Source organism: Tamandua tetradactyla, chromosome 4, assembly GCF_023851605.1.
Source record: "Tamandua tetradactyla isolate mTamTet1 chromosome 4, mTamTet1.pri, whole genome shotgun sequence".
In the NCBI taxonomy this organism is placed as follows: domain Eukaryota; kingdom Metazoa; phylum Chordata; class Mammalia; order Pilosa; family Myrmecophagidae; genus Tamandua; species Tamandua tetradactyla.
This window is the reverse complement of record NC_135330.1, coordinates 61431196-61569832: the sequence shown is the minus strand read 5'-3', so window position 1 is coordinate 61569832 and position 138637 is coordinate 61431196. Positions and strand designations below refer to the sequence as shown.

General features: G+C 48.3%; 3 protein-coding genes and 2 long non-coding RNA genes across 19 annotated transcripts; 3 read left to right on the top strand and 2 right to left on the bottom strand.

Annotated features, from left to right (window-relative positions):
* Positions 1 to 507: 507 nt before the first annotated feature.
* REN (renin) lies at positions 508 to 11203 on the top strand. Its single transcript, XM_077155782.1, has 9 exons — positions 508 to 587; positions 3712 to 3862; positions 4435 to 4558; positions 5166 to 5284; positions 6918 to 7114; positions 9432 to 9551; positions 9952 to 10096; positions 10341 to 10439; positions 11042 to 11203. Exons 1-9 carry the CDS (start codon positions 508 to 510, stop codon positions 11201 to 11203), a joined length of 1197 nt encoding a protein of 398 aa, XP_077011897.1.
* On the bottom strand, positions 7266 to 13834 carry LOC143679001 (uncharacterized). The gene is made up of 4 exons (XR_013173515.1): positions 13496 to 13834; positions 12207 to 12320; positions 8722 to 8771; positions 7266 to 7849 (listed from the first exon to the last, which is right to left on the bottom strand). It is a non-coding gene; the product is annotated as an uncharacterized LOC143679001 (long non-coding RNA).
* A 212-nt stretch (positions 13835 to 14046) lies between these two features.
* On the top strand, positions 14047 to 33424 carry ETNK2 (ethanolamine kinase 2). 4 transcript variants are annotated; one of them, XM_077157491.1, is made up of 9 exons: positions 14364 to 14477; positions 15787 to 15933; positions 16377 to 16636; positions 19454 to 19576; positions 26101 to 26243; positions 26856 to 26939; positions 29398 to 29543; positions 31472 to 31545; positions 32211 to 33424. In XM_077157491.1, the coding sequence occupies exons 2-9, from the start codon at positions 15904 to 15906 to the stop codon at positions 32281 to 32283; spliced, it is 933 nt and encodes a 310-aa protein (XP_077013606.1). In that variant the 5' UTR covers positions 14364 to 14477; positions 15787 to 15903; the 3' UTR covers positions 32284 to 33424. The 4 variants fall into 4 exon arrangements, with proteins under 4 accessions (XP_077013605.1, XP_077013606.1, XP_077013608.1 ...); XM_077157490.1 differs by lacking the exon at positions 15787 to 15933 and having other exon boundaries at positions 14047 to 14477; XM_077157493.1 differs by lacking the exons at positions 14364 to 14477; positions 15787 to 15933; positions 16377 to 16636 and adding an exon at positions 16936 to 17066.
* Positions 33425 to 36797: 3373 nt separating this feature from the next.
* Positions 36798 to 88243, bottom strand: SOX13 (SRY-box transcription factor 13). Of its 9 annotated transcripts, none has more exons than XM_077157487.1 (16): positions 88125 to 88241; positions 87731 to 87978; positions 58449 to 61105; positions 49292 to 49490; positions 47992 to 48103; positions 47823 to 47909; positions 47102 to 47274; positions 46582 to 46650; positions 46032 to 46146; positions 42290 to 42375; positions 41872 to 42034; positions 41349 to 41458; positions 41111 to 41207; positions 40530 to 40673; positions 39494 to 39710; positions 36798 to 38699 (listed from the first exon to the last, which is right to left on the bottom strand). In XM_077157487.1, exons 4-16 carry the CDS (start codon positions 49487 to 49489, stop codon positions 38423 to 38425), a joined length of 1848 nt encoding a protein of 615 aa, XP_077013602.1. In that variant the 5' UTR covers position 49490; positions 58449 to 61105; positions 87731 to 87978; positions 88125 to 88241; the 3' UTR covers positions 36798 to 38422. The 9 variants fall into 9 exon arrangements, with proteins under 9 accessions (XP_077013602.1, XP_077013603.1, XP_077013600.1 ...); XM_077157488.1 differs by having other exon boundaries at positions 58455 to 61105; XM_077157485.1 differs by lacking the exon at positions 58449 to 61105 and having other exon boundaries at positions 88134 to 88243.
* On the top strand, positions 86747 to 116338 carry LOC143680910 (uncharacterized). 4 transcript variants are annotated; one of them, XR_013174233.1, is made up of 6 exons: positions 86869 to 87025; positions 87152 to 87268; positions 89987 to 90110; positions 93667 to 93737; positions 115540 to 115615; positions 115925 to 116338. It is a non-coding gene; the product is annotated as an uncharacterized LOC143680910 (long non-coding RNA). The 4 variants fall into 4 exon arrangements; XR_013174234.1 differs by lacking the exons at positions 115540 to 115615; positions 115925 to 116338 and adding an exon at positions 94649 to 95898; XR_013174235.1 differs by lacking the exons at positions 93667 to 93737; positions 115540 to 115615; positions 115925 to 116338 and having other exon boundaries at positions 86747 to 86872; positions 89987 to 90235.
* The last annotated feature ends 22299 nt before the right edge of the window (positions 116339 to 138637 follow it).

Genomic DNA, 138637 nt, shown 5'->3' with positions numbered 1-138637 from the left:
CCAAGAGGATTCACCCATGTTCAGACGGGAAAACTGAGATGTACACTGGAAGATGCCAGGCAGGGCCAAAGCCCAGCTTAATACAGGGGATGGAGCTTTGAGGGCATAGGGGATGGAACTAGGCTGAGGGTCTGGAAAGCTAGCTCTATGCCTGTCCCAATCCTGACCTCGTTCCCAGGCAGCAATGTTTCTCTTCGCCCTCTGCCCTCTCTGGGGGTCCCAGGGCCAGGCCGAGACAGGGGTCTGCTGGCGTCACTGGGCACAGCATTCCTTTCCCATAGCCTCCAGCCCCCTGCTCTGTGTCCAGAAACTTCGTCACACTTCACACTTCACGGGGTGGGATTTATTACTGGCTCCCCTACCACCTGCCCCTGGGTAATAAATCAGGGCAGAATTGCAGGCATCTCCTGTGCGGAGCATATAAAAGCCGGGCTCTGGGAACCACCAGGCTTCAGAAAATTCCAGAGAGCCCTGGTCGGAGGAGAGGCGTGAACAGAACGGAGCAGGATGCCTCGCTGGGGACTCCTGCTGGCGCTCTGGGGCTCCTGCGCCTTCAGCCTCCCCACGGACACCTGCACCTTTACACGGTAACTCAGGCAGAGGGGGTGAGTGGCGGGGGTGCAGGGCTTCCCACCCTCCTAACAGCCCTGGCTTTCAGATACGCGATATTGTCCAATCTTCTCGACTGGCTGGGCTGGGAGGTACGGTCCTGTTCCGAGAGGTGGGGCGAGTTGCCCAAAGTCACACAGCCAAACAATAAGCGGCACTAGTCAGGCCTGAAAGCCGAATCTCTTGATCACTGCTCAGGGCTCCTGGGCACCATGCTAATCTCCGAGGGCAATGCAGAGATGGTCAAGAAGTATCCCTTGCCCTCCAGGAGCTCACAGCCTCGTTAAGTCAGGTATGGGCGCAGCTGCACCAGCGGTGCAGCATAATGCAGTGGTTAAAGGTGAGGCTTCTGGAGTTAGATCGTCTTGGTTGAAATTCTGCTCCACTGGCAGAACTAACTCTGGCAAAGTTAACTTCTCCAAGACTCAGTTTACTCACTTTAAAAACAGAGATAGTAACTGTACCTACTTCAGAGGACTGCTTTGGAGATGTAATGAGATAATGCACCGAAAGCCTTTAGCATGGTGCCAGGTGCTTTGTAAGAACTCAACTGTTACTAGATCCAGGGCACGTGATCATATATATTAAGAGATAGGATTAAGGCAGCCCAAAGGAAGGGCTTGGTTACAAGCAGTTCATTATGGCTGGAGAAGAGGAAGAGGAAAGGTTAGGCATTGTGGGTTCATAGAGGTTTTCAGTTTGGGAATGGTAGATGGGACTGGAACACCTGGAGGTGAGGGGGGCAGATAACAGCAATAGTTACAAACCTATAAAATGCTTGGAATTTCATAGGATCTCATCTGAAATCATCTTCCCCACAATCCAACATTCCCATTTTAAAGGTGAGGACACTGGGTGGGCCACGGTGGCTCAGCAGGTAAGAATGCTTGACTGCCAAGCCTGAGGATCCGGGTTCGATTCCTGGTGCCTGCCCATGTAAACAAACAAACAAAAACGATGAGGACACTGAGGTTCAGGGAGGTCACAAGTAAGAGGCAGAGCCTGGACACACAGGTCATCCTTTTGTTCGCAAAACCTCTTTTTGCTGCCCCAAGACTCCCAGAGAATAATTGCTGGATTGAGGGTGCTGGTAAGGGGTGCTTCCCAGCAGTGTCCGCCTGAGTGTAAGCCTAGAGTAGCCCCTACCCCCAGTGTAAAGGCAGAGGGAGTTAACATCTTTCCTTGCAACTGGGCAAGGGGTGGGAGGGCTCAGGCTTTTGAAATGCAGTTATAAGGATTTTACCACCTGCTCTGTGCTCTGTATAAGGAGCTCTGGGAGATCTGAACCCATGACCCCCATTCTCAAGGTGCTTCCATTGCCTCACTCACACAGCATTTACATCTTCTGAGCAGTGGGCAGCTTGTTTAACCTGCACAGCAACCTTCTGACGTGAGCCCACTTTCATAGGGGAACTTAGTGGGGGCTCAGAAGAAGCCCAGAGGTGAGGGGTAAGGAGAGGCATGGACTCAGACATAGCTCCACCACCACCGCGTCCTCACCCCCACACAGCACCGCCTCCCTAATCACTACGCTGGGTAGGGCTGGTTGTGCGCACTCAGGGCAAAAAGGAGCAGACACTTAAGGAAAGGAAAGGCCATGGTGGGCTAGAATCACTGGGGCAAGCTTCCTGGAGGAGCTGGTGCATGCTGGGTTTTAAAGAATTAAAGAGCTGGCGGGGGGGGGGGGCGGGGGGGGGGGAAGGATGGGGAGAAGGAGGGGGTTTTCTGAAAGGGGAATAGCAAAAGCAAAGGTCCAGAGTAGAAGGCTCTTCAGAGTAAATACTGGGAAATGCAGCCTCGTAGGATAAAACCTCCAGACCTTCCATTTTCCCATCTGTAAAATGGAAATAATAAAACTACCCACCTTATGGGATGGCTGGGAATCAAATAAAATCATCAATGTGAAAGTGCTTTGTGAACAGTAAATTGCAATATAAACATGACAAGTCATCTCCATTATAATATTAGGAGGATGGGTGCAATGGGGAACAATAAGGAGAATGCATGTATGGAGGGTGGGAGGGAAGAGAGAGTGGAAGGAAAGGAGGACCAGCAGCTGAAAAGAAAGAGGGAAACTTCCATTGTATGAGGAAGGTCTATTTTAAAGTTAAGATGAGCTGTGATGCTGGGACACTGGCCGGCTGCTGGCGGCATCTTCCTGCAGGCTTCTGCAAGCAGCTATGGTGTTGGAGCCCAGAAAATAGGGAAAATAGGGTCAGACACTGCTTTGAATTCCTGTTTGTCACTTCTGAGTGATCTCCATCCCTCAGAGCCTTCGTTTCCTCATTTATAAAATGGGGTTAATAACAAGACATTGGGCAGAGCTGTTACGAGGATTGCACGGGGGGCGGGTGTGTGTGTGTGTGTGCATGCAGTTTGGCACTCACCCCAGTAGCAGCTCATGCAGTGAATTTCCCCAGGTTTCTTTTTATTTCTGCCTCCCAAAGGTGATGGGAAGGCATCTGGACAAGAAGCTAAGGGACCAGGTCTAGGCCCAAGGCTCGTCTTTCCAAGGAGGTGGGGAGTACTCGGGAGATGATGACTTCTCCCCCTTCCCATCCCAGTTCATTGGTCCTCTCCACGCCCAGCCCTGAGGCGCCGCAGGCTGCTGCGGGCGTCTGCTGCCACCTACAGGTCCCGAATGGCATTGCCCCCTTCTGTCCTGCATAGTGGAGGGCACTCCCCATCCCTCCTCTCCTTAGAGGAGATGCCATTGAGTATTTCCTCATCTGTCTCCCTATCTGCTGGAGTTCCTTAAAAGCAGCGTCCGCCTTCTTCATTTTTGCATTCCCGGTATCCAGCACAGTCAGGCACAGAGCAGGTGCTGAACCCAGGAGTATGGAATGAATGGAGAAATGGCCTTGCCGTGGTGGGAATCAAAGCCAAGAGGAGGAAGTCAGGCGAGGGTCACTAACACCAGTGCAACTGACTCATCAAGGCTTGTAAATTCTCCTTCAGAGACCTTGGGGAACAAGAATGATTCTCAGGTGTCTGGGCTAAGGCTAGGGGTAGTCATTCTAGAAGCAGGCAGAGACCTCAGGGACTCTGCCACTGGGGAAGAGTCCAGGCCTCCTCTACTTTTTTCTTTCTCCACCTGGACAGGATCTTCCTCAAGAAAATGCCCTCCATCCGGGAAAGCCTGAAGGAGCGAGGTGTGGGTGTGGCCAAGCTCGGAGCTCAGTGGAGCCAGTTCACCAAGAGGCTCTCCTCTGGCAACGCCACCTTGCCCGTGGTCCTCACCAATTACCTGGACGTGAGTGTCTGATGCAGCCTCTCGCGCCTCCTGGCTCCTTACTCTCCAGGCTTTCTTTTCCTGCAGGCCCACTCTTTCCATGCTGTCTTTGACTGGGGAGCATGGAAGCATCCTACAAGATTCCCAGTTCACAGCTGGAAAGCCTGAGGCACAGAGGGCAGGAAGGAGTTCAGGGACCAGTCAGAGGCAGGGTTAGGTTGGGATGCAGGAGCCCAGGGTCCTGGCCCCAAGCCCAGATGTCACTGGCAGGTGGGGAGGTGTGTGGCCCCAGGTAGGGTACCAAGAAGGTGCCCAGCACAGCTGGTCTACTTACTGTGCCAGTGGTTCCTTGAGGTTCTCGACACCTTCCTTGGTTAATTTTCAGTGTTTATTTTGCCCCCTTGTCTCACTGAGGCATCCCTTCCTGGGAAGTCATAGGACTTCCCTGCTGATCCCTGCTAGAAAATGGAAGCCCAGAGAGGCTGTATAATCTGCCTAGTCTCACCCCGAGAGCCAAGAGTGGAGCCAGGCAAGACCCCAAGGCCCAAGGCTCCCCAACCTCACAAGCAGCCTCTTTTCTTTCACTCCTGCAGACCCAGTACTATGGCGAGATTGGCATTGGCACCCCACCCCAGACTTTCCGAGTCGTCTTTGACACAGGTTCGGCCAACCTCTGGGTGCCCTCCAGCAAGTGTGACCCTCTCTACACCGCCTGTGGTGAGTCCAGGACCTTTGGCACTGTTCCCAAGCCTCCGCCCTACCCCTGACCTGCCTGGGCAGTCCTGACTGATGTCCAGCTAAAATCCCTCTGGCTACCGTTCAGATGCTTCCTCTCTGCTTCTGCTCCCTCTGCACCGAGGGGAGAGAGGAGGACGGCTGCCTTTGTCCAGATATGGCCCCTGAGGTCAAAAAGCAAGCTCCCGGATCCCCCCGCCCACCCACGAGTCCATTTCCCAGTCCTGTGATTGAGAGAGGACTGAATTTGCAAACCCACCCCAGGCCCTTGGGCTCCTCCATCGCCACCCCTTGTTGCGTGTTTATTCTGTACCCAGATTCTTCTTCCCACTCCAGTGTTAGCAACCACGTTAAAATGCTTCATTTGAGATGAATCTTTCAGAGGTATGGGCACGTGATAGCGGCTCAAGAGACACAGCCCTTAATTGATGACACACATTTCCCACACCCCGACCCAAGGCCACCCCCCCCCCCACAACGTGCCAAACTAAGTCCCCAACCGCACCAGCGAGACCCACAACATGGCCTGCTTCCAAGTCCCCCTGCACGGGCCTCTTTGAACAGACCTGAGCCTATGTCCCTCTGCCAGAGACTCACAACCGCTATGACTCCTCGGAATCCTCCAGCTACGTGGAGAACGGGACAGAATTCATCATCCACTACGGATCGGGAAGAGTCAAAGGCTTCCTGAGCCAGGACGTGGTGACTGTAAGTAGGGCCGCCCTAGGACCTTCTTACCCTCCGCCTCTCCTGCCCGTCCGTCCTGGGGGAAGGTGCACTCCAGCTCACCTTGGAGCCTGAAAGGCTGAGGAACCCCCTGCTCTGTTGCTTTTAAGGAGCTGCAAAGGAGCAGAGCCTGTGATGGAGCAAACCTGAGCTGCTAGTTCAGAATTGGGGGATTTATGGAGGCTTTTGCATATAACTTGGAGGTAGATTGCTTAACTCAAGCTACCTGCCTAAGGGTAAACCAGCTTGGACAGGGTCCTCAGCCAGCCCCTAGACGAAATCATGGTCAGAGTTGGGTTCAGGTGTGTTATTGACCCCATAGTCGGGGTTAGTTTTGAGGTCGAGCATAGGTTGTTTACTTTTTTGGTTTTAATTGTTTATTTTGAAACAATTTTAAATATATAGGGCAGTTGCAAAAATAATGAATACAAAACCCAGAGTACTTCAACATACCCCCCACCCAGACATCCAGGTCCAACAACTTTTAACATTTTGCTACATTTTTTATATCATTCTATATCTATTTATTTTCTAAACATTTATGAGTAGGTTGCATATATCATGCTCTTTGAACATTAAATTCTTCCATGTACATTTCCTGAGAACAAAGACATTCACTTATGTAATCACCTTAAGTGCAGTTAAGGGGCAAGTGATTTAACATTGATATAAAGCTCATAGTCTATATATTCCAGTATTTTCTTATGTCCTTTTGGTGCTTTTCTCCACCGTTATTAGTTCCAGTCAAGGCTTATGGATTGCATTTTATTCTCATTGTCTTTTTAGTGTCACAGTCACTTTAATCTCTTTTTTTAAACTGCGGAAACCTGTATATAACATAAACTTTCTCTTCTCCACCACTCGAAGCATACCATTCCCTGGGGGCAATCACACTCACAATATTGTGATACCCTCACCACCACTCATTACCAGAACTCCCCATCATCCCAAATAGAAACCCTACATCCATTAAGCATTACCTCCCCCTCCCCCCTCCCCCAGTATATCTCCTGTAACCTGTACTCCCATTTCATAGCTCTATGAATTTACATATTCTCATTGCTCCATCTAAGTGGAATCACATGCTATCTGACCTTTTGTGTCTCATTTATTTCACTCAATACAATGTCTTTAGGGTTCAATTCATGTTGTTGCCTGTATCCTTTTAACAGTTAAATACGATTCCATTTTTTTTATTTAGCACATTTTGTTTATCCATTCATGTGTTGACTGACACTTCGGTCATTTCCACATTTTGGCTATTGTGAATAATGCTTCTATGAACAGCGGTATACAAATATCTGTTCAAGGCCCTGCTTTCAGTTCTTTCAGGTATATACCTAGAAGTGGGATGGCTGGATCATACGGTAGTTCTGTATTTAACTTTTTGAGGAATCTAGGCATAGGTTTTAAGGTCAGAGCTGAAGTTAGGATTTGGGAGACAGGGAGTGTATGTGGGCTTGATGAAATGGTCTTGCTGACTTGCCTCAACTGCTGAACCCTGGAACATGTGTGTCCCTGGGATGTGTATCCCTGGGGTCCCCAGTGTGGGAGCTCCAAGACCCTGGCAGAGGGATACAGGGGTCTCAGTCTCCTCTGGTCCTTCCTCCTGCAGGTGGGAGGAATCATGGTGATGCAGACGTTTGGAGAGGTCACAGAGCTGCCCGTGATACCTTTTATGCTGGCCAAGTTTGATGGGGTTCTGGGCATGGGCTTCCCTGCACAGGCCGTCGGCGGGGTCACCCCAGTCTTTGACCACATCCTCTCCCAGGGAGTGCTGAAGGAGGACGTCTTCTCTGTCTACTATAGCAGGTAGGGCCTGAGACGCCAGGGGCCAAGGCTTAGGAGGGGAGCAGAACAACTAGGGAGCAGAAGGAGTGCTTGAGCCAGGATTCTGATGTGTTCATGATTAGACAGGATCCAATTAATATCTAGAGCGATGCCATCCAATATGGTAGCCACACTTTTAAAATTAAGCAATCAGTTCCTTGTTTGCATGAGCCATACTGCAAGTGCTCACTGGTGGCTACAGTACTGACAATTCAGGGAGAACATTTCCATCATCACAGAAAGTTATATGGGACAGCGCTGAGCTAGAACTACTGGAGAATGCAAGGAAGGGGTGATGGGAAGTAAGGCACAAGATTGGGGACCCACCCTGTGAGGACCATGGGATCTTCTCACACAGAGACAGTCAACGTCATTCATTCAGGAACTCCTTCCTTTGTTTATTTGCTCACTTGCTGATTCGATAAATATTGGGTGCTGTGTGCTAAGCATGGTACTGGGTTCTGGGGCTACAGCAGTGAGCATGGTGAACAAAAAAGTGTCCCCACCCTTGCGGAGCTTACGGTCTCACAGAGAAGACACAGAGCATCATGAGGAAAGACAGAGGCAGCCAGGGAGCACAGCGCTAAACACCGTAGATGCTTTTCAATTCTCGGCTGAGCTTTTGTGCAGTTCAGCAGGCCGTGGGGAGGTGTTGTCAGCTTATGAGAAGGGTTGTGATTTATTCCAAGCTGCTGGGTTTAGAAAGATGGTAACGAGCTGGAGACAAGGCATCATAAAGTTAAGATCATGAGGCCAGTGGCAGCAAGGAAGGGAGAGAAGTAGAGAGAAATCTCAGAGGTAAAATGGGAAAGAGTCTTTGGTTTGGCAAGAGAAAAGGAGGCACTGAGAAAAGGCCACCCATTGGCTCTGCCGTCCGGGGTGATCTTGGGAAAAGCAGGAGGTTTTTTGGGGGGAGGGGTAAAGGGGCCTGGACCAGATGGTTGGCAGTTAAGAGGTGGATGTGGGTGTCAGGAAGTGGAGGCTGCAGATGCAGGCTGCCCTGAGAAATTCAACAGGAAAGGGGATGTGGAGGGGGTGGGTGTGGGGAGAGATCCGGAGAGAAGCCGAGTAAGGAAGGGTGGGTGTTTTAAATGTTAGAGGAGGCCGAAGCAAGCTTGTAGGTGGAGGAAGAAGTCTTTGGAAAGTAGAGAGATTGAAAACGTGGGAAAAAAAAAAAAAGAGGAGATAATGTAGGGCACAGGAGCCTGGAGGCCATGTGAGGAGCAAGGACGAGGGCCTGCCCCTGCCTTTAAAGAGAAGGAGGAACCCTTGAGAGAAATCTGGAGGTGTCAGGAGAGGGGCAGGAGGGATTTGTGCTGACACATTTAAATAGGTACGGAATCTGCAAACGTGCAATTACACTTGCACAAAATACCAGGGCATACCTACACGCACACGTATACAAATGCATGTACACATCATGAATGTCAGAAAACCACATCACACACATTCACACTCTGGAAGTCAAGCCTCAGGTAGCCATGAGCTGCAAAAGGCATCAGGCAGTGTGGAGGGGAGGAATGCAAGGGGACTCAGCTTTGGACTGGGTACTTGGAGCCCTGGCTATCGTCCCCCACTTGTCCACTCACCACCTGCATGACTTCAGGGTACTGACTTCTCTTCCTGGTGACTCCACTCCCTGGAGGGGAAATGAGAGTGAATAATACCCACCCTGGCAAACCACAGAGCTGGTGAGCCTCTTCTGAAACAAAGGCACCCTTTCTTGCTAACTTTCTTTCTCTGCAGAAATTCCAAGTAAGGAGGCAATCCACCCACAGGGCCCCGACCCACCAGTCCTCCCTGAGCACCTGACCCAGAGGCACACCCCCCACCTGCCCCAAATTCACCGTGGCAGGCCCAGGCTCTGCTGGATGCCCAAGCTCTCTGCCCCTCCTTCCCGTTCTCTTCAAGCCCTCTCCCCACCCACTGCTCCCACAGCCTGCCCAGGTGCCCATCCCCAGGCACCTGCTCAACTAGCAGCCACCCCAACCCAAGCGAGAGTGGGGACAGTTTGCATTTTGTTTGCATTTTATTCACTGCCCTTGTACCTGTTCCTTTTCTGTCACCTCTCTGGGGATGCTTTATTGGGTGGGGCTAGAGTACCCTGGGGAGTCCTCTGGTTGGGGCTGAGGAGTGGGGAGGAAGTAGGGACGCAGGATGTTCTGCACACTTCTAAGCCTTGCCATCTGCCCCACCTTCCTCCACCCTCAATCTTGCACCTTTGCCCAGATTTCACTTGTGGCTGGGGTTGCTGGGTTTCAGGGGTTATGTCTCCAAGAGCTTCTGATCTTTCCTTTAGGAATTCCCACCTGCTGGGAGGAGAGATTGTGCTGGGCGGCAGCGACCCCCAGTATTACCGAGGAAATTTCCACTATGTGAGCCTCAGCAAGAACGGCTTCTGGCAGATCAAAATGAAGGGGTCAGGAATCCTCTAACCACCCACCCTCCAAAAAATGCTGCTGCCACTGGGGTTGGGGGTATGCCGGGGAAAGGCCTGTGTTACCATCCTGCCCTCTCCCCCACAGTAGCTGCTTCTTAAGTCCCAGCCAATATTTGCTCTGCTCTGCCTGTCCAGGGATGGGGAAGAGAGGGGCAGGGAGGTAGTGTGAGGAGGGGGAGGGTCACCAGGCTACATGCTAAGGGCACAGGGTGGGAGGGGCTCACCTTCCCTTCTCCTGCTCATCGCCTTACCCCTCCTCCAACCTCCTACGGACCCCAGCATGGCCTCTGATCTCCTAACCTCATTTAAAAATAAAAGTATGCAGCCCAGGGGCACCCCAACTGCCTCTGTCTGTCTATCTGACGGTAGCCTCCTCCAGGGTGTCTGTGGGCTCTGCCGCCTTGCTGTGTGAGGACGGCTGCATGGCAGCAGTGGACACGGGTGCATCCTTCATCACGGGTCCCACCAGCTCCCTGAAGCTGCTCATGGAGACCGTGGGGGCCACGGAGCTGAGCACCAACGAAGTGAGCAGCCCACACCTGGGGAAAGTGAGGGGGTGCACCACCTGGGCCGGGTCCCAAGCTCTCCACAGGCAGCACCGGGTCTCCAAAGAGGCCATTTCGGGCCTCCCCCTCCTCACTCTCACATACCCTTGACCATGTGGCTTGGTCCTGGAGGAGGGCCAGACCCCAAGCATAGGAATCCGCGTCTGCCCAAGGGGACTCCCGCACTCAAAGAGGCTCCCTTTGCTCCCCGACCCCCACCCAGTACGTCGTGGACTGTAACCAGGTGCCCACTCTCCCTGACATCTCCTTCTACTTTGGAGGCAGAGCCTACACCCTCACCAGTGCAGACTATGTGCTACAGGTGAGTCTGTCCCTTTGCCTGCTCCTCAAAGAGAGAAAAGTTGTTATGGACAGATTACGTACTAGATCAGTGGTTTTCAAACTTGGCTACACAATAATCACTGGGGAGCTTTTAAAAGTCCCAATGTCCAGGCCACATCCTACATCCACTAAATCAGAACCTCTGCAGGTGAGACCTGGACCTCAGTGGGTCTTTAAACTCCCCTGGTGATTCCAATGTGCAGCCGAGTTTGCAAATCACTGTGCCTGCCCCTTGATCTCCATTTTCTCATCAAATGTTCCCAGTAATCCTATGCTGGGGATATTCTTATCCTCTTTTTTATATTCAATAGGCTTAGGGAAGTTAAATAACTCAGCTAAAACCAGAAGCTGTGCTAGGCTGTAAACTCTTGAAGGTACCACGGTGCCTGCTGATTGTTTTCCCAGTGCCTCACCCCGGGGGGCGCTGCAGTCCACGATGGGGCTTTTGACTGAAATGGACAATGTGATGGAGGCCCACTGTGGAGCGGGGAGAGGGAAGGCATGCTGCCAAAGACAGCTGCTGGGGTCCGGCAAGGTGAAGGGAGAATTGTGATGTGCTGAGCCCCTCCTGCTTCTTGCCAGGACCTTGACAATAACGATGACCTGTGCACACTGGCCTTCCATGGCCTGGATGTCCCACCACCCACTGGGCCTCTTTGGGTCCTGGGTGCCAGCTTCATCCGCAAGTTCTACACAGAGTTTGATCGGCGTAACCACCGCATTGGCTTTGCCTCGGCCCTCTGAAGCCCATGCAGGTCCTGCTCTCAGCCCTAGCCAGAGCCAGGGAGCACCCTCAGGGGAGCAGCCTTCGCCGGGGCACGTGCCTGCACACAGGGGCACGGAGCATGGGCCTTGCCCTACCTCCAGCGCCCTGCCCCCAACACTGGTCCTTCCCTACTTGGAAGACAAACAATAAAGACTTCGTGTTCACAAACCTGTTGCATCTGAGTTCACTGGGGTTTGGAACAGAGGAGGGACAGCCAGGTGGCACGTGCACACAGGAATGTGATGCAGATTGACAAACGGTACACACTCGCCTGCCTACAAAGACTCCGATGTGCAGGAATGATGCATCCCTTTGTTATCAGCAGCATCCAGGTGGGGATGATTACAGGGAGCCAGCTCTAGGCCTCTGCCAGCCCTTCGGGGACCAAGGCCAATGCTGCTGCAGTGGGTTGCACACCAGGAAGATGCTCCTAGCTCGTGCAGCTCCCACCCCTACACAAGCTCAGGCTCCAGGTTGCTGAACTAACTGGCCCAGCTTCTCATGAACTGTGAAACTCCCCTTTGTCCTCCCCTTCTGATCCATTGAGATTTCTGCCGTCCCATCCCTCACAGCCAAATACACAGGCAGCCTAGGCACCACTACCTAAAAACATAAACTATCAGAGATCCGACCCCTAGAAAATGGAAGGCATTTACCCTAGATTGCTTGGTGAAGTAGTGAAGAATCAAGACCCTGGGGCCTTTCCACACCACAGGTAGTTGGTAGTGTCATGTGTACAGAGCTTCACACACCCTGGAACAGGGTCACGTGCCTGGGTCCACAGACACACACACACCTGCTAGCCTCCACCTCACAGACTCGGGACTCCTCAAGCTGAAGACTCTTCTCCCACTCTTACCCCTTGGGATGTTTTGTGTAGTTTGGGACTTTAGAAGGCAGCATCCACCTAAAAGCACCTCTTTTGACCAAAAAGAGCAAGTTACTGAGCTGAGCCCAACCTGACCCAGGCAAACCTCATACCTCTAGAATTGCAGCCTCTTAGATTGGATGGGACATCAGGGCTCCTCCTGGGTAGTATTCCCAGGAGCCATGTGCAGTGGCTAGAGCCTTGTTTCTACCACCGACTCTTTCTCACTGCAAAAGGAAGGGTTGGAGTCAGTGTCCTTTCCAGCTCCAATCTTGGGGCTCTATGACCACATATAGGCAGCCCCCTCCCCATCATACCCTATGCTAGCTAATACGGTAGCCACCAGTTAGTTATTTACATTTAAATTTAATTAAAATAAAATTGAACATGTTGCATAAGCCACATTTCAAGTGCTCAGTGGCCACACGTGGCTAGCAGCCACTGCGCTGGACAATACCGATACAGGACATGTCCAGCATCACAGATGTCCCATGGGGCACAGCTGGATTCTAAATCAGAATGAGGTCCATTCTAATGAGACAGAAGTAATGAGGGGGCCTTGTGGTGAGCAATTTCTGAAGAGGCCAAAGGGACAACCCGGAGAAAAAGAAAAGGGTGCTTTCTCTGAAGGCTTTTCTCTGGGTGGGGCAGTGAGAGATCTGGCTTCTTAGATAGAAGGTTCCCAACTACAGGACTGGTGATTTGGGAGGTCCCAGAGGCAGAAGAGCAGAACGCGAAACCCAGGCCTTGCTATGGGAAGCCAACAGAGTCCCTCCTGCTCAAGAGGTGACAGAGGGGCTTTCCTCTAAACTGGCCTGACCTCTCCCCAGGTCTCGTCCATACACCAACTCTGGGGGCTGGAAGAAGAGAGATACCTGTCTCTCCTCTTACACTGCCCTGCCCACCCACCTCCAGCCATCTCCTCCTGCTTTCGCCTATAGCTGTGCCAGGCCTTTAACTCTCCTCCCCAAAGAAAGGTGAGCCCAGGGTCTGCCCCACCTTCCTGCCCTAGGGTCAACCTTTTTTTTTTTTAAAGGAAAGACAGAGAGAAGGAAGGAAGGATAGAAGGAAGAAAGGGAAACATCTTTAAACATTTTCTTGTTTTATTGTATTTTGTTTTTCCGTTTTTTGTTACATGGGCTGGGGCCGGGAATCGAACCGAGGTCCTCCGGCATAGCAGGCAAGCACTTTGCCCGCTGAGCCACCGCGGCCCGCCCTAGGGTCAACCTTTTGCAGGGACAGCTGCTTGTCTACTAACGTGTCTCTGTCAGACTCTAAAGATGGGAGGGAGGTTTAAGGATTAGTTAATGACCAAAGCTCAGTCTTGCTCAAAATCCCAAGCATTCCCTGGAATACTCAGTGGCCTATCAGGAGGCAGTCCATGCCCGTTTGGCTGACTCACACGTCACTCAATGTCCCTTCTTCATCACATGGCGGGGAGAGGGGGGCGGGGTCGCCTGGTGGGCTTCCTGCAGGGAAAGGCCTTTAAGATGCATTAGCGGCTACTCCTTCAGAGCCCTTGCCAGGGGTCCAGGGAGTGGGGCCAGGGAGCAAGGACACAGGTGGGCAAGTCCAAGCTGACTTCTTGGAAGCAGCCGGATCTTCGTGCACCAGGATGGGATGGGGCAGAGTAGACAGCCGCAGTAGCACAGTTACAGGGGAAGAGACCCTCTCCTGCTGCTTCAAAAGCCGAGGCTACGCCAGCCCTCCTCGCCCGGGGACGGGGCCCTGGTGGGGGCGGAGCCGCCGCCGGCCCCGCCCTCGGCGTCACCGGCCTCCGGGGGGGCGTCACCCCGCCCGGCGCTCCAGGTAGCGGCGACTGCTGCTGCTGGCCTTCGCAGCTGGCGCTCCCCCGCGGCCCGCGGACAGGGGCGGGGGTGGGAAGGGGGCGTGCCCGCGGCCTCCGCCCCCCGCCCCACCGCGGTGATGTCACAATCCCGGCCGGCCGGGGCGTTCCCGGGTCGGCTTCGGGCGCGGGGCCGCGAGCTGGCGATTGAAGCGGGCAGCTCGCTCCTGAGTCATGGACTTCCCCTGGCCCCTCCTCTACCACTCCCACTCCCTCGCCGGGCCCCCCCCGCAGGGGCTAGCGTTCGCGCCGCGGCTCCGAGGGGGTGGGGCTGCTGGGAATGGCTGTTCCCCCTTCTGCTCCTCTGCCGTGCTCGCCCTTTTACCTGAGGAGGCAGACGTCTTGCCCGCAGTGCTCATGGGGCATGGAGGAGAAGGGGGCGGCCAGTGCGAGCTGCCGGGAGCCGCCGGGCCCCCCGAGGGCCGCCGCCGTCCCCTGCTTCGGCATATCAGTAGACCAAGACGACATTCTCCCCGGCGCCCTGCGCCTCATCCAGGAGCTGCGGCCGCATTGGAAGCCCGAGCAAGTTCGGACCAAGGTAGCAGAGCGGGCGCGGAGCCGGGGATGGGGCCCGGCCGGGGCTGGAACGGGGGTAAGGTGGACGTTTGTCCGTGCATCCTTCCGGGCGTGTGTCCCGAGGGTGCACGGCTCCTGCGCAGGAGAGGCTTGGAAGGGTCTATGTATGTATTTATTTCTCCGTCTGTTTGGTCCCTAAGCAAAGCTAGGCTCACACCTCCTTCACCCCTCCGTACACACCCCTTCTCTTGGGGCTCCCTCGGACACGCTGGAGGTCCACCTGCCCACTGTCAGCACGCCGCGCTCGCGGGCCCCACCCCCTGTCGCTGCGTGCTGGTGCCCCTCGCTGCCCAGAAGCGCGTTCCCAGCCAGCTCTGAAACCTGAGGAGGCAGTAACTTTTGGGGTAGCACCCCCGCCCCCTATCCCCCCTCCCACCCCGCACCACACACACACACTCACCCCCCCACACACACACGCACACGCACACGCACGCGCGCGCGCGCGCGCACACACACATACACATTCTCTCTCTCTCACACAAACATTGCTCCCCTTCACCCCATGATGGTATCGAAGCCTCCAGGCCCTGGGCTGCCCCAACTTGGCCCACAAGCCACCCCATTCGGTGGAATCCCGGGGAGCACCGAGCTCCTGCGCTGGGTAGAAACCCTCACCCTCTTCGCTGCAGGCTCAGGCTCAGCAGCCCCCACGCAGGCCTCCTTCCCCACCCCCAGCTGGGCTCATTCTCAGGGACACAGGTGTGGGCAGAGCCTCCCACTAAGGAGCCACAGGCTGTCTCCCTAGCTGACCTGCAATCTCTGAAAAAAAAGCCTTCACCTGCCCACCCATCCCCATCTCCTCTGGGGGCTGCTTTTGGAGAAAGGTGTCCCGGGAGGGGAGAGAATGTTGGGGGAAGGAGGAGGGTAAGGGGAACACGTAAATGCAGCTGGAGCTTGCAACTTGTGCTAGAGAGTGGTAGGTGCTCCATGCTGACGGGCCTTCCAGGTGGAGAAGGACAAGATTCTGGGGAGGTGCAGGACCAGATATGGAGACTGACAGCCCCCTGCTTGGTGGGGGTGGGGTGGGGTGGGATGGGGAGCACTGACAAAATAAAAGCCCAATTTGGTAGTATGACTGTCAAAGCATCAATCAAGCAGGCCAGAGGTTAATTCCAGCGCTGACCTAACATGCCATTTGCTGGTCCCTCCTCTCTTTGAGCCTCAGTTTCCCCACCTAGAATTGGTTCAGATGTCCTCCGAAGCCCTTTTCAGCTCTGTCACACTGTGCTCCATAAATTCCATGGTTTCTTCTTGCTTATCACCCTGTCCAGAGAGCCTCCCCTCCCCGCCCAGTGCCTTCTTTCTGCTCTGGTATGGAACTCTGAGAGGCCCTAAGGACTTCTGACCACCAAAACCCTCCAGGGTGGGTGCCAACTCGGGTACCCTACATGTTCTTCTGCCGCTGGATGGGGCAAGAGGTACAGCAAAGAACCCTCTGTCTGCAGGTGATGAGAGGCAGCTGGGTCAGGATGTACTTATTCCAGGCAACTCCCTGCCCTCCTCTGCCATACTCTAGTCCACGGGGGTTTCTTTCAGAGCTGGGATGGGGGTGAAGGAGGGGAAGGGGGCATCTACCCGCCAAGTAGTGTGGAAATTCCTCCACTGCCAAGTTCCATCCACTAGGGGCAGACCCAGGGGAAGTGAGTATGTCTGGGCTGAATCCAAACCACCATTTTTGCCTTGAACTCTAGTCTCCTCCAGGCATTGGGGACATGGTAGAGCATTAGGGACAGTGCTGAGTTCTTTATTAAGTTGAGGGGCATTAACTGAATATCCCCTCCTGGAGCTAGAGCTGGGGAACCATGGGGACAGACCAGAGAGCCCTGTCCACCACCTATGGGTTGCCCTCTCCCCGTACTAGCGCTTCACTGATGGCATCACCAACAAGCTGGTGGCCTGCTACGTGGAGGAGGACATGCAGGACTGTGTGTTGGTCCGGGTGTACGGGGAGCGGACAGAGCTGCTGGTGGACCGGGAGAATGAAGTCAGGAACTTCCAGCTGCTGCGAGCACATGGCTGTGCCCCCAAACTCTACTGCACGTTCCAGAATGGTCTTTGCTACGAGTATGTGCCAGGCATGGCCCTGGGGCCCGAGCACATCCGTGAGCCCCAGCTCTTCAGGTGAGGAGGATTCATTCCCAGGATATTCTTCACTACTCCTTGGGTTTTGAGATCCCTGACCAGCTTCCTTGGTGTAGAGTATGCTCTGTGGAGGGGAGTCATAAGATTTGTAAAGTCCCTGAAATTGCATGAAAAGTTTGTGTGTTTATGTGCATTGCTTTGCAGAGAGAGACTAGAGCTTTCTGTAGATTTCCACTAGGTTCTGCTAGAAGGGTGAGTTCTGGGGGAGGAAAGTAAGAATTTTGGTGAACATGGGACCAAAGGACCTGGTTCCCTAGGGATTAGCAGCAAGGATTTGCTTCCTGGCATCACACCTCAGCTCTCTATCCATCCCACATATGACTTGGAAACTTCTTGGAGCCTTGAAGATGAAATCTGAGACCAGACCACCGGGCTCCTTGCTTCTTCCATCCTTCTGCTAAGAGCTCAGGTGTGCAAGGAGATGGGCCCAACCTAGGGGGGACATGGGTCTACCAGTGCATGGAGACACCACCCCAATCTCCCTGACAAGGTGGGAGGCCAGGTTTGGGAAGCTGCTGAGTCTTCCTTCCAGAGGCTCGTAGGAACCCAACCCCTGGGGAGCTCCTCCCACTAAATGCCTAGATGTGTAGGGCCCAGGAACTGGACTTAACCTTCAAGCCCTGCAGATGCTGCTGTGGGGCCTTGAAGGTGGAAGACGAAAGAAGAGTCCCTCAACCACTCTGTACTCTGATGGAGGGTAGGGATGTTGGGCAGTATCCTCCTTTCTCCCCACAGTGCTGCACTCCCATGTGGAGGGAGCTCAGACTGGCTAGGCAGGCTGAGGCTTACACCTGACAGCAGGGATGGCACAGTGCAGGACTGCTGGGGTCTGTCCTCCTGACCTCTGCATACTCAGGGAAAATAATAATCCAAGAAGCTTCTTTGCTCCCTCACCTGCCATCGAGTTAACTCCAAGTTCTTGGCCTTATTTGCAAAGCCTGTCCCTTCTGTTTTCCTTGCTCCTGAGCGCTGCTGCTAGGGCTGGTAGGGCCCCAGGATGTTCATGTTGATTAAACAGCTGTGAGTATGTGTGTCTGGAGGAGGGAGGTTATACAAACCTGTGCAAATGTCTTCTCAGGTCCCATTTGAGCAGTTCCTAGTGCACCCAGCTTGGAGATGTGAGGTCAGAGAAGGATAGGGGAGCCCTGTCCTAGCTTCTCCCTCACACTTGTGCAAATAAGCTCTGATATTGGCAGGTCCTCACCACTCCCAGTCTCCCTCCACCTCTGTGTGTCTGATGCTGTCACTCATTCTCTTGTGGAAACATTTACCATTGTCAGGAAGATTGAAGATGGATTTCGGGTGGATAATAAGAAAAACTTTGCGTTTGGGGGAGGGCCAGAAATTGGGATAGATGTAGGAGGTAGGCCCTTCCTTGCTGATTTTCCCAGGATAGACAGTTACCTCTCTGGGGTGAAGGTGGGTCTCCGAAGTAAAGGCAGGGAGGAGGAGGCCTCAGGGAGTCCCCCTCCCCATGTTCCCCTGAACCCCACCCCTCAGCCTCTTCCAGCTGAGGCTTTGCAGCATAAAAATGCTGAGTGTTGAAGTTATTTTCATTGCTATTCCAGACAACAACCCTATTGATATTCAAGGAAACACTGTTCATGCTATTAGGAATCCTCCTTTAGGAAGGGGAGGCCTGGGTCTCAGATCTGCTTCTCTGCCCTGCTCAAGCCCTGGCCAGTCCCCTCCTGCCCCAGGCCTCGGGCCTCTGACAGCATAGCCTTCATCTCTCACCCGCTTGGTCGCTGCTCTCTCTGTAAGGGGTGGGAGGCTTGGTGGTGGGAGGTGTCTTCTGGAGGAGCCCCCAAATTGCCCTCTTATCCTGATGGGGTATGGCCTGCCCCTTCCCAGGGCCTGTTGTCACTGGAACAGTTCAGTAACAAGGTTTCAAACAGCCAGTGCCTTTGTTGTCTTTCCCAGCGATTATTATTGGAGCAACAGGCAGAGGCCTAAGGAAGCTTGAATGTTGGAGGCTTTACAGACTGGTAGGGGGTGGGGCTCAAGAAGGGAGGGCTGGCAGAGGATGTGGAGAGCCCAGCTGGGACATGGGTGTCAGATGATGGGGTCCTTATCAAGGCCCTCCCTCCCTTCCATCCTCCCCCACCCTCTCCCAGCAACCTTCCCCAGCCTTGCTTCCTCTCCCTACCGCCCCCTCCTTCTCTCCCAGGACCTTGGATAATGTCCACCCAAGAACTTGAAAATAGAACGCTGGTTTGTTTTGCGTCCTTGGCAGCCAGCCACCAGCATCAACTCCCAGTGGCCGAGGAAGGGGCTGCCCTGAGCCAGCCTGTCTCCCTCCCCACCTTGGCCAGCCTGATAAGAGGCAGGCATTTCTTCTCTGCCTGGATCACCAACCCCTCATCCCTTACCGGGAGGGGCCTTACGTTCAGCTCTCCAGGAGAGGAAGGAGAGTCCAGAGAGGGAGGGGGAACTGCCCTCGTCCCCAGGTGCCTCCCTCTGTTCCCAGGGGTTGCAGTGGCTACAGGACCTTGGGGTGGGGCAGTGTCACTGACCTGTGGCCAACAGCCCACTGCTTTGCCCTGCTGCTCCCTGAAGCCATTTCAACCATGGTCCTCGAAAGGGAGCTGTTGGGCTAAAGGTCTTATTTCATATTTATGCCTTTGGCTGAGACCTTCCTTCTGCAGGGCCTGGGGCTCCAAAGAGACTAACAGTAGCCCCACATGTGGCCCTCTGACAGGTCCCTTGGTGGACCTGTTAGGGTCCTTTTGGCCGGGAGAGGCTGAGCTGAGAGGGCTGAGCACTGATACTTTCCTCTTCCTCTTTCTGCTGTAGGTTGATCGCCTTAGAGATGGCGAAGATACACACCATCCATGCTAATGGCAGCCTGCCCAAGCCCACACTCTGGCACAAGATGCACAATTATTTCACCCTTGTGAAGAATGAGATCAACCCCAGGTACAAAGATCTGGGAGAGTCCAAGGCTGCCTCTGTCTTTCCTGCCTTAGTAAAATCCTACCCCCCACCCACACCCACTGACCATTCTTTTGGCTCCAGCTCACCACGCAGGAGGCTTAAGGGCTCAGGATCTGGGGCGGGGGCTGAGAATTTCTTCCAACAGACCTTTCTGATGTGATTGTCAAGCCTATATCTCTAGGCAAAGTTGGATTGATTGACTAAATCCCAGGAATGGAGAGCAGTAGTTTCATGCCAGCGTGCTCATTTGTCCTTGGGCCTTCTGACTGCGGCAGGAATGAGGGATGGGGACACCTCCTCATTTTATTTAAAGGGATATGGAGACTCAGAGGCTAAGCTTTGCCCAGTGTCTCAGGGCTAGTCAGAGGCAAGGCTTCTGTTTCCCAGGCCAGGGCAAGGGCAGGGTCCTTTGAACTCAGCCCATCCCCACCCCCTCGTTCTCAAAGTCAGAGAACTCGTCAGCCGATAAGCCCTTGGGACATCAAGGTTCCTGCTACTTGCCTAGACGCCTTTTATGCTGACGTGCCTCTGGGGGCCCTGTTCCTGTGCAGATTGACAACTCACCATTTCCATCACTTTTTCCAGAGAAGGAGGTACTCCACCTATCCTAACAGATGAGATGGGGTTCCCTCAACCTTTCTTTAGGTTCTCTGGGCGGCACTCTGAGAGTCCAGCTGGCCTTGAGATACCTGGATCCCCAACATGCCTTTCAGGATGGAAACTTGGAGAAAAGAGTGAGGATACCCCTTTTCCCCTACAAAATAAAAGGCAGTAGTGAGTCTCTGATCCATAGATTTCCTCCCTGTTCCAAAAGTTTATGGGCGTAGAGTACAGAAGAGGCCTGGGAGCAGGGTTGTCCTCAATTGACAATAATTAACTCTATCCCAATTGTGTATCTCTATCACGCGCATGGGCATGCGTGCCCACACACACATACAACTTTATCTGGTTCCTCCCACTTAATGATTATCAAGCGTTCCTTTGGGACTGTTTGTCCGGGATGGCCCAAGCATGCCCTCTCTTTGATCATGTTCAGAACTTCCATGTCAGAGTGTTTCTGGGACAAGGACTGCCTTCGCTCTCCGGACTAGAGCTGCACATTGAGAACAGTGTCCTCTAGTGCCCGAGCCAGTAGGGCAGTCCACCCCCATCACTGGGCGGACGGAAAACATTAAGCCCAGAGAGGGGATGGCACTTGCCGCACGTCGTTGCTGAGCAGTGGCAGTCCAAAGACTAGAGTTCAGGCCGCCTGATGCTCAGGCATGATTTTTTTTTTTAATTGAGTAATCTTCACACACATACAGTCCAACCATAGTGTACAATCAGTGGCTCACAATATCATCACACAGTTGTGTACTCATCATCACCATGATCATTTTTAGAACATTTGCATCACTGCAGGAAAAGAAAAAGAAGAAAAAATTCGTACATTCCATACTCCCTGTCCTCTCTCTTATACCGCTAGTATTTCAATTTACCCAATTTTTTATCTTTCATACCCTCCTATTATTTATTTGTTTCTATCCTTAATTTTTTAAACTAATCTGTCCATACCCTGGGGCATCAGACACAAAGTTTTCACAGTCACACAGCAACATCGTAAGGACCATATAGTTATACAATCATCTTCAAGAATCAATACTACTGAAATACAGTTCAGCAGCTTCAGGTACTTCCCTCCGACCCCTCCATCATACTCCAATAATTAGTTATTATAAACTAATAAAGGATATCTATGTAATAATGTATAAGAATAACCTCCAGGATAACCTCTTGACCCTGTTTGAAATCTCTCAGCCATGGAGACTTTATTTTATTTCATTTCTTTCTTCTCCCTTCTGGTGAAGAAGGCTTTCTCAATCCCATGATGCTGGGTCCCAGCTCATCTCCAGGAGTCAGGGCCTGTGTTGCCAGGGAGATTTATATCCCTGGGAGTCATGTCCCATGTAAAGGGAAGGGCAATGAGTTCACCCGCTGAGTTGGCATAGAGAGAGAGCCCACATCTGAGCAACAAAAGAGGTTCTCTGGGAGTGACTCTTAGACAAAATTATAAATAGGCTTAGCTTCTCCTTTGCAGGAATAAGCTTCATTTGGGTGAGCCCCAAGATTGGAGTGTTCAGCCTATTGAATTGGTTGTCCCCACTGCTTGAGAGAATAATAGGAATTCCCCAGATAGGGAAGTTGAATATTTCCTCTTTTCTCTCCAGTCCCCCAAGGGGACTTGGCAAATACTTTTTAAATCTCTGCCCAGATTACTCTGGAATATATTGGGGCATCACACTAACCTGTATAAACCAACAAGCTCTCACTCGCTATTCAAGATTCCATGTAATTACAGTGTTCAAGTAAGCTGACTATACAAGTTAAATTAGAGAATATGCTACCCAAAATATAAATTTTGCACCAAATAAAAAACTCTCCCTTTTGTCTCACACAGGAATTGAAGTTTGAAAATATGGACAATATCATCCTTTACCCTGTATTCTGATTTACCTTAGCCCTGACCAGATCATCTTCATTCATACCTCTAGTCAAAGTCTGATCACTTTCTTAGCTTTTTTAACAGTTGCTGAATGGGGTATTGCTGGCTTTTATAACCTCAGTGCTCGAATTCTGAGTTTCAGCTGTCACCCAAAGTTTCAGAGAATGACCAGGTTTTATACAAATAGCTCAGCATCTCAGAATTTAGAGATAACGGTTACAACTCTTGAATATATGTGACTGCTGTAACAGCTTACAATCTAGGACCCTTTATAATAGGCCTCAACCTGATAACCCATGCTCTCGACTTCAGTTCCCTAGTTTGTGTATTATAGTTAGTCCATATGAGTGAGGCATGATAATACTTGTCTTTTTGTCTCTGACATTTCATTCAACATACTGTCCTCAAGGTTCATGCACCTAGTTGCATGCCTCACTTCTTACGGCTGCTCAGTAGTCCTTTGCATGTATACACCATAGTTAACCCTCCCATTCCTTCATTATTGTACCCTTAGGCCACCTCCATCCACTGCTAATGGTGAACACTGCCATCAGACATAATCTTGATATGGTAGCTTCCTTTGACTGTGCTGTCACTGTGAAACCTTAGGGGATAATCTTGTGGGTAGGATAGGGAGTGGTCCCTGGAGAAGAGCAGACCAACTTCTTTTTCTCCTGTCACTCCTTTGACCTTGGGCAAATAAGTCGTTCACTTCAACTCTAACCCATCCAAAAGCAGGACAATGATGAGCAATCACTTAGATTAGATAAATCACCTCAAATTCCAGTCCTTTGTTTATAATCCTGATTTATTAATCCCTTCATTTTACAAAGATTGACTGATTGAGATTTAAAACAATAAAAATCATGAACATGACATTGGCCCTATCTTCAAAAAGCTCAGGACATGTCCACGCATAACTGCGAAGTAAAGCATGGTGGGTAATTTATGCTGGGGGTGGGAGAACTAGGGAATTTCTTCTTGGTGGAGGTGGCATGGCAGAGATGAGAAGGAAGACTGCTCTAGGAGGAAGGTACAGCTGGAGCAAGGCCTGCTCAGGGATAATGAGTAGATGAGGTTGTCTGGGGCTGATCTTTCTGAGGGCCAGGAAACGTCATGGGAGTGAGACCCCAGAAGTGAGTTGGAGCCAGATTCCAAAACCTTAAATGCCTGGTTAAGGAGCCAAGATTTAGCTTAGCAGGCACTGGACACTGGATGAAGGTGTTGAGTCAGTGAGTAACCTGATCAGGCCTGTGGTTTAGGGTGAAGGACAGATTGGTGAGAGAAAAGATTTGAGGTAGGGAGATCAACTGGTAGGGAGATCAACTGGGGGGTGTTATACTTGAATGGGCAAGAATTAGAACTAACATTTCCAAACTTTGAGCATAAGATCCCTGTGGGGTACTTGCTAAGTGCAGATTCCCAGGCCTGACCCTGGAGATTGAGTGGGAGGTCTTGCATTAGACCACAAGAATCTGCATTTGGACAAGCTCCCCGGGCGATTCTCAGACGGGGGGTCAAGAGCCCCCATTTTTTCATTGCCTTAGGGCATCTTCATCAGCAGGAACTGTGACCAGGGGAATGGGCCAGAGAAACCTTGGGAAATAGGTTTGGTGGCCTTGGGGTTTGGTTGGATGTGGGGGGGTGGCATGGAAATGTCCAGAGTGGCTGGGAGAATGAGAGGCTGGTGACTGATCGGGGGCACCAAGAGGGGATAAGGCTTGTTTGTTTGGCGGGAGGGCAAAGGTGATGAGCTAATAGGTGGAATGCTCAGAAAGTCCACTGTGAGGAGAAAGTAGTTTTGCCCTGCCCAGATCTGGAGGGGACCCTGAGAGCTGAGTGGGAGACATGCCAGGTAGCAGTCCCTTCATCTGGGAAACTCTGAAACCACCTGGGTAGGTTCCCCAGCCCCTTCAAGCCTGTCCTGCCTTCTAGGGGGGACAGAGAAGAAGGAAAAACAGTTGCACCTGCAGTGTGACTGTTCCTGTGAAAGGGTGGGGATTTCTTTTCTGCCACCCTCACAGCCTTGGAAGAGTCTGGTGGGGTCAGGACTGAAGGGAGCAAGGCTGGCGATGTTTGCAGCACTCAGGGGAGGCAGGCAGGGCCGCTGAGTGAGGCTGCGCAGGGAGGCCAAAGGCTTAGGTGGTTCCCACACTAACCATCTGTACGGCCTTGGGGTGGCATAGTGTGGGGTCAGATGGAGGTCAGGGACTGGGCAGCTGGCATCTTAGATGTCAAAGGCATGTTTTCCAGGCTGGGACCTGGGCACACTGAAGGAAGCCTCTAATTCTTATCTTTTTGATGGTCTCAGTCCAAGGGATAAAAAAAAAAATCTTAAAAAAAAAGTGTAAGTTCTTAAAAAGCACCAAGATTGACCTTTCAACACAATAAATGAGTGAGAGTGAGGGAAGGCCTCCCCACTGAGAGTGCCCCCAGGTTAACCCCCCCCCCCCCCGACTCCCTGGACTCAGGCCTTTGCAGAGCTTTGAGGTACACAAGGCTTTCAGGAGGGTTTGCCACCTTTACAGCAGGAGGTTCCCGGGGCAGGCCGAGGGCTGCTTTCCTTGGATGAGGAAGTGGAGCGTCCAGCTGGGTGAGAGACATCTGGAGTCTGGGAGGAAGCCTCTCCCCTTTCCCTGAGCCTCAGTTTCCCCATGGGGTTGGACTGGATGATCGAAGTGCTTCTTGAGCTCTTATCTGTGAGCCTGTGACTTTGGAACATGGATTCAGTGCCCAGGAAGGAGCCTCCCACTGTTCTTTCCTAGGTGGTCACTTGGGGACACCTCAGTCACTCAGTCCCACCTCTGGGCTGGGGCATTTAGGTAGCTGGTTTGTCCTGTGGAAGGTCAGAGAGGGGACATGCCTTTCTCTGGACATGTGTTCTCCCTGCCCTGGACAAAGAGATGCAGACAGGAAGCACATGAGTAGAGATAGAACCCAGGTCTCCTCCTCTCCACCCATTGGTGGTTGTGGGATTTTAAAGGCCGTGCTATTTGGCTTTGTCTGTGTACACAGACTTGGGGACCAAAGTTCAGAGCATCTGAGCACAGCATGCCCTCACTAAACATCCATGTGGCCTTTGGTAATTCCATTGATTGGCTGATTCATTCATTCCTCAACAAATATTTCTTTCAGCCAAAATGCCTTCTGTGTGCTGTGGGATGGGGGTGGGGTGAAGGAGGGCATCTTTGTTCCTGCCCTCAAGTTACCCTAGCACGGTTGGGGCAGGAGTCTGGGACAGAGACACCTACACCATAATTCCAGGTAGGAAGAATGGGTTTTTGTGGACCTGAAGAGCAAGTGCTCTTATATTTAAACGCCCCGATATTCCTTGTAGGGGTGAGCTCAAGAAGCAATTTGTTTACTTTCTATGTGGGCCTGAGTGGCCTGTTTGTGAGAGGAGAGGTTAGACCAGGTGACTTCTCAGGTCCTTTCCACCTTTGACACGCCAGGACATACCTCTGCCTCCTGAAAAGAGCTCCGTTGTACCAGCCCTTTTCCCAGGATTCTGTTACTCCTTCACTGAAGGAACTCTGAAGAGAGAGTCTTGTTTTAGAGAGCTGTACCTTTTCCTAGGAATTTTTCTTCGCATTCTAAGATAACCTAAGACAGGTCTGTTTCACATCTTTCCCCAGTGGTCATGGTGCCTTGTTTTTTCTTAGCCTGGAATGATTGGGTTTGGATGCTCATTCCCCCTATCCCCCATCCTGGGTCCTTTCCCCATGCCTCTGTCCTTACCTCTTCATCCTTTCACATAGTAGTAGGGATGCCTTTCAGTCTTTGACTTTTATACTTCTCAGAATGCCTGTGTTTTAATCAGCTTCTTATGGTTGCCATAGGAAGTCAGAAGCCTTAGTGCCACCTTAAAGATGAAAGTGAGGGTCTGAGAGGTTGGTCATTTGTCCACAATCCCTGTGCACTGAGAGGTAGGGATGAGGCGAGAGCCCAGGGCTCTTGAGGCCAAGAACCTGCTTGTCTGCTGCCTGCCCTTCCTCCCCCAGCCATCCTTCTTGCCATTGTCCAGCTTTTCTGCAGATGTCCCCAAGGTAGAGGTGTTGGAGCGGGAGCTGGCTTGGCTGAAGGAGCACCTGTCCCAGTTGGACTCCCCCGTGGTGTTTTGCCACAATGACCTGCTCTGCAAGAACATCATCTATGACAGCACCAAAGGTATGGGTTTTGTGGCCCTGGCTGGGCAGCAGCAGGGCTTGGGCCTCTTGGTCAGCTGGCTCCAGGACCCTGCAAAAGGAGGTCTTAAGTTAATTTGTATCTCAAAGGAGAGAAAGGGAGGAAAGAAAACAAATTCCTACTTAAAAAAGAGCTATGCCTAGAAAGAACTCAAAGTCATGGTTTGTGGAAGTCCACAATGTTAGAGCACCCAAGCCCTTCATCTTCCACATGCACTGGGCTTCCAGAGAGGAGGCCTTCCTAAGGCCCTCATGGACAGAACCTCCCTGTGTTCCTGACGAGGGCTTCCCCTACAGGGAATTCTTAGCTTTATTTCAGACCCTCTGCCGTACTGAGGACAGATATCTTTAGAGCCTGAGGATCTAGCTGTGTGATACCTGCAGATACCTCACGCTGGAGGAAGGACAGGTGGACAGATAGACAGATGGAAAGATGCAGCTTAGAAGATTGTTACAGAGGAGGTCAGGTTAGGCCAGAAAGCTGGAGAGGCCAGTGAGAGTCAGTGGGTTCATTCCAGAAGTCTGGGGAAGCTTGGCCAGGCCCTACTCCAGAGGTCTTGAGAACAACCCTCACTGCTCCTCCTCTACCCCGTAGGTCACGTGCGGTTCATTGACTATGAATATGCTGGCTACAACTACCAAGCTTTTGACATTGGCAACCATTTCAATGAGTTTGCAGGTGAGAGGGACATTTCTTGTTTGACCAGATCCAGGGGGAGCATGAGAAGGGTGTTATAATTGGTGAGTGGAGGGTCAACAGCCCCTGTCCTCAGGGATATCGCAGCTGGAGAGGGGAAGACACAGCACACCTCTAGACAACTTCACATACACAGACCAGACCTCTGTTAACCCAACTGGCAATTGAGTATAAATTTGGAAAATGTAGCCTCTCTAGGATCTCTGAGGGGACTTGGCTTGGCAGGTGAATAGGAAGAAAACCCTTTCCTCTGAGCAGACCCAGCCCCCAGCAGCCCGGCCAGCACAGCCCAGGACAGCTTCAGCTGCTACTCATCCCCTGGTCCACACTCCTTCATACTGAGCACAACCTGAACAGTCAAACATAAGGGCCATTCATGGAGATAAGGAGCAGAACAAACTCAAAGTAGTTATTTGCCTGATGGCCTGATAAGGGACTCCACAGTTGAAATCCTGCCTTTGCTGCTTAGTAGCTGTGACCCTTTGTCAGGTTTCTTGCCCTCTCTGTGTCTCTGTAATATGGAGATGATAATACTAACTACTTTCATAGTGCTAATATGAGTTGTATATATATATACACACGTACAAATACATAAACATATACATTCATATACATATACCAATGCACTTAGAATGGTATGATGCATGCGCTAAGCATCATATAAGTATATGCTGCTATTATTCGGTAGGGAAGCTCTCCTGCAGTTGGGAGAAATGGAGAAGAATGGAAGTGGTTGGATGAGGGGAATGTTTTCTAGGGGTCACAATTGTTCTGTAAAGGCCTGGTATGTACAAAGGAATTGCTTGTGTAAAAGGAGCAGAGCAGGATTCTCCAGATTACAGGTTTCTTCATTGTTGAAAACAATTAGATGGGACCAAGGAGGCAACTCACGATTGTAGCTGGCCACTGGAGCTGCAGGAATGTTCCCAGTCTGGTAGTGTTAGGTCCTCAGCATGGCAAGGCCAGCCACTGTGGCTTAGGATAGTGAGCTCGGCCCAGGCCAGTTGGAGGGTTGCCCCTAGCCCAGCCTCAACCACTCTCCAGCCTGAGCCAGGCCATTTGTTTCCCTCCTGGGATCCCAGACAACCCTGTTAAGCAATGATTGTTCCTGAAGGTGTGACTCCCGGCGGCAGCCACCAGCTGCACCTGGCAACCCCAGGGGACAACCAGGTCTCAGCTGGGCAGAGCAGCTAAGCTTTGGGTTATGAAGCAGAGGCTGGCACTGGTAGAGCAATTGGGCATTCTCCTCCCAGAAGGGATCATTCTTAAGCATTTTAAGTCCTTCTCACCCACTGTACAGAGCAAAGTCCAGCTGGAATTTTTCCAAAGGGGCAGATTGCATCCTGCTCCCAAGCCACGGACGGAGAAGGAAGAGCTCAGCATGGGAGAAGGAGGAGGGCAAGAGAGAATAGGAGCTGAGGAGAGGGATCTCTGGGGTTCTCTGAAGCAGGGAAGACACTGGCCTTGGAGGTGGGAGATGAGAGTTCCAACCCTGCTCCTGCCTCTAACTGGCCATATGACTTTGAGCAATTCCTTTCTTCTCTCTGAGCCTTAGTTTCTTCAACTGCACAGGGGGATTTTTTTCCATCTTGAAGCCCCAGGAAACTAAGTGTGTTCCTCCAGGGATACAGGAGAAACTTGAGAAAGACAAGGAGGGAAAAAGAGGGAAGAGACGACCCAGTCCTGGGCCTGTCCTAAACAAACTGCTTCTTTCTGGACCAGCTCTTTGCTCCTCCTGAAGCCAGGGCCTCTGCCCCCAGACCCAGGATACAACTAGTACGCACCAAGCTGGCAGCTTTAAGACTCCTAGAATGTTGGGGCTAGAAGGAATCAGAGCCATTTAGTCCAGGGACCCCAAGCCTGGCTGCATATGAGTGTCATCTGGTGAAGTGGATGGAGGTGGGGGTTCCTGAGAATCTATTTTTACCAAGCTGTCCAGGTGATGTTTTAAGTAGCCATCTCAACAAGCTAAGAAGCAATGTTTCAGATCCATCCCAGTCTAATTCCTAAATGAAAGCATTTAGGCCAGTGAGAGGAAAGGCTAACCAAGGGTTGGCATCAGACCTAAGCTAGGACCCCTGACTGTAACTGAATGCCCCCTGCATGCCCAGCTTTGTAAAGGACAAAGGGGGTTCTAAGGTGCTGGCTGAGACTGCCCATCCCCTACCTTGGGAGGCTCCCATCATTTCCAGGACAGTGCCTTTCCCCTCCACTAGTCTGCCTCTCACTGTGCTTTCCTCAGCCTCACCAGAAGCAGTGCCTCCCAGCTGGGATGGGGGCAGGCCCCCAGAGATCAGATGGGTTTGGTGGTCAAAGCAGCTGCATTCCCAGGGCTGCCTCCGTGGGCACGGCCCTGCTGGAGGATGCAGGGCAAAGACGATGGGGGTTTTGAGGGGAGAAGGAGACAGCATCCTTCTGCCTGTCCTGCCCCTCCCTTCAGGTGTGAATGAGGTCGATTACTGCCGGTACCCAGCCCGGGAGACACAGCTGCGGTGGCTGCGCTACTACCTGCAGGCACAGAAAGGGATGGCGGTGACCCCCGGGGAGGTGGAGAAGCTCTACGTGCAAGTCAACAAGTTTGCCCTGGTGAGTGCTGGTCCCTGGGTGGGGGCAGGGAAAGGAGGAGCCAGAAGGAGAGGCCGGCAACCCACCTGCTAGCCTCCTACCCTCTTGCAGCCTTAAGGTGGAGGAGGAGGCAGAGTCCAAGGTCAGGCATGAGGTCCTGAGGCATGCACCGTGCTGCTCCTGAGCCCCACGCTAGAGGCGAGACCACGGAAGTCATTCTAGGCAGTCCCTTATTTCTAAGTTGCCCTGTTCCCGTTCTCCTGTCTTCCTCACCTCATCGAGCCTAGGTTCTCTCCTTCCTGGAGGAGTATTTCCAAGAAAGACTCTGCTGCCTTTTCCAGTTTCCTATTTTGGCAATTCTCTCGTTTGGACAAATAGTTCTTTCTACTGTCTAACCTCAGTCTTTCATGCTCCAGTTAAACTCATCTCTTCTTTCTTTCTTTTTCCCCCTCCACCTTCAGGGGAGATAGAGGATGCTAGGCTTTTATCTTCCTTGTTAACTACCTCCATTAACTCAGAACTTTGTAAGACTTTCCCATCAGGTCCCTTCTGCTCAGATTTCTGTGCTATCAGTTCCCTATTGAGTGCTGCTTGTCCAAGATACATGGTTCATGCCAGGTCTCCACTAGTATGTGCTCAGGGGATTCCTAACTAGTCTTATTAATGTCAGCCATGCATAAGCAAGACAAGTCAGCTGCCCTGAAATGAATAACAGACAATACATAATAGAGCTAAATAAAATCTTTCCTTGTTTGTGACTTTGGATTGCCTATTCTATTTTCTTTGTTGGCACAAAACTGATTCTACATCAGGTACTATCCAAGTGTTCCACTCATGCCGCCTCTTGCTTAACTTTTTAATAGCCCATTACACTTGCTAATTGAACTATGCCCCTTATAAGTTGTGAAAAGAGAAGAAAGGAGGGAGGCACTTTATAACCCAGCCCCTGAGTGAGTAGGATTTGGGGATGGGGTGTGGGGTGGGGTAGGAGAACAGCAGGGGTGGGAGACCTTTGCCTGGGAAAGTAATAGTGTCACTGCTGTTTGTTCAGGGACAAAGGGAAGCCACATTTTCTCTGCCTTCTTGAGCCTGGGGCAATCTGGGGCCCTCTGGGCACCTCTGGCTACAGGGAAAGCAGAGTTTAGTGCTCAGTCAATGCTCAGACCTGGGTTTACACCCGTTCCCCAGCCCCAACCCTGGGTGGGGAAACAGGTGGAGGTGGCCAGTTTCCAGAGTCTTCTAGCGGACCAGAAACCTGGGGACTTGGTGGAGTTAGAGGCCAAGACCTCCAGTGCCCATCACTCTCATTGCACCCCTGTTTTCTAGTGACGAGTACTAGCTGCTCCACTGGCCACCTGGCCTGAGCTCATCCTGGACACCTTGGCCTTGAAGATTTGAGGAGGTCCCCCTGGGTGGTGGGGGAGGCCAGTGATAGAATCTGCTTAGGCTGGAGGAACAAGGTGCAAAGCTAGTAAAGGGTTAGGGGTTCCAGTAGGACCATATTTGATAACTTCAGCTTGTTTGAGGATTTTTGTGTTGTCTCCTTTAACTGAAAGAAACCTAGTTACAGGAAGGTGGTTAATCACTGGGGAATTAATAAAGTCTTCTCCACCTTAAAAAAAAACACAGACTTCAGCTGAGTCCCCTACCCCAGCACGCCCAGGAGACTTCAGCTGAGTCCCCTACCCCAGCACGCCCAGGAGGCAGATGCCCGCCTGGGGACCTAGGCAGAACTGGCTCTGCTTGCCTCCAGTGGGGGTGCAAACCCAAAATGCTGTCCAGTAACTTGGCCTCAAGAAATTCCCCAACCTGTGCTGGGGAGACCCCCCCCCCCCCATAACAGATCCCTGCCAGTTGCCCAGCTCTGTGTCCCCCAGAGTGACTGTCACTCCAGCTGTGTAAGGCCCCTGGGGAGATGGCCACGCTGACCCTCTCTGGTCTGTCTCCAGGCATCCCATTTCTTCTGGGCCCTCTGGGCACTCATCCAGAACCAGTACTCCACCATCGACTTTGATTTCCTCAGGTGAGTGCAGGGGACAGTGGGGGCGTGGGGGCAGGTTTTGGGGACAATGCTGAGTCCCCCCAAAGCACAGCCCAGAGACAATGCTGAGTCCATTCGTGTTCATCCGCCGTTGTACAGCAGAGGGGTCAGTCAGGTAGTTTCGTGGTTACTGTGTTGCCTCCCAGCACGGGGTTTTAGACCCAGCTACTGCTTCAGTGACTCCTAGTGTTACACTTGGGATGACAAGTGATGATATGCTTGAATATTGACAACTTGGGATTGAGGTTTCATCATGCAAAGTGCACGTGTGCTAAGGGCTGAGAATCATTTCTTCCTCCTGCTGACCTAGTCCCTCACCTCGCTCCTCACCCACCCTCAGCTGAAAGGAACCACCGATCCTGGCTCCAAAATTTTCACAACCAAGTCTCTGAGGACTGTCTAAAAGATAGATTGGCTCTTGCAGGGACACTAGGAACGGGTGGCTTGCTAGTTTCCAAAGTTCTAGAAAACTTTCTCAAGCTGCCATCTGTCTTAAATCAGCCCAGTCTGGAGTTGATTTCCCAGACTTGTCCGGGTCTCCCTCGGCCCGATGGGCTTAGAGCTGGGGAGAAGCTTTCCTCAGGATGTGAACATCCCTGGCTGGGACCACCTGCCCTCCTTTCTCACACCCAGCTTCCTTCTGGCAGGTACGCGGTGATCCGATTCAACCAGTACTTCAAGGTGAAGCCTCAAGTGTCGGCCTTGGAAATGCCAAAGTGACCAGCTTCCCCCATCCTTCCCCTACCCATATGCCTGGTCGACCTGTTCTCCAGGGCTCAGTTCTGCTCTAGGACTCATACCCTTGGACAAGGTGGGAGAGGGGATAGGTGGGTGTCCAGGGAGAAGGCCTCATCCCTGCCACCAGCCCCCCAGTCAATGCCACTGTAGACCTCATTCTTCTGTTTGGAGGGGCTGATAGGACCTGACTCTGGGGGTCCCGTTCACCTCCTCAGGCTTGGGGAGAAGTGCCTGCAGACAGCTAGGGGCCACCAGCACCAGAGACCAGACCACCACCATCCCTGGGAACCACAGCTTTCCCAGCCCCAGACTGTGCTGGGATCTGGGCTGCCTTAGATGTGTCCTTGACCCTTCCTGGCTGGGGAGGAGGGGAAGGTGGGAAAGCTCCTTTCTACCTCCAGTGCCCCGAGCCTCCAGCCCGTCTCCCCCTGTATGCCCCATGTGGGAGGTGCTGAGCTTCAATCCAGCATCATGCTGACTCTGACAGATGGATGTACATAACTTGGGGGGAGGGAGGCTGGTCTAGAACTGGGCATGTCGGCACCCCCGGAGCCACCTCACTCGAGACCCCTCTCTCCAAGCCAAACCCCATCAAACTGCCCCTCTCCAAACCTCAGCCTAAGGAGACATGCATCGCTTCCAGTGCCCTTTCTGCCTCTGTGCTTGTGTCTGTCTCTCTCCAGCCTGCTGGGAGGGAAGGAAGGAAAGGGGGCAGTGAGGTTCTCGGCCTCCAGAGCCCAGTTCTGTGCAGCGCTGTGGCTGGGCTGAAGGAGTCGAAACCAAGAGTGGAGCAGCCGGAACAGGAGCCGGCAGCCTCTCTGCTTTGTCGACAGCAGCAGGCCCTCACTTCCAACTGTCTCTCTCTCCATCTCCAACTTCTGTCCTGAAGCTGATGCACCATCTTCCCTCGTGGGAATGACGAGTGGGAGTCAGGGCCCAGGGGCCAGCATGCCAGAGCCCAGGTGGGGTCAGGATCATGAAGGTGCTGAGCCTGTGCCCTACTGCCAAGGACCTCCACTTCCTTTCTGCCCTCACAGCTTCTAGGGCCCTCCTGCTCTGGGTCATAGAATGATTCATTTGTAAATTATCATGGTTTTCTGCATTAAAATGGCCATTTCCGGAACTGCTGTGTCTGAACAACAGTATGGATTTGGAGGTGATTGGTGCACCTGCGGTGGGGGCTGATGCCTCCCTAGACCAGGGGAGCTGAACTGGGGGTCCCCTTGCGCTTTGCTCTATGCGAAGTCCAGGCAGCAGCCCGTGCCTCCGAGGTGGAGCCGGGGCCTCCTGCCATGCCACCTCAGGCACCCAGCTCGGAGATTCCTAGCTCAGGATAGGCCTGGGCAGGCCTGGTGGTTTCACAGCTTCTCTGCCTTTCACCATCTTCCTAGAATAACTTAAACCAGGTGGAGTGCTCTTAGGAGACTAGTCTGTGGGTAAGGAGAATTCTGGCCTAGCCAGGTGATGAAGCTCTGAAATCCTGAACAAATGTGCTCAGAACTTGGTCATTTCTGGCTCCTAGATACCGCAGGTGGAAACAGGCAAGTGTGATTTCTGAAGTCAACCTGTCACTTTCTCAGAAGGCCAGCGGGAAGGGTGACAAGGGGTGCCCTGGTGGCTGCCACTGCCTCCAGGAAGCCCTGGGACTTGCCCAGCACCCCAAGGGGCAGCAGTGTGACAGCAGCGGTGCCTGCCAGGTGGAGTCTGGCTGTTTGACTTTGGCCTGCAAAAGTCCCAGGGTGCCATGGTAACTAGAGCTGGCACCCGCAGCAGGGGCCTTCTTAAAGGTCATGGTGACCCAGCAGATAGCAGTACAGATCCTGGGAGGATTGTGGTGGTGGTGGGGGATGGGGATGATCTGGGCAGGCAGGGACCACCTTTGGTCTTCTAGGGGGCCTTTCTCTGGATGAAAAAGCAGTGCCTACCGTCCTTGTTCCTCTCAGATCCACTTCTGCAGTTGGGGGGTCAGAAATAACCACTGTGAAGTCAGCTTCATTTCCAGCCTCCTGGGGCCTCAATGTCCTGGCGCTGGAGTGGGCATATCGCAGTGGTGACCAGGGAATGGCTGGGGCAGCATCCCCCTCTTCTTCCAGGCATTGTCCTGTGCCCCCAAGGCCCAGCTACCACCTGTACCCATTAAGTTATCCAGCAGGTACCACACCACTGCCTTCCTTGAGAAAATATTCCCCCAACCCTTCGAGGGTAGTGGGCATGTAGCCATAGGGGTGAAGAGGGGGTCTGGAGTGCCCACCTTCTCGTTTCATTGCTACCCAGCGTCCCTGCCCTCCCCATGTGGCACCTGGCCTTGGGGACTCCAGGGTGTCATCTGAGGCTCCAGCCCTCAGGCCCATTCTAGACCCTCAGCAGATGCTGAAGACAGTACTCCTGAGCAGAGGTCCATATTCCCCATGGGCTCTGACCCTTGGCTTCTGGCTTCTGCTGCTCATCACTCAGCAGGAGACACGAGGAAGAGGGCAGAGAGCAAGCACCGCCTGCCCCCCACCCTGCCACCCCGCCTTCCAGGGCCTTCTGTTCCCGGCCTCTGCAACCTGCCTGACCCTACCCTGCCCCGTGGGGCAGGAGGGTGGGGCTGCAGAGCACCAACCACCAGCTCCGGTAGGGACCTTTTCCCATCCCAAGGGGACACAGGGTATGTGATGTCTGTCTCAGTAGGACAAGGATCTTGAGATTGGGAGATGGCAAGATTGGCCCCAGTCTCAGGATGTGGGACTAGGAAAGCAGGAAGAACGTAGGGCTGGCAGGCCTGTAAACGTGAGCCAGACTGGGAGAGTCCTGAGGTCCCTGTCGAGATTTGGGTTGGAACAGTGGGGGCAGAGTGGAGGGAGTGATGGACAGCAGGACTTGATATGAGCAACTTCCTAAAGTGACCACTAGAGGGCAGGCGCACAGGCAGCCATGCTCCTCTTTCATCTGCATCTTTTCTATAAGGGCCTGGAAACTGGGTTCAACTGCTTGTTGTATGCCCAAGGGTGGCTCAGGGACAAAGGGTGGGCAGGGCAAAGGAGAGGAGACACAAAGTTCCTGGGGGGCCAGGCTGGGAAAAACCAGGCAGCCAAAGGCCAGCAGCCAGGACACTCACCATAAGAAGGCTAGAACCCCACTTCTTGGGGCATCTTCTGCCCTATCCCAAGTTTGTGGCCCTGGGACTCAACCACACCTACCTACTCTCACTGTTACCCTCTCCAATTTAGAAATCCCTTTTCCTACATTCAAGAGTCTGCTTGGATACTTCCCAGTGCTGGGAAGTTCACTACACTTTGAACATCTTTGTTGAAAAGTTATTCTTTATGCCAAAATACTGGTCCTGGAGACTTAAAGAGTCTGGATTCTACCTCATGAACTACAGAGAATGTCTACACCTTTGGCCACCTGGAAGCTTTGAAGAAAGCAGTTTGTCACTTGTGCCCTACCCTAATCTCTCTTTTAGACTAAACCTCTGGTCCTTGTGATTGTTCTCCTAAGGACATGTCCACCAGGCTTCTCCCATCCTCTCTGCAGGGTGCCTCCCTCTGGGTCTCTCCAGTTCAACTGTGTGCTTTTCCAGTGAGAGGGCTATGATGCCACCATGACCAGCCCTGAGTGGTGAACACTGCCCCATCACCTCCCTGGTTTTGGACATGAGCCTGTATTCAGTCAGCCCAAGCCAGCTGCATCACTTCTGATAGCAACCCCACCATTTTCTCAAAAAATTACCCTTCAGCTTTGCCAGCTCCCTTCCATACTAGTGGGATTACTTTTTTTTTAACCGAAGAGTTGGTCTTTTTATTGATCCTCATTAATCTGCATTTTGAGTTTCCATCTTTCATCCAGCCCTTTCAGAGCTACTGGATTATAATAATTTCTTCTGGTGTGATGAGGTCTTGGAAATCCTCACTCAAAGCATCGGGTCAAAGACGGAGCCCCGAAGCACATTATTTGAGACCTTGCTTCATCTACCAGCATCCCCTGTATGTGCATATGGGTGGGTGGGGGGACTAAATGGGCTTCAGCAGGGTCGGTGTGAGACTTTCTGTGCGATGAGGGTTACAACCTTTATTGGATTCTCAAAAGGCTCCTTCTCCAAAAGAGGACAAGAACCACAGATGATGCTTGACTCCTGTTTTCATGTGAGGACGCTGAGGCTCAGAGGACAGACCCAACTCAACCAAGGCCTTTCGGCCATGTGGCTAGTGCAGCGGAGAACCCCAGCTTCCTGACCTGTTATAGCACTCTTACCGTTGCCTTCCTTCTCAGGGCCAGGGCGGGCCCTTGTGGTGAGGTCTGGCTCACCTCCTTGAGGCAGGGCCATGCTTAGGGCTCTGGGAATGGAGTTGGTCCCCCACAGGTTTGGCCTGGGCCCCCCTGTCTAAGCAGTCTTCTCCCGGACCCTGTGCCCGCAGCGCCTGCAGTGGCCACCAGGGGGCAGAGGTGTCTGGGATGGCGGCGCAGTCAGGAATTCCGGGCTTTGGCCAGCCCTCCTCTGCATCAAGACCAGATTCTGAAACGGTCTGTCTTTATTATGCCAACAGAAAACGGGTCCCCTGAGTGTAAACAGGAGAAATGTGCTGGTTAAGTTACTCATCATTATCTTATTATTAACAAAATAAAGCACTATCTATTGTTTACAGTCATAAAAAAGAAACAGCCTGGAGAGAGGTGGGGGCTGGGGATGCAGAGGGGGAAGGAGATAGAAAAGATGAGGCACAGACCCCTGTGGGATTTCCCACCCTGACTCCAGGGCTATTCTGGGACTTCGGAGTCAGGCCCCAGTGGGATGTGATTTTCTTAGGGAAATGACTTAGGAAACTGATCAGGAGTTGAGACCCAGTCCCCAGTGTGGAGTGAGAGGAGGAGGAGGAGGGCAGGGGCGAGGCCGGGTGGGAGGAGACAAAGGAGGGAGCCAGAGTCTTTTCTTCACCAACCCCTTCCATGAAGGGGGCGCGCCTCACCCCTAACCCTGGTCACCCCTGGTCAAAAGGGAGGAGCAGACAGCAGCTGCCTCGGGGAGCCCACCCTCTGACGCCTCTGCGCTGCCAGGAAGCGGATCACCATCAATCTTTCAGCTCCCACCCCTGGGACTCCGGCTGGGATCAGGGGTCAGGGCACCGGGACAAAGCCCCCTGGAAGCTGAGCCATGTCCCTGTGCTGCTCAGAGCTACAGACAGCTCTGTGGGGGCCGACTGGCAGAGTCCAGGAGGGAGCGAAGGGGCAGGTAGGAGGAGGTCAGGGGTCCACAGAGAGACCCAGAGATTCCAGAGGGCATCAAAGGGCTGGGAAAGACACCCAGAAAGGGAGAGAGAAACAAAGGAGGCCCTGCACAGAAACAAGGACAGAGAGAGGAATGCACACAAGGACGCAGAGAACCTGAGACACCCAGGACTGACAAAGAGGTAGCATTTGGGGACATGGAGTAGCACAGGAAGAGGCCCCCAGAGAAGCAAGAGAGGCATTTAAGAGACACACCCACAGGAGTTCAGCCACAGCGCCTGGCACATTGTGGGCACTCAATAAATATTTTGTGCAATGAACAAACAGATGAAAACACACACACACGCACATGTGTGTGTGTGTACAAACACAGCAGCAGCCAGAGGCACGATGGGCTTGGCAGAAGATAAGACAGAGGGGGATAGTTAGACCCTTTCGCACAAAGTACAAAGTGATTCCGGTGATAGAGGAGCAGAGCAGTCTCGGGTATGTGGGAAGGGGTGCGGATCCCACAGTGTGGCTGGTTCAGCCAGGATAAGAATGGAGACAAAGCGTGCAGCCCCAGGGGGAAAGGTCTGTAACTGCCAGACCCCCAGGCAGACAGACCCGCAGGAAGGGATGGTCATACAGTGTCTCCTAGCCATGGGCCCCAAGGACGAGGAGCTCAGCCATCTCAGCCCATCACCAGCGTTCAGGCCCAGCCCCTCCAGGCCAGCAGCCTGGCAACTGTGCCCACGGGTATAGGGGAAGGGGCCTCTCCCCTCATGAATGTATCTACAGGTGCACGGTTGTGCCCATTTCTAGGCACACCCATGTCCAAGTACCAACACAGTCCAGGTCGGCCGGCTGTGCCCCCCAGCTTGGAGGCGAGGTCTTTCCCAAGGGAGGGGGGGCCGGGCCCCCCCGGCTGGGCTCAGTCTGTGAGCACCACCAGCTCCCCGTCGCTTTTCTCCTCGCCTTCGGAGTCCTCATCCTCGCTGTACCGGTACAGCTCGCCATCGGCCACTGAGTGCCTGTCCTCCGTGCCCTCGCCCTCCTCCCTGAGGCTGCAGGTGTTGACGATGACAGGCATGTTGGGGTCCAGGCTCGGGGGCGCGTAGTGCTCCACCAAGGGCTGGGTCAGGGGCATGCCTGCTGCCCGCGGGTACAGGACATCCGGGGAGCTCATCTGTACCTGTCCAGCCTGCGGGCTGCAGGGCCGACATGGGGCGAGGTTACAGACCCACCCTCACCTCGGCCCCAGGCTCAGCTCCCCTCCAGGCTTTGGGGCACATACTCCCACCCCACCCACCTTGGCTCTGTGACGCATACCCCCTACCCCCTGGTCAGCCTTCTGATGGCCAAATCCACTGTGACTTACAGTGCCACAAGCACATGCAAATGCACACATGCACAGGCACACATATGTACACACACACACACGGAGTCCCAGGGCCACAGGTGCATTCAATAAATATTGAACAGAATAATCCAGATTATTTTAGACTATTATTCCAAGACAATATTCTTGGAAGATCATGTGAATTCAATTTTGGGAAAGTTTATGATATGGTCAATATCCCAGGGGAGTTCCTGTTTAAAGTCAAGACTCCTTCTGTCTGATGAATGCCTTCGGTTTCAGTACTTCTAAATTTTTATTTTCAAGTTCATCAGAAATGGGATCTATAGGTGCATTTCTCCAGATACACGGGGCCAGTCCTCCGCAATCGCCCATGGCCACATGCCTTTCTCCTCACCTACAAAGCACCCACCACGGTCACACAGAGTCACACACACAGGCCCAGTTACACACAAATTGCCCAGTCACTTACATGAATGACACGTGCATGTATTACACAGTTTTAACGTCTAGCCATTCACATGAGCCACACACACACACACACACACACATATATATATATATATATACACTCCCCCACCCCGCTCCACACACACACACACACACACACACACGTCTCTCGGCTGCCCAGGGAGGGCTGCTCACGGGATCACATAGCTCTGGCGGGCATCCTGGCGCCGGGTCCTCATCAGAGCCTTGTACTCGCCCACCCGAAGTCGCTTGCCCTCCACGATGCAGGTGCGCTTGGGCCGTGGCTTGTACTTGTAGTCAGGGTATTTCTCCAGGTGCTGCCGGCTCAGCCTGGCCTGCTCCTCGTAGTAGGGCTGCTTCTCCTGGTTGGTCATGGCCTTCCAGCGGGAGCCTGGTCCAGCCCCGGGACAGGCAGTCAGCATTGGGCTCTGCCCACCACCCACAACCCACTGTAGACCCTGGAGTCCCCTAGACCTTTCAGTTCCCAGGTGCGTCAACAAGGTAATACCTAGCTAGGGCCTGGCCCATTGTAGGTGCTCCTTGGAGGCCGAGCAAATTAATGAATGCATTTGGCATGCATATGGGTATACAATTTTCAGCTGAAGACTCAAGACCCACAACAACCCAGCAATTTCTGGGAGGCCTCTGGTCTGCATAAACAAAAAAAGCCGCCACCCCAGGCCCCCAGTAGTCTAGACAGGCTCCTTTCCCTACTCAGGACAAGATACAGGGTCTCCCTGGAGAAGAGACCTGCATTGAAAAGGGGAGCCTCAGGCTTGAAAACAACCGCTCTCTTCTCAGCCCACCCACCCTGCCCTACATCCCTCCTGGGATGCCTCCAATCAGGCCACATAAGTTTAAAACCCTTTCTACGGATCTCCCAAGAATACCAGGCTCTCCTGCTTCCTGCCAGAGCCAGCTACAAGAGTCTGGGCAAAGAATGGAAGGGTCAGGGAGAACCAAGTTCGGGGGTGAGGGCAGCAAAGGGTTAAGGGACGTGTGAACACACACCCACACACTCATCTTGGGCTCTGAGGTGCAGGTACTACCAGAAGAGCCCTAAAGCAGTGAGACCCAGCAGCCCCCACATCGCCCTGATTCCCACATGCCCGTCAGACTGCACCGCAGTTCACGCTGGGGTGGAACATCACACACAAGCCCCGGCCCTGCTGGGCTGTGGTCCCAGAAGCCCTCGTTTGCTGGCCCTCACCCAGGATCTTGCTGATGCTGGAGTTGTGCATATCCGGGAAGGCCTGGAGGATCTTGCGCCGTTCGTCCTTTGCCCACACCATGAAGGCGTTCATGGGTCTCTTGATGTGGCTGCTGTTCCGGGACTCAGGGAAGTGGCGGGATCCTGGGGGCAGGAGTGGAGTCAGCTGGGCAGCCTGTCTGGAGTAAGGAGGATGCACCCACCCGGAGAAAGAGGCGGCTCCTGCCTGACCACCAGGGGGCACTAGAGGGGCTCCTATCTCAGGGCCCCACCTAGAAAGGGCTGCAGAGAGGCGCTTGGAGGAGGAAACTGATGCTAGCAGAGTCCCGGAGACAGACCAGGGACAGACCCACAAGGAACCCAGAGCTACGGGGCCTCTCAGAGCAGAGAACGCTGAGGCGCAGCAGTCCAAGAGGGAGGAAAGCAGATACGGGGATGGAGCCAAGAGCGACACCGCAGGACGCTGGAGGCACCCACACCTGGAGGCGGCACAGTGGCCAAAGGGGCGTGCCCCACCCAGGCCCTGGTGTGGAGGGAGGCAGGGACCCCCTGCCCAGCAGCCCAGGGCCCTGAGTCCTCACCATCCATGTCACAGCTCAGCATGGCTTCTTCCAGGGGGTGCACACAGCTCTCCTCCAGCCGCTCCTTGGCTGGGGATGAGTCCAAGTTGATGATATCCTGGAGTGGACAGGGACAGCCTGTATGTTCGTGCCATCTGCACCCCACTCCTGCCCCCACCCCTCCCCTTGGTGGCCTCAGACTCTACCCCGGCCACCACCTTCCTACTGCTCCCAGGTGCCGGGGTGCTGGGGCTCAGACCTTACGAAAAGGGGTGCTGGGAGAGCTTTCCAAGGTGCCACTGTGGCTGTGCAGCAGCTGACGAGCATCCTGGATGGCCTTGGTGACAGCGTCCCCTTCACCAAGGAACCCTAGGAGATGGGGGAGGAAGAAAGGGAAGAGGGGGTTGAGGAGGTCCACTCAATCCGAGCCCAAACTTGCCCCTCCACCTGCCTCTGTGCCATCCACTGCCGTAACCCGGCAGTTTAGCGCCCCCTCCTGCCTCCCTGCCCCAGGCTGCTGCAATGCATGTCTCCCAGAGGCACCATCTACACTGACTGTGGTGCTCATAGAAGTGTGAACCGCACCCCCTGGAGTTGTGCCATTCAGTGGCCTGAACCCATGATATCCAAATAGAATTTTTTTGCGGGGGGAGGCAATAGATAAGGGACCTTATGAAACAATGAATACTGGAACTAAAACACATGTTAAAAAGCAAGTCTAATGCCTTGGGTCTCCCTGGGAAAAGGGCTGATAGAAAAGGTGCAGACAGCAGAAAGCATACCCAGAGGCAGGCTGGGGGGGCTGGACTGCAGGTCCCGGGTGGGGGCCCCCTGGCTGGGGGGACGGGGTCCACAGCTGCTCATCTTCAGGCTGGGGGAGCTGGAGGTGTTGGGTAGCTCAGAGGCCTTGGGCTTGGCTGTGAGGTTCAGGGGCTGTGAAGGCTCCTGAGGGAGACCCAAAAGGCCAGAGGGTTAGAGACCCTGGGAGATGCCCCAGGAGGGTAACATGGTGACACACACACACAGACAAGGAGAGAGGTGAACAGAAAAAAAGAGAGACAGAAGGAGCAGGTGAACAAGAACAAAGAATGCCAGGAGCCCACTGTTCCACCTACCACCCTGCCCAGGGCCCCCCAGGAGGACACCCAGCATATGCTGGGGAGGGAGCCGCTGGGCAGCCAGCTGGACAGGGGACAATACCTGCAGGGGGTGGTGGGCGGCCATGGCCCCAGGCCTCTTCACCACTGGGACAGGGGGGCTGTGGAGCAGCTGCAGCGAATACTCCACTGTGGAAAAGGCGGCAAGGAGAAAAGTCCTGGATGAGCACAGAACAGCAGACATCCTGCTTGAGAGGTCCCAGCACCACAAGATGGCAGAGGCTTGGGGCTGGCCCAGCTTGGCTCCAACCACTGCCCACCTCCCGGCCCCCAAAATGCTGCCTTGTCCCCCATTGGCATCTTCACCCTGTTTCTGCTCTGCCCAAACCACTTGAAAGAGTTTGCCAGACACTGAAGTCCAATCCAATGGCGAGATGAGACGGGTGCACCATCTATTCATTCTATCAGTATTTGTATGTTGTACCTACTATGTACAGGGCCCAAGAGAGGTTATCTATTATACAGCAGTCTCGTAGATTATCTCACAATGATACAGTGTCTGGCAAATAACAGGTATAGGTTATATCATATACTCCAGAAAAGCATGTTCTTAATCTTATTCCATTCCTGTGGATGTGGTGGACCCACTGTAAAGAGGACCCTGGGAAGATGTTCTTTTGAGGTTAAGTGTGGCCCACTGATTCAGGATAGGTCGAGACTATCATCAGAGGCCTTACAGAGAAGGTCAGAGCGAAAAAGCCACCAGGAAGGAGTAGAGGCTGGAAGTCAGCAGAACCCAGAAGAGAAAGAAGAGGCCACCACATATACTACCATGGGACAGAAAAGCCAAGGAACAAGGATCACTGGCAGCCAGTCCCAGAATTCCACAGTCTTCTGGGAGAAAGCATCACCTTGCTGTTGCCTCGTTTTTTGTTTTTTTTAAACATGTTTTATTATGAAATATATATACAAAACAGCAATACACTTCAAAGCACATTTTATCAAATAGTTATGGGACAGATTTCAAAATTTGGTATGGGTTATAGAGCTACAATTTCAAGTTTTTCCTTCTAGCTGCTCCAAGATACCGGACACTAAAAAGAAGTTTCAACATAACGATTCGGCAGTCATACACATTTGTTAAATCCTAACTTCTCTGTTATAACTCCTTCTTCTCCTTTGATCCTTCTTCCAGTCTTTAAGGATATTTGGGTTATGCCCATTCTAACTTTCTTCGTGTTGAAAAGGGGAGTTAACAATATGGGATGGGGTGGAACTGGTTGATGTTCCTGGAGAGATTGGCACCTCTGGGTTTCAGGATTTATCTGGCCTAGGAACCATCTGAAGGTTTTAGGTCTCTGAAAAGCAAACTTAGTGTGTGTAATTTTGTAGGTGCTCAGATAGAGCTCTGGGTATTCTTTAAGGTAAACAGCAATCACATTGGTTGGGGTTTGGAAAACCATTGCAACTAGCAATATCGAGCTGAAGCTTGCATAAGAATAGCCTCCAGAATAGTTTCTCGACTATATTTGTACTCTCTTAGCCACTGATAACTTTTTTTGCTACATTTCTTTTCCCCTTTTTGGTCAGGAAGGCATTATCGATTCCTTGGTGCCGGAGCCAGGCTCATGCCCAGGAGTCACATACACGTTGCCAGGGAGACTCCCACCCCTGGACCTCATGTCCCATGCAGTGGGGAGGGTAATGATGGTTTTACTTGCAGAATTGGGCTTAGAGAGAAAGCGCTGCCTTGATTTTGAACTTCTCCTGCCCTCAAAACCATAAGCCAATAAATCACTGTTGTTAAGCCAACCCATTTTGTGGTATTTGTGACTGCAGCCAGGAAACTTGAGACACGTGTGAAGCATCATTATTCCCACTTTGCAGAAACAAAAACTAAGACCAGGAGATATTAAATAGGTCACCAACATGGTCAATAAATAGCAGCATCCTCTTCCCTTTCAATGGAACATCCTCTCTTCTATCTACCCTACCTCACCCTCAATCAGGCCCAACATCGAGGAGTTGACAGTTCAAGTCAAGAAATAAGGCATGTGTACACACCACTAACCAACTGGCAGGTGGTGATATGGACTGCAAGAGCTGTGTGCCAGAAACCTTGTTCCAGATGGAGTCACTAGAACAGGCTTCCTGGGGGAGTTGTGAGCTAGTGCCTGCAGGATGAGCAAGATTCAGACAGGTGGAGATGAAGCAGTGGTTGTGTGAGTAAGATGTGGGAAATAGGACTGACCATGTGGGCAAGGTCGGGTCAGGGGCCCTTGAATGTCAAGCTCGTGACCGCCAGGACTCAATGCTCTAGGCAATGAGGTACCACTGAAGGCTTGTGAGCTGGGGAGGGACATCATTCATACTTTTCTTTAGAAAGAGGAGTCTGGCTGCCTAGAGGCACCCTGCTTGCTAGGTTTCTGGAACAAAACATGCAAGAGGCCAGCCCATCCACAGTGTATTTTCTGTCTCTCCATCTCCAGAAAGCATCCTGCGGTCCTCTCTCTACCCTCCTGGCCTCCAAAGCTCTGCTGCAGGTACATCAGGAGTTACAGTGGTTTTGTGCCATTGCCCTGTCCTGCACCATCAGCCCGCCTCCCCTTTCCCAGAAACTTCCTTCAACATGTTGAGTCTGACTTCTTCAGTTCTTTGTTTCCCCTGAGCCCCACCCTACAGCGCCTGGCATAGAACCAGGCAGGAGAAAAGAGTCAGTGGTAGTGCTCTCGTGAACACGCACCCAGACCCTGGGTGCGGACCCAAAGGAACTCACTGGATGATTTCCCATTCCTTCTTTTTCACACTTGTGGGAGGATGGATCAGGGAGTGACATTTTGGTCACACTCTTGGGGCAATTACAGGCAGCATCTTTGCCCTGTCCCCACGACCCTTCGCAAGGAATTGATGATAATGGCCTAATAATGAAGTCTCTGTCCCCATTGTCGCTGCCTTCATTTGGGCTGTCATCCCTATTGCTATAATTACTCAAAAGCCCCATACTCAGTCCTGCTCTCAATCAGCTGCCCCTCTTGGGCAAGATCAAATCAGATCACCCCATGGCCAAAATCACAACACATTCTCAATTCAGTTGTTCAAACAGAACAAATTCCAGACTCCATTCTCCGGCCGCAGCTGCCCTCCCTAACCGTGTCCTACTACCCCCAATATACCCTCGACTCAACTCTCTCCCAACACCCCCACAGGTTCCTGCCTCAGAACCCAAAGCCCCTTCCTGGATCACCCCTTCCCTCAGCCTCCAACTCCACCTTCCCAAGTCCCACCCATTTCATCAAGAGGCCTTCTCAAACTCCCCCGGTAGTCCCCTTCTTCTACAAACTGTAAACTCCTTGAGCTCAAAGGCCGTGTTTTGTGACCCCTGTGGCCAACACCCCAACAACAACAGTGTCTGTGCATGGGTGGTGCCCAGTGTGGGCTTGCTGAGGTGGAAGGCAGGAGCGACACAGAGAGGGCAGAATACGAGGGTGAAGGTGGTAGTGATGGCTGTTGGTACTGGTCATGGGACACATCTCAATTAATGTTCAAGATATTAATATTATGGGACAGTTCACATATCAGAACTGGAGAGACAAGCCCTAGAATGACCATCTTATATCTGGAAAGCGCTTTATGATTTTCAAAGTGCTATGTGTTCTCGTTCTCCCAGTAGCAGTGCACCAAGAAGGAATGATTCTTCTTCTTGGACAGATCCAGAAACTGATGCTCAGAAAGGCCATATAGCAAAACGAATGGATGAGAATGGTGCCAGGGTGTCCTCCCTGACCTCACGATCAGCCATCCTTGGGGACCAGGACCTCCCTCTCCCCACCCCACCCCCCACTCACCTGGTTTGCAGGGGATGGGTTGGATGGGCAAAGCCAACTGGGAGTCAGGGGTGACAGGCAGAGGTTGGTGGCTTGGGGGGAAGGCTGGGATCATGACATAAGGCATGTTGACCTGCTGATGGCAAAGAGAGCCTGTGTGAGTTTCAGGGGCCCCAAAGAGCTACCCAGCTGCAGTCAGCCCAGGACACAGGGGACAGACCCAGTGACGAGAGGCAGGGGGCATGGGGCAGGGCCAGTCTTCAAAAGGATCCATCTGACTGCAAGCCGCCTCCGTGGACCCTTGTCTAGCTGTCCGCAATTCCCAGCTGGGGAGTAAAATCCTCTGGGCCCCTCCCTTAAAACAGGGAGAGAAGACTGAGGAGGGGGCAGCTAGAGTAGAAATGAGAGCCCCTCCTCCTTAGGGTGGTACCTGAGTGATCCTGCTCAGGGCCTCAGCTTAGTCCACGTCCCCTGGGCATCCCCTGGGCTTCCCCTGTCCCCAGCCCTCTCCAGGCTGCTGTCAAGCCCATCCAACCCCGCTCCTTCCACCTCCCAGGCCTCCCTTCTCTACCTGTATCTGCTGCTGAAGGAGGTTGATCTTATGCTGCTGCTGGATTAGCTGTTGCTGCTGTTTAGCAATCTGGACGAAGGGAAAAGAGTGGGCAAAGGGGCCTGGCTGTGAGCTTCCACAGAGCTGCCCCTGGCTCTAACCACACCCTGCCTTCCACCCTGGGGCCAACCCACTGAGGAGAGCAGGGCAGGAAGATTCAGAGGTAGGGGCAGGAGCAGAATAGTCAATCCTCAAATCTATTCCTCCTTTGTGGGAGCTCCCCTTCCCTGAGAGGTCCGGGGAGGGGTTGGAAGGGAAGAAGTCAGCCGTTCTTACTGCAGCCCCTTCAGCACCCCCACCCAGCCCAGATGCCCGAGAATCAGCCAGAGGCAGGAGCCCTACAGCCCCTGTTCACAGCACCCCTCACACCGGGCCCCCAGGCCTCAGCCTGCCTGGGTAGGCCTGTTTCCAGGGTGCTCCTCTCTGGGTCCTCACAGACCCCATCCTCTAGAGAGAAAACCAAACACCAAGCCAGGTCGACCTGTTCCTGCTGCTGCCGGGCCAGCTCCATCTGCTGCTGCTGCTTCTCAAAGAGCATGGCAGCCATGTTCTTCTGCTCCGAGTGTGCTGTCAGCAGCTGGTCCCGCAGGGTGGAGAGCTGGTGGATCATGACCAGAAGCTGGAGCTCCTTCTCTGCCAGGCTCTCCTGTGTTCCTGCCCCACAATGAAACAGCCAGCTATTGAGGTCCTCATTTGTTCAACTGTCCATCCATCTACCTAGCCCTCTGACATTTATTGAGCAATTGCTATGTCCCAGGCCCTGTGAGGGCACTCAGCCCTGTGTCTGGTACATGGTTCTCAACCAACTATTAGTCTTTCCCTGCCTTCCAATAGAGCTGGTCATCTCATCAGTGATTTATTCCTAAGTGCCAGGCTGCAGACCACTTGGAGTTGTCAGGATATGCCCAAGGTTACAAGGCCCCTTGGTAGAAGCCGGATTGATACCATGAGACTTGATGCTCACCAGGCCACTCCTGCAAGGGAATGAGCCAGGCCTAATGCTTGGGGCCCCCAAGTAAGGGATGGTGACCCCTAAGACCAGGCTGGAGCCCAAGCGGCACAGGCCAGGTATGAGTACACCCAGAGCCCCAGGGCCTCTTACCAAGAATTGCCTTGCAGACCTAGACTGCACGGCCAGGCTGGACCAGGAAGAAGGAAAGGGGCTTCAAACATCTTCCCTGCCCACCCACATGGGCCTTCACCTTTGACATCTCTGGACTCCACAGAGCTCTTTCCCAGAAACCTCTCCTTCCAGTCACTGGACAGCAGTTTCTCAATGGCCGGTACAACTAGAAGATACCAAGGGGATGAGCAACAGTCTTAAAACCTGCCACCAACCCCGGCCCCCACCTCACGAGGCAGATCTCTCACCTTCTTTTAAATTTTGGTTGAAGTCCAGCTTCTCTTGGCTTCCAGAAGCGGCCTCTACGGCTCCTGGTCTCTTGGGCTCTGGGGACTCACGGCTCTCTGGAGAACTACAGTCCTGCAAGACATCCTGAACTGTCACCTTCACCCCCAAGAGAAGGGGAGACAGACCACAGGGCAGGCCGAGCACCCCAGAGACGCTCACTCTGAGGGAATCTCAGATTCTCTACTCACGCCTCGCTACTCTACCCAGCAGAGCCTCTCTTCCCCTCACCTTCTGAACCTTTGCTTTGAAAAGAATAAAAGATTTGTAGACAAAAGACCTAGGTTTCAGTCCAGGCTCAGTGACTCACAAGGTACCTGATCTCACATGAGTCTCTGAACTTCTCTGAACCTGACTTTCCTCTTCTGAAAATGGAAATACTAATATTTCCCATCCTACGATTTGGGATCCAGAGCATTGATGAATGCCAACAGGATTTGGAAGGCTGAGTCAGCTCTTCTCACTCTCCTACATCTACATGTTGCTCCTGCCGGGCTGATCACTCACGGGGCCCCTACCCCGACCCTCCTTAAGAAACCATCCCTTCTCCCTTCTTCTCATCTTAGTGCTTTCTATCCTTTAAGGCCCAGCTTGAGGTCTGACTCCTCCAGAAGTCATCCTTGGTCAATACCTCACACACTTCTCCATTTGGATCCATCACTGACCTAACACCTTCGTTTTCACTTTTGGCTTGTAATTATATACATTTCCTTTTTATGTTTCCTGCATGGAAGAAGACCTGCAAGAATCTCACTGATCGTGTGATCCAATGCCCTCATGTGAAGGATAAGGAACTGTATTGCCTTTAACAGTGATTTACTTCTTTCTTGGGTGATAAGGCTGATTTTCCCAAGTCATATGAAAGAGCTGGTACATTGTTTTTGAGTCAAACTTTCAGCTAGTCTATCTTGGCTCCCCAGCTAGTCCTCAGCAGTAAGGACTGGGCCACACTCATTAATACGCTCCCCAGTGTCGGGCCTGGCGGTGGTAGCACACAGTGGGTGGTCAGGGCACATCAGATGAGGGAGTACAGGAATTTGTCCATGCCGGCTCTACCAGGTGACCTGGTTTCTAGCCTCACCCTTTCCTTGGCAGCCCCTCCCCTTCCTGCCAATGTTGAACTTCGCTGCCTGCCCCCGCTGCCCAGCTTGAGGAGTTGGTCTGCCGCTGCCCGGCTGGGAACCAGGCTCGGCACATGAGTGTGATGCCACAGAGGCATGGAGGGGGCACCAACCCAGGAGCCCCTGGGAAAGTGCTGGGCACCTGGGCTGGAGCTTGGGGGTCTGCGCCTTCCTGGTGGGGGTGGGCTGGGTCTGCAGTCTGGGGTTCAGCTGCGGTGGCCGACCCCTGGGGGATCTCGTGGCAAGTATCTTTCTTTTCCTCTGACTTGATGGTGCAGTTCACCATGGTGCCAACGCCATCCGGGGCCAGCTGGGCAGAGACAGGGCTCCTCATGGACATCCTGAAAGAGGGGGACATGGTGAGCCGAAAGCATCCAGCACCCAGGCCTAAATTCCCGCCCCCTGAGTCCTACGAAGAAGCAGTTCCACCAGCTATTGTCCCAACCCAGCACCTCCTGACACTCCCCCAAGCAGACACACTCACTCACACGAGACGAAAGCTTACATTTTGGAATGCACAATGAAAAAGCAGAAAAGGCTCCTCCGTCTCTCTTTTTTTAAAAAAATAAAGAGGTCTAGAGAAGAAGATTGGGCCCAACCTTTGGCACTCCCTGCCTGTTGCGATGCTGGGATTAGTGAGCTGATAGGTTCATCTCAGGAGGTCAGAGTTTGTTAATTGGCTGTTACTGAGCCCAACAGAGCCAAAGACTGAGTGTGTGCGAGTGTGTGTTAGTATGCGGTTTGTAACTAATTATCAACATTTAAAAATCAAAAGCTATCACACTCCAGAACATCAGCTCGTTCCATCCCCCACCCCATATTATCGACAGCCCCTCCCAACATGAAAAAGTTAGACTGGGCATAGCTCAAATACCTCTAAAGAGTGGGAGAAAGATCAAAGGAGAAGGTGGAATTATAAAGAGAAGATAGGATTGAACAAATGAGTATGATTGCTGATATTTTAGTCTCCAGTGTCTTGGAGCAGCTAGAAGTAAAAACCTAAAATTGTGGAATTGTAACCATATCAAACTCTGAAATCTGTTTTACAACTAATTGTTGTGGTGTGCTTTGAAAATTATTGCTTTCTGTATCTTTTTGTATATATGTTATTTTTCACAATAAAAAAAATACCAAAAAAAAAGCTATTGCATAGAAATATGAATTTCAACATCTCTTAAAGTTGGTCTTGTGGCATCAATTAGCTGGAATTGACAGCAGCTGCTCCTTATGGATAGGGCAATTTGCCTTAGTCTCCACCACTCTCTAATATCCTCCCATAAGGAAACCAAATACCAACTGCCTTTTAAAAAGAAATGCTTACGCTGGTTTTTTTTTTACCCCTCCTTATAGTAGGATTAAGATCAAAGTGAAATATTTCTTATATCCAGGTATCTAACAAAAGATGGAAAATACAAAATACTTGAGTGGTTTTAAGAAAAATATTACCATATCTAGCTAGGGTCTCTCGTTTAGAGTCTACCTTCGTGATCCCTGATGTAAGTAGATGAGACCCCTGGGAAACTCTTCAGACACTGGCTGGGACATCTGGAATCACCGAGCCGTTGGTAGGTCTTGGGGAACAGTCTCCAGTAGTCATACCAGGCTCAGGGCTGGAGCCACAGATGTTCACAGCTCATCCACTGACTGTCCACAGTCACTGGGCAAGCACCCCAGCATGCAATCGGGGAGGTGCGGGTTCCAGGAGGGACACACAGCAGCTTCCGGGGGCACAGGCGTCTAGCCGGTGCTATTCGACTGTGTGAATGACCCTGGGCAAGTTACCCACCTTCTCCACACCTCGGTTTCCTCATCTGAAAATGAGGACTATGAGTCCCCACCTCCTAGCTGTGGTGAGGATGAGGAGCTAAGTTATAACACGTTCACAACAGCGCATGGCACTAGTAAGCCACGTACAACACCGCTACCTACGCTGCAGGCCACGGGCCCATACGTCCACCTGGGAATCAGAGGCTCTGAGAATAGTGCCCAGAACATGTTTTGTTTTTCTGTTGTGTATGTGTCTGTGTATGGTAATACAGACGTACTATAAAATTTACTATAAATGATATTTAGTAGATTCATAATGTTGTACAAGCATTATCACTGTTCTCATTCCAGAATATTTTCATAATCCCCCAAAGAATCCCCAGACCTGGTGGCAGTCACTCTCACTGCCCCCTCCCCCCAGGCTCTGGCAAACACCCATCTTTTTTCTGTCTCTAAGGATTTACAGACTCGGGATATTTCATCTAAGTAGAATTATACAATAAGTTTTTTGTGTCTGACTTATTTCACTTGGCGTAATATTGTCAAGGTTCATTCATGTTGTAGCGTGCATCAGAACTTCGTTCCTTTTTAGGGCTGAATAATATTCCACTGTATTTTGTTTCTCCACTCATCAGGTGATGGACGCGAGGGTTGTTTCAGGAACCTGAACCCTCAGGTGATGCTGATACAGGCTAACTTCAGAAGCATTGTTAAATAAAGTGTTTTCAAAATTTCTAGACGGAGATTAAATTTTTAAGAGGTGTGTAAGGCAAAAATCAGGTGCAATAAAACATTCCTTAAATTAAATTGTAGGTGCCATATTATATTCATATTATCAACTCTGTTTGGGAAGATGCTTCTTATAACAAACATAGTACATTATTTTAGTACCAGATATAACAGAGTACACATGCAGTACTTTTAATTAGGTAACTAAAATGCATTATAGTTGAATGAGATATATCCGTATTTAGTTTGATTCCATCCTACAGATCGGACCTGAAAAGACTTTCCTGCTCACCGCAAGGTGCAAGGTGCCCTGGGGGCTGGAAAGGGTGAAAAGAGAGGGACACTCACTGACCCAAAGAATCCAAGCCATCCCACCCAGGTGGAGAAAAGAAGAGACCCCAGTCCAGCTCGCCCTGCCCGGGGCTTCAGAGTCCAGCTCCCTGTCCCCTCGCCAGGGCCCGGGGGCCTGGAGGGCGTCCAGGAAGCAGGCGGCTCAGCCCATCCGGGCACAGGGAGGGGCGGGGAGGAATGGGGGAGGGGGAAGTCAGGGAGGGGGTATTATCCTGAAGCTGAGGGCAGCAATTACATAACAAACAAACCCTGGGCTCAAGCTGTGAATTAATCAAACCGCTGAAAATAAAACCTTCCTCTCAGGAACTTCAGACAAAAGAAATGAAAACAACCAGGCTGGCTGGAAAATAAAAGGCAGCAGCGCTGAAAGGGGGACAAAAGGAAACCAGACAATAGGGTGTTGGACAAAAGCAATAAAGCCAAAGGAAGTGTGACAGGCGGACAATGCGGGCCTGTGGGCTTCTGATCCCCAGCCCAGCCCTGCGCCACCACCCCACACCCCCTGCTCTGGCCGTGGGAGGGCCACCAGGTTGCCTCCCTGCTCCAGACCTGGGCCGCGATGGTTTTTCTCCTCCATTCTGTCCAAACTTTGTGGGCTTCCTGATCCTACCCTTCTTTCCCCACGCGGCCCCCGGAGCCGCAGCTGCAGCAGCACGGAGCATGGCTAGCTTAGCTGGGACACGAAGGCTCCAAAGCCTCCCCAGTCCTGACGGGTGGCCGTCCCACCCCCAGGGCTGAAGGTGCAGGCAGAGGAGGTGATTCTTCTAGTTAGCTCTAGGCCTGCGCCATTCAATAAGGCAGCCGCTTGCTTGTGCGGCTACTGAGCACTTGAAATGTGGCCAGTCCAAGAAAAATGCTAGTCAAAAATACACACCGGCTTCCAAAGAAAGACAGAATGTAAAATATTTCATTAATAATTTCTGGTATTGATTACATGTGGAAGTTGTAATATTTTGGACATGACGGGCTAAACAAAAGATATTATTAAAATTAATTTCACCTGGATTTTTTCTTTTGCACTTTTTACTAATTTTAAATTACACTTGTGGTTTGCATCCTACTTCTAATGGACCTCGCTGTACTAGAACATCTTCCTTTGAGCTTCGATGGCTTTTTCGTTCCACACTTAATCCCCAGGAGCACTGCCTCAGGCACAGCGCCTGGTAACAAATGGCCCCTGGACACCAGCCACGTGGGCTTGGAGGTATCAGTCTGCTCACCGGGGCTCGGTGCCCACCAGATAACCCTGCCAGACCTTGCAGACAAGGGTCCTTCTAACCTCACAGGCCTCTGACTCAACTACAGGTATTGGGACTGGCCCAGGGTTGGCCTCCTTTGGCCTATCCCTCAGGCAGAGCACCTCCCTTTGTGAGACAGGCTCCTTTTGCCCCCCCTGTTCCTCCCTGAGCAAGAAGAGCAGCTCCTCTTGTCCTTCACAGCCTTGAGGGACCTAAGGTCCCAGCCTGCCATGACCCGCTTGGGTTGGGGTTCCCCATGAGGAGCAGCCTCTGGACCCTCTCCCAGGGCAAGGAGCAGGAGCCACAGTGACAGGTTAAATAAGGGGAGAAAAGGATAGGAGGTGGAGGTTGAAGGGCGGTGGTGTGGTCCCCGCTCTATCCCTTATCAGCTGAGTATCCCTGCACGAGCTGCTTCACCTCTGCAGGCTTTGCCAATAAATTAAGGGGCATTGTGGGCAGTCGATAGAATGGAGTTGAAAAAACTTGCAGGCTTTCGGGTCCAACAAACCTGGATTCAAATTGCTGCCCTGCCCCAGACTGACTTGTGTGACCTTGGGCAACTAGATTAACCTCTCTGTCTCTTCATTACACAATGGGCCCAATAATCCAGACCTCACAGGTGTTCAAGGAGATTAAATAATACAGGGTGAGCAGCTACTAGGTGGTCACCATGAGGCCTGGGAACTAAAGAACGGCAGACGAAGGCAGGTGCAGGACAGCCAGGGAGCATGTCCTGTGCTGTACTTTGACCTTGGTAAGGACAATGCCCCTGGGCTTCCCAGCATCATAAGAAGCAGGGCTCAGGCTCCCAGGATCATTTCTCCGTTTCACAGTCACCCCCTTCCAGCACCCCCCAAAGCACAGCCTGAGGCCCCACACAAGGAATGTGTGGTTTTCTTTCCCTAGCTTCTCTCTGCCCCAGGGTCAAGTCCAGACCCCAGAAAAAGAGAGGACTCTGAAAGCTCTTCATGTTTCTTTGGATGGGCTCCCAAACATCCTGTGCTTATCCCTTGCATCACAAGCTCCCAGACTGATGTCACAAACACAACACATGCCACCAGCATGGATGTCACTGCATGCTTGAATACAGGGGCACCTTTATGGGTGTGCCGGTTGGCATTTGACTCTCTGCCCACAAAATAATGTCATAAGCACCTGATGGTGGAATGCACACACAGGACCCCTTCACACATGTGCAAACACTCAGGAACACATCATGCCATCCACTCGGCGGGACCAGGACAAAGGCATTGCATACTTGGACAGCTGGCTGACAGTGTTGGCTGGGGCTTCATGTGCAACCTGGTGGGGCCCAAGGAAAGGGCCACATGCTCCAGGCAGGGTGCTGTCATAACAGGATGGGCAGCTGACAGCCTGAGGGAATGCTCACAGGTCCCAGCACCAAGACAGGGCAGAAGTATAGGACTGAGGGCTGGAAGACCTTACAAATCACTCCAAGATCAAACAGATCATCTCATCTTTACCGTAGCCTCCAATCCGGGACCCTCCTAGCATCAGGCAGTTGAAAGAAAAGGCTCAGGGGCTGAACAGATCTGGGAAGACTTGAAACCCAGCTCTGCTCATCAATGACGGTGCAATGTTGGGCAAGTAACTTAATCCCTCTGAGGTCCAGTTTCCTCCTCAGTAAAATGGGCACACTAAAACAGGAAAGGCCATGTCTTCTCACAGCACCTGAACTTGACCTTCAAAGTACTTATCACAGTTTGAAATGATACATTTATATGTTATTTCTCAGTTGACCAGTAGCTTGAGAACCACCTCCTCTTCCCCGCAGGGTGCTATGGAAATTGGCCTTTTCTTGTCACCACTCTCATCGTAGTCCCAGAGTCCAGCACAGTGCCTGGAACATTGCAGGTGCTCAATAAATATTCAGAGAATGCTGAAGGAGTATGCATATAGCTCGGCAGCACAGCACAAGGAAGACCTGGCCGCATAACAGGTGACAGCTGCCATTATCGTCATCTGTACATAGACACTGCTCTCACAAGCGCATTTCCAGCCCCCACGAGCCCCATCCCACACCCAATTATCCTCAGCTGCCTCTTCCTTGGATCTAAGCTCTTTCTATGAGTGACCTAAATCCCCCCAGCAGCAAAGCAAGTCCATTTCCTGTGTTTTTAACTCAGAACAGACAAGAAACATTTTCCCTACTTTTTGGGCTTAAAGACCCTGTTGGAGTCCTTCCTTAAATCTCTTCTCCAGAGCTAAAATAAATCCTCAGATTCCTTTACCCTTTCCTTATAAAGCACACCCCTCGCTCCTTCAATTATCCATGTGATTCCTCAGGAGGTTTTAAGATCAGTAGCTATAACTTTCCCTCCCTCCAGAGGCCCAGAAGCCAAAGGGACCCCCCAGCCCTCAAGAGATGTGAAATACTGGGCTCCCCACATCCCACCCCCAGGCTGGTGGCTCTGGTCCTGCTCCGAGGCCACAAGCCCTTGGCCTGCCTCCCACTCCTGTCCCACCTTTCAGGGTGAGACAGAATCAGACCATCTCAGAGCTGACGAGTCCAACTTCATCCATATTTTATAAAAATGGAGAAACCAAGGCCCAGTGCTGTCAAGTTCTGGTGCCTTGTTTGGGCAGTGCTGCTTCAGGGCCATGGTGTTGGAGGGTCTTCAACCAGCCGGGGAACAGAACAGCATCCCTCCCCTGCAGCCAGCCCCACCTCCCTTCCCTTCTCTGGAACCCAGTTTTATGGGCCCTCTGTTTTTCTCTTTCACCTTGGCCTTTGTGTCCCCTGAGTGTACGTAAGAGGTGGAGGCCCTAGGGGGAGTGGGTTCCAGCCATTGCCACCCTTGGTGTCTGGGTGTGTCCACAAACCTGAGTCTTTGGGCTGGTGCCTTGGGCCCCCCAAATCCATTGCCCAGGGCAGGCATAGAGAGGCACCCGCCTTCCATGGAGGGCCAGTGGCATGGAGCATGGCTCTTATGCAACAGAACAGCCTGCAGGTGCCACTGCTCTCCAGGCCCCTCCCACCCCACCACACACAGGCAGGCACACACCGAGCCTCCTTCTACCCCAATCAATTTACCAGCCACTTCCTCTTCTAATCACCCAACAACTGGATTGAAATCAAGAGTCTTTGCTCTCAGCTCTTCCTTCCTCCACAACAACAGCCCACCCCCATCCCCAAATAAACTAGATGCAGATAAAGAGATAAAATTCCAGTCATTGCAGCATGAGAGGTGACTCAGAACTCAGGGGCTCGGGAAGACAGCCTGAACAGACAGGCAGACCCTCCGAGGAGGGCCGATGACATTTCCCCACTGGATACACATCTCACTCCTTCCACTGCTGCCTCCCGTCCCCATGCTTGCCCTGAATGGGCGGTGCCAGGGGGCATCGCCAGGGAAGGAGAACCACATAGCAGGGGTGGGGCAGGGCCTGAGTCCCAGGGAAATGTCACTTCCTTCTCAAAGCCCCAGAGAGTTGAGAGCCTCAGGCAGCCCTGAACAATAGCCCAAGGCGTGGGTGCCCAGAACGGTGCCCCGGTGCCACATCCTGCCATTCTTCTCCCTGGCCGCACCCTGCCACCCTTCCTGGCTACGCCCGATCCTATCTCTGATGTTTACTCAGAGTTGGGAGCTGGGCTGACTGGAGGCTCAAGACAAAGCTTTCCTGAGAGTCCCCCCTTGCACTCTCCAGCCTCTGTGGGCCCTGGATGAGGAGGTATCAGATCCAAGGTGTGGCCCAATCTGGTCTAGCCCAGCTCACCCCTGATCCTTGGGCTGTTTCCAGGCTGGCCAAGGTTGAAATGTCACCTGGTAATGTGCCAGACTGAGGCTCGGTGAACCCCTGAGCTCCTGTCCTCCAGCCCGCATGAGAGGGAGCCCCCCACCTGCACCCCAGCTCCAGACAGAGCTTCCTCAGCTCCCAGGATTCAGTGGACCCTGGCCCAAGAGCACGGCAAATTGAGGGACTGCTGTGTTCCCCTCCACCTCTCCATCGGTTCAAAGGTCTCTCAGGTACCTCCCAACCCAGGGGACAGAGTCAAGAAAGAGGCTGAGGGAACAGTTTGGAAGTGAGCGCAGTTGAGGCCCCCAGCCTGAGGTGTGCTTGTCAAAACCCCCAAAAGCCTGGGTAAAACTGTGAAGAGGTAAAAGAGAGTGTCCTCAGGATCCCTTCTTTGGGAGGTCTTTCTGAAGGGACTAATACTGTCGCCAGCCCTATTAGCAGCCCACCCACAGTGCCAGGAGGCAGCTGCAGACCCCATCCCTGCTTCCCTGGGGCCAGGTCCGAGCCTGAGTCCTGGGCAGGGCAGGCCGCCCAGCCTACTGCAGGAGCAGCACCCTCCTGCACCTCTGCACACAGCAGGACTGTTAGTGCAGGCTGACCGCCCTTGTCCGCGGCCTCCCTTTAGGGATAGCCCCAAACATGAACCAAAGAGAGCAGAAGAGATCTGGCACTTCCTTGGCTATGAATGCTGTGTGAGGGGCTTTCCGTTCGTTTCCCTGTTTAACACTCACAAAACCCCACGGGGAGGTGAAGAGTGGCACCTGGGAGCAGGACGTCTACCCATGGCCCAGTGGTATCTGCACCCAGGCCACCTGCCCTCTACCTCGGGCTGCAGGATCCAGTCCAGCAATGATAGATCAGCCACTGTCTTCACAGTTTATAGAATTCAAGTTGTTCTGAATTCTTTTGAATTAGCCAAAGGAAAGCAAGCCAGCTTTGGAACATGGGAAAAAAGACTCAGCCTCTCAAAACCTTAGTTTCTTCTTGTGTAAATGGAGATTCCAATGCCTACTTTGGAATTAGAAAGTGATGTATAACTAAAGAATCTGGTACAGGATGTGTCCTCAGGGGAGGAGGGAGAGAGGGAGAAATCTAAAGCAGGAAGGGAAATTTCCCTCCTCTTTCCCTTCTCCCCTCATCTCCAGAGCTCCTGGGTGCAGAGTGCCCACCCTACCCTCCACCCCAACATCCCAGCATGTCCAGTTTCTCCCACCTGGAGGCATCACAGCATGGCTAAAAGAAAAAGGACTTTGTTGTCAAACAGACCTGTGTTCAAAGCCTGGCTCTACCACAAACTACCTACCAAGTGTGTGACCATGGGGAAATCTCTAAAATGGAATGAATAATACCTACCTCATGGGATTATTGAGAGGACTGAATGTGATGTTCGTAAAAAAGCAAAATGTGCTTGCTCCCCAAACCCTTCCCACCTCCCTCTGAGGTGCCTCCACCTACCCCTACCTGGTCAGACGAGCAGAAGACCCACACACAGAGGACAGCTGGGCATGCCTGTCCCCTCTTCCTTCTCCATCTGTCTCTCCTTGGCGCTGTCTCACACTCCACCTTAGGTTGTTTGTTGTCACAATGTTTTATTGATGACCCCAACCAACCCTGGCGGGTGTCTCTCCTTAGTCAGACCCCCAGGCCCTGCACAGAGCAAACAGGTTGGAAGGACTGGCATTGGCCAAGGAAACCCACATGCCCAGGGTCCCTGCTTCTCTGGCCCAGCCACCATGCCTTCCTGGCCTAGTGGCACAAGAGCTCAGCAGCGCTTACAAGCTCCTTCATCTCCTCTGGAGCACAAGAGAGTGAAGTGTTGCTCTGTTGCACTCGCAGGCTCCTGCCAACCCTGGGAGGGTAGCAAAAGTGGGGACAGGAGGGAGAACCACAGGCCAGGAAAGGGTCCAGCGGGAGCAGCCTAGAAGCAGCCCTGTTTGCCTGCCTGGCTGGGAGAAGTCTCGTCCTTCTGTCAGTGCTGGTGTGAGCTGGGCACACTTGCTTCAGCGTGTGACAAATCCAAGCCCTGTGGACTAAGCTTCCATGGCCTGTGGTGGGGTGGAGGCTCTGGAGACAAGTGATGTTGGTACAAATCCCAACCCCCCTCTTTCCTGGCAGCATGGATTAGGCCAATTTATTAACTCCCTGTTGTAGTTAGATTCAGTTGTCAACTTGGCCAGGTGAATGCACCTAGTTTTGTTGCTAAGGACATAAACCAACGGTACGTGAACCTCATCTGTTGCTGATTACATCTGCAGTCGGTTAGGAGGCATGCCTGCTGCAATGAAGGATGTTTGACTTAATTGGCTGGTGTTTAAATGAGAGAGCACAGTGTAGCACAGCCCAAGCCGCTCGGCATTCCTCATCTCAGCACTCAGCTCAGCCCAGGCCTTTGGAGATGCAGAAAGAAGAAACCCTGGGGAAAGTTGTTGGAACCCAGGAGCTTGGAGAGGAGGCCAGCAGAGACCATCCTGTGCCTTCCCACATAAGAAAGAACCTCAGTGGAAAGTTGGCTGCCTTTCCTCTGAAGAACTAACAAAATAATCCCCTTTTATTAAAAGTCAATCGTTTTTGGTGTGTTGCATTCCGGCAGCTAGCAAACCAGAACACTCCCTAAGCCTACTATACTACTCCCTTCACCTATGAAACAGGGCTGGTGATATACACCCAACAGTGTGGTTCTGAGGACTGAAGGAGATGATTCAGGCCAAATGATGCCTGGCCCTCAACAACACCAAATGCTTATAAGGGGTATAATCATCATAACCTAGATCTGTCAGGGGAAGTGTGAAGCAGGGAAGGGGTTAGCTACCCAATGTGAAGTGCTCTAGTTGGGAGCTCAATGAAGACTTGAGACTTAACCATGTGATGCTATAAAGTGGGGCTAGCAATACTTCTCTCTCATGGCTGTTAGAGAGTTAATAAGTTATTGTATATAAAATACTTAGTACAGTGTCTGGCACAAAGCATTGTTGTTGCAGTTGAATGAGGGAATGAATGGCTGAACGAATGAAAGCGTTTCCAGGACACCTCTCTACCAGCCATAGCGCTCAGCCCCAAACCAGGGCATGTTTTGAAGGCCCAGGACTTGGTGCCTAAAATCACTGCAGGGTGCAGAGGTGGTTCGGTGGTAGGATGCTCACCTTTCATGCGGGAGACTTCTCAAAGTGGGCCCCTCCAACTCAGAGGGGGTCTCCCAGGGCTCAGGAAAGGTATTTGATTCTTTCCCTAGTTCTTCTCCATCTTTCTGCTTCGGTCAGGGGCAGGGGAGCTGGGTCAGCGATCAAGATGGGGAGGCAAAAGAAGAAAGACAGAGCAGTTGGTCAACACCAGCCACCAGGAAGGGGTCAGGCAGTGCTGATGGGAGGCCAGGACCCCGCGGGCCGGCATACATAAGCAGCACATACACTTGGACCTTAGCTTCTCCTCCTGTGGTGCGGGTGGTGCGGCTCCCTATGGCTCCCCAGAAGATAGATCTTGAGAGAGGATCTGAGGGCTTCCAGTGGGGTACACTGAGTGGACGAGGAGGAGAAGGGCAGTGAACGGCAGTAAGAGGCTGGACCCCAACTCCACAGGCCTCGTCTTCAGGCACCCTGCTCGGGTCGGCTGCTTCCCCCATAGTCACCCCTCCCTCAACCCCAGGGGTTCTGGGTGGGACGCCGCTGGGCCTGGTGTGAACCTAATCACACCATCTCTCCCAAGATGAGCTCGTGCATCGGAAACCCCAATTTAGCAGTTCTTGCTTGAGTAGCATTCATTCTTCCAGTGAACAAAGTGTTCCGTTCTTTTTCTCGATGAAGGCCGTGTTTCCTCTCTCATTATCTACCCCATCGCAGCCAAGCCTGCCGCAAAAGCAAGATTTCTTCTTTCCTTTTATTTTCATGGTCCCCTTTATTTATGAGTAGTTGTTTTTTCCTCCTTGGGTTGGCTCCTTTTCAGAAGGGCAGGGAAGCAAGGGGAAAAAAGCAGGATCATAGCTGATCAGTGATTTCATCTAAAATACTTATCAACAATCTCCAAAGCAGCCAGCCTTGTTTCGCCTGGACCCCATCTTTCACCACCAGTCTCTTCTGGATACCGAGGCAGGACCACTTATGCCAAGAAAAGAGCCAGTCCTGGGAAAGGAGCAGATTGAGGTATAGTCCTGGGAGCAATCTTGGTAACTGGGGCCCACAATGCTAATAATAAAACTAATAAAGATGGCATTTGAAATGTTTAACCAGTGAGTAATGGTCACAAGCTGATCAGACGGGGCTCTTGGGCCAATCGGATGAGTTGGCAGATATCCACATAAACTAGTTCAGTTGCCTTGATGTATATCAGCCAAAGACCCCCTGTGCTTAGGGCTAACATTTATCAAGCATTTGCCATGTGCTGGGCACTGTTTGAATCACTTCTACTCACATTAATTTAGTCCTCACAATAATCATCCAAGGTAAGTGGTACAATCATCTCCACTTTACAGATGGGGAAACTGAGGCACAGAGGTCCTTTGGGCCTGGGGAAGTCTAGCATTAGACTCTCTCTCTCAACCAGACAGACACCAGATATCAGGCACATGACATGCTCCGAGCGTCATCTGTACGGATGGGGTCTTTTAATTCTTTCAATAGCCCTGTGAAATAGTTACTATTATTATCTTTGCTTCACGGGTGAGGACACAGCGGCTTAAGGAAGCTCAGCAATTGCCCAACAGCTTAGCCAGGAAGTGGTGACCAAGCAACCGAACCCAAAGACTGCTGAGTCCCTCGTCCTAAGCTCTAGGTTAAAGTAGCTTCTCTTCCACTGGTCTGCTGTGCCCAGAACCACGGATGGCCATCTCCCGGGGCCCGCATGCCCTGCCCCCCACCCCTCACCTCAGAGGGCCAGGGCCGCCCCCGAGGTGGAGTGGAGCGAACCAGACCTTTGATGGTAACTTAGCTGATGGTAGAGAAGTCAAGGGCAAGCTGGGGGCGGGAAAAACCCTGGTTTCCCAGGCTACAGGCCTCACTCACTCCTGCCAGCCATGCAGGAGACCAGGTAAGAGCAGACAGTGCACTGGACACAGCCTACCTTTCACTGCTTGAGGGATGGGGTGATTCAAAGCCAAGTTTACCCACAGTACCTTCCAGTGCGAATGAGTGCCCTCATTTTAGAGGGCACAGGGCTGCCCCCACCCCTGAACTCCCTCACACTTATACTTCTTCTTTGCTTTCTGGCCCTTTCTCCGTGCCGTCTATCTCCGCACCTCTTCTCCTTCTCCCTTAGCTCCTCATTCACCCCTGAATTCTCAACAGCATGGAGCAGAGCCGTCTACTTCAAGGGTCCTGGGAAAAACATATACCCAAGCAATGGTTGTGGGCATCCTTATATTCTTAGCAATTATTTAAGTCTTCTTTCTGCGTATAAAAGGAATTGTGTGCGCATTGTAAAAAATAATCTGCCAAATTTAGAATATCATAAATAAAACAAAAATTTTAGATACTCGTTTTCCCAGCAATCCAAAGGTGGTCACTGATAACAGTTTGGTGTAATTCCATTAAATCTTTTTGCTATGCATAGTCGTTTTGTCTTTTCATCACTGAATTTGTGAGCAATATCGTATAGTACTTTTCACCCCACTTAGTATGTCAGGGGGGGTTTTCGTGCTATTCAAACTTGGAAACTATTAAAAATTCTTCATAAAGTCATTTGTAACAGTGGCATATCTTCCACATGAGGGGTGCGCCATAGCTCACTTTATCTCATGGCTGAAACAGTTGATTTAAAGAGTCAAACCATTACTGAAACGTCCTCGCCCGCATTGCCACCTCCCCTCCTGACACTTCTGCTGGGCCTCAGCCACCCTGCCCCTGTGACAGGTAGGAAGGAAGGGGCCCTGCAGAAGGACTTCCAAGCCAAGCTCTCCCTGTTTCTGCCAAGGGGACCGGCTTGGCTCAGCATCTCTTGGGGCCTGCATAGCACCTTTAATCTCACAGACAGGCAGAGACAAAACCATAAAGACAGCCTCTCAGGCTGGTGGTGACCGTCAGATGGGGCGTCAGGAAGAGCAGCAGGGCTGAGTCCGGCCGCCCTCGGAGAACCCCAAGCTCACAAAGCCATAATTAACGTCACTGATTGAAGTGTGTGGAAAAGGCCAGAGCCAGTCAGTGTCAGACCCGCCCCACCGGCGGGAAGGCCCGGCCCTCCAGGCCTCACTCTAGGAATAAAGATTTCCACTCGGCAACCCAGAGACAAGAGGTATTGAGGATTCCTCAGCAGGGAGTCAGAAGGGTCTGGATGGGAGAGGGGGAGGGGGATGGGAGGCAGGAAGCGAGGGATAGAGGAAGAGACTTAGTCTTCCCTTGGTATTCCTTTAGCTTTCCCAGAAATCCATTCCTCAGATGACTTTGGGGTGGCGATTTTGAGTAAAGCGCTGGGCCGACACCTGATTCCCAGAACAGTTCTACAGCTGGCTTGCTGTACAACCTTGGGGAGTGATTCCACTGCTCCCCACTTAAGAGAAAATGGTGACAAATGTCTAGTTTAACTGCAGCTCTCAATCAGAAGGCCTGTGAGTCAAAGCTAATCGAAGGTCTGTGCTAATCAAGGGGCGTGACCGGGGTGGGGGTGGGGTGGGTGCTTGGGGAGAGAAGGAGGGAACTGAGCAGCCCCCCCAGTTTGCAGAGAATCATCCACAAAAAAAACCTAACTTCTGTAGGCCCCAAATACTCCCTTTTCCTCTTCAATGAACAACAGGCTGGTACCAAAGTCCCGTCCACCCTAACGTGCATTTGATGTTTCCATTTTCTATTACTGGTGCCTTTATGGTGAAAATGATCCCAGTTTCCACTAACCAAGATATAGAAGAATACGTCACAGGGTTTCCTGTGTCTACAAGAGCTGCATGTGCTACGTGGCTTGATTACAGCCCAGGCCACGCTGATTGCAGCCACGGCATGGAATCCTTAGGGATTTCCTATGGAAACAGAAAAAAGGCACTGACATCTTTGTCCAAAGAGGGAGAGAGATGAGCCTCCCTCTTCTTCCCTCCCCTCCCTGGGCCTCCTTCTGTCCCCAGTGGGCCATTAGCGCACACTGCTCTGCTCCCTTCCCCCACAGCCTGCCGCCCTGACCCCGGGGGTGGGGGTCAATGATGGGGTCACTGGAGGTGCCCAGCTCAAAACCAGTTCTGTGGCTTAGGAAGAATTTAACCCTCTCCTTCCTGGCTCATGACCATCCATCCTAACCGGCCGACCAGTATAGAGGGAAAAACTCATTGCAGAGAAGGTTTCCATAGACACACATTAGACGCCCGAGTACACAGTGGAATGGCACTTGGTCTGGCGGTACAAGAGTCGAGTTTGAGCCCAAACTTTGCCATGAATTCAGGGTAGAATTCTGAGCAAGTCTCTTAAATTCTCTGAGCCTCAGTTTCTCCATCTATTAGGAGAAATTAGGAGTCAAAATACATGCCACACAGAATGCTAGGAGCCTCGGCACAGATGTTTTCTAGATGTCAAAGTCCTTTATTTATAAAGCCCAATATGCACGGAAGGGGCTTAGACGCCTTTAACTTATGGTGGGGCCCAGGACAAACCACCCAACCTCCCGGGTCTCAGTTTTTCCATTCACACATGGAGTGAATTATTACCACTTCTCTTACGGGTAAAATTATAGCGGGGTGGGGGGGGGGGGAGGGCTCTAAGGCCTTTGATGCTGTGGAAATGAAAGTGCTGCTAAGCTCCTGATTTCCACCTTTGAGATGCAGCCCAAATCAGGGTCACATATTGCAGCGCGTCAACAGAAAGAGAACAGCAGTTCCCGGCATTTTATTGAGTGATCTCGACAAGGTGAGAACGTCAGAGAGATTTTTTGCAGCCACAAAACCCATTTTATAGATGAGGAAACTATAGCTAATGGGTAGAAGTGGAATTCATCTTAAGGTTTGCTGACTCCAAAGCCAGATCACAAGGAGTTATCCCCATCACCACCCCAAGCCCCAAGGAGGCCTCTCCGTCCCGTGGGGGTGGGTGCGGAGCAGGCGGCAGAGGGGGGCAGACGGCCCATCAGTGTGGTCGGAGGGAGAGGCAGCCCCCCACACCCACCCGGGCTTTTCTTCCTGCCAGGCTCCGGCAGGCAACCTCTCTGGGCGGCCAGAGTCCAAAGGTTAGTTAAAGGCTGTTTTCCTATTAAAATTCCCTGGTTTTGCAAATGTGGTGAGTTCATGTCTCAAAGCTCCCTGACTGTGCGTGAATTTCATTGGTTTTACAAAAATAGATCCTACTCGGTGTACAGCTATCCACCCTCAGAGGCAAGAAAGAATAAAAGGCAGCACACTCTGGGCCAGACCACCATTCTGTTATACCTGGCAACGGGGTCTGTGAGAAGCAGTTTCATCCCTTCTCTAACCTGTTACTCCGACTAGAATGGCTGGGTCCACAAACTGGAGACCACGCCTCAGCCACCTCCACCCTACATCCCTACCCTGTCTCCAAGCTCTCAGAACACTTAGGGCAGCAGCTCTCACTCTCCTTTCTTTCAAAGTGGGCCAGGATCACTCCAATGACAGAATAAAATAGCAACAGGTAATAGCAACACTAACACCTGTATGAGATTCCCATGTGGTGACACCGTTTTAAACACTTTCCATGTAGTCCTTTCCATTCAATCCTCTTGACGTGCCACATGGTAGTAACCATCGTCAGTGTCATTTTCCAGGTAAGGAAACCGAAGCACAGAGAGGCTAAGTAACTTGGCCAGGGTCACACAGTGCATCTATGTGTCCCATCTGAAGAAGGAATATTATGGGAAGCTGGGGAAGGTGTCCGAGCCAATAAAGTCCATCCCCAGACCCTGAAGAGGGTTCCTCCTTCTTTCCCAGATCCTACAGAGGTCATGTCCACGGGAGAGTCGCAGTGTCCTCAGCAAGGCCTGATGGCTACCTCCCCCCAACCCCAACCCCCAACATCACAGCAAAGATTTGAAGGTCAGCTCCCACACACTGGGGCCTTCCTCACTCTAGCTCCTACACTCATGGCCATGCAGACATCGCTTCATTGAATCCTTTTAACCACATGAGATAGTTATTATTATTTTCCACATCATAGGGTTAAAAAGTTCTAATATTTGCCAGAAATCACAGAGCTCGGAAGAAGCAGAGCCGGACTCAAACCCGGGTCTGTCCGAGTTCACTGCACGTCCAGCCTCCCAACCTGAGGCTATGGAGACAGGAAGTTTTCCAACGCCCTGGCACCCAGGGCAACCCTGCTGAAAAGATCTTTGTTCCCACAATGCAGCTCTGTTTCCCGTGGTTCGGTTTCACCTCCCCAGACAAATTAGAGCTTCCCTGAGGGCAGGGTCTGGTCTCCTCTCCCCAGCCTCACCCAGGGCCTTTTCCCACAATAAGCGCTTGGTAAAACTTATCCACTCCCCCCAAGCAGCTCATCTGTTCGAAAATATATCAAGCCTTCCTTTTAAAAAGACATCTAGAGATTAATATCCTCAATCCTGTACAATATAAGCTTGCTCATTCATTGGGAAATTGCACATACTGGATTTCCCAGGAAGATGGCTCACACATGCTCACCTTGATCCCAGTGGGACTGATTCGGAGGGTCAGGGCAGACAACGAAAAGGGGCATTTCCCCAGGGCTGCCAGCCACGGCCTCCTCACCCGTGGAGCCCACCTGCCCTGGCGGGTGAGCTATCTGGACTACCAGATGGTTTGGTAATTTGGAGGCAGCAAAAATGTCTTTGAACTGAGAGGAAAAGGGCAGGATTCTGTTGGAATTTTTCTCAGAACAATGAGATTGAACCCTCGGCCTGAATCAATGAGCCACCCATTCTGAAAGCTCACAGAAACATTCTCTGGCCCTCTCTGGTGGACTCTGCCTAACTTTGCCATCTGAACTAACACCGTCGCTTACATGACTGGACCCATGAGCCCATCTAGCAGGGCTCCTCGGCCACCAGGCCAGTGGCTCAGTCATTGCAGAAATGTCCTAGAACCACCTGTCTTAGCAGAACACAGAGGGGCTCTGGGGGAGTCCAGAATCCGGTGCTGGGCCCAGGGTGCATGTTCCATACACATTAAACTTACCCATGCTGAATGTAACCCCATCCTTTCATGAGCTCCCAGCAGGGGCCCTGAGCTACCTGGGGAGGAGGCCGTCATCCCAGAGAACAGAGCACAAGCAACCAGTCTCAGGATTGGGTGGTTGTCAGCTGTGTGGAGGTTAATAATAAAATAATAGCCCAAACCTCGCAGCTGGAACCCAGGCCTGTTCTCTCACAGTCTAACACCCCTCCCTCTCCCCTGCACGGAACACACATTCTCTGCCCTGGCTCTCTCCAGTGTCCCACGAGAGCTCACCCTTCTTATCCTGTCAGTGAATCTGCCCTTCAGCAACCACCCAGCGGCTCCAAGCTTGGGAGATGTGGTGGGGGTACAAGGAATCAACAGCTTGGGTGGTTCACTGTCTCCAAAGCAGCCTGGGCTCCTTCCAGAGGCCCAGCCACGAAATCAAGGCCCAGGGGCTCAAGTACCAACATCCCCTGATCCTGAAAATGTCCTGCAGAGTTCCCTGCCCTTTGGCACTACGGCCCCCTGGGGATGCTGACCCCTTGTAGAGAGGCTGATGTAGCTATTTCTAGTCAAAAGTCAAGCAGCTGGGAGAAGAATGAGGGAAAAACAAAGGAAAAGTAAGACCAACTTACGTGAGGGGTAGATGGAGGAAGGGGACCTGCCTCCAGCAGCAGGGACCGGCGCGGAGCCCAGGCAAGCGGGGAGGCCAGCTCGGTGGAGAGGGTGCCATGGGTGCTGCTCTTGCCCTCTCCATTCTCTTCCGGAACCCCAGACAACAACCGGCACCCATAGCCCGGACGCCCGCAGAGCTCTATCTACCGCCCTGATCTCGCAGCCGCAGACCTAAATTCCACCAGTTCAGCACTTCTGCAGAAAGGGGGCTGTTTTTCTTGTGTGACATTCTTCCTACAGAGGTGGTCATTTTGCCCGCTCCCCTCTTCCGGGGCCTCTCACACCCAGCTGCTCTCTTTTTCCTTCAAGGGGTCTTCCCAGGCCCTGCCATCACGAGAAACGCAACAATTCTGCTCTAAGCTTCATTGCCCTGCCCCATTTCACAGACAGAGATGGAAGCCGGAGGCCCAGTGGGCATAAGAGTGGGTGGGGAGCCCACACACTCCGCTGCCCAGGGTCATTTGGGGATGCACGGCCATCCAGGACAGGGCCCAAACTGGGCTCTGCCCCTGCCAAGAAAGCACCTAGCACAGGCCGTGACACCTCAAAGGCATTCATAAAATTGTTGACCCAGTCCTCCTTCCTGTGCAGCCTCTTGCCATGGCCCCCAAGAGTCTTCCCCCAACACTGGAGGACAGAATGTGCTTGGCCGAGGAGATCCCGGATGTAATAAATTGTTAATAACAGATTCTCGGTATGAAAAATAAAATAATAGAAGGCCTGCTCTTCCCTTTTGCTCCTCTCTACCTCATCGCTATTTCCGGCAGGGCTGAAAAGAGGAGAAATAAATGCTCCCTTGGCCCACAGTCGCTGAGAGGGAAACAGATTCCTTCACCCCGGGACCCCCAGAGGGCCCCTCCTCCTCACCAGCCTCACAGGCCCAGGAGCCTGGCCCTAAAAAGCCTGGATGGTATGTTTTTGCTTCCCCGGACTCCTCCTATCTCTAATTTCTGTTGCTCTTCACCTTTACTGAGTACCTGCTAAGCTCCTGTGTGTGAAGGCACCTGTGTTCCATTCACCGGTGAGGAAGTGGCCATTGGTTGGGGTGGGGGACGTTGGGCCAGTGGTTTTCTGTAAAAGAGCAGCCCCCACCGCAGCAGGTCCAGACCTCTGCACTGACCCCGGGGAGAGTGGATCAATGGCAGGGATGACCCAAGATGACTCTGTTCCCGCCACCTGCCCTCTGTGAGGGATCAGGGGAGAAAACGGGACAGGAGTGAAAAGGCAAGAGCCAAGAACCAGAAGCAGTCACCTTCAAAAAGAACAACAGCAAAAGGCAAACCTGAAGTTGCCCAAAGAAAGATTATAAAATTTTGTTTCGTGGACTGGCTATATGCAAATCACATGTAAACACACATATGGCCCTTGGAAAAAAATCCCAAACTCACCATGGCTCTTCCTGCCTTTTTCTTACTGGGGTGGTTTCCAAGGTTACCTGGGAAGGCTGACCACCGAGCCAGGTGATTCCAGAGTATTGTCTGGGTGCCATCTCCCAGCACTCTCCTTTGTACCGACTCCTTTCAATGCTCTCATCTCACCTCAAGGTCCCCTAGTGACCACCAGAAAAAACACGACTGCAGGAGAGGAGGAGAGAACGGGGCTGTGCCTGCTCTGGGCATGGCCATGGTGGCAAGTGAAGGAGGAGAGAAGGAGAATGGTGGCCTCTGCCAAGGCAGACATCCTTCCACTGATGATTCCCAGATATTCCTCGGTGCCTTCCCATCACCAGTTCCTCAACCCACAGCAAAATGCCAGGGCAGGAGGCCAGGGCTCCACGCAACAACATCCTAACATGGGTTTTCACTTGTTTTGCACAAAGCTCAGATATGCCATGTGGACCAGCCCCAGCCCCGAGCAGATCCGCGGCTGGGAGTAGGGGCCAGTGAGGGACTCAGGAAGCCCACCCCTTGGATGGGCCCACCTCTTTGAATTTCAGTTTCCTCATCCGCAAAATGGGGGATCATATACTCTCTGCCTTCCTAATGCACAAGGCTTTGTGAGGCTCCCCGGGATGCGAGCCCTGGGAAGCACACCGTGGGGGGATCCCACAGGTGCAGGCGTAGGCACTGTGAGGGAGAGTCTCACTCCAGACCTGGATTTTGAAGCCGAAGCAGCAATTGCCAGGGTGGGTGTGCCTCTCATCGTCATCATCTGACTCTCTGCTTCCACAGGGACAGAGCATTCTCATTTTATCCCGGGAGGAGTGGAAAGGGTCCTTCCCAAGTAGCAGATGGGGAAAGTGAGGTCCTAGGGATTAAGTGACAGGCCTGGGAGCACCTGGCCAGTCGGCGGCAGAAGCTAGCCCAAGGTCGTGGGCTCCTGTGGCACCCACTGGTCCTGGCTGCCTGGCAGGTGCCTCAAACACCAGCACAGCAGTCAGGGGAGAATGTCACAGGTTAACTGAAAGGCTTAATCCCAGTGGGAAAGGCAGGACAGGCTGCCCCACCACCTGAGGCCCAGGCAGGCAGGGCTGGGATTGATGGCTACAGCCCAGCAGGGCCCACTGATGCCCCTGGGGAGACTGGTTCTGGCCCTTCTGTGTAAGGTCGGGAGTCCTGGGCCTCCCGGGTCTGGCTTACCAACCCAAGGACAGCCTGGCCCATCACCTCTTTGAAAATCATGGAAAGGAGACAGTCCGGCGTGCATGCCCACATTACAGCTATGGAGACTGAGGGTCAGAGAGGTTTTATGCCGCAGGCAAGATCACAGTTTACTGTGCACCTGCCATACATCAGGCACTTGGGGCCTATTTTCTGTAATCCTCACTATATCTCTGCCATGAAGGAGACACTGAACCATTTTATGGATGAGGAAAATGTAGCTCAAAGAAATCGGGTAAATTGTCCCGAAATCAAGATTTAAAATCCAGAAGATTCAAACCTAGAACTTTCTGACTCTAACACCCCTATCTTCCTATCAAGTGAAGGCTATGCCAGAGATGGTGAGACTGGATTTTCTCAATGTGTTGGGATGGGAAGGAGATGCTGAGGATGCCCAAACATGTCACCCATCTTGGAGTAACTGATGGCCTGCAGGGAAGAGCCCAAAGTTCTTTGCACCCAGGCAGGTCCTTTGCAGCCGGGTCCAGGCCACTTCTCTGGCCATCACCCTCACAAACCTGTACTTTGGGCACAAATATGAACTTCCATACCTCTCTGCCCTGGCAGAATTTAATTAGTTAAATTGCTTGAATTTAATTATTTCTTTATCCAGGCTCTGGCTAGATTTGAACCCCTCATACTCTCTCAGGGTCAGGGATAATACAATGGCCTTCTCTTATATAGCCCTTACTTTATGGTCAGGGGTTGTTTTAATCTACTCACTTGTTTAACCCTCACAGCAGTCCCATGAGGCAGCTACAATTACCACCTTCTGTCTACAGATAAGGAAACTGAGACACAGAGAGGTTAAGTTACTTACCCAAGATCACACCGGCAGTCTGGCCCCAGAGTCTGTCAGTCTGTCCTGCCTAGCCGTGCTGCTACTACATCCTTCTTCATTGCATCCCCAGTCCCTAGAGCTGCGTGTGGCATATGCTAGGGTGTAAGCTTTGCCTTAGAAGTAGGTAAGGAGAGAAGAGGGTGTTTCTATGCCCTAGCCACCTTCAGCCCCAAATCCTACCTAGAATCCCATGCTCCCAAGCCTCCCCACCTTCCATCACTCCAGACAGCTCTCCAGTCATCACTTCTTTCTTCCAAAACGCTCCACGTGCTTTCCCCACTTCCCATCTCTCGGCTGGCTTGAGGGATCTTGCTGTCTGTCCAGTGGGGAACTGAGACCCAAAGAGGCCTCGTGGCTTTCCTATGGATATGTTCAGAGGAGGATCTCCTGCTTCTTGGACCAGCATGTTCGAACCCCAAATGGACTGGTTTTCCCTCTGTCTAAAGCAAGAAAAACAAATACCAAGAGGAAGAGGGAGTCTGAGGCCAGGACAGCCCTTCCCCTCTTCCCAGCACTATAGCTGACCTGGTCACTAGTGTCCGGGCTGGGACTGAGGGGAGGGAGGAGGCGGGCTGCTCCAGGGTGGGGGTGGGGGGCCAGGGAGGAGGGGACAAGAGGTCCTTTGTCTGCAAAGCTCCTGAGACACCTGTTCTCCCCTCCTGCTTGCCTGTGGCCTCCCTCCCGGGCCGAGCCTGTGTGCGGCCTTGTTTATCCTGCAGCCCTGGCAGCCCGGCCCTGCCTGCTCCCAGCATGGGGCTCCGGCGGGCCCCTGCCAGCACCTGCCCGGTCCTGGCAGCCCTGGAGGCTGCCCGCCAAGCACAATCACCCCGCTGTTGACACAGTTGTTGATTTTCAGGAGGGGAGGAGAGAAGCAGCAAAGGCATTTATCAGCAGCCTAGCTAATTTGCAGTTGGCCCGAGCAATTCTGCACCCCCACAGCCACCTGGGGGATGCTTGGGGCTCCAATCCCTCGGCAGCTTGGGCCACACATCGCACTGTGTCCAGGTCCTGCCGGAACTCATGGCGTCACCCCACACGGAGCACCCACATGCCCTGAGTGTGTTAGTGCCCACCGAAACCCATGCTTCCTGGGCTGACACACACAACTCAGACACTCCCACCCTTCAGGCTGACAGAAGCCTCTGGGTGCCAGGATCCCCTGGTCACCCTTCTTTGAATGCCTACCACTTACCCTTCCCCAAAGTCCTAATGCCTCTTATGGCCTTGGGGAGGAATGGAACCCTTTTACATGCCCTTGGAGACCAAAGTGCAGCCCTAGGAGACATGGAGAGATCTGCCCTTATAACCGTCTCTTCTCTCTGACTCGCTCTTTCCAAGCCATCTCCTCTCACCTTCCAGGCCTTCCCTCTTATAGGATGCCTTCCCTGACTGCCCCAGTCTTGTTGGGGTGCCCCCTCCTTGGTGTTCCCAAGCACCCTGCCCTGTACCTTCCAACCCTCACATTTGTCTGTCAACATAGCAATCAATTATTTACTTTCCTTTATCTTCCCCAAAAGTATGAATTCTATAAGGGCAGTCTTGGTTCCACATTTTCACCCCAGCCTGGCTCAGCATGGCCCACACAGGCACTCCTGGAGGAATGGAGCAGGCCCCCACTGGCCCAAAGATCTACTCCACCTCACCCCAAGTTCCCACATTTAGAGTCACCCTATGCTGATTAAAAAGGTAGTAAGTCTCTGGAATTACCTGTTAAATTTGCCACCAAGACATGAACTGAATCTGATTAGCCAGTTATCTCTGCAGAAATCAAAGAGCAGGGTACTGAAGGATGAGGGATAGGTAAATTTTGAGGATGGGAGAGGAAGAGATGAAGGGAAGGATACAAAGACCCCATGAGTTGAGGGGCGGCAGGAGGGTCTGGAGGAAGGGTTACTGGGAGGTGAGGTAGGACCCTTGCCTCTTCCCCATTTGCCCCCTTTCAGGCTGACCTGCTCCACCTGAGATCTCTTAAACCCAACTGGTCTTGACTAGAGAAGCATTAGGTCTCTCACACCTGTGTCCAGAAGAGATTCTGACTCAACAAGATGGGTGGTGATGGTCTCCAGACCACCGAGCACACACCCACTCTCACACACACCCACACTCACACACACAAGTCCTTCTCTCGACTCTGGTTCCCCAAGCTCCAAATCCGACAAGGAGGAACAGAGTAACTCGGAAAGGAGTAACGGACAAAAATCACCAGCCACTGAGGCCTGTCATGTTGAGGAATATGGGTCTAAGGATGGGAAGAGCTGATAGAAGGGGAACTAAATTATGAAAAACGATAGTTCCTTGATACCTTAAGCCAGTTCCCACAGAGCCATCACATACAATTGTACAGACTGAGCACTGCACAACTTTAGGGCCCTATTTACTCACACTTACATACTTATTACAACAAGTCTCCAGCAGACAGAGAGCAGTCAAGTTCATCCCTTGACTCCCTCAGATACCAAAGAGAAAGACCTACTGCCACCCACCTCTACCCCAAGCAAGATTTGACACAAGTCCCTGTCCTCTGTTCCCTGACCCCGTTCTGGTGCTGGGGAGTCTCCTGGCCAGGGGATCTGTGAATGAAGGCTGACCCCCTCATCCCAACCAAGAGGGGAGCCCTTCCCCTGCTGCACCACCTGTCCAGCCAGGGGACCCCACTAGATCCCATCATCAGCTCTTTCCCTACCCACTCCTCTCCCTCCAGCCCCCTGGGGAGAGAGGGGGTGGTTGAGACTCCTTGCTCACTGTGACACAGTAGGAGAAAGCCAATTTACAGAGAGGGAAGAGAGGGCAGGGGGATGTCCACCCACTGCCCTGCCCCTCTCCAGGCAGACTGGAACTGAAACCTGGATGCTCTGGAGAGCCTGAAACTGAGAAGAAGAGGCAGAAGAGGGTCTCCTCCTGCGTCTCCTCGGACTATTCTGTCTCTCCAGCTTCTCCTCCTTCCTCCCAGTCCACTCTCCCTTTCCTTCTTGACACTGGCTTACTGCAAGAAGCCAATGACATGCTACCTCTGGCCTGCCTCCTGGGCACCGCCTCGTCCCCCAGGAGATGTATGGGGCCACCACGGGCTCCAGAACTGCAGCCCTCCCTCCCAACTCACACACACACACACACACACACACACACACACACACACACACACACACACACACACACACACACACACACACACACACACACACACACACACACACACACACACACCCCTCTTCTCCACCAATCAAGGAAAGGGGAGCCAAGCAAGCCAGAGAAACAGCAGGAGCTGAAGGGGCTGTTCCCCTCTGCTCTGAACAGCTCCCTATTCATGTCCTCCTCCTCCACCTGCCTCAGAGCCCTGCGTACCTGTACAAGGGCTTCCTTCCGGCCCCTCCCCCAAGGACCTTTTATTCCTTATTCCTTTTCCACCCTCCTCCATCTCCCAAAGAACATGCCCGGAATCACAGCTTCACAGGACTGGTTAAATGACTTCGGGCTCCGGCAGTAGGGCTGTGGGTGGGAAGAGACTTTCTGCCCCATTCCCTCTCTCCACTTGGTGGAGGGTACAGGCCCTGCCTGGTGTGGCTAGGCAAGAGTTCATTCTTTTGAGCAGTTTAGGCCAAGGCTTGGCTCCTTTTCTAGTCTCCCCCCAGGTGCCGGGGCCTGAGCAAGAGGCCTCATGGGCCCAAATCACTCGGCAGCCCACCCCAGCCCAGAGCCCACTGAGAGTCCAGCGGTCCACTCAACTTGTCACTATGAATGGGACTGGCCCTTCTTACAGGCATCTCTCCTATTTCCTCAATGACCCTCCCACGAGAGACCCCTCTTTCTGCTATTCTAGTGTTGCTTCCATAGGCAAAACACTGATGACTTTTTCTGTTTCATTATCTGGAATTCTAGATATATTTTAAAGCCTTTTAATTCTGATCACAAAAGTAACACATTTGTTTGTGTTACTACTTGTGGAAACCATAGAAACATAGAAATAAGAAAATAAAAATGAGCCACAATTTTCAAAGTGAAGTCAACAAAGCACGTTGCTCTCCTGGAGTTGGGGAGGGGTCTGCTTTGCCTGCTGTCCCCCTGCCCCTGCCCCCTGTACTTATAAGGAACCACCCCCTGCACTCCCAGGCTGGCTGCTCCTTCAAAATAGCCACATCTGGCCCCATGGCACCCATCTCTGCCCCAACTCAACACAGGGTCATGGGATTGGCAGTGGGGCTGCCGCCAGCCATGCCAAGGAGCTGGGCCAAGCCCCAAGCCCCCCTCCCCCCTCTCCATGGTGGGGGATAGGGAGGGGGCTGGGGCCAAGGCCCTCTGGGAACTAGTTCCACAGGCTGCACATTCCATTCTGAGTCAAGCAGGGGGTGGGGCCTGGGGGAGGTGAGGCAGAAGGGAGAACAGTCTGGCCTTCTCTGGGGTGGATCCCCCAGAGAGCTCCAGGTCTGGCAGGGTTACAGACCAAATGCACCGGGGGGAAACCAACAGGGAGTGTCCCTGCCCCGTCTTAGGTGGCTCCTTCTTCTTTCTCTTCTCCTCGAGCTGAAACACGGAAACCCTACCTTGGATATATGTGTTCCGGAAGACAAAATGGGACGATGTGGGGGGTCAGGCTGCTACCCCTCCCCCCAACCCTACCTTATGGGGCTTAATGCCAAGGCCATTTAAATGCTAAGGCCACTGCTTGTGGGGGGAGGGGAATCTGGATGCTGTTAGCATCAAGCATGGCGGAATCCAGATTCATTGGAAGATGTATATCTGACTTCCCAGAGTGACGAAGGCCAAGGGCCTGGGTAGTAAGTGCTATTTAGGAAAAGAGGTTGCAGCTGGAGACATTGCTCTCATTTCGTCCTCCCTCTCCTCCACAACTCCCTACACACACACTCACACACATGCCCGCACACATAAACACCCCTGGCTGGAATCCTCAGCATCTGCACACAGACGTCAGCCCCTTCTCCTCTAGCTTGCCCCCAGGGGCACACTTGGCACTCTGAGAAGTCAGGCCACACACAGCACGTCTTCAGCCGGGCCTGGCCTTGGGTTTGCCCACCGATGGCCTTGGGAGGAGGCAGGGGAAACCCCGGCCACTTCCTTCTCACCCGGCAAGACTCTCGGAAGACCTGACCTCTGTGCTGTCACACCTCTGGGTCCACCCAGCTCTTCCCGGATACCACCGGAATCGGCCCCTCAGGGAGCCAGCAGAGGGGCCTCAGGGCTCTGAGGCAGGTCACAGAAACAGGAGTCTTCCTCCAGCAGGGAGGGCCTCCTGCCACCCCCTAGGGCAGGAAAGCCAATCTGCCTGGAGAAGCATGGAGAGGCAGGAGGTAACCACGTGATTCCAGCTGCCCACCATGCCAGAGGGACGGAGACCTTTTCCTAGGGCAGCTGTGCTGGCCTTTACCGTGAGGCTTCAGGCTTGGTCCACGGCATATAAAAGGTACCTAGGTTTACCTGGCTGAACGGAATTGGACATCCCACCCCACCCCACTCTAAGGATGAACTACCATTTATCACTGCTGCTCACAGAAAGTATTTGCATTTTTGATAAAAACACAGTCACCCTTGATCAGAGAAGCTGGCAGAAGTTGGAGGTGGCCCTGCTAAGCTGGCTGGTCGGCAATCTCCAAATCAAGTTTTCCCAAGGAGATGTAAGGAGGACCAAGGAAGAGGCAGTCATGTTCTTGTGGAGGAGGGGGTGACAGGAGATGTGGAGGTATCCTCCCTGGGCCTGGGCTCCCCACTTGGTGACAGGCACTGTGACAGCCTCCCTGGCTAACACATCCGGGTTCCAAGAAGGGGACTAGCAAAGGGTGAGGATCGCAGCGAGTTCAGGCAGGAGCGAGCCCTCTTAAGCAAACACTGAGCACAAAAATAACTCCTATTCAAAGCACGATTTACTGTGTGCCTGGCCGGGCCTTCCCAGCACAGAGCCCTTTTCAAACACTCAGCTTCACCCCTGAATGTGGTGGGGGAGGGGGTGCGCGACAGCAGCTACACTTGAATTCTACATTTTCCGGTGGCAGGTTCCTGACCACCTACCCAGTGAACTTGCCCTAGAAGGGCCCATCTCAAAGCACCCCCAGGGCGAAGGAAACCTTTGTAGAGTTGAGTGTCAGCCCCTCAAGGACAGGAGCACCTTGAGCCCCTGGAAGAATTGGCCTAGCTCAATTAAAAACTTGCCTGACGACAAACTGCATAGCCCTTACCGTTCACAGAGTGCTGCCGCAGACAAGCTCGGACTTGAGCCTCCCAGCCCTTCTAAGTGGTAAGTATTGGTGCTGTTATTGTCCCATTCCACGGATGAGCAACCAGAGGCTTGGAGACGTTACGGGGCAAACGTCTCTCCTGGCTCTAAATCTTTTTCACTATCCATATCATGTTGCTCCCTCATTCTTGCTAATTATCAAAATAGCAAATTGTCAGGGATGGGCCCTCCCCACCAGAGGAACAAAAAGCAGATGAAGAACGTAGGTGGAGCCTGAAACATTCCCAAAGCGGCAGTGCTGGAAGTCACCCTTCACCGTTACTGCCCCCCAGCACTCCTGAGCACCAAAGCTGAGCTGAGGGGTAGAGAAGGGGGAGTCTCTCTAGGCAAGAGCCGACTATCAATTAGGTGACTATCAATTAGGTAACGTTGCCTTCACAAGTCCTGTGGGGTTTGCCTGCCAATCTCCGATTCGTCCACCTAATCCAAATCATCAACTCTGCCTCCTCAATTCTATATAAGCTTCCTAACTGGCCCCTCTGCTTCCCTTCAAGCTATTCTCTATTTAGCAGCTGAAGTCATCTCTTCTTACAACTTTACTTTTCATGTATAAAAGTAATTCATGATGACTGGTAGAATATTGGAAAGATCAAGAGAGGATTAAAAAGAAAATAAAAATCACCCATATGCCTAGTATCCAGAGTCAACTTCTGCAAACATTAGGACGCACCCTTCTAGACATCTAAGGACATGTGCATGACGGGCATATGTATACATATACATACATAACCATCTTTACACAATTGGTATTATACTAGACAGCTTTATAACCTATGTTTTCACTTAAGTTCTTCTCATACATTTTTTTAGGTTTACGCTTTCCTTTTTTTTTGAATTAGGCTTTTGCTTGTTTTGTATAGATAATAGATGCACATGGTACTAAATTCAGAAAGAACAAAAGGGTCTACAGCAAAAAAAACAATCTTTTCTCCATCCCATCCTTCAGCCATCTAGTTTCCCTCCCCTGGGGCAACTATGATTACCATTTCTTGCGTACAATAATCTTTTAAAATCATAACTCATGTCACTCCCACTACTTAAAACCTTCCACCGGCTTCCCACAGCCCTGACATTAAAATTCAGGCCCCTAACCAGTCCTACGAGGTCCAGTGTGACCCGCTCAGGCCCTCCTCCTCCATTTTCTGCAGTCTCTCCCCTCCCAGCTCACTGCCCTCCAGCCGCATCACCGTTGCAAACCTTGCTCTGGCTTCAGGGAATTTTCATTTGCTCTTCCTTCTGCCTGGAATCCTGTTTCCCTGGTATCTGTGTGCCTGGCTCCTTTCCACCCTGCAGGCCTAAGCTGAGCTGCTCTCCCCAGGGCCGCCTTCACTGGCCTCCCAGTTTAGGGCAGCCCACCCGCTGCACATGCATCCTCTCTATCCCATCACCCTGTTGTATTTCTTTCACATCACATAACATGATCTGATATTTTCTCATTTTTAAGTTATTTATTGTCTAGAAAGAAGGGTCCCTGAAGGCAGAAGCATTACAAATCTTGTTCGCACCTGGAGCCCCACTGCCCAGCACGTAATAGGTGTTCAATAAATTTCTGTTGAAGGAATGAATGGGGGTGACTACAATGGCTAGTTCTCCTCACTGGAAACTGCCCACTTGCAGAATCTCCAAGCACCAAAAACCAACCCTCTGGCCACACCTGACACCCCACTTTCCCAACTCCTGGGGTGGGGGTTAGGGTGTCAGAGAAAGGAGAGGCAGGAGTTCATTGTCCAAGACCAGCACGGTTGAGCAGCAGTAGTCTGCTCTTCCTCTCTGTCACCCAGTTCACCCCATACCTGTGCTACCTGTTTGCACAGACAAGGAATCAGGCAAGGAGCTTGTGAAGGGCCCAAATTCCTAGAAAATCCTCCAACCACAACTGGAAACTTGGAGGTGAAACTTTTGTCCCTCACCTATCCAAAATCTCACATCAAGTCTGCCCAGGCAGCTGGGATATTCCAGGTTCCCAGGTGAGCCCCAGCGGCAGGTGACACAGAAGCTGTCTAGGGAACAGAGCTCCTCCAGGAACAGCCCAGCCCATCCCACCTGACTCTACCCCTGGGGCCAGAGACACCTGGGCTCCCTCTCTCCAGAAATTCACCAAGCCCCAGAGACACAAATGCACATCCAATCCTGAGCCAGTAGCTCAGGCCGTGGATGCTCAGGGGATACCTAGGGAGTTCAAAAAAAAAGCGCTTCCTTTCTGAGGCCTGTTTTCCACACAGAAAAACACAGCTGAACCAAGAATGAGGCAAAGAAGAGAATGCATTGCCTTTCTCAAAAATTGTGAAAGGAGGGAGGAAGGAAGGAAGGAAGGAAAAGAGAAAAAAAAACAAACCAAAAAGATAAAGACTCAAGAAAATGGAACTAAACAAGGTGAAGATGGGGAAGATTAAAATGTGACCTAAGAGGCCAGAATCAGGAAAGATGGAAATAAGTGTAGAGTCACTCTTGGTACCTTGGAATTTAAACAAGCTTCTCTTTCCCAGAATTTGGAGAACTATTTTAATTTATTTAGGAACACGATCACAGAGCACTCTCCTGGGCTCTGTACAACGTCAGTCAAATAGGGATGACAAAACAGCTAACACCCAGCACCAGGCACTGTTCTAGGAGTTTGTTTATTCAGCCTTTTAATCCTCAAGAAAATCTCATGTGGTACATACTGTTCATACTAGCCCCATTTTACAGATGAGGAAACTAAGATACAGAGAGGTTAAGCTAAAACATCGAAGTTTTCTCTCTGGTGGCAGCACCTGGAATGTAATTCCAGAGCCTTAGAATTTCATCGCTAGGCTCTACTTGGCTCTCAGTGCTCCAAGTAGGTGATTCCTTTCGTTCCCGGGGTTGACGCCTTCCAAAATCAGTAATCCCTCAAAATGATACTTTCAAAGTGGGGAGGGGGAGGGGCGGGGGCGGAATCTAGAAAAGTTAAGGGACTCGCCCAGGTTCACGATGTCCATCAGTGAGGAATTAAGACCGAAATCTGCTGAATCCCCGCACCTTGCGCTCCACTTCCTAAGGAAGCTTAGGGGAAACCAGGGTCTCTGTTAACCCCGCCCAGTTTAGCAGCATCTTCTCTGTCTTTCGCTAGACCTCCTCCCCAACGCCAGCGCCGCGGCGCCCTGCCCGGAAATTCCCGCAGAGTCAAAGCAAAACTTCCCAGGAAAACTCCCTGCCTTCCTCCTAGACCCTATTACAGAAAGCGGCTGCCAAGAGTTCTGGCGGAGTCCTCGCAGCTATCGTCGACCCTCCAGGGCCGGAGCCGCCGCTTGTGCGCTGGGGATCCTCCCGGAAAGGTCCAGGGCTGAAGTTCAAAATTCACTCCCCGCCCAGGCAGAGCTCGCGGCCCAGCCCGGGACTCCTCGGCAACCCCCACGTCTCTTGCCCTCCCCGGCTCCAGTTTAGAAATGGAGCCTCCAGCCTGGAAGACCGAAGCGGGCAGCTGGGAGAAGCCCCCAGGCGATCCCTGCGCGTCTGGGAACTCCAAGCAGCTCAAGCCGGCACGTGTGTGTGGTGTGGTGTGTGTGGTGTGGTGTGGTGTGTGTGTATGTGTGTGTGTGTTTACGTACGGAACGCGCGGGGTGAGAAAACAATGGCGAGCCGCTGGGAACAGAGCGACTACTACCCCCACCCGCCATCTCCCTATCCCCAGACGCGATTTGGTTTTGCAGTGAAATAGGGATGAAAACGTTCACCTCCGATCTACCAGGACTGGGGGTGGTGAGAAGAAGGCTTGGGGAGGAGGGGAGCCGGGGTGGTGAGCAGGAGCAGCCGGAACAGAAAACAAACAGGATGCAGCGCCCGGCTGGTCCGCTGGGGAAAGAACCTGGAATGGTCGGAAAGGGTGTGTGGTTGGCCCCCCGGCACCCTACACAATCAGCGGCTGGAACCTGCGTCTCGTCCCGGGTACCCGAGCCCCACGCCGGGCGCCTCGACTTCCCGCTGGGAAATCTTTGGACTGGGCTCAGAGACAGGCCGGTGAGAAAGACCTGGTGCCCGGGTCGGTCAGCGAGGAGCGAGGCCCCCCACGCTTAGCTCTCGTGGTGCGCACACATACACAGACACAATCACCCACGGCCTCACCCAGGCTGCCACCCCTCTCCACCAGGACCCGGGTCTGCCCGCGAAGAGCCCCACCCGCGGTGTTGCTGGGGGTAGCTGGGGACCCGTTCCTCCTCAAAAAACTTTGCCAAGGATGGAAACTCGCAGAGGAGAGAGCCGGCGTGTCCCCAGAAACGCCGGGGCGCGAATGTCAAACTTCGGAGGGCCGGGGAGAGGGGTGTCGCGGCACGCTCGGGGCGCAGAGCGGGGCGCACTTACTACTCTGCCCGGCGCCAGGCTCGGGGCTCGGGGCTCGGCGCTCCGCGCTCCTCCTCTTCCTCGGTCCGCGTCCTCTCGGCAGGCAGCGTGGGCTTCCCGCTCACATGCCCCGGCGGCGCAGCGGGCGGGCGGGCAGGGCCGGGGCTGCTGCGCTAGGAGGGGGCACGCCCCCCGCCGTCGGCCGGGGAGTCGCTTGGGACTCGGAGCCACCCTGGGTCCGCGCCCCACGAGGGGCCGCCGTCCGGGGCGGCGAGCCTGGGTTCCGGTCGGGCGGCGCCCTCCGCCGAGCAAGGCCGCTCTCTGCACTCTGCCCTCTGCCCTCTGCTTGCAGCCGTCTCCCTGCCTTCCGCGGTCCTGCTTCCCTGCTCGCCTGGACGCTGCGCCGGCCCGCTCGCCCCACTGGCTCGCCGGCTCTGCGCCTCGGCTCGGTCCGGAGTCAGGGCCCCCGAGGCTGACCGCCGCGCCCCGGGCTCAGACCCCGGCTCGCCGTCTCCGGGCTCCAGGACCCGCACAATTCAGTTCAGAGCCGGGACTAGGAGCAAGGCGCTCGCTGCTCACTGCTCGCTGCTCGCTGCTGCGAGGCGGCTCGACAGCCTCCGAGGAGAAAGAGGAGGGAGACAGAGAGCGGGCAGGGGGAGGAGGAGGGAGGGAGGGTGGAGAGATGGAGAAGGAGGGAGGGACAGAGAGTTCCTCCTCCTCCCTCCTGCCTAGTCCATCCAGGCATCCAACAGCTGGAAACCTCTGTTGGAAAAGGGAGAGCTGAGGTTCCCGGGCGTCGGGAGTGTGTGGGGTTGGAGCGAGGGGGTGAGAGAACAGAAGAAAGAAGGTGGATTCCCTCCCACCGCCCAGGTGAGAGGGTCGCTGCAGGGAATCTTAGCTCCCTAGAGCAAGACCTAAGAAGTTATCGATCCAGCTCCTAACCTCCTACCCTCTCCTGACAGATAGACTTGATTTGTTTTTGTTTTTGTTATTACCCCATTTTGGAACTTCCGTTTGGAACCCGATCCCAGCTAGACTGCTTCCTGGTGTCTAGGACCACTCCCTAGCCTGATCATTTGCACTTTCTCAAAAATTCCTTTATTTCTCCTGCCAGATTGGGCGAGGAGGTGTCTTTAAGTCAAGGTATTAAATGCCTGGCCCAGCTGGGGCTGAGGGTATAAGGTTGAATGAGATTTTATCTCTGCCCTTTTTAGACCCCTATTTTGTGAAGAGTTGGCTGAACATATAATTACAGATAAGATAAGACAACCCCACCAGGCATGGGAACCACCAAAGGGCACTAGGGTGTGGGGACAGGAATCAGACACTTCTTGGGATATCATCTGAGTTGGGTCTTGAAAGGACTTGAAGGAGTGGGCAGGTTAGAGGAGTGGCCATTGTGAAACTGCAAATAAGTCTGTACCAACTGTGTAGGTGGCCAGCATGGCACCAGGGGATGATCAAAGAAGTTGAAGTGGTTGGGGGCACCTCATGGTGCAGGCTCATGAGGCCTTTTAAGGGCTTTGGATTTCGTCATTTCCCAACCCCCTTGCTAGGCCAGCTCCTTCTATTCTAGGTCAGGTGCCCCACCCATGGGCTCCTGATGCCTCCTGATCATTTACCTGTCTCTGGCACTGGACTGTAAGCTACACAAGGGCAAGAATGTGTCTCTCAGGCTGATGGTTACATTGTTTGTGCCTAGGCAGAGTTTAACAAAGAACAGGCCCTTGATAAATATTTGCCAATCAGTTGGTTGATTGAAGGGAATGGGGAGTCCCTGAGAGATTCTAAGCAGGGCCTGTGATGCAATCATCTGACTTAAGGCGAGGAGCCTAGTGACCACTGTGTGGGAGGAGCCGAGGAGAATGAAAGCAGACCTAAGCTAAGGTGGAACAGAGAGGATGGAAAGGAGAAAACTGCTGCAGGTGAGGAGTTGGGGAAAGTCAATATTAATTTTCAGGGTCTGGTGTTGGATGACTGTGGATGAGCCATTTCAGAGACCATGAAAGAGTCACCTTGGTGCCACAGAGCCTCCCCTCCTCCCAGCTAACATTCCCCTGGTTGTTTTGTCTGGTTAGTTTTCTCTGGCCCTCTGATCATCTTCAATGTGGCACTCCAGTGTGGGTTCCTCCCTGTAGCTGTCCTTAGGCCTGGTGGTTGATGCAGATTGGGATAAAGAAAACAGAGATGGGGGAAGTGGACTCTCCAACATCCCCAATCCACTACATCTCATTTCGTTGACATCCACCCTTCCCAATCGCTGCCACCAAATTAAGAGTTTTTAGTGTCTGCCTATTGTGTCTTAAACCCTGTATTATTTTCATGTACCATATCTATTTGTACCTTAAAACAATTCTGTGAGCTTGGTATCATTATCCCTGTGTAGAGGTGAGAAAAATAAAGCCCAAAGTCATGGCCAATAAGTAGTGGGAGGAAGTTATCTGACTGAAAATTCTAGATCTTTCCACACAACCACACCATTTCCCAGGCACAACTACAAACCATACCATTTAACTCAGTTGAGCATTCCTTCCCTCCAGAAACACTCACTTCCATGACCCCACACTCTCATGAATTGCCTCCGACATCACTGGTTGCTCTTTCATAATCTCCTTTATTTATGACTTCCCCTCTGCCTTGTCTCCAGTTGGGAGTTCCCTGGTGCCTCGCTCCTGCACCCCATTTTCCTCTCTCTCTGCCCCCACCATATGGAAGGTATCCATTCCCATAGCTTTAAATACCAACTGTTTGCTGACGAGTCTCACAATTTTCTATTTATATCTCCAAGACTGTTTAAATGCATTTCAGGCTCACGTGCCAACCACACACTTAACGTTTCTATTCAAAGGTCTCACGGACATCCTAAACCGAATATGTCAAAATTGAACTTTTAATCCCCCTCCTCCGAGCCTGTTTACACCCTGTACAATCATTCCCTTTTCAGTAAAGGGCACTACCACCTCGTCAGTAGCTCCAATATTCTTGGAGTTGTCCTTGATTCCTCCTTTTCTGTCTTAACTGCAATTAGTGCATGCTGCTGATCTATCTCCAAAACTATATCCCTAATCCGTCCACTTCTCTCCATCTTCCCTTTCCCCACTCCAGCCTAGGCCACCATAATCTCTTACCTAGACTAGAACCGTCTCATTGCTTTTGAAAACCAAGACCACCTGCAGCCACCTCATTTAACTAAGGCTGGTTACATGGGCATGACTTTAATATCTGCTCCAGAAATTTCTTTCCCAGGAAGGTAAGGCCTTAAACCAGTAAATAACGACATTATTTGCTTCAAGAATTTACTGAAAATCAATTGATCCGAACAATAGGTTTCTCTAACAGCCCCTTTCTTTGTTCAACAGTTCGCTTAACTGGACAAAAAATACCAGTCTATCAAACAATTCTTTTTTTTATCAAGACTCTCTTTAAGACCACCCCCTCACTGTGTTCTCCAATCCTAAACTGTTATATCACAAATTTTGCCCAATCCCAGTCAGATCCCCATATTGAAAGATCCTCCTTAAACCAGACTATAAATCTAATGAATATCTTCCTTTGACCTCTCCCTTCTGGGATATCATTAAGACTCTGTCAAGGTGAGGCTCGCTCTTCCTGAAGCAGGTAATAAATTCAGTTTTGCTTGATCAGTAGGTTTCTGGTGGTCTTTTGGGGCATCAGCAATGCTCTCCTTTCCTTTCCAGTCCACTCTCTGCAGTAACCAGAGTAATCTGGCTGATTAAAAGCCTGCACAGCATCCCTCCACACTTAGAAGACCACCCTAACGCATTAGCCTGGCCTGGAACTGTAGGATGGGGGCACACCTCTCTCCCCAACCTCCTCCTCCAGGCGCTATTTCTCTCTCCCCACATTCTAGCTATACAGATCTTTCAGTTCCTCAAAGTTATCAAGCCCTCCCCAACCTCAGAGCTTTGCTACCAGCAGTTCTCTCCACCTGGAATGCTCTTCACGAACTATGCTTTTCCCGGAACAGGTTCCTTTTTATTCTCAATTTTCAACATAAATGTCCCTTCCTTCACCTCTCCTCCTCCCCCTATTGCAAACCTCCCCAACCTCTACCCCACTATTATTCTCTTTCTCAGCCCCCTGTTTGCTTCCTTCATAGCACTTCCCACGGTGGATACTTAGTTTTTTCTGTTTTCTTATGCTTTGTGTAGGCTCTGTGAAGGATGGACCTTGTATGCCCTATTGTCCATTTGATTTTTCAGAGCTAAACACAGAGCTGGACCCATAGTTGAGACTCAAAAAATATGTGCTAACTAAATCACTTTGATTGGTTCCAGTGAGTATGGTCTCTAACCCACTTTGCTTGGCCAGCAAGTCTGGCTCCCAAGACCCTGGTGAGAGCTACTGGGCCAAGATCTGCTGGGTTTGCACACATTTCCTCTAACCTCCAAGGTTAGGGACGAGGGGTAAGATTCAAATGACCATGGGAAAAGTAATAGAGGGTTAAATTCTCACTGTGGTGTGAATTGCCTTCCTCATGACACAGGGTGAAGGAGAGAAAGTGAGCTGAAGAGCTGGGAGGAGGAAAGCGCAGGTTGACTTCCCTGCCTCACTGCTTTGCCCAAGGCCCATCCTGCTCTTCCCTTCAACCACCCACACCTAACCAAGGGTGATTCCCCCGCGAATATTAGAGAGGGCGCTTGTGGGTCGGGACAGAGCAGACCTGGCCTGGTGGAACTTGCCTAGGAAGCGGCTCTCCACTCTCACACCTACTGAGCGGGGAAGGGCTTTCCCACCTACCCATAGCCAGGGACGTGTCCGAGGGGCCCAACTTAGGTGGGCCTTGCTCCATGGCTGATTCCACAGGAGCAACTTTTCGGAGACAAACCCTGCGTTCAAGTGAACCTTTAGTGGGGTTCTATGCAGTTCTGCTGGGGCTTTTCCAAAAAGTCACACTCTGATGTGGAAGTTTCTTGAGAAAATAATAGTGTATTCACAGAACATGCTTGTTTCATTTGCCTATCAGAATGTGGGAGGCAGGAATCGGCCTTCTAGAACTATCTCCGCCAGCTCTGTCTTTGCGCAATGGAGGAGACTGAGGTGAAGAGGAGAGGTGTCTTGCCCAGAGTCACAGAACATGTTCATCATAGAGCCGGTGACTCTTAGTCATAGCCTCATATCACAGGCCCTGTGCCATGCACATTTCTGGACAACTTCCAAGTGAGAAAGCAGCTTTCTGAGGGCAGGCCCAGGAGGCCTAGGATAGATTGCTCTCCTTTGGGGGTGGCCCCATACCAGCCCCTGCTCCTCCCAGCCACACCAAGCCACTCTCACTACCACCCTTGTCCTTCAGGCATGCGGGCTTCAGACACGGTACAGCCTGTCAGCTCTAAATCCAACCTCCCTTTTGCCAGGGCCATCTCAAGCCCTATATTCTTCATCAAAATAGATTCTGCCACTCCAGCCCACAGTCATTGCTCCTTCTTTATGTTTTGGCAGATGCTGGGAGGCACCAGCATTCGGCAACTGAGTACCTATCCTGAAGGGGTCCACACTTTATACACAGGACCTCTTTAATCCAACAATCCTGTGAAGATGGGCAGCTTCATTTTACAGGTAAGAAAAATGGCATTCAAAGGGGGGAGGAAAATTTCTAAGACCACATAACGAAGGGACAAGAGCTAACATTTGAACTCAGGTTTTCTGCTATATCATGCTGCTTCTTGTGGGTTTTATGGACCTGAGAATCTGAACTGTATGCACTGGTACTTGAGTATCACTCAACAGTCTGTGTGACAGTTAGCCTCCTTCCCCACTCTGGACAACTGTCTCCTAAGGACAGTCAATCCATTACACTTTACTCTAAACATCACCAGCCTCCTCTCCCTAACACACTTGCATCCATGCTCATGGGGACCCCACATTGTGCATGTGCTCAGCCAATGCCATGACTTAAGTCCTTTACACATATACGTACACTACACACACACTTCCGAAACGTCTCCATTCTTGTCTCCATGTGCTTAGCTACCACGGAGAACTGAGCTTAGGGAAGAGGGTTGGAGTAGTCATTCTCACCTCCAGAGCTGACGTGTGCTCTCTCTCTCTCTCTCTGCAAACTTCATTATTTGAAGTCCCAATGATGGGGGTAAAAATCAGGCCACATGTCTTACTGATCAACTTCGAATGGGTGTGGAGCAAAGCTGAGGCTGTCTCCCTTCCCTTCACAGGCACGTGCACACGCGCACACACACAGGGTCAATTTCTTCTTTCTTCCTTCTATTCTCCCCCACCTCTTCCCACAGAGGGGTGCCATTAGACCCCACCTGAAAAGGCAGCGGATTGAGAGAGGGAGGGAGAGCGATGAAGAGGGTGTTTGCTTCCCAGCAGCCTGGGCAATTTAGAAAACCCTGCGGCTGCCTGGTCAGTCCTCCTCACTCCACCCCCCACCCTCTGGCCTATAGTGGCCCACCTCCAATACCTGACTTTATTTTTTTTTTATTCAGCCTTCTTTCCTGTCTAGGGGAGACCTAGATCCCCATCTTGGGAGGGACTGGCAACAATTAACAAAGGCACCATGGAGTAAAGACAATTAACAATCCAGAAAAGAGGGGAAAGAGAGGCTTTGTTCTGGTCTCCATGGCAATGGGGGGGGGGCAAAAGAGGAGGAGGAGGAGAAGGGGCCATCCAGAGAGACTGATACTTTCACTTTCCTTTCATCCCTCCCCTCTCCCGCCCCCTTGGGTATCTGCCAGGGAGACTGAGGGGATCTTGAAGGGACAGGGCTAGGACAGGCCAAGTCTGAAGGCTGGGGATTCGAGGTGGGTGACTCCGAAGTTTACGTCCTAGCCAGGAGCTCACTAGGGAGTTAAAGCCAGTGAGAAAGCTTTCAGGCCCAAATGAGAGCCATCTTCCCCTTCCTTCCCTCTTTTCAGAAGAGCTCATCAGTCCTTCCTCCTCAGAACATGACGGAATCAGGAGGCAGGACTGGCTACATAATACGCAGGGCCCAGTGCAAAACAAAAAGGTAGAGACCATTGCTCAAAAGTTATGAAGAATTTCAAGACAGCAATAGCACAACTTCAGGTCAAGTGCAGGGCCCTTCTGAGTGTCGGGGCCCTTTGCAGCTGCACGGCTTGCATGTCCAGGAAGCTGGCCCTGTTGGGAGGTGGCTTTTTCAGGCCTCTCTCCATTGTACACAGTTCTGGGCACCACCTTTGGAGTAAGCAAGAAACCAAGTACAGAAAATTTATTCCTAAGAGTGGGCTGTTGTAGTGACCAACAGTGGCCAGTTCTCCCAGGTTTCCTGTTTGGAAAAAGGAGAAGACAATGAAGGACCCTGAGCTCAACCCCTGCTGCAGATCATGTTTTCTCCTTTGAGGGGATTTAGAAGGCCTCCTAATGTGTTTCTACCTGGAGCAGAAGTTTCTAGGCACGAGAAGCCAAGCCTGCCAGCCCACAGTTGGTCTCTCTGTCCATCATAAGAGACAGGCTGCCAGGATGATACTTGCTGTTGGCAACCCTAACATTACAAGGAAAGACGGATGAGGGGCTCCAGAGCACTGTTCCTCTAGGGCTCAGCTTTACTACCCTGTGAGTGCAGGTGAAATGAGGACTATGAATCAGAAACTAAGATCTAGGGGCAAAAAGTCAATTCCTCGGAAGCCCAACACCAGGCAAGAGGTCAAGTGTACGGTCCTGCACTGTGCCCCCAGTGCCTCTGCCTGGACAGTGGCCTCCCAGGGACTCCTTGCAGGATGCTTATAGCCTGGGAGGGTTGCGCAGCTTTGAGGCAGCCAGAACTCAAAGAACATTTCTGCACGTACAGGAGGGGCAGGCTTTTGTACCTGCCTCGTCACATTATTTTAACTTGAAACGAAATTAATCTATGACCGTTTTTCCCCAGAGCCCAGTCTTTTCAATTTTTTTAAATTTCTTTTGTATCAGTTTAACACATTTTATTGTTTTAATCCCTTTGGTCTTTTATTTTACTGGTTTTAATGGTTTTACTTGTCTCCAACATTTTTAATCTCTGTTTTGTCTTTCTTCTGGTTATTTCATACAATTTTCGTTCATCTCATCTTATCTTCTAGACTTATTGTAATATCTTTTTATTCTCCATCTTTTATTTCTAACCTTTGACTTATCAAGTCTTTGTTCTATCTTTTAATTTCTTTTTAGCTTATTTGGTTTTATTTTTCATTCATATGATCACTTTTTTGTTTGCTACCTCTTTTATTTTCCAGTTTTTACCATCTTTTTATTTCTTTTTAGTTTATCTTTTCACTGATGGTTATATTATCTTCCATTTTTTACTGTTTTCAATTCTCTCAGGCTATTAAATGTGGAGGCTGGAAACACAACCCTCGGGGAGAACAGCGGGGGCTGGCTGAGGCCCTAACCCAAGAGGCTGGCTGACCAACCTTACTGAGCTGCGACTTCCAGAAATTCCTAACAGGTGCCCCATTTGCTCCAAAGCTGGCTCCTCCTCTCTATAATCATTGCTGTGTAAAATTCAGTAGACCTGCCATCTTCGCTTCCTAGAGCTGCCCTAATAAATTACCACAAAGTTAGTGGCTTAAAACAACAGAAATTTATTCTCTCACAGTTCGGGAGTCTAGAAGTCTGAAATCCCGGTGCTGGGAAGTCTGTGCTCCCTCTGAAACCTGTGAAGGAGAACCCTTGCTCGCCTCTTCCCAGCTTCTGGTGCTTTGCCAGCAGATCCTGGCATTCCTTGGCTCGCAGGTGCAACCCTTCGCTTTCTGCCCCTCCAGCATCACATGCTTTGTTCCCTGTGTCGCCCTGTATCTCTTCTCCTCTGCTCATGAGGACACCAGTCATCCTGGAGTTGGGTCCACCCTACTGTGTCTTAACTTCCCTAGAACCAGTCTTTTAAATTGTTTTATTTCTTTTGGTATCAGTTTAACACTTTTTACTGTTTTAATCCCTTTAATCTTTTACTTTATTAGTTTTAATGGTTTTATTCATCTCCAATGTTTTAAATTTTCATTTTGTCTTTCTTTTGGTTATGATAGAATTTTCTCTTATCTCATCATATCTTCTAGATTTATTGTTATTGTAATATTCCAAATAAGGTCACATTCACAGATACCAGGGATTTGGACCTGAACATATCTTTTGGGGGGACACAATTCAACCTATGATACCCAGCAGTAACACCTTTGAACTACTGGAATAGGGTAGCCTTCGTCTCACATCATAGGCCATCAAACTGCTCTGTATGCACTCTATCATCTAAAATGTCCCCTTGCTAGACATTAAACCAAGCTTATAAATAAGGCACGCTACTTATCAGAGCGGTAGGAAATTTAAGTCAGGGAATGAACTCAACACACCTCTCCAGGCTTAAATTTAATAAGAAGCCAAGTGCTCTTGACCCTTACATGAGAGTACTTGGGAGGGAGCAGAATGGACGGTCACTGGGAACCCTTACATGGAGCTGTCTCCCATTCATTCATTTGATAAATCCCCATCGAGGACCTTCTGTGTGCTCTCAACTGGATTGGGCAACGATGATGAAGTGAAGAGCAGAAAGAGCTATGGTCCTTGCCATCATAAAGTTTAGGGTCTAATAAAATGATGCTTACCTGAATATTAGCAATCTGATTTGCCTCCCTTCCTGGCAAGATTACAGGGGGTACTTATGTCAGAGACTGGTAGTTATTCCCACATTTCTGTTTCTCCCTTCTGGAATAATACAAGTTTTAGCTGAAAAAATGATTGCTAATCTAAAGACTGCATTTCCCAGCCTCCCTTGCAGCTAAATCAACCATGTGCTTAGGGGCCACCCTGTGGGATCTAAGTGCAAAGTGATACATACAACCTCCTGGTTCTGCCCTATAGGACCTAAGCAGAGTGACATATGCAACTTCCTGATCATGCCCATAAAAGAAGGGTACATTTCCCCCCATTCGCTCTTTCTCCGTTCTGCTGGCTAAAATGTAGGCATGGTGATAGGAGCTGTAGCAGCTGTCCCAGACCAAAAGATGAAAGAGGGTATTGAAAATGATAGAACAATGGGTGAGGAATCTGGGTTCCTGATAATATGGAGTCCCCATAAAGCCCGGTACTACTTGCTTGTTCTTGGACAATTATGTAGAAGATTAATACACTGCTATGTTGTACAAGCCACTGTGATATTGGCCTTTGTTACAGCAGCTGAATTGGTTCTCTTTGGCATGTAGCTCTCCCCAAACTCCCCCTTACTTTGAGAGTCAAGGAGTATATAGCAAACTTGGAATCATATGCTCCATTCTAATTCTTTAGAAAAGAATTAGACATATCCCTGCTGAATTAAAATATCCCTGCAGGGTTACTCTTACAGGCAAAAAAACAGAGCCCTTCTTTGTCACCTAGGCACACAAGGGTAGGTATACTTCATGGCTGGGCTTCTGAGTCTAGACAAGCTTCTACCCTGAGTCTCCTTCTCCCTTAAGAGAGAATAAGTTGTTTAAATCCCTGAAAAGTAAACTAGACCTTACCATAGCCCAAGCACCCCTAAAGAGAGGGATGGAAAGATCAAAGGTGAGGGTGGTGTTATACAGAGAAGATAGGACTTAATAAATGAATATGAATGCTGAATCATTAAGTTGATATCTCTTTTCAGTCTCCAGTATTTTAGAGCAGCTGGAAGTAAAAACCTAAAATTGTAAAATTGTAACCCATGTCAACTGTGAAATATGTTCTACAACTAATTGTGGTGTGCTGTGCTTTGAAATTTATAGCTTTTTGTATATATTAGTTATTTTTCACAAAAAGGGAAGGAATAAAAATAGATTGTGATGATAAAATATTTAAGCCCTCTAGGCTCCTATATTCTGGAGCAGCTAGAAGGAAAAATATGAGAGGATAGTATGGGAGCCCATGACAAACTCGGAGATCTGTCCTGTAACTACTTGTTGAAGAGTGCTTCAAAAACTATTGCTTTTTTATTTCTTTGCTTTGTATATAAGTTGTGTTATACAATACAAAAGTTTTAAAAAAAAAAAGTAAACTAGGCCTTAGCACTAGTTCCCACCCTAAATATATTTTTCATGACAAACTATCTACATAAGCTGAAGAACCCATTCTGCTAAAAGCAATCTCTCATCGGTGGAATCTACACCTATAACCTCACTGACCCCCTCTTCCCTTACCAGCAGTCTGATTCCTCTATCAATCTTCTTCTCCTGGTTTAGAATTCTGAGTTGGCCCTTGAAATGTTTAGGTCCATGCTCCCTTGTCACATTTACAGTAACTGCTTCAGCGGACGTGGGCTGACTCCATGAGCTCTGCCCTTAGCATCCTCAGCTGCTGGGGAGACCTGCAGGTCCCCCGACACAGACCCCTCTGTAGAGCAGCAACCCTGAGAGCATAGTGCTGCCCCTCCTCAGCCTAGTGACAGCAGTCCCTTATCCCCACTCACCTCTGTCTTGTTTACTGCTGCATCCCCAGTTTCTGGATTCGATGAATTAATGGTCAAATACTGCATAATTCCAACTATCAAAGGATAATGGTTAAATCCTTCAAGAAAACTCCGTAAAGCTGCCTCCTAATATCCAAGATACTTCTTCTAGCACGGGGCTGGATAAAGTTCTCAGTAAAACACTCCTCTTGTATTATGTTTTTTTTTTAGAGGTGGGGGTGTGCATGGAATTGAACCCAGGTCTCCCGCATGAAGCGGGCACTCTAACCACTGAACTACCTGTGCACCCCTCTTGTATTACTTTTTCATTTAGAACGTAACGGTATGAAGTTTATAAGGGCGACTAGATTCTAGGAAATAATGTCACCTCTAAGAATTAGGGCTTTTCTTTACAGCTGCATGTGGAAATGAGGCAAAAGTGAATGAGCTATTTTAATCTCATAACTAAATTTTCACATTCCTGGATTAGGAGTGCAGCCTAGACAAGGACAATAAATCCATGAGCAAAAAGAGCTGTAATCCTTGCTGTCACAGAGTTTAGAGCTTAATAAAATGATATGCACCTAACTATCGCCAATCTGATTTCCAGGCAAGATTACAGGACGTCCTTTTGTCGGAGATCGCTAGTTGACGGCGGAAGGTCTACAAGACTATCTGGTAGTAAGTCTCCAAAATGGCCCCCAAAGACCCCCACCTCCAGCTGTTCCTGCCCTTGCCCTCCAGCAGTCTCTTCCCACTGAGAGTGGGCTGGGCTTGAACTCATCTCTAACGGGTAGAATAAGGCAGAAGTGATGGTGTGTGACTCTGAGACCGGGTTGTAAAAGGCAGTGTGGCGCATGGACGGTTCGCTCTGGGGGAAGCCACTTGCCACACCAAGCAGCCCTAGGAGAGGTCCGTGTTCACAGACTTCCTGCCCACAGCCATGGGAGTGAGCCTGGAAGCAGAGACTGCAGTCCCAGCCAAGGCGTCAGAGACTGCAGCTTCAGCTGCCACTTGACTGAACCGCATGAGAAAAACCCTGAGCCAACACAACTCAGCTAAACTGCTTCTGGGTCCTGACCCTCAGAAACTGTGAAACAATATATTTTTATTGTTTTACGTGCCAAGTTTGGAGTGATTTGAGAGAAGATGCCAATCAGTGTCAATAAGACAACTCCAGAACTTGTAAACATATTTACCTTCTGAGGATGGGATCAACCACCTGTTAAAAAGGGAGTTAGTAAAAGGGAAGCTGATAGAATATCTATTCTTGGGAAAGCAGGAATACTGCTGGCACAAAATTAGCTAATTCATTGATTGTTGGCTGCTTTTTGAGACTAGTATTGCTTTCTATTTGTTTTATTTAACAAATATTTAGTAGATTCACAAAATCTACTCTTTCTGGAGTGGGAAAAGAGTTATTTTGCCAGGAAAACCTATTTAAAAGTCTTCCCTGACTATCCCCCATTCCTACTGCTTTAGTCTGATGGGCTGCCAAAAGCAATATGCAAGATATGGGCTGGCTTTTAACAATGGGAAGTTATTAGTTTAAAATCTTATAGTTCTGAAAACATGAAAATGTCCAAATCTAGGTATCATCGGGCGATGCTTTCTCTCCGAAGACCGGCTGCTGGTGATCCTGGACTCCTCTGACATGTGTCAAGGTGAATGCCAGCATCTGCCGATCCTTCCCTTCTCTTCCAGGTTTCACTGCTTTCATTTTCTTGGTTCTGTGACTTTCTCTCTTAGTTCCTGTATCTTTTTCTCTCTCTGAATTTCATCCTGTTATGAAGGACTGCAGGAAGAGGATTAAGATCTACTCTGAATGATATGGATCACATAACCACACACACAAGAATGGATTAACTCTTAGAACATAATCTTCTGAGGTCCATAAAGCCTCCAAACCATCACACCCACCTTCATCGTCACTCCATCAGAGTTCATCATTCTTTCCTCAGTACTTTCATGGCACCCCGGGAACACCTCTGTTATGTCTTGTCCCTACATTGTCATTGTCTGATTACTTGCTATCTCCTTCAGTAGGCTGGGAGATGTTTTTTCAGGCAGAAACTAACAGAGAGTCTCTGACCTGTAGTATTAGCTCAACAAATGTATCTAACAAGAATAAATAAGAATATATTAATAAATGAAGCCATGAACAAATGTATTAATGAGTTGGCCTTAGAAGAAAACTGAGTGGCCTGGGAAAAATTCTGTCCCTCTTATGCACTTCTGTTTACCTATAGAATGAAGGGGTTGGACAAGATTATATCTAAAGTCCCCTTTTACTCAGACCTTCTGTAGAGATATGATTGAAGATGGGAATGGAAATCTATGCCCTTCTACGACTTTCAGGAAGAAAATAATAAAGAATGGAAATCAGTGAAATAGAAAACAGACCAACAATAGAGAAAAATCAATGAAAGTAGAGCCTGGTTCTTTGAAAAGATCAATAAAATTGATAAACCTCTAGCTAGATGGATCAAAAACAAAAGAGGAAAGACGCAAATTACCAGTATCTGGAATGAAAGGGGTGGAGGTTGGCATCACTTCAGATCCAACAGACATTAAAAAGATAAGAAATGAGTCTTTTTATTCTATAACAACTTTATAGAATACACTTGGGAACTGGATGAAATGGACAAATTGCTTGAAATAGGCATATTACTCAAAACTAGCCTAAGAAGAAGTGGAAAATCTGAATAGCCCTATATCTAGTAAAGATTGCAGTCATAATTGTAAAAAACAACAACAACAACAACAAAACACTTCATGGGTGAAATTCTATCAAGAATTTATGAATGAAATAATACCAGTGTCATACTAATTGGTTTAAGAAACAGAGGAAGAAGGACGATTTCCCAATTCATTTTGTGAGGCCAGCATTATCCTGATATTACAGGCAAAGATTACAAGGAAAGAAAACTACAGACTAATATCCCTCATGAATATAGATATAAAAGCCTTAATAAAATTTTAGCACATCAAATCCAGCAGTATATAAAAAGGATAATACATCAGTACCAAGTGGAGTATCCAGGAATCCAACACATACAGTGAGTAAAAAAGAAACCAAATTATCTTTATTTACAGGTACTATGATACACATGTATGGAGAAAACCCTAAGCAATCTACGAAAAAATAACAGTTACCAGAACTCAGACATGGATTGAGCATGTTTGCAGAATAAAAGAATATACAAAAATCAGTTGTATTTCTATATCCAAACAATTGGAAAATAAAATGAAAAGGTGCCTTATACAATAGCATTAAGCAATGAAATACTTAGAAATAAATTTAATGAAAGATGTGTAAGACAATTACACTGTAAGCTATCAAACATTGTTGAGAGAAATTAAAGATTTAAATGATCGAAGAGATATGCCATGTTCATGGATGAGAAGACTAAACGTCGTCGGAATAATAATTCTCCCAAAATTGATCTATAGATTCAGTGCAATCCTAATCACAGTCATCCAGGAATTTTTGCAGAAATTGATGTTTATTTTAAATTTATGTGGAAATTCAAAGGACCTAGATTATCCAAAGCTACCTCAAAAAAACAACAAAGTTGGAGAATTTACGTTACCCAACAAGACTTACTGTAAAGCTACAGTAATCATGTCAGTGCTATATTTGCACAAGGATAGACATATATCAATGGAACAGAATAGAGAGCCCAGAAATAGACCCACCTATGTTTCATCAGTTGATTTTTGACAAAGGTCCATGGTAATTCAGAGGAAAGAGTGCCTTTCAATAACTGGTGGGAGAGCAACTTCATAGTGTAGAAAAATATATACCTTGACCCCAACCTCATACTATACACAAAAATAAACTAGAAATGAATCAGAAACCTAATCATAAAGGCTAAGGCAATAACAGTCTAAAAGAAAACAGGAAAAAATCATTGCAACAAACAAAGATTTCTTAGGACACGAAAAGCAGTCACTGTACAAGAAACAGTTAATAAATTTGACTTCACTGTAATAAGAAATGTCTGCTCTTCAAAGAATACTTTTAGAAAATGAAAAGGGTAGTCATACCTCACAGTCTGGGAGAAAATATTTGCGATGCATTTATCTGATAAAAGACTTGTGTTTAAAATATATAAAGAATGTTTACAAATCAAAAATAATACAAATGATCCAATTTTTTAAATGGACAAAATAGAACAGTCACTTCACTAAAGAAAATATAGAAATGGCTAATAGGCGCATGAAAAGTTGTTCAACATCATTAGGTATCAAGGAAATTCAAATTAAAGCCACAGTGAGATTTTATTACATTCGCCTTAGAGTGGCTAAAAGAGAAAGCATGGACACAATCAGCACTGGCAAGAATGTGGAGCAACTGGAACTCTCATGCATTGCTGAAGATTGTGTAAAATGCTACAAACACTTTGGAAAATAGTTTAGCATTTCTTAGAAAATTAACATACACTTACCACGTTACCCAACAGGAATGAAAATATATACCCACAAAGGTTTGTATACAAATGCTCATGGAAGCTTTATTCATAATAGCTCCAAACTGGAAAAAATCAACATCCATCAACAGGCGAATAGATAAACAAATTCTGGTATAGCCACTGATAGAATACTATTCAGCAAGAAAAAGAAACTACTCATACATGCATCAACTGAGGGAAGCCAGATACAAAATGAGTATATATTCTATAGTTCCATTTATATGAAAATCTCAAATTTGCAAAATGTTATTCTTTAGTAACAGAAAACAGATCAGTGGTTTCTGGGGGTAGGGGTTAAGGGGAAACTGGATGCAAAGGGGACAAGGGAACTTTTGGGGGGTGATGGAAATGTCTGTATCTTCATTGTGGTGGTGGTTACATAGATTTATGTATTTAAAAAAACCCACTGAGGGGATTTTGGAAGAAGGCAGCCGAAGAGGATAGTCCAAGATTCAGTCCTTCCACCAAAACAGGTATTAAACAGGCATGGCCTGTCTGAAACAACTGTTCGGGAGCTCCAGAGACAGAAAGACATTTACAGCATCCAAGGACAAGCAGGAGGGTCTACTCCCTGGCTAGCTTGCTGGGGACAAAGAGGGACATAAAAATCCTCTTCCCTAAGAACAGGGGTGAGCATGGTAGATCAGATCATGGCTTTTGATTAGCAAATTCACATCGCTGGGTTCCAGCTCTGAGTTGGTGTTTCAGTCCACCCTGGACAAAGGCAGCAGCAACCATTGTTCCAGCCCCACCTAAATGGGGGCAGAGATGGTGGCAATGTAAAGACTCAGAGCTTCCTCAGGACTCCAGTGGATGGTTAACTGAAGGGCTGCATTTGCTAGGGAGACCAAAAAAGCACAAATCTGGGGAGTTGTTAAAGAGGCTTGTGGCACCATTCCTGATCCCCTCCCCAGGACACATTGGAGCCAGTCTCTGCCCTCTTCATGGGTCTCTGACCCTGTTTGGGCTGGGAAATACTGACTTGGAAAAGCCCTCTCCTGGGTGACCTTCCTTGTGGAATTTGCCCTCCAGGCAAAAGCAGCTAGAGACCATGAAAGGAGTGTAAAAAACTACAGAGGCAAAACAAAAACAAAATAGCTCAAGACCTGATGGCTTCACAGGGGAATTCTATCAATTATTCCAAGAAGAATTAATACCAACCCTGCTTAAACTCTTCCAAAATTTGAAGAGGAGGGTACACTACCTAACTCATTCTATGAGACCAATTTTATTCCAGTACCAAAGCCAGATAAAAATACTATAAGAAAAGAAAATTACAGACCAATTTCTCTTATGCATATAGATGCAAAAATTCTCAATAAATACTTGCAAATCAATTCCAACAGCATATTAAAAGAATTATAAACCAGGATCAAGTGGGCTTTATACCAGGTATGCAAGGTGGTTCAACTTAAGAAAATCAATGAATATAACACATCATTTTAACAAAATGAAGGGGAAAAAACACATGATCATCTTGATTGATGGAGAGAATGCATTTGACAAAATCCAGCAGTCTTTCTTGAAAAAAAAAGCATTTAGAAAAATAGGAATAGAAGGAAACTTTCTCAACATTATAAAGGGTATGTGTGAAGACCCACAGCTAACATCATATTCAATGCTGAAAGACTGAAAGCTTTCCCTCTAAAATCTAGAACAAGACAAAGATATCCACCATCACTACTCTTATTCAACATTGTGCTGGAAGTTTCAGCCAGAGCAGTTAGGAAAGAGAAGGAAGTAAAAGGTATCCAAATTGGAAAGAATACTGAAATACTTTCAGTATGTGCAGATGAAATGAGCCTATATATATGAAGTCTTGAAAAATCTACAATAAAGGTACTTGAGCTAATAAATGAGCTCAGCAAAGTGGTGGGATACAAGATCAACACACAATGTTTCTATATACTAGTAATGAGCAATCCGAGGAGGAAATCAAGAGAAAGATTCCATTTACAATAGCAAAAACAAAGAATCTAATATTTAGGAAAAATATTTAACCAAAGATGTAAAGGACTTGTGTGCAAAAAAACTATAAAACATTGCTAAAAAAAAAAAAGAATCAAAGATGATCTAAATAAATGGAAGAACATTCCATGTAAATGGATCGGAAGACTAAATATCATTAAGAAGTCAGTTCTCCCCAAATTGATTCACAGAGTCAATGCAATTCCAAGGAAAATTCCAACAGCCTATTTTGCAGAAATGAAAAAGCCAATTATTAAATTTATTCGGAAGGTATATTGGTTTGAAGCCGTTATGTACCCCATTATTTAAATCCATTTCTGTAGGGGTAGATTTATTATACATGGGACCTTTTGATTAGATTATTTTGTCTGAGGCCTGCCCGAGCATAGGTCTAATGCACATACTAGAGTCCTTTATAAGAGGGTAAAGGACCACAGAAAAGACCCAGAGAGCTGAGAGAAGTCCCAGAGGAGCAAAGAGACGAAACTCAGAGAAGCACCCAGAGAAGCTGAGAAATGGAGCAGCCAGAAGCTGAAAGCAGTGAAACCTGGCAGAGAAGGACCAGCAGATGCCAACCATGTGTCTTCCAATGTGACACAGGTGTCCCAGGTGCCAGCAGCCTTTCTTCAGAGTTCAGGTATTATCCTGTCAATGCCTTAAATTGGGACATTTTCATAGCCTAAGAACTGTAAATTTTAACTTAATAAATCCCCATTGTAAAAGCCAATCCATTTCTGGTTTTTTGCATTCCAGCAGCATTATCAAAACGAAACAGAAGGACACAGTGCTCTGAATAGCTAAAAACATCTTGAAAATGAAAAAAGTTGGAGGACCCACATTTTCTGACTTTAAAGCATATTACAAACTACAGTGGTTAAAACAGCATGGTACTGTTATAAGAATAGATATACTGACCAATAGACTCAAACTGAGAGTTCAGAAATAGACCCTCTTATCTATGGTCAATTGATTTTTTACAAATCTGCCAAGTCCACTCAACTGGGGAAGAATAGTCTTTTCAATAAGTGGTGTTGGGAGAACTGGATATCCATGTGCAAAAGAATGAAAAAGGACCCCTATCTTCCATCACGTACAAAAATTAACTCAAAAATGACTCTAAGACCTAAATATAAGAAGTATAACATTCCTAGAAGAAAAAGTAGGGAAGCATAATCAAATTCTTATGTTAGGCAATGGTTTCTTAGGCTTGACACCCAAAGCACAAGCAACAAAAGAAAAAAATAGATAAATGGGACTTCATCAAATTAAAAACTTTTGTACCTCAAAGGATGTTGTCATGAAAGTGAAAAGGCAATCTACTCAATGGGAGAAAGTATTTGGAAACCACATAGCCAATGAGGGTTTACTACCCAGAATATATAAAAAAAATCCTACAAATCATTCACTGCTGGTGGGAATATAAAATGGTGCAACTGCTGTGGCAGACAGTTTGGCAGTTCCTTAGTAAGTGAAGTACAGAACAACAATCCTGCTACTAGGTTTATACCCTGGAGAATTGAAAGCAGGAACTTGAACAGATATTTTCACACTGATGTTTATAGCAGCATTATTCACAATAGCCCAAAAGATGGAAGCAATCTGAGCATCCATCAACTGATGAATAGGTAAACAAAATGTGTTATATACATACAATGGAATATTAGCCAGCAATTAAAAGGAACAAAGACCTGGTGTATACAACCACATGGATGAACATTGAGGACATTATGTTGAGTGATATAAGCCAAACACAAAAGGACAAAAACTTTGTGATCTCACTATTATGAACTGAGTAGAATAAGCAAACTCAAAGAATTAGAGTCTAGAATCTAGGTTACCAGGAGATAGGTTGGTGTTAGAGAATGGGAAGTTATGTACTTAACTTATACAGGATTTTTGTTTGTGTTGATGGTAAAAGTGTGGAAATGGATGGTGGTGACGGTAGCACACTGTTGTGAGTGAAATCAACATCACTGTTACAGAGGTGAATGTGGGTAAAAGTGGAAACTTTAGGATGTATAATTACTAGAATAAAAATTAAAAGATAAAACATAGGACTGTACCACACAGTGAGCCCTGTTACAGATGGACTATAGTTAGTAGTACAAGGACAACGATGTCCTCTCATGAATTGTATCAAGTGTACAATACTAATACAAGGTGTTAATAATAGGGTAGTACATGGGGAAAAATCACCCACTATAAATTGTAGATGATAAATAATACTACAATTTTAATAATCTTTCATCAGTTGTAACAAAGGAAACTACTGTTTCAAAAAATAGTACAATTATTTTTAAATGCTGTCATCAATTGTAACAAATGTTCCTCACCAATGCAAGGTGTTGGGGGTGGTGTGACACATGGGAATCCTGTATTTTATGCATGATTATTTTATAAACCCACAACTTCTTAAATTAAAAAAAAAAAAGTTCAACCCAGGCCTTCCTAGGATAGTAGTCTTGGCACAAATTGACATACTTCTTTGCACTTGAGAGTTGGATCAACCAGTTTTCTAATTGGCTTGGGAGATTGTTAAATATGTTTTAAAGTGCCTTTGGATTGGCTGGAATTAAATTATTATGATACCCTTTTTGAAGAATTATGTTTCAAAAAAAATAATGAACTGTATACTTTAAAATGCTGTGTTTTATTTTAAGTAAATTATATCTCAAAGTTAATTTTAAAAGATTAAAAAAAGGCAACATTGTTGTGTCCTACATTAAAGGAGAGCGCCCTCCATCCCCTTCAGCAAGTTGCCAATATCTCTACCCCAAGCCATCCTCCAGCTGCGCCTCCTTTCTCTGTGAAAGGTCTCTTTTCTAGCATGTCCTCCCCATTTCCCACTCCCGGCCAGAATCTTTCTTCATCAGCCTCCACAACCTAGAGTCTAGCAGTTGGCTTTCTCAATATGTTGTCTATAATTCCCCAGGTACGGGCTTGGGGCCAAAGTTGAGCAGCCTTAGCAAATTGTGTTCAGCAGAGTTGGCCTTCTACTAAATACATCAGCCTCACCAGTTCTTGCTGGATCTTGGCAAAGGTGAAAGACTGCACACAGAGCCTCTGGCACCTTTGTCTTCAGACTTCAACACTTCTTATCTTGTGGTGCACCAGGTTTTCCCTAGTCCACACATGATGTGCCACAGCCCTGGCCTCAGCTTCTAGGTCTCTTCCCCACCCTGAGTCTCATCTCATTTTGGATCCTAGCTCTCTCTGTCCCAAGTCTTATCCCTCCCCTGAGGTATTGTTTTGGTTTGCTAATGCTGACAAAATGCACTACACCAGAAACAGACTGACTTTTAACAATGGGGATTTACTGGTTTAAAACTCTACAGTTCTAGAGTTGTGAAAATGTCCCAGTTAAGGCATCAGTAGGAGGATACCTTCTCTGAAGACTGGGTTACCAGCAATCTTGAGCCCCTTTGTCAGATAGCAAGGCGCATGGCAACACTGCCTCTTCTTCTCTCACAGGCTTTGTTGCTTCGGTTTCTGGCTTCTCTGTCTGTGGCTGTTTCTGTAAACTTCTCTGGGTGTTTCTCTGAATTTCTTCTCGCGGTTTCTCTGTGCTTTCTCCTCTTTTTTATTTTTATTTTATTTTATTTTATTTTACATGGGCAGGCACCGGGAATCGAACCCGGGTCCTCAGGCACGGCAGGCAAGCATTCTTACCTGCTGAGCCACCGTGGCCTGCTCTCTCCTCTTTTTTAAAGGACTCCAGTAAGAGAACTAAGACCCACCTTGAATGAGGTGGATCTCACCTTACTCTAAATAGCCTAAGGCCTGCAATAGGGCTGCACTCACAGGAATGGACCAACAGAAGAACATACTTTTCTGGGGTCCATAAAGCCTCCAAACCATTGCAGGGATCATTCCATCTAAGGAATCCCAAATGTTTGAAAGAAAGAAATCCAGATTGGCAGCACTTAAGGCATAGGCCCCACTCATAACCAACTATGAGAAGGACTACACTGTTAAATGCCTGTTAGAATCCCTTGAGAAAGAAAATCTTTGGCTTGCCAGACCATGTGTTACTCCCCCACCAGGCAAGTGACTGCAACTGGATAATCTTGTTGCTCACATAATTGAATGGGCCAATTCATTGCCACTACCCTCTCTGGCGATATATGCATGAACCCTTCAGAGAAGTAGGAAACAGCACAGCCAAACATAGAAAGAAGTGGAGGGGCCTGGAAGGCTGGGAGGCTTGGTTAGGGCTCCAGCTCCACAATTGTTTCCAGAGTCTTCTTTGCACCCCAGTCCCAGGGTAAGGCTGCGGTGAGGGCCAAAGAACTCCTGACCAGGGGCTGTGGGGATTTGGGCAACAGTGTCCTCAGGGGAGCTATGGGTCTTTGTCCCCAGCCCCTTGTCTTCCTACTTGTAGTCTGCAAAGAGAATGCAATTACCCTGGTCATGGGAATGGCTGGACCTGTCCGACTTGGAGACAATGGCTTGGCCAAGCACGTGGGCAAACGCAGGAGGCTGGCTCGGGTCTCTGGCTTCCTGGGAGGAAGTGAGGCATTGTTTCAGGGGCTGTGTGGGCCCGCTGGAACTCAGCACAATGCAGGGAGCAAGTGGGTGCCAGGTCCAGCCCACCAACAATAGGGAACTTGTTTATTGCTTTAATGACCCTGTGGTGGATCCACCTGGAAACAGACCTGTTAATGAGCGGAGACAGCTGGCACAGCCCCAAAGGGAAACCTGTCGGCCAGCTACCCTGGAGGCACGAAGGGTGTGTGGTCTGAGACTGGGAGAGTTAGGAAATAGAGAATGGGGCTCCGTCTGGGCAAACCACAGGGAGAGCTCATGCTTCTCCATCCCTATCTGCCTCCTCTTTTGGGGTCATGAGAAGGTGGAGTTGGGGAAGAAGGTCCCAAGGCTGAGGATGGAGGCATCTGGGGCAGCTTCAACCTGCTGGTAGCCTTGGACAAACTGTCTAACCTCTTTGAGCCTCAGTGTCCCCATCTTTCAGGGAGGGATGCCATTCCTCCCATTTCCCCACTTCCCCAGGGTGTGTTGAGGAGATAAAGTAAGATCAGACACAGCAACTGCTTTGAACTCCTTAGAAGAAAAAACCTTTTAGACATCAAGGCTTTACTTTGTTTGTTTCTTCCCCCTGTGGCTGGAAACTGGAGGCTTGGAGAGATGTACTGTCTGGGACTTGGTTTTCCTAGACTGTTCATCAGACACCTGTCAAAGACTGAGACAAAATTGAAAATTTCCCCTGTGTAAAGGACATCTGGGAGCCAAGGGTGGGCAGCATAAAAAAGGACAATAGTGTGCTGAAGCCAGCCCATGCCAACTCCCAAGAGCCAAGTATTACATTTTTAGCAATGTTTGTGAGTTCATTATTAATCTATTGGTAGCTTGCAAATGGCCATTGGATGGATTTTTTACACCAAGGAAATAAGCAAATGTTACAAATTAGGACATTTTTTGTTTTTGCCTGTGATGACCCAGCAAAGAACCAAGGCAGTGTCTGTGGAAGACCCGCCGGTGCTGCTCTGACTCTCTGCACCCCTCATCCCACTCCCCATCCAGTCCCAACCCAGGCACAGACTGCAGGAGACAAGAGACCTGAGGTCCACACGGGAGTGGGTGGGACTGTAGTGGCCAGTGAGATAGAGGGCACTGGAATCCAATTCCTACAGATAGGGAAAGAGTTGATCTCTGAGCCTCTGAGGGTTAGGAGCCGAACTGGGGCTCCAGACAGGCTGAGGACCGCTGCTCCTGGTGTTTCTGTGCCCTCTTCCAACACCACAGAGGGAGCAGGCCTGGGGATGCATGTGTTGGACAGAGGCATCTATCTAGGTGGACACTGTAACAGGACCATAACTCAGAGATCTCACTAAGAATTTCAGAAATTTCTTCTTTGCTTGCTGGCTTTGGTGGCGGGTGGGGAGAAGGGGGTTGTTGTTAATCCAAGAAGTTTTTTTGGAGGTTGAAAAGAGGTGATCATCACGGATTCCAGCTGACGGCCTCAGATACGGCAGGCAAGGCACAAAACCACGAAGCTGAAGGAAAATGCAGCCAGTGACCTCGCATGTGTCAAGGGCATAGCTCTGAGTCTGGAAACCAGGAAACCCAGGTTTAATTCAGGAGCTGCCATGCGAAGCAGGGCAAACCGCTCCCTCCCTCTCAGCCTCCAGTTCCTCATTTGGCCCCTGTGGTCACCCCTAGGTGATCTGAGGGTCTTGGCAGCACCCATGCTTTCTGACACTAAGTTCATCTTTGCTGCTCTTTGCTTTCTCTTATCAATGCCCCTGTCCTTCCATGATGATACATAAGGGCTTGGGGCATGCTCCCTTCTCAGGAAATACTGACATGTGGCTTAGTTTTAACTTTCACAGTAAAAGGCATCTGCTCTAGAGTTCCGGCAGTCCTGGTGTTCAAACATAGACTCTTGCCTCTTTGCCAGCTGTGTGGCCGAGGGTAAGCTAACTTCTCTGATCCCACTGCCTCATCTGAAAAATAACAGAGACAGTCTCCTCAGGTCACTGGGGGAATGAAGAGGATGATTCACTTAGACTCTCAGCACAGACCCTGGCGGTACGTGGGTGCACAGTAAGGATAGCCACGGTGCAGCCTTCATTCTGAGGGCGTCTGCTCTAGAGCCAGGTGGCATGGTGGACCCAGGACAGACCTGCTGCCTCAGTGCTCAGGAGACCTTGAGTCTCCTTGTCCGGGGAGGCTGTGTATCTCCATGTGGTCTTACCAGGGTATTTCCACTCTACAGGTGAAAGTTTCAGTCCCCCAGAGGAGACCCCCATTTGTCACAATGAACCTGCATGGTGGATCAGAGGTGAACAGTCAGGGACTCGGTTCTGGTTTTGACTTGGGCAAAGTTCCTTAGCTGCTCTTGCTCCCAGTTCTCCTGTTTTGAACTGGAGTTCATCTCTGTTCTGCCTCATAGTCTGGGACAGATGAAGTCATGCTTATGAGTAAAATGAAATCAGTAATAATGTTTAAAGTACTCTATAAAAATAAAATGTACTATTGTCACAAAAAAATACTATAATTAATCTCTACTGTCCGGGGATAGTCCTTCAAGATTTATTTGTGCTGGAAGAATGTATTCTCTTTCCAGTTCCTTTTCAGGGAGGATTTCTTCCAGCGGGCCTCTCCATATTTCCGGGACAGAGTGGAGCTGGATGTCCAGTGTAGCTCATGGTCCTGTCTTCAACCCTCCCCCATGTTCCTCCACTGGGAAATCTAAATGTGTTTTCAGGGAACATCCTTCCTCCCGCCCCTCTTCCTTTCCACGACATGCCTGGGAAAGCTCTCAGGAACTCGGAGGTGGCAGCTGCCACGGGGACGTCCCTCATTGGTTCCCGACCCTGGGCTTTGGTTCCAGGCTGATTTTTCCAGGCCTCCAGAAGGACTGATCCAAGGGACCCAGCTGATGAGAGGGGCAGAAAGTCAAAAGGCATAGCAGTAAAAGGGAGAGTGAGAAAATGCACTTGAAGCCTCAGCTGGGGACAGTGTCGGAGGCGCCAGAGGAGGAGAGAAAAAGAGTAAACAGCCCAGTCAGTGTCTCTCCCCACACGCCCCTTCCACCTTGGAGGCGCGGAACAGCCTGGGTTCCAGGCTGGAAGCAGTTCAGCTTTGGAGAGCTGGGGGTGGGGCAGGCGGGTGACACACTCCTCTGGGAATGGGATAAATAATCTTCATCTGCAACAATAAAGATCAGTTATGACCTAATTGCCCAGCTGATTCCAAAGGCCTAGAGGGTGGGTCTCTTCCTCCCTCTCCCTCCAGGCTTAATTATCTGAAGTCTTTGGACTTTGGGATACCCAGAAGAGAAAGAAGATCTGCAAGTAATTAAGCCACAAATGGCCTCCACAAAATCACCAACGTGTCCATGGGGTGGAGGGAGAGGATACGACGGGTCTCCTCTCAATTTATCTGGTCCAGAATAGGGAAAGAGAAGGTGAAGTTGCTGAGACAGGCAAGTGCTTCAGGCCCGGAAGAAAACTGGAGGGAGACGTGGGGGTCCTAATTCTCTGGGCAGTAAGGTAAGAGCGTGGGGAAAGCTGCCCTTGGGAAATCCCTCCTACCTAAGAGCACTCAATAGCGTCCATGGCACATTTGCCAATATTGCGATTCTTGGTAGTATACTTGAAGGGACGAAAAAAACTCAAAACCATAACAAACAAGGCAGCATAATTAGAGTATAATCACTGCCGTGGTATGCATAGATGCAGAGTATCCATAAAAGCATCTGCAGTTGTCTGCTGTTCACCCAGAGTGTGCCTGTTGGGGTACAGTGCATCTCTCTCTCTCTCTGACACCATCCTTGAGAAAGTACTACATGTTCTGCAATGTCTCTTTTAAATATATATATATATACATATATATATATATAGAGAGAGAGAGAGAGAGAGAGCTATCTTTACACACCATACAGTCCATCCAAAGTATAAAATCAATGGCTCACAGTATCATCACATAGTTGTGTATTCATCACCATGATCATTTTTAGAACATTTTCATCACTCCAGATATAGAAATTTAAAAAATAACTCATATATCCCATATCCCTTATTCCTCCCTCTCATTGCTAGTATTGCACTCTACCCAGTATTTTAATATGTTATCCCTGCCACAGTTATTTATTTGCTTTTTTGTTTTTTTTATATGTACTTTTTACTAATCTGTCCATACCCTGGGAAAAGGGAGCCTCAGCCACAAGGTTTTCACAATCACATAGTCATATTGTAAAAGCCATATACTTATTCAATCATCTTCAAGAATCAAGTCTACTGGAATTGAGTTCAACAGTTTCTGGTACATCCTGCTAGGTATTCTAATCCACTAAAAACTAAAAAGGGATATCTATATAATGCATAAGAATAACCTCCAGGATCACGTCTTGACTCTGTTTGAAATCTCTTAGCCATTGAAATTTATTTCATCTCATTTCTCTTTTTCCCATTTGGTTAAGAAGGCTTTCTCAACCCCGTAATGCTGGGTCCTGGCTATATCCCCAGGAGTCCTGTCCCACGTTGCCAAGGAGATTTACACTCCTGGGAGTCATGTCCCACATAGCGGGGAGGATAGTGAGCTCATTTGCTGAGTTGGCTTAGAGAGAGGCCACATCTGAGCAACAAAAGAGATTCTCTGGGGGGTGATTCTTAATCATAATTCTCAGTAGGCTTAGCTTCTCCTTTGCAGGAATAGATTTCACAGGGGCAAGCATCAAGATCAAGGGTTTGGTCTCTTAAATCAGTTGCTCCTCCTCTCTCCCCAGTCCCTCAAGGAGACTTTGCAAATATTTTTTTATTCTCTGCCCAAATTACATTGGGATGTATTGGGGCATCACATTAACCTATAAAAACAACAAGATCTCACCCCCTATTCAAGATTCCATGTAATTGTGGTGTTTGAGTAAACTGACCATACAAGTTAAATTAGTGTGCTACAAAAAATTAAAATTTTGTACCAAATATACATCTCTTCCTTTGAACTTACACAGAAGTTGAAGCTTTAAAATATAGACCATATCCTTTACCCTGTATTCTGATTTACCTTAGTCCTATCCTGATCAGCTTCATTCACATCACTGGTTGAAGTCTGATCACTTTTTCAATTTTTTAAACAGTTGCCGTGTAGAGTGAAGCTGACTTCACTGCCTCAGAGCTCTAACTCTGAGTCTCAGGTGTCACATAAATACCCGAAGTTCCAGGGAATGATTGGGTTATACAAAAACAGCTCAGCATCTCAAAATTTAGAAATAACAATTACAACTCCAGAAAAGATGTGACTACTGTAAGAGCTTACAACCTAGGAGCTTTTACCTTAGGTCTTAACCTGATAACCTATGCTCTCAGTTTCAGTTCTCTGACTTTGTATATTATAATTAGCCCATATAAGTGAGGCATGATAGTGTTTGTCTTTTTGTTTCTGACATTTCCTTCAAAATACTGTCCTCAAGCTTCTTTCACCAAGTTGCGTGCCTCACAACTTCATTCCTTCTTCTGCAATGCCTCTTTCAGGAGGTTTTGCCTTGGCAGCAAGTACCTTACTCTTTACCATCTCACACAACTTACCCAGGTCTGCATGCTGCAAGGCAGACACCACTAAAATATATAGGTATTCACAGCTGTAGCAAAAAGAAATGTTGCAGAATGATTAAAAACTGCAAAAGATCATGGCACGTGGGTTAAAAACTCCTGCTAAGATTTGGGCCTGGCCCACTGATTTTCCTTAGAATAGATTTATGGCCCCAGTTCATTTAGCTGGGAGTATGTTCACTGTCTTTTTCTGATGGAGTTACCCCGGAGGTTTCTCATGGAATGCCATATCTCTCCAGCGTGATTGATCCTGGGTTCTTGAACAGACCCCTTTAGAACTCCAGCCCTTTGGAGCCTGACAGAACGGTACACATCATTAATCCATTTTACAGAGGACAAAACTGAGGCACGGGAAGGAAAGTGGATATCTCTCTTCTAGTTAAGTGTGCTTCCTTCATCCAAAGCCGACTCTCTGGACTCCCATTTGTTCTAGATATTATTTTTAACATTTTTTTCCAGCTTAGATATATTTTATTGATGATATTTCTATATTTGTCCCCATATCACACTTTTTATTAATGAGATGAAGGAGGCTAGCTGTGGATTAAACTATATTCCCGGAGCAGCCCAAGCAAAGACGGTCACAAATTGCCTGAGAGCCTGAGACCCATCCCCCAACTTTAGTGCTGAGGCCCCACTGTTTTAAAATTACCTTGCTTTATTTATATATTAATGTTCTTTTCTATTTAAAAAACGTTTTCCTATTGTGCTTCAGTTCGCTGGGGCAGTGTTGTCCGCTGGTTGTGCCTATAGGCTTTTCAGTCAAAAACAAGAGAAAAAGCCCCACATGTTTCTGTTTCTTTATATATCTCTGCTTTTTCAGGAAAATAAATATTTGTTGAATTGAATAGGAAAATTTTTGTAGAAAAATGTTTTTGTACCTTGTGTGTTTTGCCATTATTATTGTTAAATAAGTGCTTTCAGGGACAGGCCTTTTGTTCTTTTATTATTATATTATTAGAGAAGTTGTGGGTTTACAGAAAAATTGTGCATAAAACACAGGGTTCCCATATACTACCCTATTAATAACAACTTGCATTAGTGAGGTACATTTGTTACAACCGAAGAAAGTACATTTTTTATAATTGTACTATTTACTATTGTTCATGGTTTAACTTAGGGTTCGTGGTTTATACTGCATAGTTCCAAGGACTTGTTTTGTTTTGTTTCTTTAATTTTTATTTTAGTAACATATATGCAACTTAACCCTTTTGGCCACATTCAAATATATAATTCAGTGCTGTTCATTACATTCACAGGGCGGCGTTTTGGTGGCTCAGTGGCAGAACTCTCATCTGCCATGCCAGAGACCCGGGTTCAGTTCCTGACGCCTGTCCATGCCAAAAAAAAAAATTTCATTTACAATGTTGTGCTACCATCACCACCATCCATTACGGAAACTTTGCCATAACCCCAAATAGAAACTCTGATTTGGGCCTTAACTCCTTTTTCCCTTCTCCTCCCCATCCCCTGGTCGCTATATTATAGATTCTAACTCTTATGAGTTTGCTTGTTCTAATTATTTCATATCAGTGAGATCCTATGCTATCTGTCCTTTTATGTCTGGTTTATTGTACTCAACATGATGTCTTCAAGGTTCATTCATGTTTAGGCTTTGGGTGTAAAGTCTAAGAAATTATTGCCTAACACAAGGTCCTGAAGATACTTTCCTGTGTTTTCTTCTAGAGGTTTTATAGTTCTGGCTCTTATATTTAGGTCCTTGATCCATTTTGAATTGATTTTTTTATATGGTGTGAAGTAGGGCTCTTCTTTCATTCCTTTACAAACGGATATTCAGTTTTTTCAACTGAATTGTATTCCTTTCCCAATTGAATGGTATTTACCCCTTTGTCAAAAATCAGTTGGTCATAAATACAAGGGCTGATTACCGAACTCATAATTTGATAGCATTTGTTTATTTCTCTGCTCTTGTGCCAATACCAAGCTGTTTTGATTACTGTGGCTTTTTAATGTGTTTTAAGATCAGGAAGTGTGAACCCCACAACTTCGTTCTTCTTTTTCAAGATGGCTTTGACTATTCTGCCCTTTACCCTTCCACATTAATGTAGTGATTGACATTTCAATTTCTGCAAAGAAAGTTGTTGACATTTTGATTGGGATTATATTGAATCTGTAAGTCACTTTGGGTGCTTTCTGGGAGTACCCAAATTAACTATATTTTGTCTTCCAATCCATGAACAGAGAATATCTTTCCATTTATTTAGGTCTTTGATTTGTTTTAGAAATGTTCTGTAGATTTCTGCACATTTCTTTACATCCTTAGATTTATTCTTACATATTTTATTCTTTTAGTTGCTATTTTAAATGGAATTTTTTTTCTTGATTTCCTCTTCTGATTGTTCACTAATAGTGTACAAAAGCACTACTGATTTGGGGGTGTTGATTTTGTACCTCAGTATGTTGCCGAATTCATATACTAGCTCTAGAAGCTTTGTTGTAGATTTTTCAGGATTTTCTGTAGATAGGTTCATGTCATCTGCAATAGAGGAAGTTTGACTTGTTCCTTTCCAATTTGTAAGCCTTTTATTTTCTTTTCTTGCCTAATTATCCTGGCTAGAACTTCTAGTACAATGTTGAATAACAGTGGTGACAGTGAGTATCTTTGTCTTGTTCCTGATCTTAGAGGAAAAGCCTTCAGTGTTTTGCCATAAAGTGTGATGTTACCAGTGGGTTTTTCAGATATGCCCTTTATGACATTGAGGAAATCTCCTCTATTCCTAGTTTTCTAAGTGTTTTTATCAATAACTGGCGCTGGATTTCGTTAAATGCCTTTTCTGCATCAATTGAGAGGATCGTGTGGTTTTTTTGCCTTCATTCTATTAATGTGGTGCATTATATTTATTGATTTTCTTACATTGAACTACCCTTGTATGCCTGGGATAAGCCCCACTTGATCGTGGTGTTTAATTCTTTCAAACTGCTGTCGGATTCAGTTTGCTAGCGTTCTTTTGAGGATTATTGTATCTATATTCATAAGGGATATTGGTCTGTAAGTTTCTTTTCTTGTAGTAACACTGTCTGGCTTCTATATGAGCACGATTTAGGCCTCGTAAAATGAGTTAGGGAGTACTCACACTTCTTTAGTTTTTTGGAAGAGTTTGAGCAGGATTGGTGTTAATTCTTCTAGGAAGGTTTGGCAACATTGTCCTATGAAGCTGTATGGTCTTGGGCTTCTCTTTGTTGGGAGGTTTTTGATGACTGATTCAATCTCTTTATAGTTTGTTGAGATTTTCCATATTTTCTTGAGTCACTGATGGTAGTTTGTGTGTTTCTAGGAATTCATCCACTTTGTCTTGGGCATCTCACTTGTTGGTGTACAGTTGATCATGGTATCCTCTTATAGTCTTCTTTATTTCAGTGGGGTCGGTAGTAATGTACCCATTTCGTTTCTGACTTTCTTTATCTGTGTTCTCTCTCTTTTTTTCTTCATATGTCTAAAGGTTTGTCAATTTAATGAATCTTTTCAAAGAAAGAGATTTGGGTTTTGATGATTCCCTTTATTGTTTTATGTTTTTTAGAAATATTCTCTATTTCTTTTATATGTGCGCTGATCTTTATTTCCTTCCTTCTGCTCACTTTAAGTTTAGTTTGCTCTTCTTTTTCTAGTTTTTCCAGTTTTGAGGTTAGGTTTCTGAGTTGAAATTTTTCTTCTTTTATAATGTAATCATTTAGAGCTATAAATTTCCCTCTCAGCCCTGCCTTTGCTTCATCCCACATATTTTGGTATGTTGTATTTTCATTTTCATTTGCCTGAAGATATTTCCTAATTTCCCATGTAATTTCCTCTTTGATCAATTGGTTGTTTAGGAGTTTACTGTTTTATTTCCAAGTATTTGTGAATTGCCCATTCCTCCCTATGTTATATTTCTAGCTTCATTCCATTTTAGTTGGAAAATATACATGTTATGTTTTCAATATTTTTGAAAATTTATTGAGATTTGTTTTGTGACCTAAGATATGGTCTCTACTGGAGAGTGATCCATGGGCACTAAAGAAGATTATGCTTTTTGTCGCTGTTATGTGAAGTGTTCTATATGTATCTGTTAGGTCTAGTTGGTTTAGAGTATCGTTCAAATCTTGTATTAATCTTCTGTTTAGATGTTCTATTCATTATTGAAAGTGGTGTATTAAAGTCTCCTACTATTAATTTAGAACTGTCTATTTCTCTATTCAATCTGTCAGTATTTGCTTCATATATTTTGGGACTCTGCCGTTAGGTGCATATATTTATAATTTTTACCTCTTCCTTTTCAACTGACCTCTTTATTAGTATATTAGTATATAATGACCATTTTTTAAATTAAAGTCTATTTTATCTGATATTAGTATAGCTATTTCAGGTTTTGGTTACTACTTCCATGGCATATATTTTTTCTATCATTTCACTTTCAACCTACTTATGTCTTTGAATTTAAGTTGAGTCTCTTGTAAACAGCATGTAGTTGGGTCACACTTTCTTTCCCCTTGTGCCAATCTGCCTTTTGACTGGAGAGTTTAATCCATTTACATTTAAATTCTCTAATCATTTACATTCAAATTTACTACTGATAATGCCAGACTTTCTTCTACTTTTTTGCTGTCTAGCTTTTGTAAGTCTTGTATCTTTTATGTTCCTTACTTTCATAATGCCTACTATTATATTTATTTGATTCTTTGATATTTTAACGTATTAAGTCTGTTCGCATTTCTGTCTATATATTTTTAATATAGTTTCTTTGTGATTATCATGACATTAAATTTAACATCCTAAATATATAACAATCATATTTATTGTGATACCAACTTGATTTCAATAGTATACACATAGATTGTTCCTATTCCCTCTGTCCCCTCACTTTCTTTTTGTACTTATTACAAAGTATGTCTTTGTACACTGAATACTCTGGTATTTACTCCCTGAGATGTTTGTGTATTGAGTGCATGACAAACTGGTGATATAACCTAGATTTTCTTGAATGTCAGGACCTAAAAAAATCAAGCAAATCTAGGTTAAAAATACTTTCACTGTCTTTGCAAACTCGCTTTGCATTGGCTGGTGCTCTCTGTCAGAGTTCAGCCCTCCTATCTGGAAGGTCAGCCTAAGGAGAATACAAAGTACAGGATCCTTTCTGTCTTTCCTGGGCCTGTAACTGACAGTTTAGGAATTAACAAATGACTATGATTATTAAATCATTGTATAGATATTTCATTTTATTTTCTAAGTGTTTTAAACTACCTAGAAGAAAATAGCTGAAATTGTCAAACTGTAATCTAGTTGTCTTGACCTTTGATGATTTTATAACCTTTAACTTGTGCCCCTGTGATTGAAAAAACTTTGTTACTAACCTTCACTTGTACCCATTTATCCAGTTTCTCGACTTTAGAATCTTACAATTACTAAAGACAGCCCTGAATGTTTATTAATGAAGGGTCTTCAGTCAGCCCAGAACTAACCCACTCCAAGTCCAAAGTTATCTTGATAATGAAGCTCGACCTAACTAAAATGGACCTGTCTGATGTACAATAGCTTAGACTTGAGCCTATAATTCATCTGCATCTCATTATAATACTAAAACTCATGCCCTTCATCATGTTAAGGTTGCTATTTTCTTACATATGTTCTGTGACTAAGCATGTACTCAATTTGTGCATGCTCAATAATTAGATCACGTCTAATTACATCATCTGGGGCCACTGTGCTCATTATTCTAAAACCTGCCCATTATTTGATACTATAAAACTATCAGAATTACTGCAGTTTGGAGAGACAGATTTGGGGGCCGAGAGGCCATCTGGTCCCCTGCTTTGCATCTAGCAATAAACATTTTCTGTTTTTGAAACCCTGGTGATTCAGGAATTGGTCATTGGGACACATCAAGCAGAAAATCCACTGCCTTTGTCCGGTAACAGGCCTGTGTCTTCTCCTGGGCTCGTGCTTGCTAGTGGTCTTATTCGTTCCTCTGTTTGCAGGAGTTTGGATGCGCCCTCTACTTCCCAGGCACCAGATCTCCCTTCCCCGGGTCCTCCACTGCAGGACTTCAATCAGGTAAGCCTTTTCCCCAGGTCATCTACCTTAATTGCTTCTTACACTGCTTTCCTTGTGTCTAGGTGCTTTCGCCTGAAGGGCAAATTCTGGGAGGGGAGGGTGCTGGGAGGAGTTTCCCAAGTCAGCGTATCTCACCCAGAGCAAGGCCAGAGGCCACAAAGGGAGCACTGAGTGGCTCCAAACTTCCCTGGAAAGGCGATGAGGAAAGGACCAGGAAGGGTGCCAGGAGCTTCTTCCCAGCTCCCAAAGCTGCACTTACTTGACTTGTCCCCCGCCTGGCTAATGCAGCCCTTCAACTGTCCTCCACAGCTCTGGGGAAGCATACTGCTTTCCTTCTCCTCCACTACCTTTATCCGGGCAGGATGGAACCATGAAGGCCCTCACAGCCAGGCCCCCAGTGACCTGACAGCTCACTGAAAGCCGTGATCCGCAATCAGCCCACACCCACCTGGATCTTGAGAAAATGGACTTTTGTGCCCCTCCTTGGCACCAGAACTCTGTGCCAGGGGCTGGATGCCACTGCTGCCTGCCACAGGAGTGGGGGGCTGGCAACAATAACTGCCTATGTGGCAAATTTATTGGCATTTACCCTTTATTTACCAGCCTCTTCCTTCTGCTCTTCCCTGGATGCTATACAATGTTCTACTGGTCTCCAGAGTTTCAAACTAGTTGATTCAGACAGTTCCTGCCTGTTAAATAGTTGTTCTGGTTGGAGGAGCTCATTTCTACAGCTTCTTAATCTGCCATATTCCCACGATTTCCACCAGGCCTTTTGTTCTGAGAAAGGACTTTTTATTTATTTATTTATTTTTTTTGTTTTTTCTTTTAAATACCAAAAAAAAACACCAAACAAACGCAAACATTCGTTAACTTTTGATCATTCCATTCTACATATATAATCACTAATTCACAATATCATCACATAGTTGCATATTCATCATCATGATCATTTCTTGGAACGTTTCAGAAAAAGAAATAAAAAGAAAACAGAAAAAAATTCATACATACCATTACTCCCCCACCCCCCCCTCACCGATTACCAGCATTTCACTCTAAATTTATTTTAACATTTGTTCCCCCTATTATTCATCATTATTCCATATGTTTTATTCGTCTGTTGATAAGGTAGATAAAAGGAGCATCAGACACGAGGTTTTCACACACAGTCACATTGTGAAAGCTATATCATTATACAATCATCTTCAAGTAACATGGCTACTGGAACACAGCTCCACATTTTCAGGTAGTTCCCTCCAGCCTCTCCACTACATCTTGACTAACAAGGTGATATCTATGTAATGCGTAAGAATAACCTCCAGGATAACCTCTCGACTCTGTTTGGAATCTCTCAGCCATTGACACTTTGTCTCACTTCACTCTTCCCCCTTTTGGTGGAAAAGATTTTCTCAATCTCTTGATGCTGAGTCTCAGCTCATTCTAGGGGTTTTCTCAATCCCTTGATGCCGAGTCTCAGCTCATTCCAGGATTTCTGTCCCATGTTGCCAGGAAGGTCCACACCCCTGGAAGTCATGTCCCACGTAGACAGGGGAGGGTGGTAAATTTGCTTGTTGTGTTGGCCGGAGAGAGAGGCTGCATCTGAGCAACAAAAGAGGCTCTCTTGGGGAGAAAGGGCTTTTTAATTTGGGGAAGGGGAATGTTGTGCATACAGGATGCTGTGTTAAGGAAGTGGGAGAGTCTAAATCATACAAACCAGCAGTTGACACTCTCCTCTTCTGCTTTCTTTGTTTTCCTCTATATTGTTTATGCTTCCTAATTTATTCATACCTTCCTATCACTAATGCCACCACCTCTCCCTTGGCCTCCCAGTGATCATATGGAAGGAGTACAAGTCAGAACACATCACTTTCTGTGATTCCAGTAATGTAGTAGTCCACAAGGGAGCAAAGAGGTACTGATGAGGTAGGGTTAGAATTAGGTATTGACTGGCTGATGAGCAAAAGGCAAAAATCCAAGAAGTGGTCAGGCCGCAAAGAGAAAGATATCCCTGAGAAGAATAACAATAAACAGCACCTGGGCACCAGTTGGCCCCACCTGAGTGAGTCATCTATGCTCAAGCATCAATGAAGGAGGGAAAAGGGGAAGGTAGTAAAATAGTTAATAAATTACAAAAGGAACAAAAATCTATAAAAACAGATTGCCCCACAGTGCCAGGACCTCTCACCTCTCACCTGTTTTCCTATGAGAGCACCTGATGTTCTCTCACATGCATCCTTAATAAAGGATTCTACCTTCATAATCTGTGCTGTGGTGAAGATAAAAAAATCAATAAGCCGAGCCCTCAATCTTGGGGTTTGTTCATATGAAACTTATCCCCTCAAAGGATAGACTAAACCTACTTAAAATTAGACCTAAGAGTCACCCCCAGAGAACCTCTTTTGTTGCTCAAATATGGCCTATCTCTCAGCCAACACAGCAAGCAAACTTACTGCCCTCCCCCTCTCTACGTCGGACATGACTCCCAGGGGTGTGGACCTTCCTGGCAACGTGGGGCAGAAATCCTAGAATGACCTGGGACTCAGCCTCAAGGGATTGAGAAAAACCTTCTCAACTGAAAGGGGGAAGAGAGAAATGAGACAAAGTGTCAATGGCTGAGAGCATCAAATAGAGTACAGAGGTTATCCTGGAGGGTATTCTTACGCGTTATATAGATAACCCCTTTTTAGTATAAGGTATATTAGAGAGGCTAGAGGGAAGTACCTGAAACTGTAGAGCTGTGTTCCAGTAGCCATTTTTCTTTAGGATGATTGTGTAATGATATAGCTTTCACAGTGTGACTGTGTAATTGTGAAAACCTTATTCTGATGCTCCTTTTATCTATGGTATGGACACATGAGTAAAACATATGGATTAAAAATAAATAATAGGGGGAATAAATGTTAAAATAAATTGAATAGAGGGAAATACTAGTGGTCAATGAGAGGGAGGGGTAAGGGGTATGGTATGTATGAGTTTTTTTCTTTTTTCCTTTTAATTCTTTTTCTGGAGTGATGTAAATGTTCTGAGAAATGATTATGGTGATGAATATACAACTATGTGATGACACTGTCAGCCACTGATTACACACCAAGTATGGAATGCTCATTTATTAAGAATGTTCGTGTTGTATGTGGATTTGTTTGATTAATAAAAAAAAAATGATCATGGTGAAGAATATACAACTATGTGATGATATTGTGAATCATTGATTGTATAATATGGTTCGACTGTACTGTGTGGATATTTCTCAATAAAATATTTTGAAAATAAAGTAAATGCTGTCCTCTTGAATTCTTTCTTGCAGCATGGCCAAGAACCTAAGAACACAGATCTGGTAACACCAATACCCTTGAAGTTCCATAGAACCCAGATGAGTATTTAATCTAGTGTGAAGGATGGGTGAAGCAGCAACATGTTCACCTCGAGAAAAGAGCTGAGGTCACTCCCTTATCCACTCCACAAGACTATTTCCAGTGCCCACAAGTTCACATGACTCTCTCAAGGATCATTTCACGGAAGTGAGTTTTATTTACATTTGGACACTAGGATGAAAGAAGTGCAGAGTGAATCCTACCTCTTCCTCACCCAGCAGGGAGCAGGCTCTGAGGGGCAAGGGCACTTCTCACAGGGACTTCTCATCTGTTTTCACTCATCTGTCTATTCAGTAAATACTCACTGAGTACTGCCACAGGCTCAGAACTCCATGCCAGGTCCCTAAGGGATACAATGGTGATAGAGACACAGCTCCAGCTCTCAAGAGCTCAACATCTGCTGGGGTACAGGCACTTGAACAGACAATTGCACAAACAGATGGTAAATGTTATTTTTTGAAGGAAAAGCAATAGATTCTATGAGAGCACTGTGGAGCACCTGACTCAGGTGGCTGAACTTTCTTAAAAGATGTGTAGGTCTTAGTTAACTGAGGAAGAAGGGGGAAAGACATTCTAGGAGAAAGAACAATGTGTGAAACAGAATGACTGAAAAGAAATGTCAAGTGGTTCCATATGACAGGAAAGATGGCATGTAAGGAAGTGATGACAGAGAATGAGAACAGGTTGGGCTCATTTATTTATGCCAAGTACTTTTTTGGGTGCTGAGAATACAGTGCTGAGCAAGACAGAAAAGTTCCCTGTTTTCATGGAACTTCCATTCCAGTGAGGGGTAAACAGTAAAATCAAGCAAACACAAATATCAGAGTAATAAATGCTTTGCAAGAATGACTGCAGGAAGGCATGAGAATGTGTGACAGGAGCAATACTTGGGTCAGGGAGCCAGAGGGCTTTCCTGGGGAAAGCTGAATGATAAGAAAGAGTTGGCCATGTGAAAATCAACCATGTCAGGAAAAGGAAACACCTATCAAAGTGACTCCAGTCAATATAGCTGTTTAAAGACAGACATTTTGACAGAAGACCTGATTTTAAAAGAGTCCTGCAACCACCCCCATCTAGCTCTCAGAAATAGTTATTTACCGCTGTATAACAAATTATCCTAAAATTTAGTAACATAAAACACTGAACATATGAACTTATGTGTTTTTCTGAAGGTCAGAATTTGTGCGGCAGCTGAGCTGATTAACTTTGGCTGAAGGTTTCTCTTCTTTACCATTTTAGGCCTCTCCATAGGGCTACTTACAACATGGCAGCTTGCATCTCCTAGAGTGAGTGATCCATGAAGAGAGAGCACATCCAAGGCAGCAACCACAGTCTTCTTTTTTTTTTGGCATGGGCAAACACTGGGAATTGAACCCAGGTCTCTGTGGCATGGCAGGCGAAAACTTGGCCTACTGAGCCACTGTGGCCTACCCAGCTACAGTCTTTTATAACCTAATCTCAGATGGCGTAACTTTTGTCATATTGCCATTGGTCCCACAGTCCAGCCCTGGTAGAATATTGGGGAGATTCACATGTGACCATGAGGGGTCAGGGATTGTTGGAAGCCATCTTGTAGCCTGGCTGTCATGGTCTGTCCTCTGGCCCCCAATGTTTGCATCCCTCCTACATGCAAAATATATTCCCCCTATTCCAAGGATCCGAAAGTCTCACCTCATAAGAGCACCAGCTCCAAGTCCAGAATTTTATCATCTAAATCAAATTCAGTTGCAGATGAGTTCCTTGGGTTAAGTTCCTTAAGTATGGCTACCAAGAACAGTTCCTCTTGGCCAGTTAAGCCAAAGAGATGAGTTTTCTGCCCCCTACCCACCCAACAGGATGGTGGCATGATGTTTCAGTTTGCTAATGCTGCCAGAATGCAATATACCAGAAATGACTTGGCTTTTATAAGGGGAATTGTGAGGTTGCAAATTTACAGTTATAAGGCCATTAAAATATCCAAATTATGGTATTAACAAGAGTAAACCTTCACAAAGAAAGGCCTATTCCTATTCTGAGCTTTCTCTGCTACATGAGAAGGCACTTGCTGTTGTCTACTGGCCCTTTGCTCCCGGGTTTCATTGCTTTCAGCTCCTGATTACCAAGGCTTGCTCTCTGAACTTCTGTCTGTCTCCAAACATCTCTAAACATCTGTGTCTAGGCATTTGTTCTCTGTGTCAGCTCTTTTAAGGACTCCAGTAAACTAATTTAGACCCACCTTGAATGGGCAAGGTCACATCTCCATCTAATCAAAAGGTAACACCTATAATTGGGTGGGTTACATCTCCATGGAAACAATCGAATCAAAGGGTCCCACCCAAATAATAGATCTGCCCCTACAAGAATGGATTATTATAAAAGAATATGGGGCGGTGTGACAGTGGCTCAGTGGTGAAAATTCTTGTGTGCCGAGCCAGAGACCCAGGTTCAATTCCTGGAGCATGCCCATGAGGAGAAAAAAAAGAAAGAATATGGTTTTTCTGGGGTATATAATAGTTTCAAACAATCACACACAGGTATAAGATAACTGCTATCTACATTCCTGTTCAAAGAGAGGGGAAATGGTCCATAACAATTCTGAAATCCAGCCAGGCAAATCAAATAATTCTCTATGGCCCATCCCTCTGAGTTCTTAGTTATGACCTTTCCTTCTTCATGAAAGGTAGCGTGTGTTTGCATCTGAGTAGTTTTCTCAGCTTGCTTCCTACCAACAGAATTTTGGGGGTCCAAAGACTCATTTTATTCCATATTGATTCTATTCCTTTCAGTTTCAGCTGGAGATGTTTCTGTATATATAATAATTTAAAATTTGGAGGGGTCTTCCGTGAACTTATTGGGGTCTACTCCATTAGACAAAAGTCATAATCACAAATCTCTTGGAGATAAATTCTACTCCACCTGGGGCTTCTGTTTAGAAAGCTAAAGGACAACACCCTTAAGCATCTGTGAGGCACATCCTTAATCTCTTTACAGGGCTTTTTGCCTAACTGAGTCACCACTTTATAGCTTTTGAGATCCTAACAAAAAATTTGACAGTCATACCCTGTCTCCATCTTTGAGCATGTGCCTGGGATTTGATCTTGACTCAGAAGCCGTTTTTAAATCTTAGAATTGTTTACCAGTTGAAGAGGCTGAGAATTTTCAAAACCATTAGGTCCTGGCTCCTTTTTCTTTCAATGTTCCTTAATTAGCTTATATCTTCCCTCTCATAATTTACAATAAGCAGTAAGTGGAAACAAAATGGCACCTTTGACATTCTGGTTGGAAATCTCCTTAGCTAGATCATCCAGTTCACTGGACACATCTAATTTCCACATTTCTGCAGGTGAAATTCAGCAGATGATGTTGAATTCTACTACCACATAACCAGTATTTCTCTTCTTCTAGTTTCCAATGATATTATGTCACTTTTCTGGCAGGCCTTACCCAGGGTCTTTTCCAACATCATGAAGCTTCTACTAACACACCACTTTACAAAGTAAAGTATCTACCATCTTCAAGATACTTTAGACTTTAATTGACACTCTCTTCAAAGTGCAGGGCCTGGTTCCAAAGTCATTCCCATATTTTAGGCTTTTGTCTCATCAGCGTCCTACTTCCAGGCATCAAATCTATATTAGTTACCAATTGCTGCCTAAAAATTTCAAAATTTTGCAATTTAGAGTAGCAAGCATATGTTATCTCACACAATTTCTGAGAGGCCTTAGAGATGGTTTGATACTGTCATGTACCCCAGAAAAAGTCATGTCCTTTTAATCCATTCCAGTGGATGCAGACCTGTTATCGGTGGGACCATTTGATTAGGTTATTTCAATTGAGATATGAGCCTATTTCATTCGAAGTGGGTTTTAATCCTCTTACTGGAGTTCTTTACAAGAGGACACAAACAACAGTGAAGGACACACAGACAACAGAGGAGGACACACAGACAACAGAGAAGGACACACAGACAACAATGAAGGACACACAGACAACAGAGAAGGACACACAGACAACAGAGAAGGACACATGGACAACAGAGAAGGACACACAGACAACAGAGAAGCTTACAGAAAAAGCCCCAAAGAAGCCAAAAGACAAGGACAAACCCACAGGAAAAAAAAAAAAAAAAGAGGAAGACACTGAAGCCAGAAGCTGGAAGCAAGGAAATCCAAGACAGAAGGACCAGCAGACATCGCCATGTGTCTTGCTATTTGATAGAGGAGCCCAAGCTCATGGGTAACTGATCTTCAGAGAAGGTATCATCCTGTTGATGCCTTAATTTGGAAATTTTCATGTTAGAACTATAAACTTGTAGGCTAATAAATCTCCATTGTTAAAAGCCAGCCCTTTTCTGGCATATTGTATTTTGTCTGCTTTAGCAAACAAAAATAAGCAGGAATTTGGGTGTGGCTTAGCAGGGTGGCTCTGGCTCAGGGTCTCCAATAAGGTTTTATGAGGTCAAACAAGTTGCTGAGGCTGCAGTCATCTCCAGGCTCTGCTGGGGCTGGAGGACCCACTTCCAAGCTCACTCACAGAGCAAGCCACACTGCTTCTCTGGCTTTTGGCCAGAGGCTTCAGTTCCTCTCCACATGAGCCTCTCCATAGGACTTCTCACAACAAGGTAGCTTGGTACTCTAGAACAAGTGAAGAGAGAGAGAGAGAGAGAGAGAGAGAGAGAGAGAGAGAGAGAGAGAGAGAGAAACTGAGCACAAGATTGCACATCCAGTATAGAAGCCACAGTCTTTCATAACCTAATCTTGGAAGTAGATACTAAGGTACAAAAAAGACTTAGTCCAGAGCCTAAACAATAGAAAGTATTCAGTAAATGCTGTCTATAATTATTAGAGGGTGGGTGTGGTAGATAAAATAATGGGCCCTCAAAGATGTCCTATTCTAATGTCTGGATTTTTCAGATTATCCTTGATTATCTAGGTGGACCCACCATAATCACAAGAGTCTTATAAGTGAAAGGGGCAACAAAGAGAATTAAGGAAGAATATGGGATGGGGAAGCAAAAGTCAGAGTGATGTGGTTGCTAGCTTTGAAGATGAAAGGGGGTCATGAGCCAAGGAATGTGGGCAGCTTCTAGAATCTGAAAAAGGGCAGAAAACAGATTCTCCCCTAGAGCCTCCCGAAGGAACCTGTCCTGCTAATGCCTTGATTTTAGCTCAGTGAGATCCATTTCAAATTCTGACCTCCATTCCTGTAGCCAATACAGACTGTGGGTTTAAGCCACTAAGATTGTGTTAATAAACTATGGCAACAAAAGGGGACTAATACAGTGGGCACTGTGCTATTAAGGTAGGGAATGCAGGGGCAGAGCTGGAAACAGAGAACTTTCTATTTTGGACATGTTAAATTTATGGAGCCCAGGTGAGATGTGCAAGAAATGACTATGTGAGGCTGGAGCACAAGAGAGAAGTCTGGACTAGGGAAAGAGACCCAGGAACTCTCAGAATTTCAAGAGAAATGGAAGACATAAGAGTGAATAAGGGAGGAGAGTGAGAAGAAAGTAGAGGATGGAGGTCTGGAAGACAGGCCAAGGAGGAGAGCAGAGAAACCCTTGAAGGAGAGAGAAAAGGAACAATTAGCTAGGACTAACTACTTTGACCCCAACAAAAGTGGTAAAGTGATAACATGGTAAAGAATCTAATTTCTTTCTGCTTATTCCCTGGGGGTTGTGCCTTATTTTTCAGGTTTCCTACATCCCCAGAGTTTGTCTGGAAAGCCTCAGGAGATGGGTTCTCATTCCTTCCGGGATCTCAGGGAGGAGGGCTAAGGGAGCAACAGACAAACACATGCCTCTGGAGCAACTGTCCTGGGACCAAAACCCAAGACATGGCTCCTAGCAGGCACACCTCTGGAGCACACTTTGGGATCCTCAGGGAATAGATTGGCAGAGGGACCATCAGGGTGATGCTGTCTTTTTCACTTTTTGGCACTCAGCCCAGGGGCTTAGTTTTATTCTGCACTGAGTGAATAATGCAGGGTTTTTCATAGGAGGGGTAGGGTAGAAGGGTTGTGGGGAAGCCAGCATTAGACATCGAATCTGAGGTTTGGAAGTTAGGGAGAAGACCCTACCATGCTGGGTAGGTGCAGTACCCAGGTCTTTTCCAGATCTCTCTTTTCCTCACTGGAGAGCCTTGGTGACCTATCTTCCCTGTTCCAACTGTAAAGGCTGAAGGACTCCTTTAAACCTCCTTCCTCATGAAAATTTCCATAAACAAGTTTACCATTAGGAGTACTTTTCAATGACAAGAAGCAGAAAAGTCAACCAACAGTGGCTTAAGCAAATAAGGCCTTATTTTCCTTATGTAATAAAAAGTCCGGAACTGTCAGTAGCCGGCATTAGTTTAGGGCACAGTAATTACAGGGGTAGCATTCTGGATTTTTCTTGACCTCTCTCTGAGAGTCACAACATGGATGCATAGTGCCAGGTATCACATCTCTATTCAAGGCAGGCAATAAGGGCAAGGGCTGGTGCCAGATACATCTATCCTGTTTATTAGAAAAGTATGGGTTTCCCAAAAACCAAGGGACTTTCTGCTTATGGCTCATTGATCAAGATATTGTCAAACTCGCTTACTGCTATCAAAGACAGAAAAAAGTAGTTTCTAGTTTTTCAACCTCTAGAATGAAGGCTGGTAAGGAAATAGAGGTTTAGAATGGTTGTGGGGTAAGGCAGTCTACAATTAAAGAAATGTGTGTTGACTCAAATTGCCTCTCCTTTAAGAGACATTTTGTTCCGTACGAGAGCAACCAGGATGTGAGAGACCCCTTACCCACATCAGGGACCCCTCACCCACCATACCCAGGTGGACCCCTGATGGATCTATCCAGGCACCTGGTACCATGGGCTACAACCCACTAATGTCTCCCTCTCTGGGAGGTTCCTGTCTTCCAGAGGCACACCAGGTAAGAAGGAGGAGAAGGTGAAGTCTGTCTTAACTTCCAAGTAATAAAATTCACAGCTGTTTCTTTGGGGCCTGTGCTGGTTTGAAAGGATGTATGTACCCTAGAAAAGCCATGTTTTAATCCTAATTCCATTTCGTAAAGGCAGCCGTTTCTTCTAATCCCTATTCAGTATTGTGTGTTTGAAACTGTAATTAGATCACCCCCCAGAGATGTGATTCAATCAAGAGCGATTGTTACGCTGGATTAGGTGGAGGCGTGTCTCCACCCATTTGGGTGGGTCTTGATTAATTTATGGGAATCTTATAAAAGAGGAAACGTTTTGGAGAAAGTGAGAGATTCAGAGAGAGCAGAGAATGCTGCAGCACCACAAAGCAGAGTCTACGAGCCAGCGACCTTTGGAGATGAAGAAGGAAAACGCCTCCCGGGGCGCTTCATGAAACCGGAAGCCAGGAGAGAAAGCTAGCAGATGACACTGTGTTCACCATGTGCCCTTCCAGCTGAGAGAGAAGTCCTGACTATGTTTGCCATGTGCCTTGTCACTTGAGAGAGAAACCCTGAACTTCATTGGCCTTCTTGAACCAAGGTATCTTTCCCTGAGTGCCTTTGATTGGATATTTCTATAGACTTGTTTTAATTGGGACATTTTCTTGGCCTTAGAACTGTAAACTAGCAACTTATTAAATTCCCCTTTTTAAAAGTCATTCCGTTTCTGGTATATTGCATTCTGGCCGCTAGCAAACTAGAACAGAGCCATAGGTAATTTTCAGTTATCTGAGAGGAGATGAAGAAATGAAAATAGTCATCTGGGATGGTAACTAGACTTCACCTTTCAACAGCTGTTAGGCTTTGGGCAGATAGCTGGGGTAGGGGTGGGAGGTTCACCAGGGCTTCCTTTCAGCCAGCTCTTCCCCTTTCCCTCTGCCCTCATCTCTAGATTCTGGCCTTACCTGATATCCATTTCTATTTATCCTTAGTCTGGGGCCACCCTCCACCCCCATTCATCCTCTTACCTACAGATGAAATATCTCTGAAGCTGACTATGGAAATGACATCCACCTCCCTCCCTGCCATCTACATACACCCCACTCCACCAGTGGGGACTGGCAGAAAGGCCCACCTTCCCCACCCCAAGACCCTGGTGGGTGCACATGCACTATGGGGAAGGTTCCCCAGAGTGTGCGATGCTATAGATGTAGTGGGAAGGTGTGGAGCAGAAGGCTTCTGCTGACTCTCTCGGTGAGGGGTCAGGGTTTGGGGAAAAATCCAGATGGACCTTCAGGCATGGTGCATACTTGGTGCTCAGAGGGTGTCTGTCCGCATGAACACAAAGACAGGCTCCCTCCTATTTTCAAACATACCTGGGAATCTCCTCCTATGTGAGAAGGTAAAAGTCTGCCTCTGCCACGACTGCAGGGAACTCTCTGGCATACACTTTAGGAGCTGGCCCTTATGGGTGACAGCACCCAGCTTGCCTGTGGGTTGGGCCAGAGCAGAAACCTCGCACAGCAAGGACATAGCATCTCTCAGTGATTAATAGACAAGGGTCACTCACACTGACCCCATTTCCTGAGTCCAAACAGCCTGAGATTGGGGGTGGGATGCTGGACAGGGGCAGGCTGATATGGGAAGAATTTCAAAAGGTCTGGATTCTCTGCTCTGCTGCTGAGGATTGGGGGAAGGGGGAAACTGTGTCCTCTTGTAAGCTGTTGGTAGGAATATAAACTGGCTTAGCATTTTTGGGAGACACTTGAGCCTCATCTATCACATTTTTTTAATCATATTTTAAATGGGCATATTTATATCTATGCCACAGTTGTATTCCCATGCATATGTTATGTTAACAAGGTAGCTGTGGGTTGGAAATCAAGATTTGGGGACATGGAGGATTTATACTTTTGACTTCATACACTTTTGCATTTGCATTTTTGGACAATGAACATGTGTTACCTTGCTAGTAATAAAAACAGTAAAAGTGCTACCATCACAGTTAAATCTATTATTATTAATATGTCAGTTCAACTGTGTTACTAGTATTGGTAAATATATTATTATTACCCTGGGGGAGAACTCTGGGTTGGGACTGCCTGAATTCCACAGATACAAGTTTTTAAGAGTCAAGACGGGTCACTGGGGACATACAGTGACTGACAAGGGGAGCTGGATGCTAACCAGAGAGGGCAGGGCATGCAGACCCCTGTGGCTGGGGTCATGGGCTGCCTCACAGCTCTCCTCAATGCCTGGGCTCTTGAGCATCCAATTTATTAAGGTGGAAAAGTAGAAAACACACACACACACAGAATAGCAGTCAATAAAAAAGATGAAGTAAATTAAAAGAAATAAATTATTTAAACAATATCAAAGGCAGTATGCAACAAATTTATAAAATGAACTGAAAATAGTTCCTCAGCTCAGCCCACAGCTCACTTGTGTCTGGGCATCTCCTACAAAGTGTAGCTGCTGGTCCTGTTACAGTCCCGCTGCCTGGCCTCATTGACCTGGGACAAAAGGCTGGGGATGCATGTCTTCTTTTCCCCTTTATTTCTGTGCCTGAAGTGTGGACATGGGCTCCTAATAGATAAGATAGAATCTAGTGGACTGGTTCGAACAAATCTCAGTGAGCACTTGGAACCATCAGAGGGACACTGAAATGCAGAGAAATGAATAACTGGAAACAAGCCATGACAAGGTGTGGTCTCTGGGTCTACCAGCAGCCCCATTCTAAGCCTGCGTCCCACTTCCCAGGCATTCCAGGCCACTTTCCCCATCCTTGGGGTGGGGGAAGAGAGAGAGGGAGATCCAAGCATTCATTTAGGGGATCCTCTGAGCCCCAAAGCCATCTACCAATCTTCTCCCAGTCTCACCTCCCTCTTGGGGTGTGCCCTTTCCTCAGGCAATTGACAAAAGAGAGGGTCTAAGATTTGACCTCACCCTGAGCAGGCATTTTAACCAGTTCCTCTCCACATATCAGTACCTTTCCCAAAGTCAGGGGTCTTCAGTCTGGCATAACCCCATGAGGAGAGGTCAACATTCCCCCCAGGTGGGCCTAAGGGTTAGGCAGTCTGGCTGCTGAGGAGGGTCTCTGCAAGCTTGGGGAGAATATTGCTTGCTCACCCTTCTGGCAGCTTCCTCTCTGAGCCCCTCCTAAGCACCAGTTAGAACAGGACCACCTCCTCACTCATCTCTCTATGGTGTACAGGACCAGTATCTTCTACATCCCTGCTAGAAAAGAAACGCACCTACCTAACAATAGGGGAACAGTTAAATGAGCGTTACCATATCCTCACCATGGAGTGCTCTTGAGCACTTAAAAGAATGGTGAGGACCTGTGAGTGCGAACGTGAAAAGGCATCTGCTAGACGACTGAGGCCCAGGTCTAGTCTCATAGAACAAAGAAATACTTGCCTAGAAGTAAATCTCCATAACTTATGACAGCTACCTGCTTTGAGATCAATGTTTTTTTTCCCCAAGGCTTAAAAAGTCCCAGGACCAATTCTTATACTAGACTTGAGCTTAAACATCGAGAGCTCCTCCCTCTTTGTCCCCCCACCCTCCCCCCATCCCTAATCTCCTGAGGAAGGAAACTTTCCCAATCACTGAGTAATCTGGGCTCATGGGGAGCGCAGGGAATGGATTATCGTTGTGTGCTCCTGCAAACCCCAGGGGTCTTTCTCAGTCACTAAAAAATAACTTGATAACAATAAAAATGAGAGGATAAGTTGGGAAAGAAGAACAAATATAAAATTATAAGTGACAAAATAGAGATAAGGAATGACCAAGATAAGTAAAACAGTTACAACTAGAACACTAAAAGATTAAAGGATGAAAGAAATAAATGAGCTTTTCAAATTACATAAAAGATATAATGATCAATTTATAAGATTAGGAGCTGAGGTTATAAAAGCAAAGGTTTATAATGTTGAAGCAGACCAAGGCAATCAGGGATCTAAAGCAGTCCTTCCAGTTTTCCACAGAGAGCCAGGGTTTGAACCCCACTTCAACCATCTCCAAAATCTCTTCTAGACTATATCGCACTGTTCCAACATCTTTGGGCCTTTATTTTTATTTCAGATTTTTGCTAATAATTGAAGGATGATGTCCAATTTATCTTGCTACCAGAGTTCCCCAAAGCAAATTTTATTGGAAATTAGTAAAGTATAAGTCCACAATTCCTAATTCTCAATTCTGAAATCCCAAAAGACCTGAAAACAAAAATTGTTAGATATTATTTGGATATAATAACCTGATCTGTCCTGAATTCATTTAGTGGCAAAATCTGACTTCCACTGAGGTGAAGCTATGTATAGGGTGAATATTTATTCATTTTCTTTGCAGAAAATTTAATGTGCTTGAGTAGAGGGATGTTCTAGTTTGCTAGCTGCTGGAATGCAACACACCAGAGACGGATTGGCTTTTAATAAAAGGGGATTTGTTTTATTAGTTCTTCAGAGGAAAGGCAGCTAAATTTCCTCTGAGGTTCTTTCTTACGTGGGAAGTCTCAGGGTGATCTCTGCTGGCCTTCTCTCCAGGCCTCTGGGTTCCAACAACTTTCCCCGGGGTTATTCCTTTCTCCATCTCCAAAGGCCTGGGCTGAGCTGTGAGTGCTGAGATGAGGTATGCAGAGCTGCTTGGGCTGTGCTGCATTGAGCTTTCTCATTTAAGCACCAGCCAATTAAATCAAACATCATTCATTGCATCAGGCATGCCTCCTAGCCGACTGCAGATGTAGTCAGCAACAGATGAGGTTCATGTACCCTTGGCTCATGTCCGCAGCAACAGAACTAGGTGCCTTCACCTGGTCAAGCTGAGAAGTGAATCTAACTACCACAAGGGGACTGCTGCAGACCTTGTTTGGGGAGCTATGTGGTATAAAGCACGTGCACCTCATCCTCTTTCCAACATTCTCACTTACATCTGGCCACAAGGTTTCTGACTGGAGATTGTGGACCTATATTAAAATTCTCAACCAAATAGAAGAATATATAAACATATTATGGCACATATACAAAATGGAATACTATACAGCAACAACAATAACTTATCTACAAATACAGGAAACTATATAAATGTATCTCTCAAACATAAGAAAGAAAGAAGCCAAACATATAAGGATACATGCTGTATGATTCCATTTACACAGAATTCAAAAACAAGAAACCTAATCAGGATAGCATTTCTTTCATCAAATGTAGGCCAGTGCCCTGTTTCCTTTTCCTCATCTGAGCCTTGGCTGACCCCTTTGGAGAATGCATGGCTAACACCTCCTGCGTCCATCCCTGTCACCTGTGCAGGCCCAGTTTGCTGTGCTTCCTCCCTTCCCGCCTTCTTCTCTGCTTTTGTTTCCAGCTCCTCTTTGTTTTGCCCTAGTGGAGAGGCTCAAGAGATGGTGGCAAGCTTGTCTTTTCATGCTTTTGTCCCCACCCCCTTAGGGGTCCCTCTCTACCCTCTTCCCTGACCATTCAGATAGGTTTTTTTTTTTTTTATCTTTCTACATTCCCTCTCCTCCTTAGCCATTGAGCTGCCTTATCCCCGCATGGCCTGGTCTCTTCCTGTCCTTGTGTCTTCACTGTCTGATCCTTGGGATTGCCTGGTTTTCAGCTTTAATTTGGGCCGCAGGGCTTTCTCTCTGCTTCTGCCTTTCTCTCCCACCACCCTCCCTTCCTTTCTCCTCATCTCGATGTCCTTTGTGGGACATTCACTTTTATCTCCCTTTGATTTGCTCACTTCTCTTTGTAGAAGAAGAATAAAAGGCTCAGCTAATTGTAGCAGTAGGGCAGTGATGCCTGGCTCCCCTTCCCAGCATCTTCTCAACCAGAGATGAGCAGAAAGGAAAATGAGGGCATTTCAGACTCCCACCTGCTCCTGAGTCTGCTCTAGATCTCTCTCTCTAGTGGGCTTCTTTTCCCCTGTTTCTTAAGGAGAATTAAGACTGCACTGGAGCCCCTCACCATCATCTCCACTAAGCCTCCCTGGACCCACCACTCATTCATTTATTTCATATATTTATCCACTGTGCATTGGTGTGTGCCAGCCATCATGCAAGGTACTGGGTACAAAGTCACAAACTAGACAGATGCAGTCTCTGACTTCACAAGTTCTAACAACAAGGTGCATTGGGGGTGTGATGGGGAGATTATAGTGAAGTTTTTGACGGAGGAACAGAACCCAGAATAGGAGCCAAGGGCTTCCCTGAGGAAGTGATGCCTAATCAAGAACTGAAGAGGACTTGGATGAGTTAGTCATCTTCAAAACACATCACTCCAACATCTGATTTCATTCTCACATTCTATGTCTGACCCTCCCGCGTTCCTCTTATAAGGACACCTGTGATTACATTTGGCCCACCCAGATATTACAGGATGATTTTCTCATCTCAGGAACCTTAATTTGGTCATATCGGCAAAGTCCCTTTTGCCATGTAAGGTAACATATTCACAGGTTCTGGGGATTAGGGCATGGTCATCTTTGAGGGGCAATTACCCTGTCTACCACAGGAGGTTATTGTGGTATCTTGGGCAGGAAATAAGGATAGTTAGAATGCTTGCAGCGGGGATGGAGCCAAGAAGATAGATTAGAGATAAACTTAGGAAATAGACTTGTTGATGACTAATGGGATGTGGGAAGTTGAGGTAGAGAGTTGAGCAGGGATCATTTCTAGTTTTCTGGCTCCAGCAACTGACAAATTGGAGTGTTATTTACAAGACAGAGAACGCAGGAAGAGAACCAGGTGTGAGAAGTAGAATATAGGGGGAAATGCAATAATACTTAGCCTGTTTAGCTAAGTATTATTGCAACACAGTCATGCCCATTTGTTTATGTATTACCTATGGCTGCTTTCATACTACAACAGCAAAGCTGAGTATTTGCAAGAGAGCCCATGTGACATGCAAAGTCATATAACCTTTTGAGAAAGAGTTTGCCAACTTTTAGGTGGTTAAAGCATCATCAGCCCAATGTTTGGTATGTGGGACCCCAGAGGGAACACATGGGAGTGGGTCAAGCAAAGACCCTGGGAATAACTGAAGGAAGCCAACATTCAAGGCGCATAAATAATACAAACCATAAACAGATACTGAGAAGGATCAGAGATACGGGACGATGACCAGGAGAGTTGCCTTGCCACGGAAGACAAGAACGGTGGTTTTAAAATATGTCCACAAATTCTTTGATACTCTTCCCTTCAAGAGGTGGAGTCTAATTTTCCTCTCCTGCCCTATGGGCTAGACTTAATGACTCACTTCACATAAACAGAATAAAGCAGAAGCGGCAATGTCTGAATTTGGACACTAGGTCCACCATAAAAGGCACTGGAAATCTTCCCCTCTCTTTCTGGGGTAGTTGCTGCCATGCCATGAGGAGGCAAAGTCCTATGGAGAAGACAAGGTGAGGACCTGAGGCCTCCCACCCAAAGCCAGGTGACGGGCCCCCCTGTGAGATCCTCAGCCCCAGACAAGCCTTAGTTGACTGTAGTCTCTGCCACAATCCTGACTGCAGATACATGGGAGACTTGGAACCAGAACCATCCAGTTAAACTGCTCTGGAATTCCTGACCTGCAGAAATTGGAAGATAATATTTGTTGATTTAAGTCACAAATGCTTTGAAGTAGTTTGTTATACAGCAATAGATAATTAACACAACTAAGAACAAGAGTTTTAAGGGAAGAGCAATCAAGTATGTCCATACTGCTGAGAAATCAAGCGAAATTTAGCAAGTTACCAGCTGGTGGGTACTGAGACCTGTTGGATTTTCGCAGGGTGGAGTTTTAACTGCGCTTTGGCAGGAGCCCCTTGGCCAGAATGAACATATTGTGTGAAAGCAGCAGTCTTTGCTTTTTGACGTATATAATGTTGGAGAGGAAGAAAAGAAGGAGCATCCGGGGGCTGGTTTAGCATCAACCTTAACTCACATGATGGCATTGGTCCATTGCAATGTGAATTTGGAAGAGCCTTATTTTAAAAAGGCTCTACCTCACAAGTCCATCCTGACCCTTTGACCAGGAGGCTTTATAGGAAGCAAAACCCAATAAACAAATGTTCTCTGCTACTCATCTGATTACTCTGGATGAAGTAATGACACCAGTTGATGGCTTTATTCTTTTCCATAAATGATCTAAAATGACTTGTGTTTTAGTCAGTCAGCACCTGACTGAGCAGCTTTTAAGGGGAGAAATGTCCCAGGAATATGACTGTTGTCTAAAATTTGTCTCTCAAAAGCATTACAAAACTCTCTGCCAGATAGACTGGTCCTGTCTCAGTTGCATACTCTTTGATCATACTTTGCATTCTCAGTTGATCCTGTCTCAGTTGCATACTCAGCCAGTTCTCTGAGAGAATTAGCCTTTATGCAGCAATTATATGTTATGAATTAGCTTCTTTCCTAAGTATTTAAATGGTGCTAGTTAGATACCATCCTTGGGAGGATGGAGAAAATAGTCACTCAGTTTTCCATGGTCTATGATTCAGATGATGAACCCTGATTGAGAAAGGTTGCAGACATTTTTTTTTGTACAGTGTCAGCTTCATCTATACTCCATTTCCCTGATCTCCCTCCTTTCTCCTGGGTAGCTTGTAGGGACCTGAATCCCAGAAAGGCAGTTCTGTAGATCTGTTGGATTTTATGGTTACTTCAGCTTGAAGAGCTCTCGTTGTTTTAGCTTGAGATTGCTAAGCTTGTTGTTCTGTGTTTAAACATACTTTGATTTCTTACTTCCTAAAATAGCTTTTAATTTAATCTTATTATTTAGCTTTTAAAAGTTATCAAATAAAAATTAATTTTATTATTTAACTTCAACAAATTATTTTCTTAATTATTCAATCTTTGATTTAAACTGGTTTGGTACAGTTTATTATTCTTAGTCTGTTTTGTCTTTTCTTGCTAGTTTTTTCCTCTTTTATCTCACTTAAACTTTTTTGTTCGCAATCATATTTTTGTTTCTTCTTATCAGTTTTGACTTTATGGTTTCCTTCTTCTAATTTTTCATTTATTTTAGTCTCTTTTTTTAGCTTATCTTTTTATTAAATGCTTTAAAATAACTGTTTACTTTTCTCTTAGTTTATTAAATGTGAGTCCAGAAGCACAGCCCTAAGGTACAGCGGTGCTGTGCTCATGACCCACCCCTTAAACTATGGAGACTGGAGGTTCCTTCCCCTCCAGGGGACATGCAGTCTACAATCTCCTTCCTCTAAACCCTTTGAACATTGGGCAAACCCTTTACATACATCCCCACATATCATTTTCCCTTAATGGGCATCACATTCACTTTCTGATTCAAAAAATTCTAACCTGAGTGACAAGGACAACTACCTAGCCAGAAGTTCTCCCAAGATCAAATATCATAGGAAGAATCTTAAGACTCACAGCCTGAATGTGAGTGGGACATGCAAATTTGATAGATTTCACTCTCTTGATTAGGTTACATTATATTGACAAAAGCAAAGGGATTTTGTAAATGAATTTAAGATTGCAAATCCACTGACATTGAATTAAGCAAAGGAGATTATCCTGGATGGTCCTGAAAAGTCAGAAGTGTGAAGCATGAGGGCAATTCTGCAGCTGGCTTTGAAGAAATAGGCAGCCTTGTTGTAAAAGGACCTAGGGAGGGGGCCTTGTCAAGAACTGGACAGCAACCTCTAGAGGTTGAAGGCGGTCTTCAGCCAGCAGCCAGCAAGAAAGCCAGGTCTTATGACCACAGAAAAATGACTCCTGCCAACAACCTGACAGAGCTTGGAGGCTCCCTCCAAGTCCTGGATAGTTCAGTCTCCACATGAGGACAGACTCTGCTGACATCTTGAAACATCTCCTGACATCTTTCACCCTGAAACAATGAGCAGAGGACTCTGCTAAAACAAGTTAGGTTCCTGGCCCACAGAAACGGTGAAAGTAAATTTGTGTGGTTTTAAGCCACGAGTTTGGGGTAATTTGTTACTCAGCAATAAAAAAACAAATATGTCATGTGATGCCATTCTGGTAACTTTTTCTTTAAAATAATTTTTTTTTATTAGCAAAGTTGCAGGTTTACAGTAAAATCATTCAGAAAAGACAAGAGTTACCATGTACATCCTCCCTCCCCCACGTTATTAATACCTTACGTTAGAGTGATACAGTTGTTACAATTGATAAAAGAATATTATAATTGTACTATTAACTCTAGTCTATGGTTTACATTAGGGTCCACTGTTTATATTGCACAACTGAACGTCTTGTTTTTTTTTTTTTACATTTTTTATTAATAACATATATGCAACCTAAAATGTCCCCTTCTAGCCACATTCAAATATATAATTCAGTGTTGTTAATTACGTTCACATTGTTGTGTTGCAATCATCATCATCCATTACCAAAACTTTTCCATTACCACAAATAGGAATTTTGTACCATTTAACTCCCCATTCCCTACTTCCACCCCTACCCCTGTAACCTGCATTCTGGTTAGTGATTAGATTAATTTGCTTATTCTGATTATATCATAAAAGATTATGATTGCATTATTTGTCCTTTTGTGTCTAGCTTATTTTACTGAACATGATGTTTTCAATGTTCATCTATGTTGTTGCATGTATCAGAATTTCATTCCTTTTTATAGCTGAATTATATTCCATTATATGTATATACCACATTTTATGTATGCATTCATTGGTTGTGGACACTTGGGTTGCTTTGGGGTAATTGTGAACAATACCACTATAAACATCAGTGTGCAAATATCTATCCCAGTCCTGGCTATCAATTCTTTTGTTTATATACCTAAGTAGGGCTGCCAGATCACATAGTAATTCAATACTTAATTTTTTGAGGAACCCTAAACAGATTTTTATAGCCATTGCACCATTTTACACTCCTACCAACAATGTACAAGTGTTCCTGTTTCCCACACCTTCTCCAACACTTTTTTTAAAAAAATAATAGATATTCTAGTGGGTGTGAAATTATATCTCATAGTTTTGAATTGCATTTCCCTAATAACTAATGATGTTGACCATCCTTTCTGTGTTTTTTGGTCATTTTTATCTCTTCTTTGGAAACATGTCAATTCAAGTCTTTTATCCTTTTGTTGTTGGCTTATAGGATTTCTTCATATATTCTGAATAGTGATTCAGTAGTCATACTAATTTGAGCAGTCATACTCATCTGTAATATTTGTAAACCACTGAACATTATCAGATATGTGACATAAGTATTTTCTCCCAAACTGTAAGTTGCCTTCTTAGTTTCATAATAAAATCCTTTGGTGCATAATTTTAAAATTTTGATGAGGTACTATTCATCATTTTTTCTATTGTTGTTCATGGTATATACTATTTAAAATGTGTTTTTGGATTTGGTTTGTTAGTATTTTGTTGAGGATTTTTGCATCCATAAGGGATATTGATCTGTAGCTCTCTTCTCTTGTGATAGATATCTTTATACGGTTTAGTATTAGGGTAATAGTGACCTCATGGAATGAGTCAGGGAGTGTTCCCTCCTCTTCAATTTTTTGGAAGAGTTTGAGCAGGATTGGTATTAATTCTTCTTTGGATATTTGGTAAAATTCATCTGTGAAGCAATCTGGTCCTGGGCTTTTCTTTGTTGGGAGGATTTTGATTACTGATTCAATTTCTTTCCTAGTTATTGGTCTGTAACGATCCTCTATTTCTTCTTGAGTCATGTACACAGTTTGAAAGTTTCTAGGAACTTGTCCATTTCATGTAGGTTATCTAATTTTTTTGTATACAGTTATTCAGATTATCTTCTTATATTCCTTTTTATCTCTGTGAGGTCAGTAATAACGTCCCCCTTTCATTTCCGATTTAATTATTTGCCCACTCTCTCTTTTTCCTTGTTAATCTAGCTAAATATTTCTCAATTTCATGGATCTTATAAAAGAACCAAATTTTGGTTTTGTTGGTCTACTTGTGTTTTTTATTCTCTATTTCTTTTTCTCTTCTCTACTATGAGCATAGATTGTTCTTTTTTTTCTAGATCCTCAGTTGTGAGGTTAAGTTTCTGGTTTGAGATTTTCCTTCTTTTTTAATGTGAGAATTTACAGCTAAAAATTTCCCTCTAAGCACTGCATTTGTTTCATTCCATACGTTTTGATATATTGTATTACCTTTTTCATTCACCTCAAGATATTTCTTTATTTCCCTTGTGATTTCTTCTTTAACCACTGGTTATTTAAAAGTAGATTGTTTCAGAGAAGATAGATTTTTAAAATTTATTAATTAAAAAAATTAACAGCAAACAAACAAAAATATTAACATATCATTCCATTCTACATATACAATCAGCAGTTCCCAATATCATCACATAGTTACATATTCATCATTTCTTAGAACATTTGCATTGATTTAGAAAAAGAAATAAAAAGACAACAGTAAAAGGAATAAAACGATAACAGAGAAAAAAAAAGATTATACATACCATACCCCTTACCGCTCACTTTCATTTATCACTAGCATTTCAAACTAAATTTATTTTAACACTTGTTCCCCCTATTATTTATTTTTATTCTATATGTTCTACTCATCTTTTGATATGGTAGATAAAAGGAGCATCAGACACAAGGTTTTCACAATCACAGAGTCACATTGTGAAAGCTATATCATTGTTCAATCATCATCAAGAAACATGGCTACTGGAACACAGCTCTACATCTTCAGGCAGTTCCCTCCAGCCTCTCCACTACATCTTGAATGACAAGGTGACATCTACTTAATGCATAAGAATAACCTCCAGGATAACCTCTTGACTCTGTTGACACTTTATTTTGTCTCATTTCACTCT

What these genes read in the sequence shown, in the direction of transcription:
- REN (XM_077155782.1), top strand. Translation starts at nt 508, where the DNA reads ATGCCTCGCTGGGGACTCCTGCTGGCGCTCTGGGGCTCCTGCGCCTTC. An exon ending in CCCTCTCTACACCGCCTGTG is followed by an intron (nt 4,559 to 5,165) that starts GTGAGTCCAGGA and finishes TCCCTCTGCCAG; the next exon opens with AGACTCACAACCGCTATGAC. An exon ending in TGAGCCAGGACGTGGTGACT is followed by an intron (nt 5,285 to 6,917) that starts GTAAGTAGGGCC and finishes TTCCTCCTGCAG; the next exon opens with GTGGGAGGAATCATGGTGAT.
- ETNK2 (XM_077157490.1), top strand. Translation starts at nt 14,220, where the DNA reads ATGGCTGTTCCCCCTTCTGCTCCTCTGCCGTGCTCGCCCTTTTACCTG. An exon ending in CCGAGCAAGTTCGGACCAAG is followed by an intron (nt 14,478 to 16,376) that starts GTAGCAGAGCGG and finishes TCCCCGTACTAG; the next exon opens with CGCTTCACTGATGGCATCAC. An exon ending in CGTGAGCCCCAGCTCTTCAG is followed by an intron (nt 16,637 to 19,453) that starts GTGAGGAGGATT and finishes TTTCTGCTGTAG; the next exon opens with GTTGATCGCCTTAGAGATGG.
- SOX13 (XM_077157481.1), bottom strand. Translation starts at nt 67,825, where the DNA reads ATGGGTGCCGGTTGTTGTCTGGGGTTCCGGAAGAGAATGGAGAGGGCA. An exon ending in CCCGGCAGCAGCAGGAACAG is followed by an intron (nt 46,651 to 47,101) that starts GTCGACCTGGCT and finishes CCCTTCGTCCAG; the next exon opens with ATTGCTAAACAGCAGCAACA. An exon ending in CCAGCACCCCTTTTCGTAAG is followed by an intron (nt 41,208 to 41,348) that starts GTCTGAGCCCCA and finishes TGTCCACTCCAG; the next exon opens with GATATCATCAACTTGGACTC.